General features: G+C 36.9%; 7 protein-coding genes across 9 annotated transcripts; 3 read left to right on the top strand and 4 right to left on the bottom strand.

Moving 5' to 3' along the window:
* Positions 1 to 57,547: 57,547 nt before the first annotated feature.
* Positions 57,548 to 68,586, bottom strand: LOC117416798 (inner ear-specific collagen-like). The gene is made up of 5 exons (XM_059034378.1): positions 68,485 to 68,586; positions 61,391 to 61,777; positions 60,029 to 60,118; positions 59,486 to 59,557; positions 57,548 to 59,256 (listed from the first exon to the last, which is right to left on the bottom strand). Exons 2-5 carry the CDS (start codon positions 61,767 to 61,769, stop codon positions 58,358 to 58,360), a joined length of 1,440 nt encoding a protein of 479 aa, XP_058890361.1. The 5' UTR covers positions 61,770 to 61,777; positions 68,485 to 68,586; the 3' UTR covers positions 57,548 to 58,357.
* A 1,648-nt stretch (positions 68,587 to 70,234) lies between these two features.
* Positions 70,235 to 73,010, top strand: LOC117417469 (serine palmitoyltransferase small subunit B-like). Of its 2 annotated transcripts, none has more exons than XM_034029637.2 (3): positions 70,235 to 70,570; positions 71,226 to 71,268; positions 72,011 to 73,010. In XM_034029637.2, exon 3 carries the CDS (start codon positions 72,049 to 72,051, stop codon positions 72,289 to 72,291), a length of 243 nt encoding a protein of 80 aa, XP_033885528.1. In that variant the 5' UTR covers positions 70,235 to 70,570; positions 71,226 to 71,268; positions 72,011 to 72,048; the 3' UTR covers positions 72,292 to 73,010. The 2 variants fall into 2 exon arrangements, with proteins under 2 accessions (XP_033885528.1, XP_033885527.1); XM_034029636.3 differs by having other exon boundaries at positions 70,238 to 70,570; positions 71,226 to 71,304.
* A 6,999-nt stretch (positions 73,011 to 80,009) lies between these two features.
* LOC117416876 (60S ribosomal export protein NMD3) lies at positions 80,010 to 88,431 on the bottom strand. Of its 2 annotated transcripts, none has more exons than XM_034028331.3 (16): positions 88,215 to 88,431; positions 87,581 to 87,641; positions 87,249 to 87,383; positions 87,007 to 87,103; positions 86,680 to 86,760; positions 86,310 to 86,438; positions 86,048 to 86,138; positions 85,382 to 85,460; positions 84,513 to 84,609; positions 83,798 to 83,915; positions 83,198 to 83,343; positions 82,707 to 82,819; positions 81,865 to 81,937; positions 81,437 to 81,543; positions 81,064 to 81,134; positions 80,010 to 80,756 (listed from the first exon to the last, which is right to left on the bottom strand). In XM_034028331.3, the coding sequence occupies exons 2-16, from the start codon at positions 87,619 to 87,621 to the stop codon at positions 80,617 to 80,619; spliced, it is 1,518 nt and encodes a 505-aa protein (XP_033884222.1). In that variant the 5' UTR covers positions 87,622 to 87,641; positions 88,215 to 88,431; the 3' UTR covers positions 80,010 to 80,616. The 2 variants fall into 2 exon arrangements, with proteins under 2 accessions (XP_033884222.1, XP_033884220.1); XM_034028329.3 differs by having other exon boundaries at positions 88,232 to 88,431.
* A 1,203-nt stretch (positions 88,432 to 89,634) lies between these two features.
* Positions 89,635 to 128,806, top strand: LOC117417161 (protein phosphatase 1L). The gene is made up of 4 exons (XM_034029075.3): positions 89,635 to 90,494; positions 119,861 to 120,035; positions 126,813 to 126,974; positions 128,195 to 128,806. The coding sequence occupies exons 1-4, from the start codon at positions 90,096 to 90,098 to the stop codon at positions 128,539 to 128,541; spliced, it is 1,083 nt and encodes a 360-aa protein (XP_033884966.2). The 5' UTR covers positions 89,635 to 90,095; the 3' UTR covers positions 128,542 to 128,806.
* Positions 128,807 to 128,954: 148 nt separating this feature from the next.
* LOC131740039 (uncharacterized) lies at positions 128,955 to 133,825 on the top strand. Its single transcript, XM_059034375.1, has 2 exons — positions 128,955 to 132,677; positions 132,714 to 133,825. Exon 1 carries the CDS (start codon positions 130,445 to 130,447, stop codon positions 132,488 to 132,490), a length of 2,046 nt encoding a protein of 681 aa, XP_058890358.1. The 5' UTR covers positions 128,955 to 130,444; the 3' UTR covers positions 132,491 to 132,677; positions 132,714 to 133,825.
* A 151-nt stretch (positions 133,826 to 133,976) lies between these two features.
* Positions 133,977 to 135,835, bottom strand: LOC131740040 (UDP-GalNAc:beta-1,3-N-acetylgalactosaminyltransferase 1-like). Its single transcript, XM_059034376.1, has one exon. It carries the CDS (start codon positions 135,588 to 135,590, stop codon positions 134,574 to 134,576), a length of 1,017 nt encoding a protein of 338 aa, XP_058890359.1. The 5' UTR covers positions 135,591 to 135,835; the 3' UTR covers positions 133,977 to 134,573.
* A 5,367-nt stretch (positions 135,836 to 141,202) lies between these two features.
* On the bottom strand, positions 141,203 to 143,780 carry LOC131740038 (UDP-GalNAc:beta-1,3-N-acetylgalactosaminyltransferase 1-like). Its single transcript, XM_059034374.1, has one exon. It carries the CDS (start codon positions 143,730 to 143,732, stop codon positions 142,716 to 142,718), a length of 1,017 nt encoding a protein of 338 aa, XP_058890357.1. The 5' UTR covers positions 143,733 to 143,780; the 3' UTR covers positions 141,203 to 142,715.
* Between the last annotated feature and the right edge of the window lie 399 nt (positions 143,781 to 144,179).

Here is a 144,179-nt window from a genome sequence, read left to right as displayed (position 1 = left end):
GGAAAAGGTGCAAGTCTAATTTATAAGTCTTGACCACACAAATAATAGCCCATCTATTATGTTGCAGCATCCTGACTGTGTCTGACCTGTTGTCTAGGTCTCCTAATCTCAAGACAGCTTCCCTGCCAGAGAGAGAAAATTGCATTATTTTCTACATTGGGAACATTTTGTAAATCATTAAAAAAAAAACACACACATTGAACAAAATATCCTTCCACTACCAGCCTCTTTTTAACGTTTTCTGTCACCTTAAAGAATCTAGATAGGCAAATGATTAATGTGCTGCCACAATTGATTAGTGTTTCATCACTGAGCTGAAAGCTTGGAATGCAGCCCAGAGAAGAGATCAGAATTCAGTGCAAAGAGATCAGATTGCACCTGCAATTCTGCTTCAAATTTGGTTTATTCTGTTTCCTAATTACTTTGCCTCTAAAACAGAGCCAAAGTCGTAACAGGTATTGTGAACTCTTACCTTGCACATACGACCTAAATGAGAATAATGGTAAACAAGAACAGGTTGTGAGCATGGTAAAGACAATGGACACACACGAGCTAATGGTAATATTTGAGGAGGGTCTCCTTGAGTACCATGGCCCTGTAAAACCATCAGTTAGCTAGTAAGGCTTGTTCTATGTACAGTGTTCTGTATAAAAATAAGAGGCAGGGAAGAATACATATATATATATATATATATATATATATATATATATATATATATATATATATATATATATATAGCATAAATGATTGCTGTTATTACATGTTTGGGCTTAATTCATATTTAATTTGTATGAAGCAACCATTAATTAATGATACATTCAACAGTTTTTCCTAATAGTTTCCTAACTGTCTATGATAACGTTGGGTTTTAGATATTTAAGAAAAACAAGTGCTACTGTTGATGAGAAAAAAAAAAGTACTAAGACATATCAGTCACATCTGAGATAAGAAGTCAAACTAATAGGTGATTAAAGTAAATGCCACACAAATGCTAAGCCACAGGAATGCCATCTTCATAGCTATTGGAGAGAGGTCTGTGGAGTTCAAGCTGTTACTGTAGAGATACCTGTTCTATTTAAAGAGAACCATTTCATTATTTCAATGGCATGGCTACAAAAAGTACTGGGATGTTAAAAAAAACATTAAAAAAAATAATAATAAATTAAAAATGTAAAGTACACCGCATTAGGACTCATTAGTAATTTCTACTACAGAACACATAGTCAAAATATTGTTTCCAATCAGAAAATAAATAAATAAACAAGCAAATCATAAGATAATAGCTTGCCATCAACTTTTTTCTGTCCTACATACAGATGTTAAGTTTTTATAGGCAATATAAAAAATCATGTTGTTTTATTGGCTTCCTCATTATTATTATGCAAAGCTCTTTCTACACATGGTTTTGTGTTATGCTTGCCTTTCCCTCTCTAATGAGAGTGCTGATATTCTGTGGTGATGCTATTTGGGCTTCACCCCTGCCCTCCATGCAATAAATACACACGTCTCAGTCTAATTTCGAATCATTACCTGAAATGAAAGGCAATGGAAAGGAAAACCACAAAGTCTCACAAAAGTATAAGCTGCTGCAAAAAAAGTAATATGCAACAGGTGTAAGCATGCAGTGTGTATTTGGCAAGAGACTAGTTATTAGTGCAATGGGAGTTAAGGAATATAGCAGCTTTAGCAGCTGGCAAAAAGCTGATAAGAAAATCCTATTAAACTGGAACACTTACATATTTAAAGATGATGGTTTATACTATGCATTGGCGTAACACAATGATCACACTTCCCCCCATATAATATGGGAACCGACTCTGTAACCCATTTTCACTTGAATAATGCAATGAACACATGACATGCATGACATTTCCATTACTGTGAATTATTGGAACAAACGCTGTAACTCTAAATAGTGGTCCTTTGGGGAAAGTCACATGGACACTTCCTTTCCTGTTTGTATAAAAGTCTTGCATTGTGTTTGATGCTAAGTTTCCCAACCTCTGCAGATGTTTTTCTTGTTCACTGAGTAAGAATACCTGATGTAACAATTGCCATTAATGGATGTTACGGTTCACTTGGCATTAAGGAAGTTTTTCCATTGCAACTTGGTCCGTGTGGATTTCTTTATTATTATTATTTGTTTATTTAGCAGACACCTTTATCCAAGGCGACTTACAGAGACTAGGGCGTGTGAACTATGCATCAGCTGCAGAGTCACTTACAATTACGTCTCACCCGAAAGACGGAGCACAAGGAGGTTAAGTGACTTGCTCAGGGTCACACAATGAGTCAGTGGCTGAGGTAGGATTTGAACCGGGGACCTCCTGGTTACAAGCCCGTTTCTTTAACCACTGGACCACACAGCCAGGAATCCCTTCTGTTTGCAGATCACTATCTATAGCAGGTAAAGTACCATACAGTATGTTTTTTTCAAAAGTTCAACTCAAACTCAAAAGTTTTGAACATGGCTAGAGCGAGTTTTCTTGAAACAGAAAATATAAAGACACACAGTATTGCTTCAGACAGTCCCTGCAGCACAGTTTATACCCAAACTATTACAACTGTCTGGGTTTTACTGTAAGTGTTCAGATCACTTATATTCACTCTCCAGGACATTATTCAATAATAAGAATTGGATCATATCTTTTTTTTGTGTCAATCCCAGTTCACTGCAGGTTAGAATATGTTTGTTAAACCTAATAGTCTGAACTGGCTTTAAAAAAGAGGATTCAATAGAACCCTGATTGGAGGACATCTGTCTGTTACGTTTTTTCATTCTGTTCAGTTTTTTTCCTATCTAAAATGTTCTGCTGTTTTTAACCATGTGGTAGTGCCCTGCAATGGCTCTTCCTTATTGGTGGATGACGTTTAAGAGGTTTCTGATTGCCTGCAGTAAAACTAATTGCTACATAATACTGTGTATTTCAGATTCTATGTTAAACCACACAATCCCACTGCAATTTTGACAAACTAACTTAACCATTTAAATACAATGTCCTAAATGTGTTATGCCTCTTTCATTGTACTTTGTCAGTTGGAGAGAAATGTGTGCTAACAAGGGATGAGCCTTGATGGGCCAAATGGCCTTTTCTCCTTCTGAATCTTTTTTATGTCCTTATGTTCTTATGTTCTACAGTGCATATGCTTATGTCATTTATAGAAAGTTCCAAGGGAATTCAACTGTTGTCTAATATAAAATGCCTTTGGCTGATTCCCCTAATTGTTACTGTACCTTAGTAAAGCACCTATTGCTCCTGGATAAAGTAGGTTTGATCATTTCCTGTTTTGGCTGCAAAGTCTCTTCTGGAGTGTTTTATACAATATTTATGAGGAACATAATAAAGATTACCATATTATACGGAATTTGAGAAACTTATAAATAAAACTGAAATCATTAATGAAAACCAGTCCATTGACGTTAAAAATGTATTGTGTTTTTTGTTCTTTTTATTATAGTTTTTTTAGAAAATGCAACATTAGGCTTCCTTTTAGTTAGCTTGCACCAGTAATGCTATTGCTGTTGTACATTAATTCAATTTTAAGAATCTTCATCATTAGTGGTTAACTGTATTATAATAGCAAATGCAGCTGCTTTTTCTTCATGTGTTATATGTCATGTAATAAAGACGTATTGAGTATTTAACATGATTTGCATCATGAAGACAGTATGTTATTAAGTAGATACAATGTGAAATTTGCATTTCTTAACTTTCCAAAGACAATAATTTTCTGCCCTAAAAACCTGAACCCCAGTGACTGGAAACATGAAGTGAGCTTTAGCATCACTTCTGTTGAAGTTTCATCACCCCAACTAGACCATTAAATATACACTACAATTTAACTAGAACCCCCAAGGTTATTGAATACAATACAACTAACTATACTATTGAACTACATTGTAAATAAACTGTAATTGAACATGTTGTTAACATTACAACTACACGGCCACATGTGGAAATACTGTGTGATTACAAAAGATGCCAAAGATGCCAGCAACTGCAAACCAATTAAGCATGTTGTTCCGTTTTGCTGTGTTAATACAGTGTAGCTACTGTGTAGTTATTTTTGGGTTATTAGGTTTATCTCATTAACAGTACAAAATAATTGGGATCATTACTATTCCAGTGACTAAATCCCAATGCATTGTTTAAAATGTGCAAGTTACATTTGTACCAGCGATTATAGATTGCTGTTATATAAACCTTTTCCTACACACTCACAGTTTATTATTTCACACTGTAGCTCAAATTAATTATTTATATAGTTTCAGTATGTTTTAGCCACTTCTTTGACTCAGCTAAAGCTAATGGTATCTACTTAAAATATGTGCAGCACGGTTTTTGTTGAGCAGGGAGAAAGCTAAGGATTCAGTTTTTTGTTTCAGTCTCAGGGCTGCATGTGCATTTATAAACAGAACGCTTGCTGCAGCAAAACCTGCTGGTGGTGCACGGCAGGGTGTCCTGATTAGTTCGTTTGATCTTAAGACCTTCTTTATTTCTTTGTGTTGCTCTTCATGTCTTCCCAGTACATCTCCAACATTGACTGTTTAGCCCTAATGAGCCCACATTTCTATCAGAGTCAGCTCATGCAATCTATTAACATGTCTAATAAACTACAAAAATATTTATCATTTGAAGGTGACAAAGGGGAAGACATTACTACTTCAATATAATACTAATAATATAAGGGTTATTTTAAGTCATTGGTTGAATTTAATAAATTAGTACATTGTTAGAACAAAGACCTGGGGCTTAACCATAATATGAACCATACCTATCCACCTGCTCATAGTAAATACGGGTGTATTTGCACATAATTACAATGTTATTATGCATAGTTACAATGTACTTAATGTGTAAATCTTTTTTGTGCGATATATGTAAGTTAGGGTTAGGTTTAAAGTTAGGGTAAGGCTAGGGCTATGGTTAGGAATAGGGTTAGGGTTAAGGTTAGGATTAGGATTACATCATGCCAAAAAGTGTACACATTAAGTACATTGTAACTATGCATAATAACATTTTAATTATGTGTAAGTATACATGTATTTAATAAGTAATTACCATGTAAATACACAGTAATTAGAGATACCACATAAATTGTTACCTTTATTTCTTATGTATATATGGACCACCTGATGCTTGAGTAAGCCATGTATCTCAGAGACTGATAACGTATCAGAAATTGTGTGACAAGCATGCAGTAATTGCTCAACCTTACAAACACACACAATAAGGAAATTCAGCAGCCATATTATGCAATTGAATAACATGTTAGAGTAGAGAAAACTAGTACATGCAAGTACGAGAGACCATGGTCGATTTCTATGCATCAAAAGGTCACACTCTAGTTTCCAGCACAGTTGAAAGCATACAGTAGGTGTGACAAGGAGCATTCAATCAACGGGAGAGAAAAAAAAAAAACATGAACAGAATTATATATACAAGCGTTATTGGAAACAAGAGACAAGTGCATATTTTCTTTGCTGACTAAAGATGTACATAAATAGGGTTTGAGAACAAACAGGAGCTGCTGCTTACAAGCTGCACACTCCTCAAACAAGGAGGCTGTGAAGAAAGCAAAGTGACTCTCTTTGAACTGATCTTCTTACAAGGCCAATATTAATGCCTTCAAAGACATAGCCAAAGCTATCGGTTCAGCAGAACAGCTGTGTGTCAACCTGTGACACTGGTCAGGCTCTTCCAGATGCTGTTGTTACAGTAGCTGCTTGTACTGGTTATTGTCCAATTGCACCGCATTTAACAAACCATTGTCATAAACAATCTGGCTATTGTCTCAGGAAGTAAGAATCGCTAGAATGTTTTTATATTCTAGTTGTGTCATATTATGAAGGGGCTATCACATCATAGCAACTAAAACCTGATGTCTTTTGAATGACAAATTGAAAATGATGGCTCATTCTCTGCTTTGGGGGTACACAAACATATGTTTACTGTTTTAATTAACAACTTAATTTTGTTAAAAATATAAGAAATCTATATGCAGCTTTACTCAATCATATCTGTTTTGGGATGTGTGAAATGTTTTACTCTGAAACCACATGTTTTAACAGAAGTCAAACTACTTTCCTTAAAAGGACACAACCTCAATTGAAAAAAACATCTCCCTGTTGACTATCCATTTTACTTGGTGACTTTTATCTTTACCTGAAGGTGGCTTTTACTGTTATTCTGGCTTCAGTGGAGTTATGATGAGAGCACTTGGCATGTCATTTATGCTGGAACAAACCTAGCCGCTGGATAGATAGAAAGAAGAAAAATAAGAAATAAATTAGTTACTCCTTGAAAAGTGTATGAAGATATGGCTAAAAATCAAAGAGAACTGTCACCAGAAGGGCAAAATGTGAGTCCACAAGCAATCATTAGGAGAATGCTATTAATAAAATGCCTAGTACATCACATGCATCTGGCACATACATTCTACTAAACTTCTCACCACTTACTTACCTGTCTGTCTACCTGCTCTTGCAATTTATTTTCGTGTTTTGCTCTATGAGCCAAATGAATTGTGTGCAGGCTTCAGCACACTTTTTGAGATCCCTGCTGCCTTCTTTCCTACAATATTATGTTTAGCTCTTACTGTGATTGCTTACATGTGTTTATCTGTTATCACTCTCTTGGTTTGTTATGCCCTAATTGCAGGTAATCATCTCAGCTTCTGAAACACTCTGTGGAATTGTTCTTAGCAAGGTTGTTGTTAAGAACATAAGAACATAAGAAAGTTTACTAACAAGAGGAGGCCATTCAACCCATCTTGCTCGTTTGGTTGTTAGTAGCTTATTGATCCCAGAATCTCATCAAGCAGCTTCTTGAAGGATCCCAGGGTGTCAGCTTCAACCACATTACTCACCTGCAAACTCCCAAACCAAAATTCAAAACCTATATGGAAAATGTGCACATCCACAGGGTTAGAGAAATCACAGCAGTTAGATAATTATGGAAAATTCAAATAACTCATGCTGTCTCAATGCATTGCAGAAATGATACAAAGGGGGTAACACTTTTCATTGTCTCTCATTACTGTGTATTACATAGTAGTTACTTACATAATTACAATGCTATTATGCATGGTTCCAATGTACTTAATGTGTAAATCTTTTTGTACCATATAACACAAACCCTAGCCCTAGCCCTAACCCTAACCCTAACTCTAAACCTATCCCTATCCCTCACCCTAACCCTTTTTGAAAAGGAAGGTCTAAGCTGCAATGTGTTTCAATTACTATTCCCACTAATGTACAGTATATACACTAGCCTTCAACAAATATGGGAACATAGAGTGTACCCTAATACTTGGTGGTGGGTGGTGTTTCTTTATGCAAAATTGCAATTATTAATAATCAGGTTACAGTGGTTATATTTAACATAACTGTAGGTAATAAATATTATATGTCTTCCTGGAAACAACAGCCATGTGTCAAAGGTACAAGTGATACCACTGAATGAACTAAAACAATACAAATCCATTACTGTTAATTCTGGGTTAGTGGTTATATTAATAGCATACTCTGCTGTTCTGTCTAATTTAAATATCTTATTGAACAAATGCTTTCTTGCGTATAAAATACAACTACGCTTGTTAAGCTCTGATATTATGCCTGTATTGTGTAAATAGTTTCTATTTTTAGCCTAACATGATTTTTTCTCCTATGGTGTTTCTGTAGCTGCTGACCCAGATATGTCACCTGGTACTAAATTCATTCAGGGAAAGAGAAAAAAAACAATTGAATTTAATTGAATTTCATGAAATGTACGACGCGATCAATACAAAACACACAATAAGATACCGGAGACCTGTTATGAATGTGGGAAAACAAAACAAAGAAAGTACTGTACAGGAGATAAGCATTCCTCATCACAGTAAGCACTTTCCACATACAGTGCTGAACGTGAGATCTGAGCACAACAAAGAACAAAGAACAGAGAGACTGTAGCTGTCTTTATCAGACAAGAGAGAAACAGAACATATTTGCGCCCACTCTGGGTCTGTATATCAGCCTACAGATTTGGTCTGTGCTTTCCGTAGTTCAGAGCCAGTTGGCGAGTGAACTCATGCCACCTGTAGGTCTCTCTCCCTGTGACAGGCAGAGCATTTCAATATTCAAGCAAAATAAAAAATAAAAATTCCAGTTCAAGCTTCAATACTGAACTGTGTTCCAGATACACACTGTGCTGATCTCTTAAGACAGTGATTGACACAGCAGCCACTAGAGTAATTGATGTATTCCAGCTACCGGTAATCAGTCATCAAGATACTGAACGAAAAGTGCCTATACCAAGATAACAATGCCACATTGCATCCTGTACCTGGTGCATCACTTTTGCAGGCTGGAAATAAATCTCCAAACTTTAAATCCTGTTCTTTTAAATCTACGGTTTGCTCTGCAGAGAAAAGTATGGTGGATTCTGATATCACATAACAGTTTAATGATGGCATTAATGTATTCCTTACTAGCATGCTGGGTGTGGAGTCTTTATAACACTGCAGCATTCCATTTACCTAATGTATTTCAAAGTGAAAACTGCACGCACAGATAAAGCATTTGCATACACCTCCTGCAGGCAAAGCAGCTGCCACGTATGGCAACAAAGCAATGGTCAATTTCAAAATTACCAAATCAATAATTAGTCAGGAGTCAATTGCATATTTGTTCCCATCAGAAATATCAATTACTTTTTGAAACATCTGTCTCAGAGTCATACTTAGACTCGTCTGTGCCTCATGAGACTTGAGACACCTGTTAACTGACCCCTGCTACCAGCACTTTATCACTTCTGTTTTGTCCATAGTGATTGAAACTCACTTGCAACAGGGAGAAGCACATTTGATATATTACACATTAGATGCCAGAGATTCTAATTGACTAGCTATTAATCATTCACACAATGTGTGTCCTATTTATAGAAAGTGTGTCTATTATATATATATCTATATATATAGATCAGGACAGATCAGCACTACTTTAATGTCATTTCAAAGTAAGCCCATGCCTTGTTTAAGAGCATTTATAGCCATCAGAGGACAATGTAAATTGGAAATGATTGCAAAGTACTTACACTCTGAAAAATTCATGCATAATAATGTGTAATCAGTAATACAAGAATGTACATAAAAAATGTATTTAAAATGATAGGGGGGAATTTAAGTTACTCCAAACAACTAATTGAAGACTATGATAAACACAATTAACTCTGTTTTAATTATGTATGTTATTAAACTATAGACCAAAGACAAAGCTTAACATGCTTCATATAAATTAAATTTATCTTATCAACAAAAAGATCATTGCTTGCACAGTCATTATATCCTTTATGATCTCTTCGCAGCCAAAATCCAATTAAGAAACTTATTGTAATGACTCTGAAAATTACAGTCTTTCCCCTGTAGAGCTGTATCAAAAATCTCATTATAAAATACTTACATATTGTTAAAACTGTCATTTTCTGTATTTTCAGAGGTAAAACTATTAATCAGCATCAGACTGGGCCTGAGTAGTTTGGAAACTGGGTCTGTACATGTATTTAGAGAATGCAGTTCCTTGAAACACTGTAATTATATGTTAAAGTGAATCAAACATTGACTACCAAGACAGGTATTACAGTATCTGGGTAAGTAATAAATGGATAGTATTTGAGATGACTTCTTCCTTATTCAAATCTTTTGCATATTTTTGAAGAGGGAACAAATACCTTTAATAAGCAGGTGGTCTGAGTGCGGTAAAGGAAAAGTCTACAAATGCCCCTGTAGGAAAATAAGAATGTAACTATGTACACCACTGGACTGTCATAAGTAGGGTCTCTTAAAGGGTATTGAAGGGTTAATGCACAAATTGTATGAGCTTGCATTTGTGAAAACAGATGTTATTGGAAGCAGCTGTAGATATACAACATTCTGTTGTTGGTACATTTCTTGTAGGCAGCATAAGCTTATGCAACTGAAAGAATGGTTCAGAGGAAATGAAACTAAGTTACGTAGTTGTAAGTGACTCTGCAGCTGATGCATAGTTCACACACCCTAGTCTCTGTAAGTCGCATTGGATAAAGGCATCTGCTAAATAAACTAATAATAATAATAATAGCGATGCTTAGCAAATACTTAGCAAGTGATAATGACAATGACACTCTGCGAATCAGTTTAGGACACGCAGTATGGTGTTAGTTTAAAGTTAGGGTAAAATGCCTTTGTTTCATTTAGAATTGATTATTTCAATGCACTTTTTTCTGGTGTCCCAAAACTTGTGGTATCCCGCTTGCAGCTTGTTCAGAATACCGCCGCTAGAATTCTGACTAAAACCAGAAAAAGTGAACATATTACCCCAGTTTTATATCCTTTACACTGGCTCCCTGTGCAGTATAGAATTGATTTTAAGATTGTGAGGTTAACTTACAAGGCCCTGAATGGATTAGCACCTAGTTATTTGCAGGAGTTACTGACCCTGTATCTTCCAAACCACACTCTGAGAACACAAGATGCAGGGCTGCTGGTTATTTCTAGGGTCAACAAAAACAACACGGGAGGTAGGGCATTTTCTGTAGAGCTCCTATATTAAGGAATGCTCTGCCTTCGCTTGTCAGGGAAGCTGGGACCATTACAGTTTTCAAGACTAAAAATGCAATTTTATAAAATGGCTTTCTTATCTTAGTGGGTTTTAATGTAACTTTTAAATTGCTGGTTTTGTATTATATATATATACTGTTATTTAAATGGTCTGACTGTGGCAGTTGTATGTGTGACATGCTATACAAATGTATTGTGGTTTGTTCTTTTTTTTGCTATGTACTGCATAGTGCTTTGCGATACTTTTGTATAAAAAGCGCTATATAAATGCAATAAATAAATAAATAAATAAATGAGTATTTAAAGGAGAGGTATCTGGACATCGGCCACCGATCCAGAGGGTGAAACTTCCAGCTCAGCCCTGAGAAAGAGTGTCCGGTGTACAGGTAGACTCTATTGCTGTTACCGTAAACTAATTGACTAATATAATCTGTCTAAGAATATATTTGCTGAAATTCTTTGTTGTTATGTTACTATGCAATGATGGAATGAGTATTGTTTAATAAAGCGCTTAATTCGATATATTTTGAATAATAATTGTCATTGTATTTATTATTGCTTAATGCATGTATATGTAGGATGAATAAATAATGGTTAATACCACAATCCTACACCCCATTTCCAGTTGTTCTGCATGTACTCATTGTATCTGCCACAATACTTGCGAAAGGTAGTGTATATAACCTGTATTTGTATAATGTTTTGGTGCTCCCTTTTGACAACACTTAAATGGTACATTTTAGGATCAATATTCTGCTGTCAATTGAGCATGACAACTGTACAAAAAAAGAGAAAGGACTGCATTAATGAAACAGGTTTCTTTTGTTTCCTGGCGAAGGACTTGTCCATTGTAAACAAGATTACATTCTGTCTTATTGTTTTTCCAATATCCAGATCTCATCTAATTCAGACCCAAGTTGAATCATGAAGCTTATTTCACAGTACAGTACAAAACCAAATAAAAATAGGAGGAAAACCAATCCCAAAGGATTTGCTAATGAATTGAGGGTCATGCTTCCAGACCTCTGTTGTGTTGCTCGGTAGAGTGTATGCTGTATATTCGTTGCTGCAGCAAAAACAATCCTCTTATCTTGTTTATGTATGCAGAGATATCAGTGACTGGTCTCTGTAAAGGTTTACCACTGACAGGCACTTTTCCCTGTCTTCCCATGCATTCAATGTATTTCTTTTGCCCTGCTGAATCTGCTAAAGGAACAGCTGGGCCTATAAGCTTGGAAAAGATACTAATCCTGCATTGAAACCACAGCATCTGAATAAGTTGGGCTATTTTCAATTTTGCAATCATCCTCTCCAGTAAAGGAAGCCTATCTACCTAGTGGTCTCAGCAGAGCTCAGCAATGCTTTGATGCCCTGCAGGCCATTGAAGCATTGATTGTGGTGAGGTTACAGATGATTGAAGAGCCAATACATTGCTGTTCCTGAATTACTGTATGAATACATACACTGGAGGAATATAGAAAAGGTAAATATGGCTCTACAATCAAATACCCTTCCGCACACAAACACACACACAAGTTTTGACTCTCTTGTGTTTTTTAACAAGTGTGTTTGTGCTTTTTCCTGTTGATGCTGTGTCTTTATTGATAAATGTTTACCATGTTAACAGCATTAGTAAAACAATGTTAAATTATGGAAATAAGCATGGAAAAGCTCAGCGGAATGGTTTAGTAATAAAAAAAAAACAGTATATAGCAGCATGATTAACTACAGTATATAGCATGTGCATAGTATATGAATGTAAAAACTATAAAGTTCAGTTATACCAAGTTTTCATATGAGATAAGGGGGGATTTTCAAACATCAGCGTTATTGTATCGAACTTGCGCTATAGTAACGACAGCTTTATTAGCAAGGGATTTTCATAAGAAAATTTGTTAATAAAATCAATCCATTAATGCTTTGCAATTGAGTCGATGAGATCATTAATGAACAAATTTCTCAGTAAAAAGCTTAATTGTCGCAGGTCACCTACATCACTTCCTGTCTCAATGACTAGATAAGGGGAACTCATTAATCAAAATGCATGTTAACGAGATCAAGAAAAATGAATGGAAGCATAATTCACAGTTATGGAAACTATTAGCGTACAGGAGGCGGCTCTCCCACCAGCGAGCAGCTGCCAAATGGAAATAAAAAATAATGTGAATATTTTGCCACAGTTTACTATATACAACTCTTTTAATGTGCATTTTGCAATCTTTTTTTGATTAAAAAGAAAGAAAAAAAAAATACCGTAAGCCATCTATGTCGTCTTGGTAGGAATTTATTTTCTCATGTTGACAGCTGCTTTTGTCTGTATTTTAGTATGTACGATTGTAGGCTGTAAATAAATACGTTTGAAGTGCCATCTGTGTTTGTAGTTGTTAGCTATATTATACATGTATACCATGTATATAAAATGCTTTTGAAATGTATACAACGTATATAACAAGCTTTTAAAATGATGATAGAACTCCCTCCTCAATATGCAATTTGTTTATAATTAACTGTTGAATTCCTCTAATCATGCATTTTCTCTGGTAGTCCCTGCTCACCTCCGTGATAAATAAACTCAACATGATTAGATGCAGCCACCGAACATTACGGCCTTTTGAAAATCCTGCCTGTGGAGTTTGATCTAAGCCAAATAATTATCTGACAATGTGAACAGATTTTCTGTGTACACATATACAGTATGCACAAAGGCTAATGCAAGAAGTCCATTACCAGTAATTATTATTTTATAATTGCGCACTGACATGGTTCGTAACATATTTTTTATACCAAAAGTTGCTGATGCTTTTTTCTATGCTAAGTAATTATAAGTTAAGGTAAACAGACAAGTCCCTTTGATGTTGCAACCCTGAAGTTAAATAAGATTTTTAATTGATGGAATGTTTTTCAGTGTACAATAAAAGACTCAAGCCCCATTTAATTATAATCCCAAACAAAAGAGGATGTATTGCAATTATACAACAAAAAATGAAAGCCTGAAGGAGATCATAGATAAGCGTTGCTTTAGACTAAAGTGGAACCTACTGAGTAGGTAAAACTAGTGTTACTGGTAATAGAATAAAAACAACATGTGTGGTGTAAATCCATTTGGCGATTACACTAAAAAATAGAATATTTTAAAATGTTCATTAGACTTGCCGTACAATAAATGAGAGCTGAAAGATACAACGTAGAATACTTCTACAAATTGTGAGTACTAGTAATTTTGCTAATTCAATTGTAAGGCAATTTTTGTATTATATTATAGTATGTTACCTTCTATAATTTGATTGAACCACCTAATTATTTGTATTGTCTATCATAGTCAAGTTAAATCTGAACAGAATAAGTGTTATAGGATTCACTTTATGGAGTAATACATTTCGACAAGAATCACACCCTTGTAGGTTTTATGTCAGGCTTGAGGAACAACTATTAATTGCTTGACTGAACTGGAAAATACTTTTGCATATACTTTTGAAGATCTAATCAATTTATATTAGGAGCTGCAGAATGCAGAGCTGCCTTTAGCACATGCTATTTAACACAGTGTCTAATCAAATTGATGAAAAGCATGTATGCCCTGATCAGATCTACTATTTTAGTAAAAGTTTAAATGTAAACCTTTTTTAAAAAAAAAGTTTAAATACTGGAGATCAGGCTTATTGTGGAAAATAATGTAATGTTCTGAGGTTGATTATGCCTACTCTATATATTGTTCTTAACTCTTTCTTGTCCCACTATAATGTGAGATGTGAGTCAATAGTGTTTTATCAAAGGTTTTCTTACATTTTTTAAATAGTCTATTTCTATATCTATAATCTAAAGTCAAAGCTATTTTATTTGAATTCAAATATAATGACACCTTCTCGTCAAACAGGGGTTTATCTACTGACGGAGGTGGTTCATTTTCTAATATACTTTAAGCTTTCAATAAAAATAGATCTGAAAACAGTTATTACTGGCCAGCACAAAAGGTAAGAATTATAGTCCATTTTTGTGTTTGTTTTGTTTTTTGATGATAAGAAAATTTATCTGTTAATGCCAGCCTTGCTTTTCTTTTATCCCCTGTTCTAAAGAAAATGAAAATCAAAGACTTGCCGCTGTGTTTCAGCACAGAGATAACTGGGTGTGAGGATTCGGAATTTGCTGCTCACTCAAAGATCTTGCAAGCCCTTCAGAGCAACGTAAAGCCATCTGTCACAGACATGGAATGTAATAATCCAGATCACTGCTGTCTGATGGACAAGCTGGCAGATAACATGCCAATCGCTGGCCACTGGACGTCTTCATCAAATAGCTAAATATCAACACAAGATACAGTAAATCCTGCTTTGAGAGGGAGCACATTGCAGTCTACTTGTCTGGTATTAGGGAAGCTTACTCTAAGATAACTGTCCCGGTTAAATCTGTAAGCTGTCATGTTTTATGGACAATGAAATTCTCACTGGTCACTGATAAATGGTTGGAATGTTCAAGTGATACTAATTTGACTTGTGTAAGATGAAAAAGAAGAAAAGAAAGTGGCTTACACCTGTATGTCTTGGAGCCTTGTTGCATTTCTTAAATAAAAGCCACAGATTCTTTTGGATTCCAAAAATATGTAGTAATTATACTGTGTGCTACACTTGTTTTTACTGTAGTGCTGGCAATAGTTTGCTGAGGATTTTATAGCAAGAGTGAGTAGTGATATTCCACCATGGCTCCTTGCAGTGTATGCATTCGTTGATACAAAACAGCTCTTTAACTTTCAGCATTTCTGTTTAATCTACAAGACAGCAATGATCAACTTTGATAATCTTACAATGGATCACTAATGACGTGGGCACAAATAAAAAGTTGCCTTAAAAATATCAACCTAGAACTTTATCTGTCACAAGAGTTGCATTTCATGTCTATGACAAGCTAAGAAGCAACTGTGGTCTGGTCCAGTAGGAATCATCAAGTGCTTCCATATGGATCAAATCAATTCAGGACCCTGGATCAGATAACCATGATTCAGAAGTGCTTTTCCTTTTGTTGCTTTTGTTTTTTTCATTAACATGAAGACATCAAACCTTATTTTAGTACTATGCTTCGTTAATCCCTTACATTAATGAAGTTACATGTATTATAGTCCAATTATTATGACTCATAAATGTAATCCAGGTTGTGCTAAAATGTGAGCAGATTCTTTTTCCTGGTGAAATAATTGTGTCTTTTCTTTTTCTGTAAATAATGAAGGTAGAAAAACATATTATCAGTGTATCAGGTAGTAAATATTTTGTAAATAATAACATTGCAGTTACTTTGCATTGACGACAAAATACAGACCAAAGGTACAGTATATACTGTAGTTCCAGTGGAAATAGATAGGGTGTGCAGGAAGCTGTAGCGGAACCCTGCTCAGCAGTATGTAATGTACAATTATTAAATAATGAAGCTGTATAAATAGAGTGTGCTTTCACTGTTTCCAAAAATACAATCATCAATTAATTCTTTTTGGAAGGTTTCTTATATATTTTGAGGTGTTTTCCAGTACATTAAGTACCAGTTTAAAAATCTGGTATTTGTCATAATTTCAACAGTTGCATTATCTCTTAATGCCTAAAATTATTTTTTACATATTTATCTAAACACGTTTTTATCTGATTCCTTCTATCACATTAGAAATTATTTAAATGCTTGGAGATATAACTTAGGGCAGGACCAAATGAGGACGCGAAAGCATTCGCGGTAATAAAACACAAGAAAAATTCCAAGCGAAATCTCGTGGAACCAAAACAAGCCCTTTTCGCCCTTCAAAAAGCAGCTATCGCTTGTTCACTACAAGTGGGTTGAGAAGGGGGAGTGGTTTGCTATCACCCGATCAAATCTACTCAATTCCAGCTATAAATCACATCGCTAGACTTTCACAGGACCGGATTTTATAGTCAACTTCGAACTTGTCGAAAGCCCTATTCTTTTTTTTATTATATATTTTTTTTATCAGAATTTTATTTTTATAATACTCGCAAAGAGTTTCTTTGTTAACCAACTCTTTTTATTATGTTTTTTTTTAGTCTTCGTTCTTGTGCAGTTATAGCCTACTATACAGCACAACAGGGCTCTGGGCTGCACCGTGCCAGTTGGGTATGAGGATGCTGGCATTGCATGGTGCTGACACAAGCCAGGGCACGGTATGGATTTTTACAAAAATCATGAAAACAATATGGCACGCTTTCATAACAGTGACAGAACAATGCAGCACGATGCTGCAGACGTCGTGGAAACGAGGTAATTGCAAAGCCTGTGTGTGTGTGTGCGTGTGTGTGTGTGTGTTTTTCTTTCAAACTCCATATTTTTCAATATTTTACACAATACAAATTATTATTATTATTATTATTATTATTATTATTATTATTATTATTATTATTATTATTATTATTATTATTATTAAACATATTTTTATTATTATTACCAGTAGTAGTAGTTGTATATAATAGCATTCATTGATATTCAAACAAAACAGTGGTACAACACAGATTTTAATTTTTTTTTTTTTCTGCCCTGGCTGTCTTCACCTGCCTTTTCGCATGTTACCGCCTTGTTTCCACCTCTTCAAAAGGTCACAAATACTGGCTGGGGATTGGTCAACAGCTGTTTTCATGTTGCTTTCGGCGATCCCTCCTACTCCTGCAAAACATCTCTCTGGCCCTTTCGTGGATTGGAAATGGCTAGCTTTGGTTTCGGGATAAAGAAAATGCAATATGGAAACTAGCGATATTATCACATAAATAAGATTGATCGGGGCTTGATTTGGTCCGCTAGAAGGTCTGATGTATATTTAATATAATAAAATGTGTGCTTTATCATTGGTGGTACAAAAATCTCTAAAATTACCATCATATACCTACAGTACAGTGCATTAATCATTAAATGATCATAGATTTGTCTTAAAGAGCTGCAGAAAATTGTATAGTGTTTATAAAAAACATAATTACTGTTGTTGTTTTCTGTGCTCTTTGTACTATACCTATAGTTTTCATATGTACAGTAGTATAGATCATTTCCATGGCAGTTTAGACACATTTCAATCATCCTGCAGCAGCTTTTCTGTTATTGTCTGTGTCTGGACATGCTCTTCATGGTTGTTAGAGTGATTTGTATTTATATGAACTGTGGGGTTTATCAAAATATAAAAGTATTAACTAGCACCAGCCCCTGAAGATAGTATTGAATAAGACCATTACAAATTACATTGAAGTTGTTGAAATGTATTTATTTATTTTTTGTGTCTTTGCTAATGTCTGTTTGTACCTGCATTGAGTTAAATATATCTGAGAACATTCGTTTTAGGGTAACAACTTACATTAAGTGTCTCTCAATACTGTGTATTTACATAGCAGTTACTTAGTAAATCCATGTGCACTTAATTACATTGTTATTATGCATAGTTACAATGTACATAAAGTGTAATTTTTTTGGCAGAATATATGTAAGTACACAATTGTATGAGAAAAGGAATAGGGACAGGGTTAGGTTTAGGGTTATGCTTATATCATGCAAAAAGATTTACACATTAAGTATATTATAACTATGCATAATAACATTGTAATTATGTGCAGGTACACATGTATTTACGTAGTAACTACTATATAAGGTCATGGTAATTAGAGACACTCAATGTTATCAGATTGAGTTTCTAATTTGTGTAGGAGATGAAAGCCCCTCATCTGATCTTCACTGTGGTCAGGTCACTCGCGTTTCTCTTCAATAGTGTGCATGCTTGAAGGCTCTTAAATCAGATTGAGAGAGAGACACACTGAGAGAAGACTGCAGGAGCACAGAGCACAGAGAATGATGAAGAGTTTGCATTAACAAAGGGATTTGATTTAAGAGCAGCATGGGATAATTTAGGTTTTGTAGCCTGGAAACTTTCTGATAGAAACCACCACCATTGTAGACATTAAACATTGATGTTTCACAGAGAATAAAATGTACTCACTGTCTGTGGAATATAATCATAATATAATAAGTTAAGGCACGCAGCAATAAAATAAACATGGAGTAGTTTTGCATAATTTACACTGTAAAACAAACTGGTATTTTTTTGTGATGTTTCCTTTTTTTTTTTTTAAGTAAAAGGTTGATACCAAATGTAATAACACCAGTATGTGGTTTATCTTTCTAATGAAAAATATTTTAGGAGTTGATTTTTACAAGCTATGTATCATTACAATTATTATTAAAATAGCATTTTCTGACAATCAGGTTTGTTACATTTGTGTACAGAACCCTTTCCTGCTATTCCTGGGTAACAAAATGTTTAATATCATGAAATACCATTTAATAGATCATCAAAGTATGCTGTGTACGTCAGTTTTAAGTAACTGACAAAAGACTATTGGAATAAACGGTGTTTCTATTTTCATCATCCATATTGCCAAGGAAAAGATTCAGTTAAACCTTGCAAATGTGAATCCATTGCTGATATACACAGTATTCCATATGCTTGCGATACATAACATATTAAAAAATAAGCCCCAATTAAGATTATGAAAGTGGAAGTAATCAAAGTATACTACCATCTAAAACAGACTGCCCCATGGATCCGCTGTCATATGGCACTATTCTGCTTCAGTCTGTCCTATTTTAGTAAAGAACATTAGTATATACACACCTTTAAGTGGAAAGTGCTTATCTATAACTAGAATATGAAAGCCTCTGGAGTTAATCCAAATGAAGTAAATTTGACCTGCATGCCCAGAAATAGTATCAACAGGTTTAAGAACCTGCCACAAAGCCATCTACAGCTCTTTTCTTCTCAAGATTAAATTGCTTTTCAAGGTGTCTTTAGCTGCCCAAGAGTACTTTAAAAGTGGGCCTGTTAAAATTAGCAAATACTTTGCCATCTTTACACGTATTAATATTATCAATTATTTTCATTAGAGAATGTGTTTATTTTCATGCAAAGGTGCTATAGATTCTCTAAACCACTGGCAATGCAAGTGTTTTTTTGCCAATGGCAAAATTCTCAATTCTGCAATTTCACATATTCCTTAGTTGCTCCATTGCACATTTTGTAGTTTACTGTATTTCAAAGTACTGCAGCCTAAACATGGGGTAAGTATTTGTTTGGCATCCAGAGACAAGCAAAACAAAGATTTCATTTAACATTTCATAACAGTGAGTTCTCGTGGTCAGAATTTAAAAGTAGTCCACTGATACGTGACAACAGTAAATAACATTTGAAAACTTACAGTAGTATTGATTTCATTGAGTTTTTCAGTGAACTAGATAATCCAATTTGAGTATAATTCCCAGTCTACAAAGATATGAGGCTGATAGATATGACAGCATATTTCTGATAGCACGAATCCACAGCCATCAGAGATACAAATCATGGAAATTGTTGAAACCAACAATACTTAGGCGCTCCAGGCTACATTAGAACACCAGCCGTGCACTCTAGTTAATGGAGTCCTTGATCCTGTGCCAGTTTTGAATTAAAGAAATCTTAGAGAAAGTTTTGTAATGTTGTTGTCTTCTGGTGTCCATATCGTTTCAGGTTTATCATAGAACAGAAACCAAAAGCACTCAATGTTTACTTTATTAAAACAGGATTCATATTCATATTGTTTTTACTTTTAGATTTTTCTCCATTTTACAGTTGGATGGCAGTAACAGGGAAGGGTGAGAGAATATGTTAAGATTCCAAGATACAATATGATTCGGTTCAGGATTACTGTGGAATAACTAAAATATGACTCCATCATTTGGGGTTTATAGTTATGGATTAGGGTTACGCATTATAATTATTCACTATTAACCCCTGTTTATATACCTGGGATATAAACATATCCCTCTAGTTTCAGCTATAATCTGTGACTTGCATTGCTTCCTTGTGCTATGGTGGGATTCACTGAGAATACAATACATGTCAATTACAGTATTAAGTGTTCACTGTTCCTCTGCAAGCTGAGTTTCCCTTAGTATTTAAAATGATACATGTTTTTCAATGCAGTCAGAACTTATTAGACAGGTGGCTAGAACAGAGAGCATGCAAAAGGTAGAAAAACTGTATCTGTTTTGGGGAAACCTTACGATTACCATGTGCCTGTTAAACAGAAATCTAATTCACACAGATAGATTTTTTCGTTGATGGTGCAAAACTATTAGGAAGAACTTACAGTTCCTTAAGTTCACAGTTGTTATAACTTGAGATAGCTCACATAAAAAATAATCTATTTCTCTTCAGAATGCTCTGACAAAGAAGACCATATTGTGCTCTGGCAAGCATAACAGTGCCTGCTTTTATTAGCCTCCACATATGTTACAAAAACATGTGCTGCTTTTTGACTTTATTTTTAAATAAAGCGATTTGTTTCTTCAACTTTCTAAAGATAAGCATTTTGTACCAATGTGCATACTGTATCATTTATTATTATACAGCAACAGATTAAACGTCAATTCATCTCCTCAACATTGGTATGTTTAGTTTTGAAAAATATGCATTAACACTTTAGGCGTTCAGACTGCTTACTGGCACGTTGATATCCTCTAAATATTTCATATTACCTAGAGTGGTCACCAGTCCACAACTATAAATGATATTCTTCATTTTTCATGATATGGGTGTGGACATTAAATCTGTGTGCTGCCATTCTAGACAATGGGCACTGTGAAAGGATAGCGTCACAGCCAAGGCTGGTAAATGTCAGGAAGCAGACACAGAGACAGCAGCAGCAGTTTACGGTGCTGGCGCACACTATTATTTAATATAAAACAAAGCACACGGGCCAAAACAAGAGGTTTGAACATTTCTCAGGCTGGGCATTTGCCTTCACTGACTAATATATATATATACAGACGTGGTCAAGTTTGTTGGTACCCCTCTACAAAAAACGAAGAATGCACAATTTTCTCTGAAATAACTTGAAACTGACAAAAGTAATTGGCATCCACCATTGTTTATTCCATATTTAATAGAAATCAGACTTTGCTTTTGATTTTTTATTCAACATAATATTGTAAATAATAAAACAAATGAAAATGGCATGGACAAAAATGATGGGACCGCTAACCTAATATTTTGTTGCACAACCTTTAGAGGCAATCACTGCAATCAAATGTTTTCTGTAGCTCTCAATGAGACTTCTGCACCTGTTAACAGGTAGTTTGGCCTACTCTTCCTGAGCAAACTGCTCCAGCTGTTTCAGGTTTGATGGGTGCCTTCTCCAGACTGCAAGTTTCAGCTCTTTCCATAGATGTTCGATAGGATTCAGATCAGGACTCATAGAAGGCCACTTCAGAATAGTCCAATGTTTTGTTCTTATCCATTCTTGGGTGCTTTTAGCTGTGTGTTTTGGGTCATTATCCTGTTGGAGGACCCATGACCTGCGACTGAGACAGAGCTTTCTGACATTGGGCAGTACGTTTCGCTCCAGAATGCCTTGATAGTCTTGAGGTTTCATTGTGCCCTGCACAGATTCAAGGCACCCTGTGCCAGGCGCAGCAAAGCAGCCCCAAAACATAACCAAGCCTCCTCCATGTTTCACTGTAGGTATGGTGTTCTTTTCTTTGAAAGCTTCATTTTTTCGTCTGTGAACATAGAGCTGATGTGACTTGCCAAAAAGCTCCAGTTTTGACTCATCTGTCCAAAGGACATTCTCCCAGAAGGATTGTGGCTTGTCAATATGCATTTTAGCAAATTCCAGTCTGGCTTTTTTATGTTTTTCTTTCAAAAGTGGATTCCTCCTGGGTCTTCTTCCATGGAGCCCACTTTCGCTCAAAAAGCGACAGATGGTGCGATCACAAACTGACGTACCTTCACCTTGGAGTTCAGCTTGTATCTCGTTGGCAGTTATCCTTGGTTCTTTTTCTACCATTTGCACTATCCTTCTGTTCAATCTGGGGTCGATTTTCCTCTTGCGGCTGCACCCAGGGAGGTTGGCTGCAGTTCCATGGACCTTAAACTTCTTAATAATATTTGCAACTGTTGTCACAGGAACATCAAGCTGCTTGGAGATGGTCTTGTAGCCTTTACCTTTACCATGCTTGTCTATTATTTTCTTTCTGATCTCCTCAGACAACTCTCTCCTTTGCTTTCTCTGGTCCATGTTCAGTGTGGTGCACACAATGATACCAAACAGCACAGTGACTACTTTTCTCCATTTAAATAGGCTGAATGACTGATTACAAGATTGGAGACATGTGTGATACTAATTAAAGAAACTAATTAGTTTGAAATATCACTATAATCCAATTATTTATTATCTTTTCTAAGGGGTACCAACAAATGTGTCCAGGCCATTTTAGAATATCTTTGTAGAATAAGCAATAATTCATCTCTTTTCACAGCTTCTTTGCTTTATTCTATGACATACCAAAGGCATGCAAGTATACATGATAAAATAGCTTTTAATTTCATCACTTTTCAGGAGGAATGAAGCATTATTTCAATGAGCTGTAAGGGTACCAACAAATTTGAGCACGTCTGTATATATATATATAAATATATATATATATATATATATATATATATATATATATATATATATATATATACAGTATATATATATAAAGGTACAGTACTATGATTGAAATAGACCTAGATAATATGTTTTCTTTAATTTACTGGTACTAAATGCAAGAAAATAATATGACTTTCCTATGCAACTTCTTGAAGCATTCTCTTTTTGTTATTAGTTTTAGAACAGACAAAATCTCTTCTTGTGATATGTTGGGAAGATTAATTATGTTACTTTACTTTTTAAAATTTGGTTATCGCATCTAGGCCTGAAAACTCTATTTAGGAGAAGTTTTTTGATCAAACCATACAATAGTGTGACAGGCCATTGGGAGATAGCTATGAATCTTTGACTATTGTATGGCATGCAGTCGGCTCTGTGCCTTTTAAAGCCTGACACATCATATATCATGTTGCTCTTCTCGGTGTCTTCTGCAAATGTATGGCTGTGATTTCTGAAGCTGTAATATTTTCAAAATAAACACATTTTTAAATATATTGCTTTCTATTTAAATATTGAAAAGCAATGTTTAAGTGATGCATTAAATTAAAAAGTAATACAAATAATCATCATCCCCTTACTTCTAGAACGTTTTTAATAAAGTTCACTCAGAAGTTTCTGGTAAAGTGTGTGTGTGAGTGTGGGGGGGGGGGAGCAATGTCCAATCACTTCAAACGGGGTTCCAACATCAAACAGCGGGAATCGCTGAATCATTCCATTGCATAATGAGATCAAAAATCTAATGAGTGCTCAGGCTAAGAGAGTACTAGGATGTTGCGAAGAAATTAATACCGATGGGCAAGAGAAGGGATTTAATTCACAACTTTAGCGTTTTCTAATCATGCAGATTCTCCAAATGTGTTTTTTCTTTCTTTCTTTCTTGATGCTGTGTAATATTAATGCGTGTGAGTTTTGGTTGTGGTTCAGGTTGTGTTTTGATTTCTTTGCTTGTTTTTCCACACAACAAAGCAAATAGAGCTGATTTGGGTTTTAGTTTTAAAATATTTCCACTGCTGTGGATTGTGTATTCTTTTCCCCTGCCACTATTCTTTGGCTCGTACCCACAATCTTAGCTTTAAAGCAATTAATTCCCTGTTGGGTTTAACATTAATCAATCATAGAATGCACGAGGTAGTCAGGCTTAAAATACTTAGGAACGCAGCATGCAGCTGTCACACTAATAGCTGGAGGTTCTGCTAAGTAAACAAGTCCTAAATTGGATTCTGCCAAAATTATATGCAACCCCTAAATTAATAACTTTTGCTGTTGCTTTGTTTTATTTAAAAAAAAAACTTTCATGGTTCAACAAAATGAATTTTCAGCAAGGTAAATATTTAAATTTCCATGCTAATGTTGCCGTTGCAAAATTTGAAATTTAAACATTCCAGCCCTCAATATGAGTTACCAGTACTTTAACTTCATTATCTGTTTTCCTTTAATACATAATCATTCTGAATTATTTAGAATTCTTTTGCTCTAATATTGACTGAAAATATTTTTTTCCAGATGATACCTCTATGGAAATGTAGTAATGTTGTTAGATTCTTTATTGTCTTACTTTAATATATTCATCTGCTGCTTTCTCCTGAAACTAATGTTTGTTATGTTCATCTGTACAGAGTATTATTCCTGCACCATATTTGAAGAAAATAAATGTCCAGATCTTGTGTTCTCATCTTTTGCCAGCCTCCATTTCATGGTTCAAGAGTGACACTTTTAGGCTGCATCTGGAACTGTTGTTGTCATCAAATGTGTTACATAATTTGTTGATATACATTTTTTTTTAAAGCACAGATGATCAAATTAGACATAGTTATTATGTATCAAGTCTGCGTTTTAGTTTGTAGCATTCTCTGAATAATTTAATCGTATTCTCATGATAGCCAACAGACCCCTGTTCCTCTATAAAAGGAGCATTATAGAAAGAGCTGCATTTAATTGTTCAGTAAGATTTTTCCTGCCACATGAAGTTTTCTAACACTATTAAAAATAAATGCGGTTGTTCTTTTACTTACATATAAATCATTTTAGGGTAAGGTATCAGTTGTTGAATATTATGTTGAATCAATTTGTTTTAACATTTCCTTTATGTATTTATTTTTATTCTCCAGACAAGCTCAACTTCATACACATTTACTTGATAACATATTTTAAGCATGATACACACAGAGACAATAGTACCATATTCACAAGGCTAATTAATAAACTTGAAATCTATTGACACTCAGTGAAGCCAGAGACGTCACTTCCAATTCCAGAACTATATATGCAAGTGACGTATAAAACATTGGATCTGCAAAAAGAGGTCAAAATAGCATAATGACGCTACACTCCCCAAAGCATGGCACGATCCAGATCAAGACAGAAATACTGAAGGGCCATAGCTGAGATCCAGATTCTTTAATCAACTGGTGGGGGGAGACAACCTTGAAAAACTGGTCTTGTCTTTTGTTTTGTGTACAAGCACTTTAAAACAAAGTGTTAGCAAGAAATGCTTAGTGAGGCATTTAAAATTGGTCAGAATTAATAAATCAGATCTCCAATAAACTGAGAGCAGAGATTAAAAACACTATCAGCTAACTGTGGAATTAGTAATAGTAGTTGCAGTCATAGTAGCAGTAGTCATAGTATTATTATTATTACTGTTGTTGTTGGTGGTGATGATGTAGTTCAACTGGTGCTTGTATCTCCAGACATGTGGATTGATGACAAAGCAACTAAATGCACAGACAAATTTGGTACCTTGTGCAGATCAACTTCAAATAGACTTCTGTCAGACAATGAATTTAGTACTTGAGTCCCAGGCTTTTTTTATGCAGGCAGTTACAGAATCTCAATCTGGTATTCTTCCCAGTTGTGTTAAACAGCCTCCACAGGGGTTATCAGGTAAAGAGCAGCAATTGTATTCCGTTTATTGTTCCATACCATCTCCAGGTGAAATTGGTAATAAACTCCAGTCTAACACTTTCCATAATTCCGAATTCAGATGAAACTTTTAAAAATATAATTTATATATGTACATTACATTTTAATTGACCTAAATAAATAAATAAATAAGCAAACAAAATGTGAAGAAAATGTCTGAATCTTCCAATAACCAGAGTTAATTTTCTTTGAGTCAGTGAATCATATTAAATGTATTTACTGTGGTTCAAAAACTAACCTCAGTGCCATGAACTCCATTTAACAGATATTGCAGAAGACTGGTCTTTTTAAACATAAGTCCACTCAGAACTAGAAAAGTGTTAAGGCACAGTTATTCAGCACTGAGTTGTAAAATGCACACAGCTCACGTTGTGATTGTTTTGCAAACTATCAAATGCTAAATGTTTTTTGGCACATATTTGCATACAGATGAAATGCATTTTAAACCATTGTAATGTTTCCTACAGAGAATACAAACAAGAACAGCATTGCCTTTACAAGTTGCTGAATATAACTTGGACAAAGACGAGAACAGAGCAGCATTTATAGACACTGACCTTTAGGGCTGTAGCAACTAAAACTATTCTTTATGATGCAGTGTTCAGCTACCCCCTTTCCCTTTATATGGATATAAGAAAAAAGAGAAATCCATTCATTGCAATGGTCATATTATCAGAGATCTCCAATGATACAAGCCTCCACTGGAGACTAAATATCCGCTGAATATTACATAGAAATACATTAAAAAAAAAAACCTATGTAGCAACAGTAAACCCTTCCCAAGCATGCTGCAAGGCATCTACAGCTCAGAAGAGGAGACATTGATCGTATTGCTTTATGCCTCTGTGTGTCAGTGACATAGTTTGCTTAGAACAATTTCTAAATGAAACAAATGAAAAATAGGTCAGCATGGCTGCTTATCTTTCGTGTGCAAAGTTTCATGGACATAACGTCACTCAAACCTTTAGATTTTTTAATTCTAATCTGCTGTGTTTTATTCCAATCACTTGCCTGCGGGGTTTTGTAAAATTATCTATTATAATAACCTAAATGTCCTCCAATGGGCTCAGTATAGATTTATGGTATTAATCAGCGCCTTGCAATGAATTCAACACCAGGTTCTCTGCCATTCACTGTGCTCCAGTTTCTAGTTTAACACAGCCTTCTTTTAGATGAGATGAGCCTTTCAGTTACATGCCAAAGTGGAGTTTTAATATGTGGGTTTGCGATATTTTGCTGGAAACATGAAATCAGCAGTTGAAACCATAAACACACAGCTCATTTTTTGATCTGAACTCCAGAGGTTAAATAGCGTAATAGAGAACAAACTTTGTTTTGGTTATGCAGTTGGAGTGTGGGAATAGGGAGCCTACACAAGCAATCTGCAGCCTCTCTGCCATAGAGTCAGTAAATGGGAGAGCTGGAGCTTACACCATTTGTTTTCATTTATCTGATATCTCCTTAAGATGAGTCGGTAAAGCTTGGGAAGTAGCTGAAGAATGAGACTATGGAGTCACAAAAAAATGGAAAAGCAACGTAAACCATAAAATGTTGAAAAAGCAAGACAAGGTATCTCAAGTTTGAAACTATTGGAATAGAATGCCAGTGAGGTATGTATGGGTCAACTACTATAAGTATATGCTTATAACTTGCACCAACTTATAAAACAAGCGTGCATATAATAGACACATTTAGAATCCCATATCAAGAGAACACACAGGTAACTTCTACCACAAATAAGATGCATGAGTTAATAACCTACACCAGCTATTTAAAATGAAAAATGGTGTTCTTTGTTATACAGTAATTATGGCAACTTGTCAATATAGATGTCAAGGTAAATCAGTGTATATGCCCCAGACTACAGTATGCCACTTATTATCAATACAACCTGTATGCTAGGGGTGTCTAATCACAGTCCTGGAGGACCATTCCACTCCAGGTTTAACAGGTAAAATTAGATAATGGACTGTTTTAGAGTCTCGATGGAGGTTTCATTGGTTCAAGCAATTTAGAACAGAGCTGGAACAAAGAACAGAACTGGATGGCCAACGTTGGCCACCTGATAGGGAAACTTATCCTACAAAAACTTCCCCTCTCTCCTTCTCGCACTTGGTTTGCTTGTCTGTTGCTTCGAACTGAACCCCCGACCGCCATTTAGCCAGACTATTTATAGTTTAAAAACTGCTGATCAAAATGATCCACGAGTGGGAATGTTACATTTTTTTTTTCTTTTGGTAAAAAATATAGCATTGATTACACAGTGCTTTATGCATGGTTAATTCATGGAAAGTTACATTTTTGCTTCACTATATGTGCATTATAGAGAGGGAGTTATTTTGTTTTGTATTTTAGTCAGATGTGTGTTGTAGTGTGTCCTGCGGCGCCCCCCACCCCTCCCTCGTTTATAACGCTTTTCGGTTATAGCGCTATTGTGTGTGTCCCGAACCCGCGTTATAGCGAGGGAGTACTGCAAATCTATGCACCATTCCTCTACATGGGGTCGAACTGGTGACCTCTGCACATACCTGCTCTTTGAAACTGTCTGTGTTTGCCCAAGCGTAGATACGGTACAGAGCTTTTGGAAAACCCTTGATTAACCACCTACTGTAAAATCATAAATACCCTAAAAAGGACACTCCTCTTCAAACATGAAATCCTTTAGTAATCTTAACAAATCTTCAGAGGTACATCTTGTTGTACACATGAACAGCAAACGGGTAATAAAAATTCAAAGAATCAAAACCTACACAAACTAGATCTGAGATACATAGCACCTTAGCAATGGGACCATATATGGTTACAGTTGTCATTAGAAATATGTATGAACAAAATATATAAATCCAATTGGAAACTTGTTTGTTTCCCAATCATATTGCTGTGTAAGACTTTCCCTGTTATATTGTAACTCAAATAGGAATTATTCCCTTTGCTGATCATGACCTTCACACTCAACACCACTGGTAGTTTTTTTTTTACCAATCACACCTTGACAGGTTTATCATTTAGCACAATGAAAGGAAATAGGTTTGTCAGGAAAAATATATTCAGAAAGCCCACGGCCTTTTGATCAATTCGACACACAATTCTCTCCTGTTGGCCTTATCAAGACAGATTTTAACACAATGCAAAATAAAATTTAAATTGATCTGCCCGTGCATTCAGCATGTTGAAATTGCACTTTTAATAGTTAGATGTTACCAGGCACGATTCCAAGCAACAAGCTTAGTCTGATTAAATTATGCTGGATAGCTGAAAAGCATGTAAGGTGCTGAGCTATTTTGTATAAGTTACAATTGGTTTAAATATGATATGCTCCACTGAAACCCACAGAAGAGCAACAGTGTATGTGTGTGTTGAGTGTTTCCTACTTTTTATTTAATTTGTACTGTAATCCAGAAGTACCAAGAACAGTGTTTAATAAAACAACACGATACATAAAACCCCATGCTGGTAAACTATAGTATTCGTTCTTTTTATTTTAGATATTAAGGTTAGAGTTAGGGTTAGTCATTAGTGTTAGTGTTAGGGTTAGGGTTAGGGTTATAGCTATATTTCTAGTTCCAGTTAGGGTTAGGGTTAGGGTTAGGAATGCTGCTAAGTTTAACATTTAGTAATGGCATAAGTATTTTAAGTTGTGGACATATCAAATAATTTATATATAGGTCCTTTCCTGTAGAATGTCTCAATGCAGTGTGATTCATAATAGACAAATGTTTGAACAAAGTTCTTTTTATGCTTAAACCAATAAAGATACTGGAAAATGTTTTTTAGGGAGGAAATTGACACACTTTACCTTTCATAATTGTTTTTTTAAATTGCTTTTTAAAGTATTGTGCATAGCAGATTGCACTGTTTTTAGGTTTACGGATTAGTTGCTGTTTTTTCAATCTAAAACCATTAAGAACATACTATATTACCTGAAAGGCACTCTGCACTTCATGTTGTATATCCAAATTTAAAAAAATATAGAACATGGAACAGATTTACTACCTTGATGTATTTGACAACATGCAATTTGTCATAGTCACAGTGAACTATTTCTTTAAGTTTTACCTATCCTGAGGTAACAATTCAGACTTTGTAACGTGCTAAATTCAATTTCTATGTATAGAACATCATGATAGGTAGGCTTTTGAGATCTACAGTTTGTAACTGTCAAACTTAAAGTCCAGCAATTACTCTCAAATTCCTTTCCATTACGTCTGACGGCTATATTTTATGTCACACAGGGATGGATTTGCCATGATTTCCAAGGGTTTACATTTCCTTTGTATGCTAAATTATTGGAATTGAGTCTTTCCCTTTGGCACAATGGTCCTTCATCTGACAAGAGAAGATGTCTGTTAGTCTAATAATTTGGAAAAGTCTGAAAATTTAATGGACCATCTGATATTTTTAAACACCAATCCTAAAACAAAATACTGTTTGTACGTGTAACCTAAAAGAAAATGATTGTGAATTAAGTGGTTATGATAGGTGAGGGACAATAGCACTGAAAATGTTGCTGAATTGTGTGGTGCTTTAATGAGCTAGGTATAGACTGTGATTAATCGACGCTCTGGGGTTGCTGCGAGGGGTCCTTGGAAGGTCATCCATCGATGGGAAGTTTGGCTGCAGATTTGATGAGAGGCCAAAAAACACAGCCACGGAGCATTTCAGGAAATCCAACTTGGGCTTCTATTATGTCTCATGAGTTATACCTAACTGGGTTCCCTTCTGTAGCAGTATCAATCCTATACACTTATAGGCGTTGTGCATACTGTCTCTACATCAATAAAATAACAAAGAAGGAACAGAACAATAAAACACATGTCCTCCATTTACATCAACCTCTCCCTCTCTCCCCCACTCTCATTAGAATCTTGTGTGGCTGAAATCAATGTAGTGTCTTCAAGGTACAGCATTTAAAGCATAATAACATCATTGTCACAAGACCATCAAACTCATTTTACATCTTCAAACCCAGGCTTCCAAAGGTAAAAGCATATGAGACTAGTGAATTAGCCTTGCACTGCCAATAAGCAAAATGTACCTACATATCTGACCTAGAGTATATATTTTTTTCTCTGGGAACAAATTGATTGAATTCAATTAGCGAGGTTCTTTATATTCTTGCTTGACAGTCTTGCTTGGAGTTTATGTCATGTGCTGGAAGCATTTAATGCACACAATGACTATACAGATACCGTAATAGAACAGTAATGTTACCTGCTGTACAATAATCACTGGGTATCGCTTAAAAGAAAGAGTTCTGATAAAATGAGGTTTGAGTTGCTGTAGGCTACCAATTAAATCATATTTCAGCAGCCATTATCAGGCAAATCCCAGTACTAATAGACCATAAAAGAGCATTCAAGCTCTCTGAGTTTAGGTAACAAAGCACTTGTGCCCAAAGGTCTCAAACAGTTTAATTGAAAACAAATGTATCCCATCACACAAGAAGAATGACATTTCATACAGTTTTTTTTCTCTTTATATTTCCCATGTTTCTTCATCATAGCAATTTCTATTAATAATACATATGTCACCATTTTCAAATCTGCTTGGCTAATTAAAGGAAATGGAAGACAGTCAGAATTGGGTAACACTTTACATTAAGGGACACTAACTAACATGTAATTACATAGTAGTTACTTAGCAAATACATATATACTTATACATAAATGCAGTGTTATTATGCATAGTTACAATGTACTTAATGTGTAAATCGTTTTGCATGATATATGTAAGTGCACAATTGTATCAGAAAAGTGTTAGGGTTAGGAATAGGATTAGGGTAAGGATTAGGGTTATATCATGAAAAAGATACATATTAAGTAGATTGTAACATGCATCACAACATTGTAATTATGTGCAAGTACACATGTATTTACTAAGCAAATACTTTGTAAATACACAGTAATAAGAGACACCTAATGTAAAGTGTTATCCTAATTGTATTTCAAGCATTTCAAAAGCTGATGTGTGGAACAAATACATTTCTGCAGTCGTTTCATTCATTTTACAGGAATGAAGAAAATAAATTCCTTCAAAATTCCTGCAGATCAGTCATCATAGCCCTAATCTGCAGTTTGATTGCTGCTGTTGGAAGTGGACTTGATATGATTAACTGTTTAGAACATTACAGCAACACAGGAGATTACATACAGTAAATGTAAGTACTTCTTTAATATTTAATCAAAATGTAGACATAGTTCTATTCCAGCTTTTGGCATCACATTCAAATACAGGCCATTGCTACAGTATTATTGTGTATGTAATTAGCAGGTAATAATATAAACACTATAATTTAGACAGACTTACTTATATTTTGGCACATATTTTAATATCTATGATCCTGTAATTTATAAAAAAAATGTAATTGTATTTTTTACTGGCAATCATTGTATTTAAAATGAAACTTGATTATACTTGTTTTTATTCTTTCTTTCTTGCCATTACATGTCATGATTGATCCTTAATGTCACTTTTGAAACCATTGGAACCAAACAAATCGAATAGTATTGAGTAATAGGAGTATTCATTTCATGAAATGTGCCTAACATGTACTTATGGTGTAAATGCTAAATGCTACGGGTTTGAAGACAAAAGTTATTTCAAGCTATTTTTTCACAGTGCAATGAAGCACTACTGTCCTTCCTCAGGGTTCTCATCGCTAAGTCTTATTGTCTAGTATTTCACTGACAGCAAGTAAGTGGTATTGGTGCTTTACCAAAGAGGGTTACATTCAAGATGGCACACAACTTTGTTAATGTTTCAGAGCTATATGAGCCTCTCAGTATTGTGGAAGAGGCATAATTGCATTTTCAGGTAGAGCAATCAATAGTAATTCCAGGAAGCCTTTTTCTCAGATAATGAATAAGAAAAAGATGTAGTGCATTAATATATAATCATCTGCTCACAGTAAAGACACAATTACTGCAACAATGTTAACAGATTGGTTTGTTGAGTTCACTGTGCTGATTAATAATACTATACATTGGCTGGAGAAAGAATGATATGAATATGTAGCTCCCAGCGTCATTGAAGTAGAGACAGGTGTGTCGTCTCTGGCTGTTATGCTTTCTGGTAGTGGTTTTATGCAAATGTGGACAGTCAACAGAGTCACTCCCTTTTTGTCAGTTTTTCTTTAGGTGAATGGAAAACTACAAATTGGTATGCAATTCAATATTTTGAAATAACATTATTCATCATGTTTCATTCGACTTATGAGGCAAAATTAGTTTAATTCTATAGGGTGATGCAAAACCTTTGGCCATAGCTGTAGGGTTAGATACATCACATGACAAAATTTGCATATATTGCAGACTAAGGTATTTTTTTGCTTAGTTGTACATAATCCATTTTCTCAAACTCAGTAATTTCACAGTGCCATAATAAATAATGTTCTTGTTGCTGTTGTAAATGCATTTTGCACAGTATACAGTATAATCATTACACTATTAGATTCCGAAATAATACATATTAAAATAAATAAATATATAAATATATAAATAATAATAATAATAATAATAATAATTTTAAAATAATATGGATTTGTAAGAACACTGCATTTCTTTTTTTATATAAATGATATTTAAAAAAACAGTATATCAGTCCATCACCTGCATTCCCAAAAATGGCACCTTACTGTTACAATAATTATTTCAAGTGTGAAACAAGACCTTTATATGCTGTATAGCACCAGAGTCCTACAAAATTGGGTGGATCTTAAGAAATTGAAGTGGTATTAAGCTGCATTTACTTGGCATGGGACATTTGCACAGACAGCAGGTGGCAAGCAGCTGATAAGAAAAGTGTGTTCAGGAGAATTAAATAAAACCACCTGCTTTTTCAATCCTGTCATATTTCTTTATGGTATTTTGTGAAAATGTATATATTGTCTAAAATAACTTTAACACTAATGGTACGTGCTTATGAGAACCTCATATTTTTTTTTTTTTTTTTTTGATAAGAGCACTTCATAAATCTCAAGCATAAATGGTTTCTTACAAATGTATTCATATTGGAAACACAAAAAGGCCTTTATATTTATATTTTCTACAATGTTCTTCTGGCTACATAAGTAGAAAACTGTTCCATAAACCTTTGTTATGAAAAGTGAATCTAGGTCTGTGGTCATTAGCCTAGCAAAAAGTCTTGAAATTCTGGTATAACTTCAATTAAACATAGGAAACTTGTCTCCTAAAAATAAGATTCTAATTATTCGGGATGATCAATGCAATTTTAAGGCACTGTTCCATCGTGTGGTTTGGTGGTTTCTCTTTAAAGTTTATGCTCTGGCGTAATTGAAATTTTAAAGTCCTTCCATTAAAGATTTTTTCCTGATGAATGTCTTTCTTTTTTACACCAAAAAGAGTCAGTCACCCATGCAAGTGGAAATAAGGAAAGTTAACCTGATGTGCCCATCCACCATCTTGTAGGGTGACTTAACTCAGCAGCGGCTTTTTTTTATATGATTTTTTTTTGTTTTTTTATTAGAAGAATATTATGCAAATGTTCAATTTCAATCAGTATTTAATACATTTTCTAGTATCCTTGAGAGGGAAGGGCAGAAGTAATTACAGTATAGGGGCTTAGATACACTCTGTATCTCCCAAACCCCAAGACAACCCCTAAAAGAAAAATGAACTGAACCCCACACAGATATATCCTCATTATCATGCCTGCTCAGTTATCACGCCTGCTCAGTTATGATTGGCTTTGAAGAACAAAATGGCACTCTTACATAAAATTCAGTTCATTTTATAGTGATAAGTGGAAATTTGCCATCATAATAAAAATGTCTGCATCTGAAGAATTCATTGAAGAAAGAAATAAAAGTCACCGTTTTTTTTAGTCACTTATCTTTTGCAATATTTAGAAGCTTAATAAAGGATAGTAAAGTTCAAAAGAATGAATTGGGTACCATTAGCATTTTACACCTTTAAAAGCCTCGATATTCCCAATTACTTCCCCCCGTGTTGTTTGTAACTGCATTTCAAGTAGTGAAAATGTTATTAAGAAATCCATAATTCTACTGTTTAATAGAAGGGTAGCACTCAGAATTTGTTCAAAGGGTCTTTAGAACTCTCTTCACAACAAAGATCAGATGCACAAGGAAGGACTAAATGAAGCCATTTTTATTTAGACTGTCCAATTATTTTACCCATAATTTTCTCCCCAATTTAGAACGTCCAATTATTTGTTTCCCTTCACGGCAGCAATTCCACACCGAGCTTAGGGGAACTGAAGGTCCAGTGGCCGTCTTCCGATCCCATGACCAACCCAGCTTCCTCTTCCTCGAGAGCAGATGTCAGCAAACTATGGGCCTCTGGCGATCAAAGGCCAGCCCTGTAGATGGCAGCCCGAGCTCACTAGGCTGGTAGGGTCCCCTATAGCGCGATGGGGAGAAACAGTCCCTTCTGATTTTGCATCCCTAACCAGCGGAAGCACCAGAGCCAATGCAACGCTTCTTCTGGAAACCCGTGGTGAAGACTGGTGACCATTGCACAGCCAAAGCAACATAAATAAATTGTGTTATTTCTGCAGGTTTAATTTAACTTGTAGTTGTTGGTAGTAGATATTTTAAACAACACAAGCGTTTACCAAACTTCTTGAAATATTTGTGAGAGAATAATATCACTGCATGAGTTCACAATCTTTAGGTGAACAAACTGAGTGCTGCAGTAATCAGTATAATTCCTGACAATTGGCATTTCTGTTGAGAGCAAAGAACTGCACTTACTTGGATTTGCTTGTTAAATGCTACCTCGTCATGTGACTGTATAACTTACAAAATGAGTCTTTTTACCATATAGAACAGATACCATTTTTTCCTGAAGAAATGTCTTTTCATAATATGACACAAAACTTCCTTAACCCCTTATAAAATGACTTTCACCTCAGCTTGATGAAATAATTTGTCATTGTGGTTCATAAAATAATCCCCCCCCCCCCCCCGTATTATCAGCAATCTGTGGGCTGATAATAATTAACCCAATGACTGTTACAGCTCATAAACAGGGAGTTAAGTAAATGCAAGCACCACGTGTGTGCTCCGTCTCACACTGTTTGTGTGTGTGTTCTCTCTTTCACACACACACAAACACACACACACACACACACACACACACACACACACACACAATATATATGGGCGGAGCCTGCACCACCTATCCTTAAAGGAACAGTCACCGCTACACCTTGTTGACCTCACTGCTTACTTCCGCTCTTCCAAAGCATGTATGTGTAAAGTATACATTTGGCTCTTTGCTGCCCATGATCTTAGGCAGCGGTCAGACTTTCTGTGTATGAAAATGTTATCTCAAAGGGTACATACAGTGGATGATTGGCTTGGGGTTGGGATTAATTCATGCCCACAACAATCAAAACTCCTCTGAACAAATTATCTAGGGAATCTCCTGCCAGCCATTCAATCAGCCTATGCAGCCTTGGAGACATTCTTGAGATTGCTTCTGTGAGCACCACAGGTGACTGATCAGGGGCTCAATGGTCATCCCTCTAGGGCATTGGCTAATAGTATTGGTGCTTTATTTAGAAAGAATCACACTTGTTTGCAGTTATAACACCTTAGTGAAATTGATATTCTTCAAGGTTTACAAGATACACAGACTTGCTCATTTACCAGATGCTTAAAACAACAAAACTCTTCACTTGTGTGGGTCACATTATTGAGGACTATGTCAAGCTCATATGGAAAAACCTTTTGTGTTTGCCTTTATTACTTAAATGTCATATTTTTTGACATGGTTTTGTCCGTAGACTACCATTAAGTTTACCAATAATTAACATTATAATCAAAGGTTATCATTTGGTACTTTTTAAACCCACAAAATTACAAATACCAGGAAATGAATAGGACTACACCCTTAAAAAACATCCTTTAAATAAAGCTTTGTGAATAAATATAAATTAAAACAGAAACACATAGCAGTATGTTAGATTAGTTTACTGGTCTGCAGTTTTGACAGGAGCTGCCTTTCTTGTACTAGTATAGAGACTTTATTTAGATTTATTATCATTATTATTTGTTTATTTTGCAGATGCCTTTATCCAAGGCGACTTGCAGAGACTAGGGTGTGTGAACTATGCATCAGCTGCAGAGTCACTTACAATTACATCTCACCCGAAATACGGAGCACAAGTGACTTGCTCAGAGTCACACAATGAGTCAATGGCTGAGGTGGGATTTGAACCGGGGACCTCATGGTTACAAGCCCTTGTCTTTAATCACTGGACCACACAGCCTTCTACATTTGGGTTTTGCTTAAAGCCCTCAAAGATCCAGCTAGGGAAAGGCCGAATCACAATAATGGTTTATACGCCCGCCTCCTAAATATAGTTCTGTGATGCCCTGTAGCAGTTCTGCATTTCACAATGCCCATGAAGACTGCAAACAACAGGGCAGGATTAGCCTCAGGCACTCATGTGATAAGTGTCCCGTACTTCCTGCTCCTAATAACCAGGTGCGATATGTACCTTCTCTTTGTTCCCTAGAAACATAACCAGCTGTCCCTGCAACTAAAACCCACAGTAGTTGGAACTGAGATTAAAAAACGATTTCATCTCTTAGAAGAGCCACTATACCCAGTAGTAAGCACGTACAATTGAATTTCAGAGAGCCAGCGGCACAATAGTGCATTAGACCTGCACTCTGGTGTGCTCTACGCATTTTAAGCAATTAAAAAAAGATACAGTTTTCTGTATGCTATTTGTTTTTTTCTTGCTACATCATAAGATACAGGATTTTCAGATTAACACTTTAATATTGGGTTGCTGTTTGAGAGGTGTGTTTTGTGGCAAAAAGAAAATTCTGCCGCAATGAAAATGACCCAAATGAAGATTAATTGGTAGTGAATGCAGGTAGCATTAATCCTGTCGTGTGCTATCAAGACAATACAATGGAAGCATGTTATTGGCTATCTCCCTTAAAAAAAATGGTAAACTACATTTTGTGTAACAGAAATTAAATAAACCTTTGTTTGATCTAAAATCAAGTGGGATCCAGTTCACCCCATGCTAATGTTGTTTGTGTCTCTAATTATCTCTTTAATTTTAACAGCATAAAACACAAATCTATTTCTACAAATGTTTTGGAGTTCATGTATTTATGTAATATAGTAATACAAATTCTATTGGTACAGTAAAACAGCCATAGGAGAATACTTTTACTTTATTAATTAGTCGGCTGGGCCTATGCTTCGAATCTTACTTTCCCAATTAAAGATGTAATTAATTTAATTAATGTAAGATTAAGTAGGTATGGAGTAGTGTAATGCAGACTTTGCAACATATTCTCTCACCTTCCCAAAAAGGACAAAGAGTAATTAAACAATTTGGTTGCTTCATAGTACGAGAGCAACTATATTTGCAATTGTTCTTCAAAATGGATAGTTTAAATTATAAGGGAACATAAAGAATGACAAGGGAAACAAATTATAGAACTCCTGAAACATATATTAATTATGGTAGCTAGTTAACTAAATTACAGAAGACTTGTATAGATCTAGAAATGTCATACTGAAGTTTCCTCAACAGAACACAACTTGCAATATCTGTGCAATATATGATTTTACTGATTTTTTTAATGTTTTGTATCTAATAAAAAAAGGTGTCAGGAGTATTGTGCAGTTTAAGGGGTTATACAGCATATAATAAGCATCTAAACAGTGGCAGTTTAAAATACTGCTGCTGTCTACATCATTAAAATAGGACCCTCTGTGTACCAAGGTTATGAAAACAACAGATCTAATTGTGCATGTTGGTCTTTTAAGTGTATTGTTGTAAACAGAAAAGCATCATGACAGGGTGTGCTTTCTATTTTAGTTATTGAGATTTCACATCCTTCCAATGCACTGTTTATATATTCTGGGGAAGTACTCAGTACTCCTCGCACTGTATTTAAAGAAGGCGAATAGAAACAGCAACAAGGTTTTAAGGGCAGCTAGGGAGATATGAACATCTTGATTTGTGATTAATGCATTTTTTTTTCTTTGTTAGAAATAATCATTTGAGTTTCCCTCAGTGACTTGCGTCAATTCGTGACCTAAATCCAATTAGCAATATCTAGAAAGAGCATAATAAGAGCCAAATAAATTAATCACCCGGAGAGCAAAATGATAATATTAATAATTCTGTGTTCCTACAACAAGCAATAGTTTAGAACAGACTGTTGTGTAGTTGCTATAGCTATGAATATAGAGAAGTTATTATGGTTCACCAGCACTTGTTTGATATAAGTAGCTGCCACTTTACCTCTTCAGTGCTACAGAATATAGAATGCTACTCTGCCTTTCAGTGCTATCATAAAATTGCAACGTTACATTGTTCCATTCAAATCTTTTTCTTTAATTGCTTGATCAAAAAAAATTACAATATTTATCTGTAAAGCAAATTGTTCTTCAGTTCCAGAAGCGAGGCAATGGAATATTGATTACTACAAATATGTAAACCATATATGTCAATAAATGTTAATTTTTATATTAATAGTTTGATCCTTTGTGAGAATAGAAACATCCCAAGCCTATTAAATGATGAAACATGTACTGTAGTTAAGAACTATACAAACAATGGTAGGGTTTGCATCTAGATAGTAGGTTTATGACTACTATATCAATCTATTAAGGGGTGTTTTTTTTGTACCACAATGCTCATCCTATAGAAATAGCCTATGTACTCGTACTTGTCATTAAAACTAGATATTAAGCACTAATAAAGAAAGGTGTTTGACCCTGCCAGTGTTATTGATGCCTCAGAAATGTACTAGATTCACCTTCTGAAGAAAGACCTGCCTAATTAATTTATAGTCTGTCTTGTTTCTTCCCTTCACTATGAGACATCAAAGCTATTCTACAGATGTTTTCAGATTCAGAAACAAAATTATGCTGCAAATTATATGAAAGACAAATGCATTAGAGTGTGATTTGACAAACATGCTACAGTCTGGCTTCAGAGAGAAATGAATTCAGTCAACCTTTTTTTCCCAAGGACAGCCTCTTTTAATTATGGCTTACCATATAAATGGCATTGTAACCATTCATCACAACACTAAAGTATATTAAAAGCCGTGACTACCCAGTCGGCATACATTTAAGCAGTAATGTCTGAAGCAGTTGGCATTACCTGCTAGGTGACCTAAAGTTAGGTCTTCTGAAACGTAAGCTTGGGCATCTAATGAAAGACCAGATGTTGAAAGGTCAATTATCTAGGAGATAATGACAGCTGCGGAGGATATCAAAGAATGGAAAGGGAGTATTCTTTTCCACTTAAGTCTAATCCCTTACTCTCCCGCTGTGCACCAGAGTCTGCCTCCATCTGCATTTTGGCTTTGTCTAACGGGGGAGGGCAGCTATCCTGCCCCCCTGCCCATGGCTTCCCTATAGTCAGCCTCTCCACTTATCTATGGACATTTATGGACAGGGGTACCCTTGAAAGGCGAGGCCGAAGAATGTCCTATAAAATATGTATAATGCAGTAGTGTTGTCTATGTTTTAATAAATAATCTAGCACATGAGTTTCCTGACTCAGCTTTTTTTCATCACATCATTGAGACTTATGCATCATCAATGTGAGGCTAAATGTGAGAGAGTAAGGCTAATTCGATTACAGGTCTCACCTTCTACACCCGTATGATCTTCCGTGCTAACAACTGCCTTACGTTAACAGCAGGACTTCATTAATTATATCCTGATGTAACTATCACTGACACTGTTATCTGCTCCGTTATTGAATCATATTTTGTCATCCTTGTACTTGATAGAACCAAAGTCATTGTATTTATCTTGCTCTTAATTGTATTATTACTTGTACTGTGATTCTTGAAATGTATTTTTGTTTACGACTGTAAGTCGCCCTGGATAAGGGCGTCTGCTAATAAATAAATAATAATAATAATTATCAGATTATCTGTAGTTTCACACTGATTATGCAAAAAGCCCTTGTGGGATTCAGAACCTATGTAGAGTGAGTCTCTTAGGCTGCATGATGTTTATTTTGCCATATAAAGCAAGATTCCTGAAGTCTTGTTATCTTTAGAAGGCATGTACCTGTAGGGTAATGACCACTTCACTATAGGTTTACTATATGTATTCATTTTTAACACTGAATAGTTCACCCCCAAGGCTAGCCTGACACATCTTTATATATACTTTATTAAGTAAAGCATGTTCAAGCTATAATATATGTGCAATAAAGAAAATCAACAGCCACATGACTGAACAGGCCACAGGAATATAAAGTTCTGCTGAGGGTGTTCAGTCATGCTTGAAAGTCTTCAAACGCTGCTAAGTGTAGGAAATAAATTGAAAACCGCATAATTTTTGTGAAAATTAATAAGTAATATCTCCTGGCTTTTTGTTTTTTTGCTTCATTTCAAATGAATGTAAAAAACTGTGTCAAGCAATCCTTTAGGACTCCCAATGCTTAAGACTTGATCCGAAAACATGAAAAAAAAGCTTTCTTTTTTACGTGCTTTACTTGTTTCACTGTACTTTCTAAACTGTGGACATATTTCCATGTCGGACAAGTGGTACTTGGTATTGAATGGTTTATGTGTTCTTTGCTGTCCCATGAAATTCTAAGAGAATTCTTTTGGATTTGCAGCCATAAGAATAGAGTATTACCAAGTCAAATAAAATAACTATTTTGTACATTCATTCCAACACTATAATCATGCCATGTAAGTACAGAACCCTCATGCTTCTCTAATTCTAGTCTGTCCTATATATCACGCATCATAGGCAATATCATACACTATGCCAACGAGAATGTTCACAGTTAAATTGGGTGTCTAGACCCTGTTGGTTATCTGCACCAAACCTCACAATGATCTGAATTTGTGCTTAAAGACATTTCACACCTGAAAGAAAAAATATATATAAGCATGGCTATGATGCCTGATTTCTGAAACATTGTGTTCACAGACATTTAACCTTTTGCTACTAGACCTACATACACAACTGCATCTGTCATTCATTCCGTTTGCACCTTTATTCTGTTTGGTATTAGTCATGCCTTTGTGTTCTTTTAGTTGCACTGTGAGTTGCTGCACACCTTGATTTCTACACTATATTTCCTTTTTGTCAAAGGGCAAATACCCGGGGGCAACCAAGTCAATAATAGCTCTGCACACATTATAATAAAAAGTCATGCTTCAGAAAACTGATTCCATACAAGCTGCCCATGAACGTTAGAATGTAATGATGGGAAGGAGATTTAAAATCTCAGAAAGAAGAAAAATGTTTCAAGTATAGCCTTCATCATTACACTTAGGTAGAGGTTTTACCATGCATTTCAACTGTGTTTTGAAGTCATAAGGGAATGAGATTTCAAAAAGGTATGGATATTAGTTCCCTATGCAGAGGTGTGAACTGAGAACAAGGTTTGAAATGTGATCATGTTAGCTGCATGTGAATATACTTCAGTCACTAAAAGGTTAACACTGGTACTTTTTACACATGCATTCATACATAAACTACCGTACCAAAACAAAAAAGCAATTATGGATTTCAGAGAAATTCAAATGGCACTGTATTTATAGTCATAAAAAAAAAAAAAACATGAATAAAATATGCAAGTTTTGAATTTTAAACGGTTATGAATAGCCATATGTCACATTTCATTTATTTGACATTTCTGTACACAACAGCACATTAAAATACCATGAAGTGGTACATGGACCATCTGTTAATGTGTCTGCATTAATCAACACTTTCCCTTTCAAGCATATTAAATGTTCTTAACCCAACTGTGGTACTGTATTGTAACACTGGTTTAAACATGAACAGTTGCTCCAGCATTTGCAGTATTTCTTCATAGTAAAAGCTTAATTATCTGAACTTCACAGTTTTCTGAGCACCGCTGTTATCTGTTGTGGAAACCTGCAAGCCTCTTTTTCCCTGTTGTCATAGAGAAAAGCAAACCGCAATCCACAGTCTATATACCTTACAGTACTCTGCATTACATATTTAAGGGCATAGGGGATTAGGGTTGTAATTATTTTAGAGGTTTATGGTCATAGTACTCAATATATTTTGGTAACACCTTAGTTTAGGTATCCATTATAAGTGACTATAAACAATCAAACAATCTATAAACATGTTATTCATTATGCTATTAACAATTATGGAATATGATTATAAATAATAAGGCTCGATATATGTATATATATATATATATATATATATATATATATATATATATATATATATATATATATGTTTATGTTTGTTGCTACTGTTTATAATCATTTATAGCGGATACCAAAACTAAAGTGTTACCTACATTTCATGAATTTTAGCTGAGTGTTCTCATGTATATAGTATTTTCTGCGTGTGGCTATGTAAAATGTTTCAGTCTTGGTAAACAACATGCATTCTCAGTCCTGACTTAGCCTGCCTTCACTAGGCTTGGATGCTTTTTCTATTTATCATCTGCTTGGAGCGTAAACCGTCAGGTGTGAAAGATTTCTGATATAAGCTAGGAGCCTGAACCCACGAGAAACACACACAGCTACTAAAGCAGAATGATTTGTGGGCCACACTTGATTTAAACCCTTTTCTATCTTTCAGTCTAATTACTTTTGTATTATTTGCCTAGGATTGCCATGCTAAGCCGTGCCATGTAATTTCCAGTGCCACCTGGCTCGTAGGGCACTATACCTCGTCTTTACAGCTCGCTGGGTGTGAGATACAGCAAGGTGAAGTGACACCAAGGTCACACTGTAAGCCAGTGACTGGACATACGCATTAAACTCCTGGATCCTTGATTTTAAACTACTGTACTAAGCTCACTATAGCAATAATACCTAGCATATGCAGTAGTACTTCCTGAATGTTAGCCCCGAACAATAAAAAAACAAAGCAGTATGTTTACCTCCAAAAATGTCTTTCCTTCTAGGGTTAAAACATACATTTGCTTTTTGATAGGCAATTAGAAAAAGAAAAAGAAACTTTGATGTATCAATGATTATTACGTTGTAAGGCTGGCTTTCAACCTTTCTTCTGGCAATTTAACGAGTGGCCATGTAATTAACATCAACCTAGGCCCGTTGTAAAAAAAAAAATAAACAGCTGCAGTAATGAATAAAATGTGTTCAGGCACTGATCTTTAATGTCACCTCTGATAATGAGACAAGCTTGTTACCAGTCACAAAAAAGTTTTTAATTTTTTTGTGATTAATGTCAAAGTTAATTTAAAGTTTCCAAAGAAAAATTATAATTATACTGGGATGAGACAGATGTTCATTTATTAGATCAAGCAGTAGCCATATAGCTATATCGCATATGAATACAGTCTGGTGTCTTCATTTCTGTACTCTTCTGTTTACATATTTTTAAAAGCTTAAAGCATTGTAAGGAATTTTGTAATAGTTTTTGCATTGGAACTAATTATTTTTTGATAATATGTTATTTTCTGTAACAAATTGAACTGAGTATCTGGAGCTCAGGAATGAAAGGGTGCCTCTGCTTTAATGGGGGATGGGTGAATCTCAGAGATAACAGATTCAAAACGAATGTGAGGGGCCCTGTGTTTTTGATGAAGCAAAATGAATGTTTGTGTAGGTTTGCCACAAATACAGGAAGGAGGGGTCATAAATTACATCATTACAAGGGCGTGTGTTGAAGGCTACAAAACTAAAATAAATGCATTGTCTGGTGCTCAGTTTTCAATCTCACTGCAGCCCAGAGCTTGCAACTCTGTCCATTCAAAATTATTCTTTTTCTGAGCTATACCAATAAACAGTTTTATTCTTCTATACAGCATGTAAACAAGGCATGGATAATCAGGGTTGAGACATCTCCAATGCAAATGTATTTTACAAACTGCATCTTGTTATTTGCATCCAGTCCTGTGGCTGCTTCTAAAATGTACATTTCCCTGTGTTCATGCTTAATCAATAGGAGCTTACTTTTTTGCATGGAAAAAACATGATAAAACATCTGCAAGATAAGTCTTCAGTTGATTGCAAAGGAAGCAGAAATACCAATATGAAAAAACAGTGTTTGTTTGTCTTCATTGAATAAAACATAATACAAAAACAGGCTCATTTATATCAGTTAGGAAGGTATTATTTAGTCAAATTAAATACGAGGCCAGTGTAATAAATTAGTGTTAGCGAAGACCAAATTCTGTCTTAGCTATAAATGAGCGATTTTTATTGGCCTTGGAAACGCATTTGGAAAGTTGTGTTATATATATATATATATATATATATATATATATATATATATATATATATATATATATATATATATTGTAACGAACGATCAGTGAAATGCTAAGAAAAGGTATCGGGAAGGTGGAAGACTGATACCCTGCCTTGCTTACAAAATAAAAACTGAAACGTTCGTCATTGTAAATAGTGACCTCTGAATCCCATGAACACAATGGGTTGAAAAAGTCAGGTGACCTGGTTTGTGCGGGAATTAGGGGGATATAAAATAGTGTAGCAATAACAGGAGGAAGAGCGGTGTGTTCCATGAAGGCGATTGCCCAGCCGGAATGAGAGACGTGAGAGCGCGACAGTGAAGGTGTTTACCCAGTCTGCCGGAAGAAACGTGAGTCCAATGAAGGCGTTTGCCCAGCCTGGATGGAGAATGGTGGACTGGAGGTGCTACGGTCCAGCAGAAGTGTGATTAGACAAGCTATTGAGGAAACAGCAGTGCGGTTACAGCAGGCAACGACCCAAGCAGAAACGTAGTGAGAGAACTAAAAGAAACAGAGTTGAATTATAATTACGAGGTAGGTGGCATCCCGTTGTTATTCTGCGTTACCTGTGTGGATTGACTTGAACACGGCGAGTAGGGCTGTGTTCTAGTTTGACTGAAGGAATCCTGGTGTGTTTACCTCCGCTCTGGACTGGTAATTTACAACAGAGAAGGAAGCACAAACCGCGGTCTGTGAGTACTAAAAACTTATCTGAATTTATTCTGTGTGAATTAATTGTGTGCGGCGGCCACAACCTCTTCTACTTAACTGTCCAGGTTGCTATCCAAACTACGCCATCTATAGTTTAATGAGAAATAGAACCTCCAATAACCTTATCTATATACCAGCAATATTTGGGTACCCCACATAGAGCCAGGGCCGTGTTAAGCCAATGGGCTACATGGGCTGAAGCCCGGGGCCCCGCCTCCTAGGGGGGCCCCCGTCGTCCCTGTAAAGCAGTGGTCCTCAAAGTGGTGCCCGCTGGCAAATTCTGTGCTGCTCGCTTATGCTGTGCTTGTACGTACTCGACATATTTTTTTCTTTCCTGAAGTACCTCTGCGATACGATCATCCAACTGAATATCTGCATTTTCTCTGCGGTAGCCCAACCATAAATTAGCTGGGTGGGACATTAACTCTGTCTGTTTCAGTTGCAGGTACTGACAGTAAGTTTAACCAATAGGAGAATCAAATATCTGCCAAGTTTACGCAGTTGTCCAATCATAATTAAGCAGAGGCCGTTCACGGTATTCTGCATGAAAATTGAAGGCGAGTGAGTAGCCAATGGGAAAGTGAAAGATCCGACAGCTGTCCAATCATTCGTGAGCAGAGGCGGGCTGTTAATATGCCGGGTAAACACTGAATTTCGCCGACTGTTATTGAGAAAAATAATACATTTCAGTATTTAGAATTGAATTTTCTCTATATATATTTTTTTAATTTCACCAGACAAGGGAAACACCGTAGTAGATTTAGTTACAAATCCACTTTCTCTGAATAATTGTACTGGGAGATGAGCGATCTATAAAAAAGAGTAGTGTTGACAGATTTGACAAATTGACACAAAGCGAGACGCTATCCTCTTATTTTAGTTTATTCATGGTTATCTATGTAAACATGTTATTTAAAATGATTTGCATTGCGTATTTTATATGAATTATTTGAAAAATAAGCGCAGCACACACAATTACTGCCTGAGACTTGGCCTTATCAGCGTAAACAAAGAATAACTCCCACTAAAACTCTATATATAACGTTATACTATAAGAACCTATGCAATAGTCAGCGTGCCCGCAAACAGCCAAGTAAGATCAATTTATGCCCGTGCCCAAATTACTTTGAGGACCACTGCTGTAAAGTCAAACTGATAACGGTTGGCAAATAAAAAAGCACGTACTAAACTAAACAATTTGCCTATTTTTTAAAACATTTTGTGTCCTTTTGGCATGCCGTAGTTATTTGACGAAATAAAAAAAATCTTATGCTAACTCAAATAAGAAAAGCTGAGTAGCGGTGCGAAAAAAAGAAAAATCACTAAACTCAAACTAGCTAAATCCGAGGAGGTTATAAATAGTACCCCAAAACTCACTAAACTCTTTAAAAGTCAGTGTCAGAAGAATGAAAAGTTAGGAAGAGCCACATGAGTCAGAGGAGCAAGCAGAGAGCAGCGAGTCGGTTAGCGCTGAGTGCACAGCCACTACAGCAGAGGAGAAAAACGAGAGCCAGCCATTGAACTGCCAATTTAAGGCGAGAGAAACTGACGAAACAGATAATGCTATTGCTAGCTCTGATACGGCATGTTGGGGTCCGATAACTGAGGAGGTGAGGTCGCACTAGGTGAGCAAGTGTCCCCTTATTTGCCAGTAAGACAGTACTTTTTCCGCCTTAGAGAGAATTTAACGAATTACTGAATTTAATGACTCAATCATTTAACTCTCATGTTCACTGAACATGACCTGCTTCGCCAACTGGACTTCACGGACATTAGTAAGGAATTATTTTTTAAGTTTTAAGGCAAGAAAGCATAAGATCTAGCAATGGTAAGTCAAATGTGTCTTTATACTTTGCAATGTTAAGGAGGCTTGAGAGTAGCGCCGACTACACTAAGTTTTTGTCTAATGTCATATCATGCTGTGCTGCCTGAAACATGGTCCCACCGACTACAACTAGCGTTGATTTAATTCGAAACGATGCAGTCGGTAATGAGAGCTAGTGGTAGTACCGACTACCATACTATTTTGCATGCCATAGCTACTGTGATGTGAGTGGTAACGCTGTCCACTGTCTATTCGAATGACATTATTGTGTTGGTATTGTATGAGTTTGTGCTTGGGGGGGGGGGGTTCTCCAAGGGGGCCCCTGAAATGTCAGTAGCCCTGGGCCCCCAAATACCTTAATACGGGCCTGCATAGAGCCCCTCTCAAATAAATGAAAAGGCAAAATAATGGAAATCGGTTGTGCTCTTTAAGCAAAATCTTTATTATACACAACAAAATAACAAAACTAAAATCAATAACTGCTGCAGTGCAGTAGAACAAAAACACAGTCTTAACCATATATCTTGCACTAAAAATAATTGTTTACTTATTGTCCCCAGCGACACCTAGAGGAGAGATAGAGAAATGTCAATCCAATTAATAAGTAATGTTGGGTTGCTCCATGCACCAAAGCCAAGAAGGGCAGTCAAGCACCACCTGTAATAAAATAAACAAAAAGAAACCACACGTGAATAATTAAGTAAATATATTAAGTGTATCTACAAAACAAATCACCACACCAGACTTAATAGTGCACAATTCAAAAGGAAAACACAACCTAGCACCCGACTTGACTGAACGTTCAATGCTCTGTAGAGCAGAGCAGCGACAATATTGACACTCTCCCTCGCAGCTCCTATAGACACACACACTAAAAGCTAGCTAAACGCCACACGGTACTATTAAAACTGTAAAGACAAATAAAACCGTGCGTATACACAAACTAAAACGAAGGGGACAATAATTACAAAAGCAATGTGCAAGATATAAACACAGGGAAAGAAACTACTAGAAAAAGTAGCTATCGGCGTTCCACTTCTTCGGGAGAGTCCCAGTACTGACATCCAGAGTATATCTGACGACTCACCCTTGTCAGGGGGAACCACAAGAACACTGAAACACTGCTACATCAATAACCTCGCTCTGCTACACCCTTGAGGTGCCAGTATTTCTAATGCAGGCAATACATACTTCCTGGTTCCCATGGTCCCACCCACTACATAAGAATGGAATTAAATTCAAGCTCTGTGTGACAAGGTTTTAAGAAGACCATTCTATATGGGTGAATGTTTTGGTTTAAAGATGTAAAGATGACACTGCTTAAATCTGTCCACTGTAAGTTCTCTAGACTGTTTTCAATACTGCACAGGATATTTTTAAATAGTGCAAGCACACTTACATGGACTGTCTACACAGGGTTTCTGTGTGAGACCTCGTGTTAAACCAACACGGATTTGTGTACAAATATTTTGTGTTTAAACAGCTTATTGGTTTGGAACTCAAACAAGTTCTGTTTAACGTTTGTGTTTTACTTGCATTGAGACTAGCTCATGCAAGGCCGAGCATAGGGCCTGCAAGAAGTTTAGACAGGGCCCAAGAGGGCAGATTTTATTTTATTTATTTTCTTTTTTTAAATGACGTAGAGGTCACAACTATAATAAAACTGATGCCAGTTTGTATGTCAGTTCGATATTCTCTACCAACAAATCACAGATCTCTCTCTCTCTCTCTCTCTCTCTCTCTCTCTCTCTCTCTCTCTCTCTCGCTCTATACATATATAATGTGTGTGTAAAGAAAAAATATACAATTTGATTTTTTTTTACTTTTTAGAAATCATGAAAGAGAAGAGACAGCAACAGGGATTCTTTAAAATGATGACATCGAATTTGTATGAAATACCATACAATAGAATTGAACAGCAGTAACATCTGAACTGCAGATAAATCAAGAGAATATTTGGCAACTTTGAGAAATGTCAACAGGAATAAGGTTTGTGATGTTTAACACAGGAGTTAACCTGGAATGTACTGTAATGGTATATTTTATGGGCCTTTATTAATGCACAGCAATTGATCAAGAAGGAATTGGAATGTTAAAATCAATATTATTAATTTTAGAGAACAAAAATAAACATTTTGAATATTCAATCTAAACCACAGCTAATAGGGCTGGCTTTCTAACTTGTAGTGGCTGCCTGGATTTAAAGCACATTACGAGTAGTGTTATGAGAGGAAAACACTTTTGACTTTACCAGATTTTTAAAAGTTGAAAAAATATATTACTGTTTTTTTTTTTTGTTTGTTTGTTTGTTTGTTTTTCAAAGCTTGCTTTGTGTCTTTTAGTCGTTGTTTTTTTGAAAATGCACTGAGCACTAAGGGCATCATAAGCAATTTCAGAGATTTGATGAAAATTATACTTAATAACTTTTACTAAAGCAAATGGTGCAATCACATTCACTTTCTCCTGCCCTGTGCATTTTGCCATTTGCTTTGCTTAGATGACATTACAGTTAATAGCTTTTGCACTCCATACTTTAAAGTAATTGGATGTCCCTTTTCTCATTTATCTTAAGTACATCGTATAAACCTAAAAATAAAAACCAAACGACAGATCTGACCATATATGAAACAGTGCAAGGACAAACTGCACCTACAGTACTATAGTAACCACATCTAAGAATGTACCACTATATCTCAAATGAGAGGTTACCAGACACAATATAAAGGTTGTATTTCTGTCATGCAGGTCTGATTGTATACCAAAGCACCTTTTAAAAGTTACTGTTCTGTATCTTGCCACTTGTTCACGCTTATGTGCTGCACTGTGAAGGGTTAACGGAAGCTTTAACTTAAAGTTCATCCTTAACTAGCAGAGCAGAGAGTCAACTAATTCACCTTATTACCAGCACTCCAGTAAATTACTTCAAGGAACAATATGCTTTTATTATTATTATTGTTATTATTATTATTATTATTTATTTCTTAGCAGACGCCCTTATCCAGGGCGACTTACAATCGTAAGCAAAAACATTTCAAGCGTTACAATTATTATTGTTATTATTATTATTATTATTATTATTATTATAGCATTAACACTGTTCCACAATGAAACTCAATGCTAGCCATTTAATATTCTTTGATAGATCAAAACAAAAGGGAAAAGGCTTGCGAACCAAGCCCTTGGCTTTTCAAGGCTAGAACAACTGTAAAGAGCTGCTACTGATGCATTACAACTCCCCAAGAGCGTTCAAATAAATCTCAAAATTATAACTGGAGAACTCTTCACAACAAATCCAGCATGACATTTTATAATCCTAGCTTGTATTTTTTTAAGGCTATTAAATTACGAGGCAGTGAAAGAGGCTTTAAAGTGCTCTCAACGGGTTTGCATTGACAAACAATATGTTAAGTGTTTTTCTTAAAATAAATCTTGCCTTGTTTTACAATATAGTACTGGCAAAGAAGGTACTTAAATACCACCATGCTTGAATTTGCACCCACTAACCAGAAAAGAAGGACCCAAATACCCCAAGATCCAGTCAGGCATTGGGTTCGTGCACACTCCTATTGGAAACGACTGCTTTTTCCAACCACTAGATCCCTGAAAAGTCTCTCTATTGTGTGTTGATGGAAGCAATTTTAATAAAACTTTATGAAGAAGATATCTGGAACCCCTGTTCTTTGATTGTCACAATGTTCTTATTTGAAACATTCCTTGTGTTCTTAAGCTGCAGAAAGGAGCTCTGGGTGTGGATAAACCCCTATTCTGTCACTTTTAAACATCAGCTGGAGGAAGTTTTCACAACTATAAACAAAGTCTTACTTTTTTCACCGGTTGTGCAGCTGAAAAGACTCCCAAAAGCTGTATTTCCAAAGGGAAGTCGTTTTAAAAAATGACCACAGGGGTTGTGTAACTGTAATTTCTGCCCCCTCTGCAATTTTGGCATCTGTGTTAGTAAATGGAAAATCTCTCTGGAAATTCAGCTTTAGGAGTCTTTTCCGAAGCAGGCAGTGGTTTAAATGCTGAAATACATACTGCAGTAAACATGGTAAATAATGATCTTAGCAGAATCAACAACCGGGAATGACAGCAGTGAACAGGGAATGGCAGAGTAGGATAGTAAAAAGTAAAAATGAATTATTTGTATTTTTAAATATTTTTCAAATGACATATGCCTTTAACTCCTAGTGTTACAGAATCTGGTAACGAAACCCGTATTTTTCAGTTTATTTAATATGTCAACGTTATAGTGTAGATTGATTTTTAAAATTATTTAAACGGATGATTAATGAAGGTATGAGTTTATACAATAACATCCCAGCCTAGGTAATGAGAATCACACATTTATTGCATATTGTGTAATTTCTGGTGATCAATATATAATTACACATTGTTGATTAACTAGCTGTGGTATAAATTAATTCAATTCAAGTGTATGCATTGTTTTTAATTCCAGATATGTCATTTATCATTAAGTAATATAAATGAGTAACTTTTGTCAGTACATGGTTGTCACATCTGAGACTAAGTGTTCCCTTGTCAACCATTCAGGAGCCTCATATGGGGGTACCCTTGTGCCATCACTAAAGAACTTCCCACTTGACCGAAAATAAAATCCAAACAGTATAGTTGTGGCAGAATGTGGGTGAGTTTAAGGGTCAATGTGGTTACATCTGGACTCCACAGAATCAGCTTCTTAACAACAACCTCTTTCTAAAGTCTCAGAAAACAGGCAAACAATCAGAAGTTGAAACACATTGGTTAGAGGAATAAGCTATTTACGGTGATGCAACTGGAGAAGGTTTTTGGTTACTTCAGTTTGGAATGTGGTATCCTCTGGGTTTTGTTTCATTTTTCGCTCCACCTGTGTTTTATCAGGGAGATGTCATGTAAAATGAGGCATCAATGAGTCAAAAGGACTTTTCAAAGTCAACTGTAAGCCACAGGGACTCCTCTTAAGATACACAGGAACAAAGTGAAAATGCATACTCGAGATCATACCCTGCCGTTTTAGTTGGTGTCATATGAAGGACATTATTGTTCTGATAATAGGTTGTAAATGTGAAGATGTCTAATTCAGCTTTAGAAATATCCTTGAGAAAACAGTTGACGTACTTCTTCTAAGTGAGTAACCTAAAGTACAGTACCATATCATTCATATTTACTGGCTACTATGCGTAAATTACACCTAATAAAATGAAGGCTTTAATAATGACCTGATAGCGTTAAATCACACCAGGACAAAATGCATTGCAGACAGCACTTCTAGCCGTGCAACACTTTGGGTCACTGACTGTTACTAATTCATGGCTTGTCACTTTACTGTGTGTGTATTAGGGGGAGTGTCACCATTGTCTATTATCTACTGCATGTACTTAACACATTGTTCATAGAAACAAACTATGCCCATATACTGTAACTACAAACATGATCCTCATTTTTTAAACACATTTGTTACAGTAGTATTGTAACACAGCTTTGGCAGCTGGCTGTTTGAGCTATATATATATATATATATATATATATAAATTGAATTATACAGAATGCAACATGAATAATCACGTATGGACATGTTGGGACATTGGGAATACATTTTGTTTTGCTCCTTCAGTCTTTCAAGCAAGGCAATACATCTGTTATTCTTCTATCTCTCCCCTGTTACTCAAGGGTACTGGAATTGCAGCCAGGCAAATTAGTCAATTCCACGGATGCATAATTTAAAGTGTTTTCTGAGCAAAACTTTGTTCGTTATGATTGTTTCGAAAAAAAAAAAAACTGTCTTTCAACCACATCGTTTTTGTTTGAAGGCTTTTTTTTTCACAACCTTGTTTGCCACAGGAATGACTAAGAGGCAACTGTGCGTTGTAGAGCTTCAGTGCCCCCCAGTGGTTGATCTGAGATATGACATGTCTGTCTCTTCTTGACGAGAAACAGGTACCAGAAACTGCCAGATAAGATTCATAAGTGTTTTAAGCTGTGGTTTGTTAAATTTACAGACAGATTCTATTTAGGGTTGAGCTGTGGCTTGTGTCTCAACTAGTTTCTCTTGCTGATAGCTTGGCACAGAAGTACAACCTGTTTCGATTATGCCAATTTATTCCAATAAAGCTGCTGTTGTTGTGAAAAGCACCTGCCTTTGTCTAGTGTTTTATTTTTATTTTTTTAATTGCAGTCGGCACCCAGTGCCATCACTTGACTATACCAGGGTTTCCTGTTCATTTTGATTTAGGGAATGTAGGCATTGGGTGCAGCCTTTACAGGATGGTAGTTAACTTGCCACAGGCTGTAACACTGCCTACCTCTGTAGGAAATATTGCTTACCACTTATCTTTCAATAAAGTAGCTCCACATTCCCAGTGTATTACCTTCCTATGCTTCTGGCTCACTCGCTATCAAAATATCTATTCATGTTTACATATGTCTTACTGTTTATTCTTTGTCATGTGATGCATTACATATATACATGTGGCAGTGTTGTTACCTGTTTCCTCCCTGGGACCTTCTATAAACATTTGAAGTAAATGAATGAAATACACCAGAATCACACCAGAATCAAGCTGGGCCACCCTCCACTTTAATGTTCATAAAACTCCTGGGCTCTAGGACTGCTAAGAGAGGAACTGTATTTGATTCTACTGTCTATTAGGCCTGATGAATGGAGAATAGCAGAGCGAAGAGGGTAATGATAAACATCACATGATTTATGGGAGCTGTTTACAACTGTAAGGCTCAAACATATTAACTCCTTAGCCTGAGGTAAAAGATGGTAAGAGACAAAAGTTGAGGGACAGCCCATTAATCTTTGTAATATCCATTAGTTCTTTCTTCACATACTTTTCCATATTTTCTTAACAATTTACCTTCGAAAGATGAATGATATAATCTGCCTCTGGCGTACAACATGGAAAATGACTGCAAACTGTGACTGGGATTTTTTTTGCAAAAAAAGCTTGCAAATATTTGTCATACACTTCTATAACCAATTGGGATTTTTACACAAACTGCTCTAAGTTTGACTCTCTCAGATCAAGGTCACATGAATGTAAATATTTCACACCATTACACAAAAGCAAAATGCATTGATTATTATGTATTTGTGTCCTTCCTTTCTACCCCTTCTCTTAGTTACAGCTGCTGGAAGCACCTGTTGCTAAGTGGTAAACAGCATTGTGACCACGGGTATAAAAGCTCATTACAGTTGTTTCTCTGGTAATTATCCCTGGTATGGAAACCAATTAGTTGGTATGAAGAAGTTGCATTAACTATCTTAATCTTAGTACTGTAAAGGCTGAACTATTTGAATATTGAAATACAGTACTTGAAGAGAAGTGGGTTAGAGAAAACATGCATCATTATTATAATCCAGGACCAGGGCCCCTTGGAAATGGAGCCTCGGCCTCAATGGTCAAATCTCTTGGTTAAAGAACTAAAAAATGTATTAGTAGTAGTAGTCGTAGTAGTATTAGTAGTATTAATACAAATAATAGTAGTTTATTATTATTATTATTACTATTATTATTATTATTATTATTATTATTATTATTATTACCAGGCAGTGCCCCTCTTCTCATATTTAAAAGGGCAGTGAACAGCTAATACGTTTGTAACTTTGGCTTTTTCATTTCAAAGCCTTTTTTGTTTAGTTGAAGAAAAAAAAAAGATCAAATTCTAATGTACCGTTGCTGCTAGGTTCAGCTATCAACAAAAACAATACAGCAGCTTAAAAGGAAGGAGGACTCCGGCACACCTGGTGGATTTCAGGGGGCCAGTCTGTTCAATTCATTCTAACTTAAGCTCTCTGGAGTTGAGATTACATGCATGCAAGGCTCTTCACTTGCTTTTCTTGGCTGTTTTCATTTTGTATCAAATTAGTTCATTAATTTCTTTCCTAGCTGGTGGAAACGGTACTAAACATAATGCTGAATTGTTAAAAGGGGGTACAATTACAGCACCACTGCCTTCCCCCTGGTATGGATTGAACAGCAGATTGATTCTGGGTACCGGTATGGTTTTAACTTTTCAGGTGTTGGGAGGGGGGGGGGGGGGGCTACAATGATATTGAATTAGCTATTTATTTATTTCTGTCATGCTTCACCATCTCCCTTTTTGCACATGCAATTTAGAGCCCACCAACAGTTCTGCAAAGTAGGGGAAACTAGGGGTGAAGCAGGGGAATTTTCTAGTGCAAGGGAAACATCGCAAGATTCAGTTATTTGCAGCTGGCTGAAGACGGAGGGCTGCATGGTTATGGTTATAAAAAAGTTGCCACCTCACCAGGCTTTACCTCCTTGAGTATGGTGACCAGGGTCATCCTAATTTTATGAACCAGAATCACCTGCCAGCATTCAAAAGAAGCGCTTTAGTAAGAGTGCTCGGTGGAAGTTAGTGAACATCAGTAGTACTCTGGGTTATTTATAAATTGACATCTTTTGGTTATTTTGCAGATGATTGGGGAGGAGGTAGGGGTTACATTTACTTAGGTACAGCTCTACATCGTCCCTGTTTTAGGGTTTAATCCCAGTGTTTCTGAAAGTAATTATGAAGCATACACCAGGCTAGTGGATCTACAACTAAAATTTAAAATCTTCAATAACAAAGTGTTACAGCTAGGGGAACCTTGAATGTGACATGTTAGCCCTTAAAAAAAAGTATCTCAATGTATATGTGTTCTTCCTAACAAGGTGTATATGTCGGTTCATCTAACGTCTAGGTGACCACACATATGTGGTGTGACAGGCAGAAATCACATATGGTCAACATAAAACTGTATACTCCACTGCTGTATGTGAAACACATGTTGGAATGGCAGAATAATATGTTTTCTTAGTGGCACAACTGCAAGGGACTGATTAGCGCAGATATTTCTCATCTTGACTCATAAAAGGTCATGCTGACAAATAGGAACAGAGTTAAATAGTAGAAGGGTGTGTTCAACAAAGGCTGAGACTGTGTCTATGAATACAGAGCCCAGATCATTTGTGCCTGGCAGCCCACCTGACCTTGAGATCACTCAAGAACCGTCTGCCTGCATCCTAATAAGGACCTCATGACAGCATCACATCTTAAAATACTGTTCATTATTACAGCTTTGAAATGTCATTTCACATTTTTCTATATAAGTCAATGATGAATTAAAAAGTCCTCAGAAGATCAACAGTCTCAGCTGGGTCATTGTTTAAACCAGTTTAAGCCAGCCTCACTAGGCTCTAATTAAATTTAAGGCAGCGAGCCTTGGAGAAGCTGGGATTGAAATTAAAGCTGACGTCTCTATTCCTGCTTCTAAATCAACTTTCTTCACTTTCATAATGTTCCTTTTCTCTTGAGTATTATGCTGCAAGGCTGGTATTTTTCAATTGCAAACCTTAAGAAAGTTTTTCATTATAAACAAATCACAGCCTAAGTCATGATATGCAGCGTGGATTTGCATTTCGAATTCTATGAATAGACAAAAATGGGTTTGGTCTCCAATGGCATTTTGTATTCATACATTTTGTCAGTGATATTAGTTTCCACTTACATTGCTAAAGGCATCAAGGTTATCAACCTGTTTTATGAGTTTTTCCATGACAAAGGACTCAAAGACAGTAATCTCAAGAGCTGATGGTGAACTGCACATGTGTCCTGATTCTAATGTTTGTTCAAAGCCGTTTTTGGTTGTTTTTTAAGCAGTTTATTGAGACTTTTCTGGTTTAAAAAAAAGCACACATTTAAAACATATTTTAGGAACATTAATTAATATAAAAAAAACATGTCTTTCACAGCAGTTTTCAAAGCAAGTCCAGTGCTTACTGTTAATCTGTTAACTCTCTCAAGTGCAACTGTATAATTTGCTCACTGTTACTAGCAAGAGCTCTATCTACAATCAGAACAAAAAATTTGCTCACTGTTACTAGCAAGAGCTCTATCTGCAATCAGAACAAAAAATCTAAATGACAGCGGTACTGAACTCTGCAATATCTTTTTCACCATAACAATCATTTAACCCACATGCATAGTATAAGCAGGAGCTTGGGAACTGGGAGAGTTTTACAGCTAAACTATTTCCTGCTGAGGTGTATCCAAATAAAAGTTCCCCTCTAGAACTGGGCTCCTGATTGTTTTCAATCTACCGAGAGGCATGCTCAGTTTTTACTTCAGGATACAACACTGAGGTCATTATTGTCCAGTAATATCATTATCAGAACCAGTGATATACATTACATATGAATATTAGGTTTCTAGATGCTTGAAATGTTCTTTCTATTTAAAAAAAAAAAAAGCAATGCACAAGTCTGGAATTACTGCTTCATTTTATTTCACGTGTTTCTAATAATTAAAAGCACAAAGCAGTTAATAAGATAATTAACAACATTGTGTATTAATCATTTACAATTTGAATAAATGCATATGAGGAGATACAAGGGTACTGAAAATATTTATTTGTATACACTACTTCATTTAAATATAATACTTCCTTCTTAACTCCCTCAATCAGTTTGTTTTAATCCCAAGAAAGAAATGTGTTAACTGTGTTTTACTGATACTGTGTTAAGTAATTACACATATCTTTAAATTATATGCTATCCCTTTTTCAATACTTCTGTCAATTACGGAAGTCAAAGAGAGTTGGAAATGGCACAAATCAAACCTCATCTGAATATAATAAAAATCCTGAAAAGGTGCTGTCGTCTTCATTGCTAGCATACACCCCATTCCAGTCTCGCAGGGTTTCCAGCCACACTTGGTCACCCTGATTTAACTTCAAGAGGATAAAGTTAGAAGCTTGGTCAATATCCTGTCCGTACAATGAATCCCTACTTCTGAGCTTTCTGGAGCCATCAACGACCAGCACCAGCCGAAGAGGCCTGTTTCTTACAGTCACATGGTAGGTGAAAACATACACCCCCGCAATGCTGCAGTTGAATTTACCGATGCTTGCGTCATAATGATTCTCCCCATTGTAGAAGATCTTATCGAATTTGACAGGGAAACCAGATGTAGGGAACGATTTACTGGGTGACAGGCCAACGCTGAAGCTAGATCGTTTGAGTACCAGGCTGTCACCCCTGGCTCCTTTAAATCCTCTTTGCCCACGGTCCCCTTTCATCCCTGGATGTCCCCTGTCACCTTTTGGTCCACTGTTCCCCCTTGTCCCTGCTGGTCCTGGTAAGCCTGCAGTGCCAGGGTTGCCTTTATCTCCACTTGCTCCAGGTTCTCCTTTTACTCCTTCCAACCCATTGGCACCATTGGCACCACTGATGCCAGGATCCCCGTTATCTCCCTTTTCACCTTTCATAGCCTCTTCCCCCTTCTCGCCTTTACCCCCTTTTTCCCCTAGTGCCCCAGATTCCCCTTTGTCTCCCATCTCCCCTTTCTCTCCTGTATCCCCCTTCTTTCCACTTAACCCCTGTACACCCGGAGGCCCCCCTTCACCTCTCTCTCCTTTCGTGCCATTCTCACAAGGATCCCCTTTCCCTCCTCTGTCACCTGGAGGCCCCGTGAAACCAATATTTCCCTTCTCTCCTTTTGATCCGAAATCACCTGCAAGCATTCAAGAACAAAAACAATGGGTCAAGTTGACTGTGTAAATGGAAAAGCATCCTTTCAATCTAATGTGAGAAGCACTTTAGGAAGATTTTAAGACTGGAAAAAGCAAATAAAACATTTTCACACTGAGAAATTAGCAACTACAGCAGTACATATTTATTCACAGTTTTGCTTAACCCTTTAGTGTGATTAAAAACATGAATGAGGGTGTGTTCCAATATACCTTTAGGTCCTTGCTTTCCAGGAATGCCTGGGATTCCACTCATTCCATTGTCTCCTTGGTCACCTTTGTCTCCTGATGAAAGAAAGTTATTGTAATATGGATGTTAAGTTTGATGTCAACTTAATACGAGTAAGTCATGACAGGAATACTCAGAAAGCTACAAGAAAAAATTACTTTTTCTGGGATGTCCCCAAATACCATTTAGTTTATTTTCCAGACATAATTGAAGTGCAACTGAAGAGCAAATGATGTCACCAACATTCAGCAAAGCAAGTTTCTACCATTTCAATTGAGCAAATCGATTCCAAACATTACAGCACATTCAACTGGTATCTTTGACATAGTGGCTGCATGATAACAATTGTAAGTAAGCATTTGTCTGTACTCTAAATCCATCATGAGACCACAGATATGTTTCATGTTCTAAAATGTTATGATTGAAGTTGTATTTCTTAATGCAATTCAAATTAAACATCCCACTAGTTACAAAACCACATCATTGTGCAATAGATCAAACTGGAATGAAACAGCCAGTTACTCTACCTTTCCCTCCCTGTAGCCCATTTAACCCAGCAGGTCCTGCTGCCCCTTGCAACCCTCTTAGTCCCTGCTCCCCTCTTTCTCCTCTGGGACCTGGAAAAGGTAAAAAAAAGTTTGAAGAGAAAAGCAAACATCTGTGAAATCAGAATAATAGTGTGATTTACAGCTACCAGTAATTAACCAGATTTAACTAATAGTCTGTTTGAAAACGTATTACCCCAGTGTGAAATATGGTTGAAAAAGTTTTAAATGATTAAGTATAATTAATTAACTCCTTCAGCCCTAATTAAATGGTTTAATTGTCATACATCAAAATATAATTTAAAATGGGCATAGATATGCAGCTTAGTATGTAAGACTAGTTTACTGTACATGTTTTGTAAGGAGTTTTCTTTGCTATTCTAATAGTAGTCTGGAATTTTGAGTGGTTATATTTTCTAGACCTGTCTGCAGTGTTGAAGGCGTTAATATACACCATGCTTATATACCAAGGCATTGCTGTGCTTTACCATACTAATCTGTCATTTTCAATGCTTTATTGATCTTTTGTTACACTATTACGGGGTGCCACAGTAAAAGGATAAGAATGAATTAGCTTGTAAAGTCAATACTGTTGGATTGTGAATGCAAATTAAGTGCTAATTGGTGCACAAAATCGTACCTAAATGTGTTTTAGTCCTCTAGAAGCAATGCAATGCATTTGGGCATTTAGGTCTTTTAATTATTGAAACGAATTAAGGTTTAAAAAGTGATCAACAGAAGTTATTTATTCAGCTATTGCGGTGTTTCATACAGGTTAAAATGCTTTGCAAACACACACAACTAATACCCTTGAGCATTCTCCATATTTACTGTATATACCCCTAGAGCTTCTGTTCAACTCATCTTACAATTAGCTCAATAACAATGCACTGTATGAATTGCATGGCATTTGCTTCAGAATAAAAACTTAGCAATGTACAATGAAGATAACGGATTACCTTGTTAATGAACACACCAGCAAGCATTAGAATAGTGCAACCTATTTATGTCTGCATAAGAGCCAAATATATACCTGCATAAAGAGTAGCAAAACCAAGGCCTCATTGGCATTGCTAACTTTAAATGCCATTTAAAAACATAAAAACATATTCTAAGGAAGGACCTATGTATTTCTTTATTCCTCCAACAAACATATTTTGTGGTAAAGAATTGTGTTTTTATTATTATTATTATTATTATTAGTAGTAGTAGTAGTAGTAGTAGTAGTAGTAGTAGTAGTAGTAGTTCTTTCAAATGATGGTTGCATAAAAACATGTATTGAGTTCACATCATATATTGATTAATTTCGATGAACACGAATGTGGCTTTATGACTTAAATTTACCTGGAAGCCCTCTGTCACCTTTCTGTCCTTTTGGCCCTTGTTCAGGGGGACAGCACTCGCAGAAATTGAAGAAGCACTCATTATAATCGAGGGTGAAGTTTTCATGTTCCCCACTGGGAGGTGGTGTTGTTATGGTCCTGAAGGTGTGCTGCACGGTGTTGGGGAACGTGGTGCTGTCAGTGGCAGCTGAAGAAGAGGTTTCAGTGCCGTCCGTTGTCTCCTCTGTCGTTGTGCTGGAGAAGGTAGTTGTGGTCTGATGGACCTCTTGAAAGGGCTTCTTCGTGTACTGGTATTTTGGAAACTGGGTGGTCTTTGCCGATATATGTCCAACAATAATAACTGCTACGAACAGGGCCGCTTGCACAGAAAAAAATCCCATGTCTGTACCTGAAACAAATAAATACAGAAAAACAGAACAGTACTTGCATAAATAAATCTTTCAATACAAAACTCTGGACTGTTTCGTTTTACAAATGCTGAAATTGAGGATACAAGCTCATCATTTGTGTTTCAATCTTCAAACAAATAGTCACATCGAATGTTGTGTAACAGTAAGAGTATAAATATGGTGTCCTCTTGGCCTTTTATATTTACACTGAATATTCAATATTCCCCATTACTGTATTGTCACTCATATTAAATGGCAATTTAAAAGGAAAAGGTGCATTTGTTTTCTCATTTAATTTTTTTTTCTTTTTTTTTTTTTTTTACAATTGTGAAGGATGAAATAGGAACAAGTAAATGTCTATATAGCAAGTAAAGGTGAGAAAATAAGCCCCATTAGCAAAGTGGTAATGTACAGCACAACACCATTTTCTTGGGGGTTTTTTCTCCCAAAACAGAATTTACAAATTCATTTTAAAGCTAGTTTAAGAAAGCAGGTGAAACCGTTATCTTTGTTATTTGCTCTTTAAAATCTATCTAAAGTGCGTTGGCCAACCTAGAGCCAACAACAAACACTGCACCTATTGTGGAGAAAGCTGAATAATAAAATAACAATCCTGTTGAATATCACATCACTGATTTCGTATAATAGGGTTCAGTTTAGTTTTCAGCACTGTTACCGACCCGGTACTGTAACTTAACTCCATGGGTTAAATGAGAACAGTTATTTGCTTTGTTAAGAAAAATGTCATCTAAGCAATTAGGATCTTAAAGTCTGACAACTCCACAGATTTAAACACGCATATTAGATACTCCAGGTTTTATCTTGTAATTTAATGTTCTGCGGTTCAGAAGTTAAATGGTCAATAAAAAAAGAAATGTTACTTGCTAAAATAAATTTAAAAAGCATAGAAATACTCAATTATGTATGGTTTACTTTATATTTCTATCTTTCTTTCATTCATGTGTTTTCAATTGGTTTATATTCTCATTACAACTTGCATCCAATAATTAACTAGTGGCATGCACTAAACAAGAATAATTGCACACTTAGCTATTCACATTCACTTGTCAGATTAATTTAAATATGATATTACATTACATTATATCTTAATTCATTCTGGCTAATAGGTTATACCTACTGTACTTTAAACATTTTTTTTTATTATTATTAAAGTCCCTTTAGTAAAAAGTGCATACAATAAATGTAATATTTATTTTGGAATGCAATTTCTGAACTTCAGAGCTAATTAGTTAGTCCAAATTGGCACCTACCGTATTAATGATCTCTTTATCATTTATCCCATCCCTTAATAGCACTTTGGACAAAGTAGAAACATTCTCTTTCAAGCACAGTTTAATGTTATTGCTTTAATTCTTTATGTCCTGGCCAATGGGAAGGTATGAACAGCAGGATTGGTGGATTCTCACGATTTTCACAAAATAGCCTGAAACCTGAGGAAATGCTAATGTTTGTCGACATGTACTTTTTAATTGAACTTTCCTTTTCTGAGGTGTTCTTGTTTTCTTCAACTTTGTGATATTAGATATGGCACTCTCATGTACTCATTGTATAAACAGTTGGCCATGGGAACAGTGGCGCTGGTGATTTGATATATAATGCATTCCTCTTCCTTAGAAGAAGTTATGGAAATTTCACATGCAGGTACTGTAAGTTCCTTTTAATGATAACGTTTTTATTTTATTTTTAATTTGTGTTTTTAAACAGGTTACAGCTTTTTAAAATGGTGTAATATTAGTAAAATCTTGAGTCATAACATTATTTATAACGTCCTCCTGCTGAAAGTAGAAGCTTGAGCAGACCTATTTGGAACAAATTGTCTGTGGAATGTGAACAAGCTTGGCTGTCCACAATGGAATATTATCAGACAATATAACATGATTATGGGGCACAGCAGCTTTAAAATGAAATATTGTAACAGCAGAATATCAGATCTGCAGTATGTTGTATATAACTGGTACAATCGGACTGCTCTTATGATGAACTGATCTCATAAATATACCAAAATCCATTCAAACCAGGGCAATCCGAGCTAAGGTCTTAATCATTTAAAATATTGATATTCTTTCCCATACAATGCATGACCTAGCTAGAGAATATAAACTGTAGGATTGGCAAACTCTGCCAAGTATTTTTTGAAAAGTGTACTCAAAGTGTAACAGAGAAATCAAATTTCTTTTGAAAATGTATTGCGAGTAACACCTACAGACCACATGGGAAAGCTCAGGTGAAATGGAGTCTGGGGGGTCCAGCGATAGACAAATGTGACCAGATTAAGAAAGTTAAATGACAATTAATGAAAAAAACAAACCATTTTCTATGTATTTATTTTTTTAAGAAATAAAAAAATATGCTATCATTATTATAACCTTCCCAAAAGTATTTTAATTCTGGTTGGAGGGTGTATAACAAATAATGAAAGTTAAGAGTCATTCTACTGGTGTTGTGTAATGTGCTTGGGAATCTGTTTACTGTATAATGCTGAATATGGTACACAGTGGTAAACCAAAAAAAGGAACTTACATAACCCCCACTTGGCTCTAATGGAAAAGATTCTATCTGCTTGTTACAAAGAAATGTGTGTCTTCCTAATCAAACAAAGCTCATGCAGCCTAGTGCGGTAATCTTGAATCAAATGGGAAACTCAGGTCCTATGGACATCAGTATCAAATAGATTTTAAAATAATGCCCGATACAGTGTCTGCATTATACAGTGTGTATATATATATATATATATATATATATATATATATATATATATATATATATATATATATATATATATATTAAATACAGAATTTTTGCTTTATCAATCATTGTTTTATTTCAAAGCATCCCACTGATGGATAGCTCCCAGGAATGTGGTAAACACACATATCCCAAATCCATTTAAGAATCATGTTTTCTTGTAAGGGTTGATATTTCCAACCCTTTTTGTTTTTCTAAAGCATTAAGATATCAACCAAACGGTATTTGATCAGTCTGCTGGAATATTTCCATAAATGCACTTGCCGAGCGAGCTGATAATCAGATTAACGTGTTTTGTATATTATTTATTTTTTTAACCTGAGACACTTTATCTCTGTGCTTTAATTTGTTGTCAGCACTGTGACGCCCATATTGATGTGCTTCCTGCGGTATACTGGTAAATTGTAACTATAATATTACCATCAAAGTGGTAAACTATCTCTTAGGATAAGTAAATGCATTATTTTTACATAAATACAAGTGAAAGTCTATCATCATGAATATCTTAGCCTCCACAGACACATATTCTACACACAGCAACAAGACTTTTCATCCTCCAGATGTGCACATTCAAATATAGAGTAACTTTAATCAACAACCGACATTTGAATATAGATATAGATATAGATATACGTTTACATGGCTACTTAATTCAGATGCAATGTAAAATAACAAATTGTTATTATGTTTTTTCTTAAACAAGTTGGTTTTTTTACTGCTATAAAATGGTAGGGATTTGATTCTCTGGAAATTTGAGAAATAAATTCATAGCAAAATTGTCAGTAATATATAGACAAAGAGAAGGAGATGTGACACCTTTTGTTAGACTAACTAAACAGTAATTTTCGTTTCACTGTATACAGTTTGGAAATGTATTGCTACCTACAGTGGTCAGACTTAGTCATTTTTGCCAAAATCATGTTTACAGATACATTGGATAATATTCTTTCAATAGGCTATATCCTCTGGGCAATAGCTGAAGCGTGAAAAAAATAAAAGTTGAATATACTATTTTTGTCAAATTATAAATACCAAAATTAAAATACAAAAATAACAATATTTCAGAGGACCAATTTCCCTTTGTTAACCCATCAATTAATTCTGTTGTCAGATACATTCAACTTGAAAAACAAGTGCTGCTCACATCTAGGCAAAGAGAACACTGTTATCAGTGAGCATGGGACAAGTTGTAAATGTCAAACAGCCAACTGCAGGGCAGAGGGAAGCCAGACAAAGCAGAAGGGAGAGGCTTTGTTGCCAAAGAGCCCATTGTCATTTACACTTGATACCCGTTTCATCATTTTCATTCAAATTAAGAGGCGTAAGAAATACAGACACGTTATCCATGTGGTCGTTTATTTGATTAAAACTCAAATGCCATCTCCAAAGTTCAAGGGAGAGGACGATTTGAATTGTTTCTGATAGCAAACTGAGAATGCCAAAGCAACAAAACATTTAAGTCTCCTTTTCTTTTTCAGGCCAGATGCCTCTTGGTTCCCAGAGATTTTCTATGCTCTAATCAGCCCCGGAGCCCCCGCTAGGTCCTGGGTATCCTGTGATTGCTTCCCCTCCTTCACTGGATCCCTTGTACTTGGAAGCTACAGTAACTATAACTAGCTCCCTATCTAGGCTTCTCACTATTCCTCACACTCCCTGACTCCTTTAAACTGAAACCTTGTTATCCTGGTTAATTTAAGGAATCAAAATCTAGAAGGAGGCACTGGGACCAAATCTTCATATTGCCTGGAAATCTTGGCTTGTCTCACTAGCTGTATTGTGTCACATCCACACTAGAAGGCTCAGGGCCTTAGTTAGAGGGCCCTATTCATAATACTTAAAAGGGCTGGTTTAAGGAATGTATCTTCAGGAGTGTTTTTTAAAGGTTGTTTTGATTATTTACATCAAGTTTTCAGCTCATGAAACCTTTTCTCAACAGTCTGAGAGAGTGCTAGATGTTCTTAGCACTATTCAAAGCACTGCTAAGGTGTTTATTAACACTGGAGTGGGAATTTCATTTTAAACACAAAAACTAAAAATACTAAAATAAATGTAATATATTTAGTGACAAACATTTTTTTCAATGTCTTCAAGAATTCATTATAGTGTTTCTAATTTTAGCACTATTGAGGATAATAGTTTTGGATAACACACACATTTTAAGAAACAAAGCATTACATTGTTTCTACTAAATAAGCAAAAGTGATACACTGTAACAGAAATGGTTTTCAATCACATTGCCGTATTAAACAAACAATGGCACCTGTAGTAGTTTGGTATTGTTACCTGCATCTCCTTTATCACCTTGCTCTCCTGTTTGTTCTGCAGGTCCTGTAATGTGGTAAAAATGCTGGTTCTGAAGTCCAGTAGGGTAAAGTGATGTCCTACCGATGAGAAGGTTGCCAGAAATAATTTGTCTACCATAGTCTCCGTTGTGTTGTTACTGGACTGGCCAATCGAAGGTGTTAAAAAATTGAAAATGTAATTACACGTCCAGGGGTGATTGAGGAGCTGTGTTTAAAATCTTGAAGATCATTATCGGTTTTTCATGTGTTGAACTCTCTCTATCTGTGTAGGTTGCTAAAGACTTCTCTGCTTGAAATTCTGATCCGGATGGAATCACTACAACTCTTGTGAGGGATGTTCAGACTGAGAATCAGGGTCATGTTGTTCTCTTTGTGTTACAGAACATGCACTGATGAACTCATCGAATTGAAAATGAAAATCAACTAAACCAGTTGAAACGAAGCTGGCTTCATACCTAAGAAAAGACAGAAACTAGTGTGATAAATAGGAACAGAAAAAGTGTTTTATTGATAAAATTGTATTTACTGCATATGTATGGGAAATTTTACCTTTGGTGCGTAATAATGCAGGACCAGTTTTACCGTATTCATTTCATTGGAAATGAATATGCTTGATATTTATGGTAGCACCATTGGGCTCCTATAAATAGTCTGTTTGACTTTATTCAGCACTTGCAAATCACATATGGTGCTCAAACTGGTGCTAGTTTTATAGCACACAATCTTTCTGAGTCTCCATGTCAGTATATGCAGTTTTGAATATATCATGGTATTCTAATTATATTTGAAAATAATTCCAATGATGGGTTCAACAGACAAAGCAAAGTTTTACTAAAAGCTGTTTTAAAAAAAAAAAAAAAAAAAGCCAGTCTTACCTTGCATTTGCTAGCCTTCATCTTTGTTGCGTAATGTTTTCTTTTGTTGAAATGAAAATGCTTTTGCCATTTGTTTTGCGCTTCTTTGAGAGTTCTGCGTTTGGATTATAATGTCACCCTGAGCAGAGTATCTTAATATCGGAGGACATTAAGTCAGGTGGGGAACCTGGTTTTACCCCCTGCGATACTAAAATGTAATTAAATGTAATTTCTCCTGATTTTAACATTGTTAATTATATCAAGTTTTATCATTTTTAGTTTCCCAAATATTCATTTGAGAAAAAAAAGATGAATAAATGAATTGTAATTGACAGTTTTCGAAAAATAATATTTAGTCAAATATGAAAAAATGTACTATTGAAAAAATGAAAAGCAAATATAAGACTATGGTTTTGCATCTATTTGCATGTTGTAAAGAGCTGTGTGTATTTATATTAAATACAGTATATTCAAATATAATGAACTGCTTTCATGAGGAATTAAAAGCCATGTAAGTGCTAATACAATAACATGTGTAATGAAAAATCTTAAAGAGCTTTAATTAATTAAATCAACAAAAGCAAAATTACTTAACAAATGTAAAAAAGGAAGAATCTGTAGCAAACTGAACTCATCCCAAAAAGCCTGGAATGAAATACAGTTTCATTTAAAAACCTGCAGCAGTATATCAATAATCCTAGTAGCAAATCAATAATTATGTGCTATTCTGATATGGAATGACAATTGAATCATAAATTACTGTTTGATAAGATTTCATTTTACCTGGAGAACGTTCAGCAGGTCATTCTCGTTAAGTCTGATTTGCAAAGTGGAGTTCGTGATTACTTTAAGAACCGAATGATATTCAAAGATGACTTTTGCGACCCTTCATTAGAATGACGCTTCATTTACCTTCCCCTTTGAATATTTATAACATGAATGTTTTCTATAGGGTGGGACCTCCTTATGCATGAATAGTCTGTGACACTTTAGAATGGACTTTAAAATGTCCTACAATTCAAAAATGTGACCCTGAAACATTACACTACTCACTTGAATACTTTTACCTTAGATACTATAACATATTAACTTCCCATGTATGTTTTTAAATGAATGACTTCTATTGTTTAAGTAATGGGTTGATAGTACCTTTAAAAAAAAAAAAAATTATTTCTTAGCAGACGCCCTTATCCAGGGCGACTTACAAGATATCACGTTATTTTTACATACAATTACCCATTTATGCAGTTGGGTTTTTACTGGAACAATCTATGTAAAGTACCTTGCTCAAGGGTACAACAGCAGTGTCCCCCACTGGGGATTGAACCCACGATCCTCCAGTCAAGAGTCCAGAGCCCTAACCACTACTCCACACTGCTGCCCTTTAAGATACTGATATGCTGTAGACGTCTTAGTATATACACTGCTGAGCAAAAGTCAGACGACGCATTGTTGTTCTCTGATGCATTATGAGCATCAACAATTTACTCAAAGCCTCCACTAGTGTTTTCTACTATTATAACATGGACTTGCTTAAAGAAGGAAAAACATTGAGTGAAATAGCTTGCATCACTTGATTTTCAAGGTGTGGTATCCGAAGCATAATCAACAAGTACAGGTACAGAAAAACATTGTCTGTTAATTGACAAACCCAGGACTGGAAGACCCAAAAAGCTGTCTAACAAGGATGAGCAATACTTGAAGATAAATATCCTTAAGAAGAGAACGAAGACAAGCGTTGAATTGACAACAGAACTGGCAGAAGGCACAGGTGTTGTTGTCCATCAAATCAACAGAAATTGCAGCTGAGGATATTTCGTTCTGTATTCTCTATTTTCAACCTGTTTTTGAAGTCTGCGTTTCCCAGAACCAATATTAAAAATGAATATGGGTGTCCTAATATATAATATACAGATATGTAATAGTAGGCTGTATTACCAGTCCTTAATATAAATATTTACATTGAATCAGATACGAATGAATTGCATATCAGTTATATAGCCACATAAAACTAAGTTGTAGGCCTATAGCAGCCTACTGCATGTACTGGAGACATGAAACAAACAATTAAAATATAATTTAACAAAAACACTAGATTAGAAACCCACATATCCAAATGAATGTGTTCCACCCTCAAATTTGTGTTCTTCTGGTCAAGTTCCATAAGGTAATGTTATGAGTGTGACAAGTAAGCCTCCAAAGGCAAACTCAAGATTGGAAACAAAAAAAAAAAACAGCTCCAGAAAACTCGACTGTCGAGAGCCAAATTCCCATATACTATGCCATTGCGTGTTTCAAATGAGAGGGGGTGAGCATCCTTTGTTTTAGTTTTTTACGCTTCCGTTGAAGTTGTAGGTTTACAACACGATGTGGCTTGTTTGAAACATTGTTCATTGCTGGATATAGCACTTTTAATTATTTTTATTTTTTGGCGGGCCGGGGTGGGTTGAGCAGGCTCTGTCTGCAGTATTTATTGTAGGCTATCTGTCAGGAACTAGAAGAAAAAAGGTTGTTCTGCTGCATTCCTCCAGCTAGTCTATGGCTTAATCCTAGTATTGTTTTTTGTATGTACTATATGTAAACAAAACAAACAAAAGATCGTTTTTTAAAACGAGAAAGAGGTATTATGCCTGATGCATAGTAACCTATGTTTGTCTTTTTTTATTTGTTTTTATTTTATTAAGTCCCTTGAAACCAACAGATCAAAGAAGCAGGTGAGATTATAAACATGAGGCAAGGGGGTGTGGTAAGAGAATAAATACCTGACAAGCAGTGTCACTTTACAGAAACTCGCTGTGACTAGCTGGTGGTTCTCTTACAACAGTCTTATTAGAGAACAACAAGTACAGCAGAAGAAACGGTTAAAAAGGTGAGTGTTACATTGTGTTACAATAAATTGGGACCAAAGAAATGTCTTGTACTCTATTAAACATACATTTACAATTTAAAGTAGGATGTTCGCTTCAAAAACATCTGTGGGGGAATTTAATGCGGGATGTTAAACATTGTAAATCGCTAAAAAAAAAAAAAAAAAAAAAAAAAAAAAGCGATCTAAAGATAAAATAGCATGCTTTGTGCAGTTGGGTCATATGTTGTTAATATAATTAGTAGTGTTGTTGTTGTTGATATAAAAAAAATCTTAGCACGAATTGTGCAAAACAAACACGCAGAACGCAGTTTCCCTTTCTTTAAAAAAAAAAAAAAAAAAAAAATCACCTTTGGCTCTGCTCCTGGCATTATCTTTACTATCTCCTCGAAACCTCCATTTCAGAATCATGACTGCCAAAATAATGTACTTAAGAATTACAACAACAACAACAACAAAAAGTTTTTTAGGTTGTAGTGCAACAGAACAGAAAGAATGCCAACATTGACTGTGTACCAGTACCGGTGTCCACCACAGGAGGCAGCAGAGGCACTGATATGATTACAGGCCACATACTAATGAAAGCTAAATTTGGTATCAGACTTTCTTTAACTGGCTTAAAATGTTTTCATTCTCCTTTTTATTTATTTTTTTAAAGGGACTTCTTGGATGCTTGCACTCCACTTGAAAGCAGATAAAGGGTAATTCCAGCTTCAGTTAAGCCACACGTTTTCCAGGTACTGGGATAACTGGCATTTGAAGTACAAAGTCAATTTGTTTGATTAATAATGAGGTGTACACTTTGGTAATGCAAAGCAGGCTAAATATTTCCATTGCATAATACCAAAATCTGCAACATTACTAATGAGCATGCATTTCATGCCATGCCTAATTTGGTAAAAACATTATATAAACGTGCTTTTAATGGTTTTGATGGAACAATAAATAACTGTTTATTACATGGTGTGGTATAGCAGTTATGAGGTTTCTTATAAATACCATAGTTAAATGGTCTTTTTACACAGTATTGTTACAACAAAAAGGCAATAGGACAGTTCCTAAGTCAAATTCAGTAACTCTTACTCTCTGTGTAAACTGATTCTTTGAATGTGGCACCAAAATATGCCTAATTAAATGAGATTATTGTCCATCATACTATTTGCAACCTATACACAAATAACAGTTCACACCTCAAAAAGTGAGTTTCTTTGTGGAAAAAAAATAAATAAAAAAAGTTTAATGAAATCATGAAAATATCATTGAAATTAACAAACAAAAGTCTTGGTTCAAACAAATACCTTACTCTGCATCCGTGATACCTTCTCAGAGCGGACAGAACCATGTGCTTGCTTTTGTGTTATTATAATACATTCATCAAGTAAGTTGTATAATTTGTGATTGAGCACAAAGTTAGTAACTGATTTGCTCTTCTATATTTTAAAGGTGCTGTACCCCCACCCTGCACACCTCACAGTAACAGCATGGATGTGAAAGGGCTAAAGGAATACCTGGCCTGGCTCTACTATCAGTACCTGCTTGTCACCTGCAGCTATGTTTTAGAACCATGGGAACAATCCATCTTCAATACTGTACTATTCACAATGGTTACCATGGTGGTTTACACAGCCTATGTTTTTATTCCCATCCAGACACGCCTGGCACTTGAGTTCTTCTCAGGCTTATTTGGAGGCCAGCATGAAAGTACAGTTGCCTTCATGAGCTGACATTAGAACACTTAAAAAAAAAAAAAAAGGCATGCAAAACAGACACGTATGCTGCTGATGGAATATTACCAATGTTGAGAAATGGTATTTGCTTGCAGAGAATGGCTCTCACCTGCCAGATTTCCTTATTGAAATTGTGCAACTGTACAGTAGTATCGGGGCATGTTGGTTTCTATTCTGAACCTCAGGCATGACTGTGCACGATTTGGATTTGAAGTACTTACGCCTTATACACCTGTACTCTTGGGTATGCCATGATGAATATGCAGTATAACAGTATGCAACTTAGTGGTTATTGATTTATATATATATATATATATATACACACACACACACAACATCCACCTACTCTTTAGAGCAGAGAAAAACAGACAAAGACTTGTTATTGATGTCATACAATGGAACTCAAAATGCCTTGACATTCACGGTAAATAAATACATATTTACACTTCTGTCTGTGCTAGAGCATAGTGCTTTGCTTGATCAGTAAACAATCAGCCTTACTCAGCTACACTCTATTTTGTTCAGTCTGCCCAGTAGGAATTATGAAGCAACCGAAATGAAATGCTTTGCCTACGATTGGTTGTCTAATGCTTCTGAAAGCAAACTGAAGAATAAAGAAAGGAAAATAAAACCAAGCCTTATGCTGTAGTGCTGGAATGTGTTTTGGAACGTTGCAAAATCTTTAAATAAAATAAAAAGCTTTAAAGAAAAGTTGATTGAGTGAGCATTGGGTTTGAATGCAGGTGCCTCTTGTCATGCTTTGTGTATCAAGTTATGGGCATATATTCTTAGCCAGGTAATTTCTGTCGCTTGCCATCTAGCTGAATTTGAAAAGTGCAGTGTCCTATATAGCGTGGTGAAGTGGCAGGAGTAGCAAACACCCACAAGCACAGTAAGTGCAGTTCAGCACCTTGGCACACTTTTTTCACAAAGATATGCCACTGGCCCTTTAAGAAAACAAACTCCTAGCTCCACCAAGGAGTCATAACTAAACATTTTAGTTGGTCTGACTAAACACCAGACAGATAAGCCAATTACCAATAACACAAAACACCTTGCAGTCCAGGCTGAGTAGCACATTCACTGGCTCTTCTTGACACAGCAACACACACTGCACTCTGCACCACAAACAACCACGTCTTTGTGCTTTTATTGGGTGTGACCAAGGGTAAATGACAATCAATCATTAGATTACCACCTGGATTACATTCCACACTTTCCAATTAATCAATAAGACAACACAATCCCCCACACCAATTAAACAATTACATTAACATGTGGCTGTGCATAGGCAGCCACAAAACACACATTTCTTAGTGTGCAGGGCTTCTGTCCTGCCCACATATTCTCCCTACTCTGCCACAGCAGTTTAAAAGTAGTTTTGTTATTTAAGAATGCTGTTACGTTATGAGTCCTTTGTGGTTATGCAGTACAAGTACAAAATGAACAGAAACACCATGAGGGAAGTTTCTGTTTCCAGAGGTAACGTGTGCAGAGTTAGTACATTAGAAGACATTCCTAACCTAGCAGGAGGAGCGTCCCTGTTTGGCAGACAGAGTGACACACAGGGTTTGTGTTTTTGAAGAGCCTTTTTTAAGATGTCTAAAGCACTGTTAATGTCCTGCAGGAGTAAGCTGAGCTGGCACTCCAATAAACTGTTAAAAGTGTCCACCAGCTGTTTTAATGAACTCACATGGTACATAATTCTTTATTTAAGGCTGCTTTCCTTTAGACAGTATCACCAGAACTTCCTCTTAAAATACATGTCAATCAACTAACAGATAATTCATATAAAGGTGGAGTGTCCTTACAGTTGTATACAGCCCAAGTCAAGGTCTCAAATTACATGCATGACCAGCAGGAGAGCAGGATTATCTGCAAGTAATCTTGGTCATGATTTTTACTTCCTCAACAATGCAGAAAAGCGGTACCCTTTAAAATTAAAGTCAGGGGAGTTCATTGGGGGTTCAGAAGGTTATTTTTGGTTGGCATTGTGTTCTTTTCTGATTATGCATGTAATCGCTGTGAAACTTCATCATTTCATCTGTATGCTTATTCTTTATGCTGTCACATGTTTTAATGTACAGTTACATTATTGCTCTTCTTGGCCGTAGTTCATGTGTTAAATAGTAAATACATGGTGATCATTCATATGGTGTATTTGTCAAATTCTGTTTTTGTCCCCCCAAATACAGAATAAGAAGCAAAAAAGCTTAAAAGCTAATAGTAACCCGATATCTCTGTTCTCTTTTAAAAAGGAGATACACATCAAAGTCTCTGAACCGTTTCCCAGGTCTGATTTAATCCTGGTCATCGAAGTCTGAAACGCAAAGCTCCATTTACAGCAAGGCTATTGTGCGGCTCCTAGCGTTTTATTTGCTCATTAAGCAGGACGGTAATGGTAACTTACTACCAGATTGTTACAGGTAACTGATTTCATTAATGCCCCTCCTTTCTTGTTTGTTAGTGACTGAGCAGTAAAGGTTCATGGGAACTGCAAGGTTTGATTACAGCAATGAAGGACAGTTTATAGATCACAAGCACACTGAATAAATTAATGCGTCAATGCACTGGTTCAGGTTGTGGTCAGATCAAACAGTGAACAACTGGCCATTGTTTGAGCACAGTCAGCTTGAATGAATTATTGGTTTTACTATATACTCCGTCAATAAGTTAAACACAAAAGAGCTCATTTATTAAATTGTATTTTTACTGTCTGGTGGAAAAAACCTGATCGCTAGTGTAGATCAATACTGAATGTATTCATGGTTCAACTCACACCTCTGTTAATAGCATCTTCTTTCTTATGAGGAATTGTTATCAAAACTGCATATAAACACACACAACTTTTATACATAAAGCTGTTAGATGCATATCTGACTTACATATTTTTTTCACAATGCAAACTTCCTGACAAGACCAACTAACAGATGGTAATGCCCTCTTACTTAATTAATAGAACCCAGTAAAATGTACTGAATATACAGGTAGTGGACAAAAAAAATGGAAACACCTGGGACACCAAGTATATTGAAAGCAAGGGCTTCCACACAGGTGTGGCTCATGCGTTAATTAAGCCAATAACATCCCAGCATGCTTAGGGTCATGTATAAAAATGCTGGACAGCCCTGGTTGCCTATAATTATGGCTAGCATGGCTGCAAGAGGAGACCTCAGTGACTTGGTGATTGTTGGTGTGCGTTCGGCAGGAGCTTCAGTGACCAAGACAGCTCAACTTGCTGATGTTTCATGAGCAACAGTGTCTAAGGTGATGCCGGCATGGAACTCCGAGGGAAAGACATCATCAGCAAAGGGCAAAAGTGGACGGAAGTGCATACTCCAGGATCGTGATATCCGTGCATTAATTCGAAGTGCAAGGCAAAACAGGTGAGCAACTGCAGATCAATTGACTGCAAATTTCAACCTGGGGCGCGAGCAGCCATTTTCATCAAAAACGGTCCGCCGAGAACTCCACAGAGCGGGATACCATAGTGGCCCAACGCCCTATTAAGTGACTTTACATTGGTGTTTCCATTTTTTTGTCCACTACCTGTAGTTCTTCAGATCTAATTTATAGTGTAGGTGTTTTAGCATCATATTTTAATGGTTTTCTGAGTGTCAACAGTCAGAGCAAGTTATGTATTAGTAATAGTAGTCTGCGCCCCCCCCCCCCCCCTACTTTTTTATTACAGCACATATCCAAAAGTTGAGTGGTTTCATTTAGAAGAAGGTGTTTGGTCTCTTGGTAGTGAAACGTGGCTTGTGCTGGAGGCGCGGTACTCTGTGTGGCAGAGGGAACTTCATCTTGGAGTAGAGCTGCTTGCTGGCAGAAATCTCCTCCACCTTCATGATCTGGATAGCATGAGCACAGGCACGGTCACTTTTAAAGTTTAATTACCCAAGTGGTTTATTTTAAATTCCTTAAACAACTTCTCATTTAGTTGTTTTTCTCATTTTGCCAAAACTTTAGTTTCTTTACACTTTGGAGTACAGAGCTTTGAAAAATGTTTAAAGATAATTTTAAATGACACATAGTTTCTGAAAAATGCAATTTTTGTTTATTTACTGTAAGTTATTTTCATTGTCAATATTTTTTTTTCTTTTTGTGTGAATCTCACATAGAATATGACACACCAGATTAATTTGCATGCATTTGTATTAATTTACACTGAAATATAGAATTAATCATTTTAGGGGGTTGGCTGCAATTCAGATTGAAAAACATTTGCATAATCTATAGTTAATGGACATGAACTAGTCTAGAACATAAAAATGTTTGTATTTCCAGTTGCCATCAATTTAGTGTTTGATCCTGTGAGATTTGCATGTTCATTTTCCAAGGTTATTAATTGCCCTTGTGTTTTGGGTGTATATTTTAGTGATATATTCATTTTAGTAATGTTTCAGTCTCTCGCTGCTAAAGAAGTACAAAAACTAAACCTTAAAGGTGGGTGAATGGAAGAGAGTAAGAGAACAAAATACCAACCCAAGTAACAAATGGCAGAGATGTATTTAAAATTGATAATGAGAACAGAATCCACAGGACTGAAGGCATTGTCTGTAACATGTGCCTACTTGATTGCTTGTATACCTCAGAGATAACGGAACTAAACTCACAAGACAAACAGTATGCAGGACTGAGACACATCATTCACAATGGCTACAGACTACTGACTCTCATCTGTGACATGTATTCTGCTTTGCACTGCCACAGTCTTCTGAGAAATCAAAAGAGGGCCCAGTTTACTTCCAGCCCTATGCTGTTGAAACTAAACTAAGTACTAAACTACCCAGCTGAGGTGCCATTACAGAGGTGTTGCTGGGCAGCTGATTTTGGGCTTGCTAGAGAAAACTAAAAACATTAGTGGAGAGCATTTGGCACATCCACAATTACTGCATGTTGTTCAAATGTGTAATACAATCTGACCATTATCTAGTGAATCCCCTGGAGCTATTGTTCAAAGGAGGATATCTCTGTGGTTAAAACAGCACAATGGGAGATTGTATATTACACTTGGGCATGCTCGAGAAACATGCAGGTCTCTTCTTTTTGATCAACGTTAAGATAACATTTTGAATCATTAAAATCAGACAGAAGCTTTCTCAAGTCACTGTGACCTAATATGGAAACAATTAAACTCAAAGTTCCCACTTCAGCCAATCTAAGTCATGCTGATTATTCATTGTGGAAACTGCAGGGGGAACTATTTTGGTATTTGCCACTTCACAAGAAGTGTTTATAAATGCGTTCAGGAGGTAATTTTGTCCACAGCAGCAAACAATGATTGCAGTAGAAATCGAAACAAAGAGAAAGCTATAGAATCATACACCAGGTAAATAACGACAGAGCAAGCAAGTGTGGACCTACAAGTATCTCATTGACTCGCTGATCATGTTGCCACTACAACAGATTAAAAGTGAGTTTGCATTCTGATTCTGAGCTCTCAATTTACACTCTCTGCGTTGCTAGGTTGTGAGCTGTATTAATGCTTCTGACAGCTCACCAGTCAGTCTGCAGTGAATTCCTATGAACTGGCAAGACAGTAGCATTGCAAAAAGATATATATATATATATATATATATATATATATATATATATATATATATATATATATATATATACACACACCCTAGAATGTAGAACCACTCTAATTGCATATGGGAATTGTTCCAAAGTTGAAACTGTCCCCTTCAGAATAATCTATCTGATGTTTATTGCAGGATTTACCGGAGTGGAAATTTTCAAATGCAAAATGTTTGCTCTTGGCATGATGCTATCTGTACTATATTTCTACGTGACACTTGCTATGCTGCAGATGGTGCTTGCCTGTGTATTCAATTGAGGCAGGTTCTCAGTTCAGTAACTTGGGATTGTTTCAATTATACCTGCTTTGATTCATCACCCAGTCAATGTTTATCTGTTTTAGTGAAAACAAAGGGAGACAAAATCCAGCAAAATACTCATTGAAGACGAAACTGGATTAAACTGCAGCAAGTAAATGCAGATTTATTTTAGGGCAAAAAAGAAATATTTGAAAAACAGTCAGCATTTGAGATACAAGCTGATGTGAATAAAATGATACACTAGGCATGTGCATATATATGTGTATATATATATATATATATATATACATATATACATATACAATTATATATATATATATATATATATATATATATATATATATATATATATATATATATATATATATATAATTAGCAACTTGTTTATCTATATATTTATTTATTTAGAAACTTTCACCACTTACTTTGCCTGTTTGATATGCAAACTTGCATTACTTTTATATACCTGCTTGTCCCTGGAATTCGTACACTGCTTGGTCCTGAGAAAAGTGTGAGGTACTGTCATGTGCTTCTTTGCATGTTTTTTTTTTTTCTGAAGCCCATTGTTACCTGTTCATTCATGAATGAAAGTAAGTTTTTTAATCAGTAATGGAGCCTTAACACTATTATTGATGTCAAAATCCACCCACTGCTTGATCTCAACAGTGATTTGAGTACTGCAGGCATCTGTAATGCATGCATGTTGGAAATATTTATAGTATTTATAAAGAAAACTTTCTTCAGAATATCTTCATGACAAAGAGGACAAATACAGGATTATTTACATTGGTAAGGCTTCCCAAATGTCTTAGAGAGGTTGAATAATTAGCACCACTCAGCAAACCTAAACTCAAAAATAAACTGTAGTTTGATATTTTAGTTATTTACTTGCTATGTATCCATCACTCCAATGGTCTTGCGCCTATTGGGTCATGTGACCTAGAAGAGGACTTGATACCAAGAGGCAATAGCTCATCATGTTTATGCACATCCTGGGAATGTACAGGTATGATGTGAATGCTAGGTGTGACAATGGCATTAACAGTGTAAAAACACACTCCACCCATCCCACGCCCAAAATGAATCATGTAAAAGGTTCCTTCTTAACACTTTGCTTCCTGCTCATCCTGTCCTGTTACAACTTTGTTTTTCTTTTTATATAAAAAGAGTTCTGGCTTTATCCTGTGGTAAATACTCTGCCAGTTTGGTCCCATGCTTCTCAATACAGGGTAAAAAAACCATTGAATTGAGTAAACATGTAATGAGTGTTAGAGGCTGAGATAACTACCTGCCCAGCTTCCATCACAAACACCCCTCTTTCAAATCCACACTGGTGCACTTACTCAAGCTATAACCAGCCAACAAGACAAGCAACAACGCAAAGGTGTGGCAGTGGCTCCCTGGGGAGATAATGCACCTGCTATCGAGTGTTGACACATGAACAGTAACAGAGACCTGAGCTACATTCCATTTAGTTTATTTTAGTTGCTGTAGATACCAATGGACCTTTGAAATGCATATTCATTGGGCACTTAAAATAATACTGCTTTGCCTCAATGATGCCTATAGACCTACTTAATGATTAAAAAAATAAATTCTCCCACTGCAATATAAGTCTAATTCACTAGTGCCCCCTACTGGTTAAAACATATATTTTCTCTAAAACTATATGGGTGCCTTCTTTAATGATTGCAATGACAACATCCGAGTTGGGGTATACGGGTATATTTTTCGCAGCCTAGTTGGAAAAAACATCACAGTGGTCTGTCAATGGGCTCAAAAATGGTCAAAACCTGGTTATAGTGTGACAGTATAATTTTATTATAAATTCTAAAGGACATGTGATGTGCAACGTGACCATGGCCATACTGGTTTCAATGTTTTCCTAGCAATGTTTATTTCACTGAAATGCAGATAAATGAATCCATATTAATATTGTACTTCTCTGTTCAAATGTCATCACGACCCACACAAATTCATATCTAAACAATCCAAGTTATGTACTGCTTAACACAGCATGTTATACCAATGGCCTACTTAAAAGCAGTGCAATCACACAACAAACATTTCACCACACCACTTTAACCGCAGCATCTTTGGATAATGGAGCGCAATTTGAAAACGGAATATTTCACTGCACACTAAGTCAATGATTGGTAAAGCCATTGATTAGTAAATGGATACATGTGTAAGAAATAAATTGCAATACTGTTATTTTCAATAATTTTGTTTTGCATTGGGTATAACATTATTCATAAAAGCAGAGACTACAATACATTTGACTGGCTTTTAGCTTAACAAAATACATATGAGGAGTACATCTTTTAGAGTAATTTCTTTAAACATGCACAATATTGATTGTGAAAATGTTACTCTAATATTTCAGATTACAAATATTGAATTCCACAACCAGTGAAAATAAACACATTAAAAGTTGCGGTTTTGATAATCTGAAGAGCACTGTTTTTGGAAAGATGGTTCATGCAGTTGTTATCATATCTGCCCCCTCTCCACCCGTTGCATCTTCAGAAATATTCAAGTCCTCCAACATTTCCACCAAGGAGACCCGAGGAGCCCCATCATCATCAGTGTCACTTTCCACTGGGATTTTCGAAGCATCTGGAAACACGTTTTGCAATATAAATCCAACAACATACTGTTTGTCACAAAAGCAGTGTAATTTTGTAGAACACATGGTCTTCCCAATACCAGCTTTCAACCGATAACATTTTTAAATCTTAAATCACTAAACAGCACCACTGTAAACAGTTTACAGAATTACTTGATTTCTTCACATTTTTAGACCCGATGACTGAATTCTGCCTATATCATTTGATCTTGACTTCATTATTATTATTTTTATAACTTATTATTCATTTATTATAAAAAATAATTGCCATAAAGATCAGACCTTGACTATGCTTACCTCTAAAAATGTTAATATTTTTTCGGAGGGCTTCATCTTCTTCAAGGTCTTCAAGAAAGTCCTGGTACTGCCTGAAGAAGGAAAAAAGACACCACTTACCTCTACAGTGCAGATGCAAACCTAATACTATATAACAATTGAACAGGGTTTACCATCATTACTTTGGCTAATACAGAGCAAAACTGGTGTATATGGTGCTAACTAGTAAACAGTTATTAATAGTAGCTTCTTCAAGCAGTATCTGCATGCTTTTGTGGATTTGGGACAAGAGGGTCACAGCAGCAGGGTTTACAAAAGGTTTTAAAACACAGAGAAATCTCCTAGGACATGAAAATGAAGCATAGATGATCCGCTGCTCAATTAACAAGATTACCTCTCGTCATCTGTGTCCATGCCTTCCCGTTCCCTTTCCATTTCTTTGAGCCTCCAGTTCCTACGACGCTGCCTCCTGCTGCGGTCAAACCTCTTCTTAATCAACACCTGAAATTAGAACGCATGAAATTAAAATACACCTTAGCTAAAAAAATTACAATCATAATATTAGATCTGTTAACTAACAAACATACTGGGCTTCAAATTAAAAAGTCACCAAAATAAAACTTATAAGATTTTAGTACACCACGAGATATGCCGAGCGTACACTAGAGGGCAACATAGCTTTAACTTTTGTAGGTTTCTTACCTTCACCCAAATCAAAGAAAGGATTGACAACCGTATTGATCCTTAAAATGTATTTTTTGAAAGCAAAATAAGTTTATCTATAGACGGTGTTTTATAGAAAGAAAAAAAAAAACCACTTACCACATCAGGAATATGATGAGGGTTCATTTTATTTACAAACTCATCATTAACATTGGAATTGGCAAGATCGAACCTTAAAACAAAGAATAGAAGTGTTTTCAAAAAGGTGAAAGCATTGATAACTTTTGAAAGTTGCTGACTTGTGTTGAACTGTACAGTATAGACAACAACTAGTTTTGCGAACAATGAAAAAGTACTGTAATTTTAAACGTTGGTTGCAAGGCACGAGTTGTAATTGTAGCAACTGTATTAAGAAATATGACCCCATTGCAGTGACCATTTAAATAGCCTAAACCTATCCCATAACACAGGTTTATAGCCATTTTGTTTATTGATCCGTGCAGAGACCCCGGTACTGGAATGAACAACTGCCCTTGCAGCTGGCTTAGTATAGCATTTTGTGCCCAGGCGTAACATCGTAAATTTGGTGGGGGAGGAATGAGGTGCCAGTGGGCTGGAATAGGTCTCCATGTTTTTCCTGTGTCTCTGATTTAGCTGTGGGAGGTTAATCAAGGGCAGCACTGGCAGATTTTTTTTTGCAACACATATTTTGGAAGTAATTCAGCCAAAAAGTAGCCAAAAAACACACTTACTTTTAAGATTAATATATATTACAAAAGTATAAGTGCTATATATTTATTTCAAATAAACACGGATACGTAATGTTATAAACTATTTATGCATCTCCTTTGCTTGTTCTTTTCTCACAACTTACAGTACCAGAACTGCTGTTTTTTTTGTTTGTTTGTTTGTTTGTTTTTTAATCTGATGAGATCAAATGCGGTAGGTCTAGGGGGAAAAAAAAAAATCAGGGTTAAGGGTTATTTAGATAAAATACCTACCCCAAAACCAAGTCCCCATGATTCAGAAGATGTCCCAGATGCGTATGACAATGATACTGCTGGCTTGTGTTCATCTCTGAGGTTTTCTGTACCCACACACCTGCAAGGACGTGCTTAAAAAAACAAACATATAAACTAAAACTCACATTTCTTGTTGAACTACAAAATGGAAACTGGCAAACAAAATAATACATTTTGTAACCATTACACCTGGCATCTATTCATAAATTGCTATGCTCATTGACTTCTTGTCTAGTCCATCCGGCCTGCGCCCAACTTTAGTACTATATCTGGACCACAAGCTTCTATCTACAGTCTTGTTTCTGACCGTGGGGCTGCAAGAGGTATGAATTTAAGTTGCAGATCCTCTGACGGAAATGATGCAAGCTGCAATAAATTGGTTTTGTCACATAACCGCAGGGTGCACCGCAGTTTTTTTTTTTAATACTTCAAAAAGTCACATCTGTAGTTTTCCGAGTGCAAGTTCTTACTTTGTTGGATCTCATGCCAGCTCCAGCTCCTTGCTTCTGATCTCTGACAGTTTCTATATCCATCACAATAAACTCCTCCAGCTGCCGGGGTGAGCAGAGGCTGTGAAACGGGGAGCGCCAATAAGTGTTTCCGTCAACCTCAGCAACTAGATTTTAAAAAGGAAAACGTACAGTTATAGTTACAAATGTAAAATTGGCATTGAATCATAGAACTCAATACTAATCATTGTGCTCTAGGCAGGGATTGTATTTTGCCATATCAGCACTAGTCTTCAAACTCCATCATTCAATTCATTCAACGGGCCACATTTCCAGATGTGGAGTGAAAGGCCAAAAATACACTTTGTAAAACAAATGCCATGGTTTTTTTTTATCCTGGGTTAGTGGTAATACTGAACATGTGTTTTTTTTTTTGTTTTTTTTTTGGACAGGAGCATACAGATGTCAGTGGTTTACTGTACTGGGAAAACCAAGAACAGTTATACACAAACGAATAGCGACCTGAAAAAAACAAATCATGATCCTTTTAAAAACTCATTAGATCACTTAAAATAAAACAAACAACCACAAGTAACCCTGTAAACAACAAAAGAAACCTACTCTGCAGGGTACGGGGGTCAATAAGGTGAATGGCGCTTGTCACTCTGATGCACACACAGATCTGACTCATGTTCCCAAGGCTCTGGGCCAGTCGTGGGGGCAGGCACACTACATTGTCCTGCAGGAATAAAAACAGATACACCATATTTATCAGCAACAGAATGGACCCCTCTGTGGTATCCTTTACCACGATCAGTAAAGTGGAGTGTCAACTAATATCTACCATTTACACAATCCTGAATTACAAAAAACCCACACTGCTAACTGTCTTGGATAATGGCTTTAGAGATCCTTTGAATTGTTTAGTTGTCACTTTATACAGTGAATGGTGCACTTCACATCATACTTACATAATATCTAATGCAATGTGAATGAAGAAATGTCAGCCCACAATTTTGTGGTTGAATACCTATCCTGATCAATACCAGACATCAAACAGGGAAATGCCATTCTTTTGTGTCATACTCCAAGAGAGTATGGAATAGGAGATCATGTGCATTGCATGTGATGGAGGTGTGGTGTACTGCTGCAAGCAGTATCTAAACTACTTGCAGTGCACTTAAACCTGTTCATGCTTAAACTCATTTTTCATTTATTTATTATCTTTGGGGGAGGGGGGGGAGGGCGTGTAGGCCTTTCTAATAAAACGCATCCACTATTAGCACTAAGATTTTAAAAAGGGAAAAAAGAATAAAAAATAAAACCAGAAACATACCTTGCAGATGGGTACAATCTCCACAGAGAAGGTGCTCTTATAATTGAACGTGCTAGTGTGGATGTCATGGGAGATCAGACGCTGAGATGTTTTCGACCTTTAGAAAAAGAAAAAAGGTGATATTTCTTTTAGATGACCACTAGGAAAAAATGGGTACTTATAATCTCTTACCAAAATCTTGGTAACTACTGTAGCAAGATTCACTTTTAGTGTCTACCTGGTGCCGATGCACCAGTTTTGTCAAACTGCTGCTGTTTATACTGTACATTAAAATGTTGAGATGAACCACCTAAAATAAAAATGGAACTAATTGATTGCATGTACAGATGAACCTGCTTTATATCACGATTGCCGTGCAGGCAGAATGTGATATAAACCGGGTTTCACGTTTGCCTAAGACAGCACATTCCGAGTGTGAAAAAAACAAAGAAAACTAACGGTGAATTAAAGAGCCGTGTTTTAATACTGTACATTTAGTCGTTCTTTACATTTAAACAAACGTATATAGTTTACTGCAGAACAAATACGTTTTGTATCTAACTGGAACAAAACAGTTTGTGTCATTATCTAAAAAAGGCACGACTTGTCGACTGATGAGAGCTATCAATTAGGCGTTGCGCTTGGTGGTTTTTTGTGTGCATTTGTATAAGACTGACTATGTTAAAGTAGAAAAATATGCTGACTTTGGTGTTTTGTAAGCTGCACAAAACATGACAATAAGCAGGTTTGTGAGATGATATTAAGAGGTAATTTCTCAAATAACCTATGGTGCACAGCGAGTGGTTTTTGAAATATCGTGATAATAAATGGGGTGCGATATTAAGTGAGGTGATATAAAACAGGTTCATCTGTACAGTCATCTGTTATACCTGCATGGAACCGTGCACTGCAGGAAGTCCATCATCTTCTGTCCATGTTGCTTCAAAGCATAGTAGAAGTCGATTCCATCTGCAAAGAAAGTCACAGAAACCATCAACAGATGTGAATATAAATTATAAAAATTCGACCTCTCTGAAGATACAGCAGTAGTAGATACGTTAACTTTGTGGACAGATTGGACCAGACATACTGTCTTGCCCCATGTGCTGGCCAAAAAAAAAAAAAAACAAAAAAAAAACAGTAATCGTCATCCCAAATGCTTAGGCATGCATAAAGATAATCAAATGAGTGCTATTTTAACCATCACACTGTTCCAACTTTGACAGATCACTTTATTAATGAAGCATATCACAAACCCTTAGTTGTGTGTAGGTTCAAACCACCAAGAACCCTTCTTAAATAATTCATGAAACCCTCCACTTAGTATCACCAACCACACTCCAAACTCTCTGCTATTCACAAGCAATGGGAATGCTCAGCGCAAACAAGAAACAGATCTGAAGGGACCACTACAGGATGTTACAATCACTACAATCACTACAGGATGTTACAATCACTGTTACACAAATACCTCCCAATATCAAGCAAAAAAAAAAAAAAAAAAAAAAAAATTAGTTGTACTATACTGAAATCTTCCATTTTATGCAGTTACATACCATGGGTTTCTTTAATACGAAGAGTATTCTGATGCAATTTGTGCTTCAGAATCATCTGCTCCAGGTAATAGAAAGTCTTCTTGTGAGAGGTCTGCAAGAAATATTATTTCAGAACTATTTCATCACAGTTTATGAAATTCAAACAGTATATCTACAGTATTTACCAGTATCGAGATGGAAAGTGAAGACAATAAAACACAATAAAATTAAAACTCCTGTTTTGCAAATAATACATTCCACTGAAACAACTTTAAATATTCACCTTCTGTCTGACTTGTACCACTGCTTTCCAGAAATCCTTTGCTTCAATGCGGTGGCAGTCATCACACATCTGTGACTGAATTACAAACTCAACCACAAACACCTGCTGAAGTATGGCTCCATTCATAACCTAAAAAAAAAAAGTTAACTGCAATGAATGAAAAAAAACACATGCTAACTGAATCTCCTTTTGGTTAATATGGAAGACAGTACTAGATCTGCAAGACCATACCAATTGAAATTAACCAGACAGCGGGTAGGGTTTATAAAGTTTTTTTTTTACAAAATGTTTATTAGTTACTTTTTGATAAATTTTTAAAGGTTTCCCCAGAAACATAGTTTTCACTTTTAATTTAGTTACTTTTACTCACCTCTTTTTGTATTGTCAGCTTCACTTTAACTCTTTTGGAGTGTGGCTCAGTCCATACAAAGCCTGCATCAATCAATCGAACCTTACGTAAATAAACATTTTTAAAAAAATTATAATCAATCCAAAAATGACAATTGGTTTGTTACAATACAGTACAACTTTGAAACATTTGTTGTAAAGTACAGTTACCACATGAACTAGCATGTCAAATCAAACAGCTCAGGCAGAACCACCGACATTTAAAATGCCATGCAAAACATAGACGGCAGTTGCAATGTACAGTATGCCTTTAAAAAGCAATCTAGCAATTGGAAGAATAATACTGTACCTTAGTCATTGATGCCTTCAGTTTTTTCAAGCATAAGGTAAGCAGTTCCCTGGATTCCAAAGCACATTGCATCCAAGTGGCTGGAGGCTGAAGATACCTGGAAAACACTTACTGAAATTAATCATCAAGAGGAGGATTACAAGTGTGGGGCAACTCACTATATAAAAATGTAGGAACTGGTTAAATGCAAGAATTCTCTGTAAGTGTAAAACTATATATATATTTACACACAGTATACATACCTTTCACATTGTTTGCAAAAATGAACAGAGACTTGTTTTGGGATTCCTTCTGTGATGTCCACGTGAGTTCTTAAACAAGCAACACACATATTGGCTGGGTTTGGGGCAATGGGGGTGCCGCATTCACAGCACAGGCTAAATTATGAAGAAAAAAGAACAGTTATTGTATTTAATTTTCTATTTCAAGATGTTGGAATATATTTGTCAAATGCACAACAAACGTTGGTTCAACAGAGCACACACACAAAGGTTCTACATTTACAGAAAACCTAAATAGTATTAGTCACTTTTAATAGAAAAATAATGTATTAATGATGTTAAATAATACTTACATGTTACCCTGGCTGCTTGCTGGTGCTTGCATGTACTCCATTTACGTCTCAGTGTGTCGTCCTAAATACAATAGTAGTTGAATAACGTTAGAATACCCTTAGTTTAAGCAACTGAATTTCCATTAAATACACTGTTGTATAAAAACGATCGAACAATTTGACGCCAAAATACTCCCAATTTACAAAATCACTCCGAGTCCTATTGTCTACCTAGTCGCATGCAGCGAGTATAATCACATGCGTGGATAGCTTCACATCAGTTTTTTCTTTCTTTCTTTCTTCCTTTTTCTCTCTCTCCATAGATCGATAGATTGATAGATTTAAAAGGAGGCTGAACTGCACTGTACAAAAAATTAAGTTTATATATATATATATATATATATATATATATATATATATATAGTTATTGCTCAAACATATACGTATAGAACTTAGTGACATCATAGATTCCCTGCTGAATTCAAGGTTGTTTTATTATCAAGACTCCTTGTTTAATTAAAGTTTGTTTTAACCATATTTAGAATTATGTACGCTGTTGCAGTAAACCGTTGCAATGTAACTTAACATAACGTCTACTAGATCACTAATGTACGATTAAATTACATAAAGAACAACAGGATCCATGACAAATTACCTTTGGGATAAACCTACCAGTTCCCGTTAACCTCGTGTTTTCTGAATTGTATTAAAGGCTGACAGGAAATAATGTAACTGATTATTATTTTCTCATTTTCTTGTCCACATGCTCCGTGAATCTCCACGTTTTTTCTCGATCTCGGTTGACACTGTGATGACGTCCCAAGCTGCCCAGAGTGGAAGGACCCCATACTCTGGGTGCCTAAACAGCGCCTGCACCGATACGTGCCACAACACACAGTACCACAGGTTGATTTTTCTTGTTCAATTAAAAAATAGAGAGAGACATTTTATTTGCAAGTTGTAGGATCAACTTTATAATAATATATGCAACAATGTTCCATAATAATGTCCCATTATACTTTTTGTCAGACTTCTATGATCTTAAGTGGGCAACATGATAGGTAGAGAGCACTGCATCTGCAGAAATGAGACAGCATTCTATACATTTAAAAATGTATATTGAATTACACGAGGGGGGTGTGGGTCTTATTATGGCATATGAGTGTATACGTTTTTTCCATACACAAACAATAACATTTTTATGTAATCCATTTATAAAAGATATTGATTTCATTCAATTACAACGTTCTGCAGTATATGCAGTGGGTTGGACACATATACCTTTTAGTGTAGTGGTACTGCATGCTGTTAGAATTATACTTAAGCTCCACTGTAATGTTGCAGTGACTATTTCCCACTGAAGAAAAGGGCCTCAATGTGTCACGATACTTCTATGAAACAATGAACTTATTTTTACAAATATGTCCCCCTCCCTAATAGACAACCATTTTCTAAGACTTGTTATTCTACATTTTAGTGTTTTGGACATAATTTGACAGCGATTCCTCTCTGTTCAGTTCACAGTGACTGGGATACTGTTACATGCATTGGCAGGTGAAAAACAGGAACTATCAGTACTGGCACATCTTTTCCACGCAGCTGTCGTTTGTCTCCAATTGACTATGTTTTTGGTGAATAAACACTACATGTGTATATGTATATGTATGTATGGGGGGGGGGGGGGGGGGTAAGAATTGTACCATTATTACTTGTTTGTAGGTCTAATTCCCATGATATTTTAATTTGAAAGTGTAGTCAATTTAGAATGAAATAGTAAAGAGACGTACATCAGACACACAAAACTGCCGTCCCTTTTCTGGAATATATAAAGGCATGCACTTTGCGCCTTTCCGCTTGCCGTCCGAATAATTTCTAGTAGAATGTGCCAAGCAAAATATAAGGGGCTTTGTACGGGCATTCAGTGTATTTCAAGAATATAAATCTTTTCATGTATATGTTAACCAGTCTTAATAAAATAAATACATGAATAAATAAAAAGCGGCATAATAGCAGTTTTTTGTCTGGTAATAGTACGTTTTAGGGGAATAAATTGGTGACCCCCACCTGTACTCAATGGAGTGCTCCACAGAGTGGTATGCGGCAGCAATGGTTTGATACTGGCAGTTTGCAGTCGGGCAAGAGAATGCTGAATTGATAGGGGCTGCACTAACAAGGTTGCTTTAAACAAACGCGGCTCGTTCTTACCACGTCCAGGTATAATAGTATTTGTCTCTATGTTGAGTTTGCTGGTTTAAGACTTTAGATATTACTGTGACTATTGCAAATAATAGGATGCCAGCTGTATCTCTGAAAATGAGAATCTTGCTTGCAGCATCCTCAACACTGTTGTTATTGAGCTGAAGAAAGAAAAAATAATAGAAACAATACATCTACATTGACCTGGGGGCATTGACATTGTTGTTGAGCTACAGCATTCCGATTTGCTATACACCTTTCAGTTGCAAAAGTATGAACTGATTTGTTCATTTAGCAGTGAAGAACCTTTGCCAGTATCGTTTTTGTGTGTATAAATTAAATGATAGAAGATACAATGACGTTATTGTCTCTCTTGGGTCGGATCATGCGTTATTTCTTACTGAGACCAGAAACCTTGTTCCTGCTATGCATTAGCCTGGCCCTTTGGAGCTACTTCTTCCACACGGATGAAGTGAAGACGATTGTCAAGTCGAGCAGGGATGCCGTGAAGATGGTTAAAGGAAAGGTAGCGGAGATTATGCAGAATGACAGACTGGGAGGTCTTGATATCCTGGAGGCTGAGTTCTCGAAAACCTGGGAATTCAAGCGCCACAATGTGGCCGTGTATTCGATACAAGGCAGGAGAGAACACATGGAAGACCGCTTTGAAGTCATCACTGATTTGGTCAACAAGACTCACCCGTCCATATTCGGAATATTTGACGGCCACGGAGGAGAGGTAGGTTATGCCGTTTATATGCTCGTGTTTTTTTTTTTTTTTTTATATATAGGTAGTAAAAATAATATTTATAATCTACTGAGTTATCAATACATCTTTTTTTCAGTTGAGTTTATACGCAGGTTCTGTGTGTGTCTGAAGTGACAATGAACAGCAACAATATGGTGCAATACATTTTGTCAGATGTGCTCAGTACTGTATTGTGACAGAAATATTTAAAGTACCCTCCTGAACAATTCCTATATGTTTGGGACTTGTTATTTACTTTTAATGCAGTATTATGAAATATGAAAGTTTATTTACTCAAACGTGTATCTTGTTATAGGAGATATACCGTGTAAAATGACATGGATTGAAAAAGACAGTACCTAAATAAATAAAGAATAGTCTGCAATGTGAAGTTAATTTGTTAATACATGAATTATGTATTAAGGCTTATTTTTCTAAATCTAGCTGTTCAATACAATCTCACAGTCCCTAGTTATCTGTGCGTGTAAAATGTTCTCTTTGGCCAAAGAGCCATCTGTCGTATTGCACAAGGGGATCGTTCAAATGGATTGTGTCCTGAGAATGACCATTGGCTCAAGACATGGGCCAGGTCTTTTGCGCTGGATTACACATTTATTGGTAACTGCTGTAAACTATATTTATACAGCACCGTTTTCACATGCATAGTTTATATTGAGTGTAAATGAGATATAAAGTATTTGTTTCAATGAACAACGCCATGATTATATATATATATATATATATATATATATATATATATATATATATATATATATATGTACGTATATATATGTACGTATATATAAGTACGTGACATATCCTAACACTTATCTTATTATTTACCAAATCCTTGCTAAATGTCAGCAGCGCTTAAGGTTTTATTGACTTGACTGCAGACAGTCGCAGCCTGTTCCCCCATGATACTTTGTGCTTGTTTTGAAATGTAAACAAAGAATCGATTCAAGGAAACGGATCAATATTAAAAACCAAATAAGAACATTTAGATGGGAGCATCTATATTATACTGCCTTGAACAAGAATGAACCCTGGAGAACACAATGGGATTACATCAATGTACTGTATGAATGAATAATACACTTCAAACAGTGGATGATAAACACCTTTAAAAAGCACTTCAGGGGAAAAATATTTAGGCTACGAAAATATATATTTGAGGATATATGCTATACACATTGCAGGCTATTTTGTACATTGGTCAGTTAGCAGCATGTGTAATAAATATGTTTGTTCGTAGTATTATTACAGTACGGTACAATCTGTAGGGTTTACAAAAACATGCATCACACTGTGTTAGTGGGAATTTATTTGGGTGTATTTGCCAGCGGAAAAACACAAACCTAATCCACGAGTTTGAATCTGTGTGTTAGCCAATCTATACTAAAAAAATAGGTGTTTTAAAAGGGTACATCTAGCCTCAGCACTGTGCAGAATGTGCTCTTTCTGTACCAGGTACTAGAAAACGTCTTGTTTTATACAGTAAGTCGTTCCTGTTTAGATATTTCCCTATGACATCCTCTAAAGGTTCCGTTAAGATGCTCAGTTCTCTGAGACACTTCATGGCATTAAATATTAAACAGTGCAGTCTGTATGCTTGCCCTCGGTTGGGGGGTTGCCTTTTCTCTTTTGTTGAGGACCAATGCTAGCTAGTGATAATAACATAAATTGATCATGATGCCAGAACTCTGCCTGATCTCATCAACTGTGACCTTGTTGTCAGCTTCATAGCTGCGTGAGCAGGTGACATCCCCAGACTGTCTCTAAACTACGTGGCAGAACTCCTAAACAGCCCCACCAGCACCCATCACACGTGACAGCCATGATCTTACAAAGCTTCCATTGGGCAAGTGTTGAAGTTTTTAAAAGAATCCTGCAGCCTGGTTTACTGCAGATAAAGCAGTGTGTATTAATTGCTGATATAACAGATCCAACTAAATCTATGCAGTGCATTTGTAAGCCAGCTTGAGACTCCTTTAATGGGAAGTGAAATATCACATTACAATAGTAGTAGGATCTGTGTAAGTGTCAGGGTACAGTATATGAGTCTGTGAACACCTGCTTAGCTAGAGCTAAATCCCAGTGCCAGTTCAGTTAATCTGTGTCCCCAGTCTTTTAAAATTGAGAAGAAAGAAGACCTTAATGAAAAGGTAATGAGCTTCAAAAAAGACCTTAGTATTTTATTCCACAATTAGTACTACATACATACTGAAGCTGCTGTGATTGCTCTCCATTCACTTCTTAGCCATGTTGTTCTGGAAGTAATTGTGTGTCTTCCAGTCACATAAACAAGATGCACATCACAGCAGCTGTTACAGATGCCAGTAGAATAAATGTATATGCTATAGGAAGATGTGTATTTTTAGTTTTTCTTTATATTTGATTTTAATATAAAGAGTACAGGAGTTGGAATTTGTAGTAATGAACATGTCATATCATTTTTCTTCAGTGTATGCTTGAATGACTTCAAGGCATCTAGCATGGATTTTAGGTTCTTTTTTTTTTTCTTTCTTATTTCTTCATATAGACAAGGTCTAGTAATTTCCCAAAGGGCAACAAACATGTCCTGTAATAAATTCAGAGTTTTTATTATGGCTACGAATTGCCAGATAGCTGTCCTCGAAATTACACAGCTGGCAATAAAAATGAATTTGTTTTCTGTGTGACTTGTGCAATTGCTGCAAGGCAACAAGTGTGCGTTGTGATAACACCGCAGCCCACAAAGTGAATTGAGTTGCTCCAGATAATCGGTAAATGTGTGAGCAGCTCATTTCACATCAGTGGTTTGCAGTGTTGCAATTGTTGGGGCATGGGGTGCCTTTTTGGGGAATACCCCTTTACATGAGATTTAATGATATTAATCTATATTAGTCCTGCATAAGGATGTGATTATTTACACAAATGTTTTTTTTTTTTTTTTTATGGAATTCAAGGGTCTTCATTTATTCTAAACAGCAGAACATGTGAATACTGCTCCTGTTCAGATAATTAAACACTAGTAGGAATATATAACTCTGCTCAAAACTTTAGACCAGTAGCTAATAATATATTTTATTTTAGTGTAAAACCATCAAACCTTTTTACAATAAATCCCAGACTAGTATTTCAAATAAGTTAAATAGTCTCTAGTATATTTCTGTCTGTAAAAGTGTGTAAAATGCTAGAGAAGGTCCCATTTTTCTCATTTAAACAACAGCACATATAAGCAGTCACACTTTACCTTCGAGAGTAAAAATCCTTTATACTGTTTGTCAGTTCATAGACATTTACTGTATACAGTAGACTCCAAAGTATTCTCCCATACATTATGAGGTTAATTTTTTTTCAAAGGTGTTGCCTTACATTCTTGTATTGCCCATTATACAGTATTTGAAGCAGATTGTACTAGCTTTCGTGTACACTACAGCATTTGAGGCATTTCAATTATTACAGTTTTTCTATTTTCAGCGTGACAGTGATAGTGAGTTGATAGCTACTTATTGCATACAGTGTGACTCAAATGTATTCATGTGTGAGGTTAATGTATTTCCCAAATGTGTACTTTTATTGAAATGTATTACATCGTAAAAACCTATTACAGTCAGTGACATGTCTGAATGTATTTGATGAGATAATTCAAGTTTTCCAAATCTTCCTTCATTTAGGACGAAAAAAAGGATTCAGCCACAGCAAAAACAAACCGTTTACATTTAGTGTGTGGATTATATTATCTGGGATTCGAACCTAGGATCAAATGGGTCAGTAGTCTTTTTCCTGGAACTTGGAAACGGCAACGTCTTCCTTTTTAATGTGAGATTTCTATTAAAGCACTTAAAGCACTTTTCAACGTTTAGTTTTCTGAAGGTCACTTATTGCTCTTGTGATTTCACGGTTTTTTGCTGCTGTAGAGTATTGTCTTTCATGCTGACGACAGAAATATTGTAAGTTTGATGGCAGACATTAACCAACTGGTTGGCATGCTGTAATTTTGCCTGTTGGAAACAGAGAGAGCGTAGCCTCATTTGCATATAAATAACATCATTCAAATCGGGCCCTAGTTTTGCTGACGTGACAAAATTGGCTTTGCATGAAATCAATGTAACATTAGTGAAATCTTTACCTACCTAGTAGTAAGCGAGTCTCTGTCGTTAACCCACCGTGCTTATGGCCTTGCATAAGAAAGAGCGAGGTCATATTGTTGAATGAACCAAACACTAATCAAATTCGCCTCCTCCGCATCCTCCCCATAAATACATTTTGAAATGCAGATTCAGGTTTCGTAACAGGACATTGGGGATAATAATGGGGGAATTATTACTAAAAACAATTGTGATATCCACTGATTTTTTTTTTTTTTTTTTTTTTTTTTTTTTTGTTCATTTTTTTTTTTGCACACTAAATTCTAGGTACACTTTCTTATGACCCACACCAGGCTCCAGCATAAATTGGAGACCTTCTGGCAAGAACCCCAGAAGAATCTGATTCTACCAATAAGAGAACACTAGAATATCAATACTGCAAAGAATGAGCACAGTGATCTCCTTTCATCTCCCATAGTTAACCCTCACACTGTGCTCTAAGCTTTTTAAGAGCTGATTCTGAATGTAAAACCGTTTCAAAGAATGCTTTCGAGCATTGTTGGGCACTGCAGCTGTGGCTATCAAATTATATAGATTCTGTATATTTATACAAATGTTAACTTAAGAGATCTAGTGTTGAATATGTTTTATACAAATTTAAATGTGTCATTTAAGTAGTTACGGTATTGGTTACAAAAATCTCTCCCTATTTACAAGGTTGACATGAACTAATGTTTGTTTGAACACAGTTATGATGTCTTGCTTTTTAAGTGATCTAAAATGGACAAGTATTTTATCTGAAGATAATTGGCAGCAATACCCCAGTGAAATAAAATACTGCCTAAAAGCCATCTGTTGAAAAACAAAACACACGCTACACACTGAACTTTTTCAGTGTGTCAACAATAACAGACAGCTATGTAATCAATTTCCTGCCACTGAATTTTTTTTTTAGGAAAGTCATGCTTGGTATGTGGATTTAGAAAAGCGATGTCTATCTAGCTGGATCCATCATCCCGCTGTTTGGAGTGCACTTTGCTGAGCGGCAGTACCAAAAACTTCTGTATTTACAACAAAGCTGCCTACTGAGGGTTTATCTGCTTTATAAAGAAAAGAAGATGAAGATAAAAAAAAAACAGAGCAGGGAATGTTAAAGGTTAAGACTGGTCAAAATGAACATCATGTTGCTTATTCAGATTAGAAGCTATGAAGAATAGCAGTGAGCTGTTCCAAGGTACACGCCTCCCTTTAATACTTCAGTACTGATTGCTGTGAATATTTGCACCTTTTTTTTTTTTTTTAATGGATTTAAGAAAGCATTTGAACAACCACTCAATTCCTTGTTTACCTTTAAAGGGTTAAAAAGGATATGAGATGTGAGATTTGCGCACACAGTGTTAATTTAAATACCCTGTGCACGTTTAGTAGATTTAAACCTGGAAATGAAGCACATTTTGTGAAATACTACTGAAAAGGTGTTATCGTACATGGCTTGTGTCGGTGAAGTCACTCGAGTCAGTTTGATACACACAGTCTGTCTTAAGTGTGATGTTTGCAGCAAAACCTGTGCAGAGATGAGCTTGGCTCAGGAAACCTTGCACCACAGAGTGAACAGAAAAGGAATTGAAATAATTTATAAGAGACACGAACACAAACATTGCTTGCATGTTCCCACACATGTCTAAAAATAACCCCAATTATTTATTTTTCCATTTCATGAAGAAATTTCAGTTTTTAGCTGCCATATACGGTAGTTTGAGCAGAAAAAGAACTCTGGAAAGTATTGTATTTTTTTAGGTTCTTGATGTTAAATGGGAAATGATTATTCTTAAAAAAAAAAAAAAAAAAAAAAAAAAAAAAGCATGAAATTCTTGGCATTTTTTATTCTGGTAAATTTTGCGTCACATGTACGCGTCACATTTTCCTTTATAAGACATTTTTGGTAAATGTGTATTTGATATTTTTTTTATTTTTATATATATATATATATATATATATATATATATATATATATATATATATATATATATATATATATATATAATATAATTTTTTTTTTTTCACAACTACTAGTGAACTGCCTCCTTGCATTCTACTTTGAAGGGTCACACAAAAGTACACAGAAACACAACACAAGAGTCATTGGTAAACAGCAATTGTGATGCCAATTCTCCAACCCATACAGCCAAGAATGTCTTAGTGTTTTCCACATGCTTCCCACATCAAAAGGATCAGGCTTATATTTGTTTGTCAGCCCTTCAAAGAATGCTCCACATGCTTATTAAAGACCGAATAAACATGCTATCTATTCGAAACGGTTAAACTACAAATTTAGGAGTTATTTAAATAATTAGTAGCAATGTGTTTTTTAATAGATAAAAGGCTAGCTGAGCCATCAGTACAACCCAATCTGTACCTCTGTTTCTGCAGTTTAGAGCTCCTGAGTCCATACACATGAGTCTTTCATACATGGCAGCTTTATAATGTCAGCAGCTGCATTGATGAATGATGCATGCTCATTACCCACTTTTGTCTGAACCGCTTTCCTGACATTTTGTAGATGGATTCCCCACTGCATCCCAGCAAAGTCTACCACAAAAAAAAAATCCTGTTCACAAAATGTGACTTGCAGTATAACAAATAAAAGGACATTACACGAGGGAAAATATTAGCTTTATATGTGCAGCGTTTGTGGAAAGACCTTTTCTTTATTTTGTAAATGCAACATTTTGAATCCGTTTTGCACGAATATTATACCTCATGTATACGTCCGCTTCTAACTGATGCAGTTAGAAATGCACAGCTGTCATCAGTTTGCATTGAAAGGCATCTCCAGCTGTCTGGAGAACGGTACCAGCAAATGTTAAAATGCCCTTTCGAAGTTGTGAAACATTGCAGTAGAGCACAATAAAGATGCTTTGTGATAAATCTAACTGTCACCTAAAGATGTAATATTCTGGTTGTTAATAGCTTTAAGGTAAAATAATATTTTTTTTTTACCTGTACTTTGCAGTAGTGGTACAGTTTTTGAAGTAAAATCAGATGAACAAAAAACTGACATCCTGTTAGGTGTAGTGCATGACATGTTTTCTCAAATACATTTTAGGTTGATGTTTTAACTTGTCGGTGTCTGTGATCTATTAGAGAATTAAATTACGTATGGAGCCTGAAGGCACAGAATAAATCTTTCACACTGGAAGGCAAATCCATATCACAAAATAGACACGTTCTCTGTTCTAAAACAACCGCATATTGTTTGGCCCAGACACGGCACATTTGCTAGGAGGCATTTGTAAGAAAAGAGAACATATAGTGTAGGCTTAGATGCTACAGGGCAGGCTTGAGGCATGCTTGTAGGACAATATGTGTGAGAGTCCACATTGCCATCGCATTCTGCCTTTGTGTTCCTCAGATAAATAGAGGATACTGAATGATCATTCATGGTATACAGTTTCTATTCACCGCAGGACATCCTCCTAAGGTATATAAGCATATACCACGAACTATCATTCAGTATTCTGTTTATACCACAAGTATATTTTATAGCAATAAAATGTGTAATTATATATAATTATAATATAGATATTATAATCAATTAGTTCAGGGATTAATTTATTGGCATTGGCTTTACTTAAAGTATGCTTTGACACGGATTATTTTCGAAGCTTGTTTATGACCTCTTTGTGATATAACCTTGAGCTCAGTCTTAAGTGAAATAACAAAAATGTAGCCCATGCTTGTGGTATAAATAGAAATTAATAACATTCATGCCCTCCCCCCCCAAAAAAAAACACAAATATATTTGCCCACAGTGCACCATAATGTCCTGCCCCTCCTCTTCTGATTGTGTGTGTGTGTGAGAACCCTAACAAGCTACAGTAATACTGTGAGTAGGTTAAAGGCACTGAACGCTATCCACTAGTCCTGGTCTGTCCAGACTCCAGGTCTGTCTGGGTGTCCAATAACTCTGTCGAGGTCCATCTGGCAGCAAGGCAGCGGAAATGAGAGAAAGACCCCCAAGATAAATCCGTGCCTGTGCCTGTGTTGCAGATGTGCAATCAGCAGATCCATGTGTGTGTTCCTGACACCCAGCCACTGCAGATGCTTCTTATTTCTTGCCCTCTCATTTCCACAGTGCGTGCAAAACTTCTTTTAAATCAAATGTACACCAGGGAGGGTCCTATTTTAATGATTCATACAGAGGCAGTATTTAGATTATCAGCCATTGAGAGAATTAGAACAGGGCTCAAAAGTAACATTCTTTTCAATTCTGTGTGATGTTTTGTATTGAAGACTGTGTCCTCGGAGTAGGCCCTATGCTTTTACAAATGCCCGAAAACACTTGCATGATCTGAGCAACATTAAGACAGCTTACGACTTTTAACAATCCCATGCCTTTGGCCTCTAAGGACTGGGGTCATGCTATTTTTTACCCTTTATCCTTTTGGATTTTATTCAGTACAGGTTTTTACTGCTTTCAGCATAGAAAAGATACACAAGGTACTGCTTGGCACTCAAGGTATTTTTCTTAAAATGGACCTTCCAGCCAATATTTACACAGCTAATACCAACAGAGTGGTCATGGAAGGGACAATAATATAAAGAGTTTTTTCAGGAAACTATGTCAATCATAAATAAGTTGGCATAAATAATGTCCTTTTTTACATTTCAGATTCATTCAAATGATTATGTATGTGTCTAAGGAAAATGCCACCAGCTGTATGCAATGCTTCTTATTGAGAAGTCTGACTTTCCAAGAATACAGAAGTGCAACATCCATCTGATACTGAAGTCTACCCAAAATGAGTTACTGGAAAATTGACCCAGACTTACTCCCAAGCTGAATCCGATTTATCTGCAGTCCAGAATTCTTGGACTTTTTTCATTTTAGCTCGTTGTTTGTGAACTGATTGAAATCTCTTACCTTTATTGGTAGCATTGGAGCAGAAATGGTTACATATTGAGATGGCCCCAAAATTGTAAAGAGAGAGACAGGCAGCAGTGTGGAGTAGTGGTTAGGGCTCTGGACTCCTGACCGGAGGGTTGTGGGTTCAATCCCCAGTGGGGGACACTGCTGTTGTACCCTTGAGCAAGGTACTTTACCTAGCAGTAGTTTCCACATCAGCGGTTTAGATTTTTTTTGTATTTTCATTGAATTTTTTATATGCCATGCCATTTGTCCTCACAATCTGCTAACAACAAGTACATTGAGGGGGTGATTGAATCTTTCTGGCTGTAGCTGCATCAGCACTAACTCTTAACCTTTGTCTGTGACCTTGTAATGATGAGATGCAGTATGCTGACAGCATCTACGGTAAGGGCATGCATGCGTGAACAACTCTTGTATACTCTCCTTGTAGCAGCATTTGTCCTAAATTCTACCCTCTATGTGCACAGCTATTGCGGCCAGCAAACCATGATTGTGAAATGAGCCCTTATACCTCATCTGTCAATAATGACTTTTAATGTTTTTAAGAAAGTATTTACAGTTTTTACCATTCAATAAGTGCTGGTGGCCCATTGTGTGTCGGTACTGTCCCAATCTTTGCTTTTACATTCACTGAGGAGGGGGCACAATTTGAGAACTGAGGATCTATAATAATATATACTGAATCTAGATTTAAACTGGATTGTCAGGCGTATAACTTTTGAACCCTGAGGTTTTAAGCCAGTAATAAATTCTTCTTAGGTGAGACTGATACCTTGAGGATTAGATCATCATCTGGGAAAGTGTGATTTATGCATCGCGATGAGGGCATTAAGATGGCTACCCTAAGCCAACAACCACCATATTTCAGCTTTCTGAATCTGCGGATAAATCACCATTTAACAAGGTTGTCTGATTCCGATGGGATCATAGTCCAGTAAAAATCTAATTTCAATTGAAGACATGTTGAAAGAACAGTCTCAAGTGATACAATACTGGGCAGAACTGGCGCTTGAACCCTCAGCCTCACCATGGTTTCTGGTGACCTGGACATTCTGAACTGAATGGTGACAAACACACTACATAGACTTTAAAATGAACACTGTAGGTATCCATTATGTTTGTTTTATTGTGACCAGTTAACACTGCATATTTGAAGAAACACATGGTTAAGTTCACGGCTGTAAACCACATGTCGGAAAGCAGCAAGCGTGGAAACTAAACCACACATACGACACTTGGTTTTCCATTTAACAGTGGTCAATGTGAATAGCCTTCTCATTTTCTGGTGGTCGACTGTTCGTTTATATAATGGCCTAGAACAGTGTTTTTAAAATGCAGCCATCATGACTCCTGTCTTGTAATCAACCTTTTGATTGTGCTGGCAAAGGTGCAGCTTTCATTCAGTCCATTTCGTTGCTGCTGTCATGGTTCAGGATTCCATTCCGATCTTTTTACTGCCTCCCTTTATGTAGACTGTACATTCTATTAGACAACCATAGTGAGCTTTAGAGCACTGGCTGGCTGCGCTCTGGGGCCAACACATCTTTGAGCCTAGCTCCCAAACAGACCAGCAGTAGCAGTCAATGGGTCCAGATTCTTCACTCTCATTGCAGTGAAGGTTTCTTTATATTTTGTCTTTGAATATAACTCCCTTGTGGAAATGATTACGGATCGGTGTTGGTAAGATATAAATGCATGTCTGTTCCACAGTGCTTTTTATATGGTTTTTTTGAGAAGGGAAAGTGGGAGATCTAATTTATAATGAACAACGATGAACCTTAAGATAAACAAAACCAGTTTCTGACCCAGCTTACTCTCCATATATATATGAGCAAAATGTTTCTTGTAGCTTCTACAGATTAGAGGCTCCCTTGTTCACAATTCTGTAGTTCAATGCAGTCTATGAAAACAATCTAAAGAGCCACCCCAATCCTTATTACTACTTTTTAAATGGAAGCTTAATGACACATTTGTTATAAGTCAGTAAGCTGTAAACTTGGAGTTAAGCCATTGGTTGTTTGTGCACTAGAAAATATGTCTGGAAATGTAAAGGAATTTAATCAACGTAGTCCAACCAAATTAGATGCGACCTACAGCAAAGGATGCAGCGATTTATCTATAGTAATGTTGTATTTTAAATGTTTGCAGACTGTTTCCTAAAATAGCAAGGAAAGGACCCAGATATTCTCAGTACAATAGCATTTAAAGCAATAGTTACCTTCTCTGGCTTCACTATCCATTTACCAAGGTCACTCAGGAATACAGAGGCAAACCCAGCAATCAGCCTGCAGTAATCTGTATCTCGAACCATTAGACCACACTGCCATGATTTATACTCCACTTGGAAGCCAAAGAGAATGCAATTATATTTGGTCATACTTTTTCGGTTTTCATTTTCAACATCATAAAACTTTTATCTCTAAATTTACTGAGTACTTAAATGTACAGGACTTTACTGTGCAAGGCTTATTAAATAGTTTTAGTGACTTGTACTAGAACAATGTATAACAATGGGATTGGTGTTCTCTCCTGTAACACAAGAGGGGTTGGCCGTTTAGAGAAGAGCTTTTGCTGTTGGTATGCAGGGGTCTGTGATTTTTTTAAAGAAATTTCTTGTGTGTGGGACAAAATGCTAGAAAAATCTACTTGTCCTTCTTAAAAATCTACTTGCCCCCTCCCCGTCACATAAAACACACACAAAAAAGTAAACTATAACTTTTAGGATTTTGGTTTTATTTAACAGTGAACACAATCCCTCAATTAGTGATTAACAGGGGCGGATCTAGCCTTGTAGCTTGACGGATTCACAAAATTCTTTGAGAAGGTTCTCTGTGACCCCACCTCAACACATTTATAACATACTTCAGGAAATTCCTTTCAGTGCAGTTTGGAAACACATTTGCTTGTAAATTTAAGTAACATACTGTGGCAATGTGCCCCGCCCCTGTGTGCATATTATGTGTTGTATGTTGCGTGCGTGTGTTAATGTTGGTGTATAGTCATTGGTACACGGGATATAAACGGGTCTGTGTTTCACGTGTATTTAAAAAGTGTAGATTTGTATTTAGGCACGAGGAGAGCACAAATCACTTCACGTGCTGGTTAAATGTAATATGTGAGCACGGGGTTGCACAGAATTAATTCACGTGCTGGGATTCAAGTGAATAATTAATTAGTAATTGAATCCCAGCACAACAGTATATATAGATGCACGTTTCTTTCACTCGGGGTTAGGTGTTCGGTGAGTGGAGAACGGGTTTGGAGACGGAGGTAATTGTAAAAGTAAAATAAGTAGTAAAAGAAGCTCACCGTGTTTGTCTGCATAGTTCGTTTTGTTTGTCTGTTTATTTTGGCTCAAGTGCCGTGTCCTGTGTTTTTGTTGCAAACCTTTTTATTTTCTGTTCTGTTTATTAAATGCTGAGCGCGATCACGCGCCCAGCTTCACCAAACCACATCTCTCTGTTTATTTATTTCCTGGCTCTGGTCTGACGCCACCCACTCCGGCCTTCTTTGTGACACATACCAAGAGTACAACTAGAATAAGCAATATTTGGAGTTACTCAATCTGTTTTTTTTTTTTTCCCCCCACTCTTTCTCTATAAGCTGAATTCAACTCCTGATGTGCAGGTGTTTTAGTTTGTTGCATCACAGACACAAAATCATTGCCAACTATTACTGCTGCTTTGTGGAATTCTGATTTTTCTTAACGTTCTTTCAGTTGTGTAACTGTGAACCCCTGATTTTTAAAGCACTTGTGTAGCACCCTGCATTTTTTACTGTTTTTTTTTTTACCAAAATGCACACAATATTTACAGTAGGCTCCATCAAATTCTGCAAAGACAAAATTAATTTTTTTCTTTTGTTTATTTCTATTATATCCTTTTATTATTTATTTATTTATTTATTTATTTATTTATTTATTTATTTATGTGTTTATTTATTTTTAAACAGTGTACAACATTTTACAGCAATTTTTCCTCCTAACATCTTGTCCCATGATGGCTAACTGGAACACTGCTGCAGCAGGGTGATCCTGGCACAATTCTTTCCCTGTACTACTCTCACTGAAAAATTAATATATAAATGAGTTGATACATAGTTTTTTTTTTTTTGTTTTTGTTTTTGTTTTTTTTAATCTAGCATTTTAAATAATAAAAAAAAACAATGTAAATATGGTTAAATGGCAAACTAGGTTAGCAACATTAAAATCGAAATAAGAAAAAAATAATCATTAAATTTTTTGCCAGGGAAAGTTTGTTATGAAATGCTTCTAACAGAGAGCGAAACATTCAGATACATGTACATTACCGTGTATTCAAGGATTGTCCACTTAAATCAGCACATGGACAGTGGGTTCTCCTACATCCCAAACTAAACTAGCATTGTATTAAAAAGCTTTGCCCAGCATACTGACTTCAAAATAAAAAACATAGTAAAACTCTGCTCACGTCAGCAGAAGATGCATTAAGTAGATAATCTGAGGGATTGATAGCACTGAAATTGACATTAATCACGGCTGCAGATCAAGTGCTAGTGGTTGCATTCCTTATAGTGCTAAATGTAAGCTTTCACTGATTTATATGAGAGATGTACAGTATGCTACTGGCATCACATATATTATCCCTTGCATGCTGTCAGATGTTCTTAAACTAGACATCTATAGCTTGCAGTTTTACGGAACTGACATTTTAAATCCCATCTCAGGCCGTCATGCAGTCTTTATATATGTGTGCAAATAACTCATGTCATCATGACTTTAAAAATAGAGAAAATGTCAAGGCTTTTGGAAAGATGAGCTGAAGAAACTGGGAATGGATGGATCTAAACCACGGCACTATAGAAAGGTTTTCCGCACTAAATTGTCACTGAGTATCAAGTATTCGTGGTACAGGTCTCTAATCACATTTGACAAGGCAGAGCAAGACCTTTGCATAAATACAAACAGAAATAATTTCCATACTCTAAAAATGTGTTTTTGGCTAGAATTTAGTTCACATAAGCCCCCTGTTACAAATAGATTGAGATAGCTCTTGATTTCTACTGACCTCTGCTGAAATATAGCTGATGACCCCAGGGTGAGAGGCTTCATGTTGCAGCCCACTGCCAATCCACTCAGCCCCCAGTGAGCTGCTTTGTGGGGATATAAGGAGAAGTCGGGTTGGGTGTTTAGTGTACCGCACGGTACTGTCTATAGTAATTAGGTGGGTTGCAGCTTTATTGGCTAAAATAATTAAACATGGTTTGAAACCATTTTGTCTTTTGCTTCCAGAGTCATCAGTCAAGCTTTAAAGGATATAATAGGTTCCTTAGGGGTTTATACCAGCCTAATGTGCTGTTAAATGTTCTGATAATGTTAGAGACCTATAGTCCTATGAAACAGCAAATGTGCAATTAACTACTCCTGAAATGATCATACTTGCACTTTTTTTTGTGTTTGAACCAGAGCAAATCTGACCTGACCAAGTCAAGTGCCTGTATTCTTGTTTTATCAGCGTTTTTAATTTTCATAAATCCATCCCTTTTTCATTCCATAAGCTTTTGTGGCTGACTTCACATTATTGATTGCAGCAAGCTCTGCAGAATCTATTACTGCATTTGCATTTCAGAACTATTGCTTGAACAGTGAACATAGTAACAGATTGGGTTCCTTTCAGGTCATTCCAGCTCAAGTGCACCTAATTCTTAGACAGTGCTTTCTCCATTTGTGGATGATGATACAAAAAAAAACACAACATCCCTTTTTTTTTTACCTTTCAAGGGTGTTTCTAACAAAAAAAAGAGTTGGGTAAATCCCATTGGTCTGCTTGAGCTGGAATGACCCTTTTCAAGTGGAGAATATCAACAACCACCACCCACCACCACCATCTACTAGCCTGTCTACACAAACTGCAATCTGAGAGAAATACTGTATTACCTTACCAAAAAAAAAAGCAGTTTCCATGTTAAGTGGATTAGTGCTGGTACTTTAATAATATGTGAAATTGCCCTTTTCCTCCTTAGGGGTGGTACAGTATGAATCCCATTTGATTCCTTTTGGGAATTGAATGGCCATTTTGTAGGAATGTATATGGGAGGAAAGGAATGTGCTACTTGATTGCTGTACTTTTGGGAGATAAAGATTTTTTTATCTTCATTGGACATACTGTTTGTATTAATATTCATGCATGAAGTCCCTTTTTTTTTAAATTGTGTTAAAAAAAAACATTTATACATGACCGAGCTTATTACTCTAAAATATCAACAGTAGCTACCCTTTATACATGGGAACAAAAAACACTTAAGTGTGTTGTTCCTACATTGCCTTTTTAGAGGACATTTGTTTTAACTCAGAAGATCGACAACATTGTATAGGTCAGGAAAACACCAATATTCTTGATGTGACCAAGTAGAAAGTTAGTAAAAGGCAATACATGTTTCAATTAAATGTTTTAAATCCTGCTATCTGTTATAATGAAAATGATATTTCCCATTGTCAGGCACAGTTAACACTACTCCGTCCCTAAAGACAAATGTACTGTTTGCGTAACTGTGTGGAGCCATGTTTCCACCACAAAACCAGTCTATAAAAGTCTCGTCTCTTTTCAGTATCAAACTCGGACTGCTGTCGCCTGCTACTTTATGTTACAAAGGTCAAAGATCACAAGATCTCAGAACGTTGTATTTAAGATTTTTACTGTCGGTTCAGATTGTGTAATTGATCTGCTTGCCAATAGAAACGAACAGGATTTATTTCAAGTCGCTTTTTATATTATTTGGATCTATGAGAGACTTATCTGCCAGCTTGCTTCTCTCAAATGTATTTGTGTTTTTAATTTAACATGATGTTTGTAAAAGCAATTTGGTGGTTAGAACTCTGCGGTGGTTCTGACCGAATGGAATGTATTATTGAAATGAAGTGTTATCAATGTATCCCGTCATCCTTGGAAAGATAGATTTAGATGGAAATGTTTCAGATGATACACAGTGCCCTGGAATTCAAAGGCAGACCATTTTAAGTGCCACTTGATTTATTCATCAGCCATTTTACTACCAGCCAATCATTCAAAATTATTATTATTATTTATTTCTTAGCAGACGCCCTTATCCGGGGCGACTTACAATCGCAAGCAAATACAAATACATTCAAGTGTTACAATACAAGTAATACAATAAGAGCAAGAAATACAATAATTTTTGTTCAATTTTTAAAAATATTTTTTTGATCTAGCATACATGTTTTAAGATATATTTGGTTAAAGTATTTTTATTTATCATTTTGTTTTATTTTACCACCTCATTTCTCAAATCAGTAAGACGATGACCATGCAGTATATTAAACTTTAAATGAAAGCCAAGTGTTCTTAATCAGATCAGAAATAAGGATAAGTAAAACCACATGCTGTCTGTAATAATACATGCAATCATTCTCAGTTAGAAGGTAACAGAGGGGCATTTTGTATTTTGATAAATGGTTAGTGTTAAGCAATCTCGAATATATTGTGTTGTGTTTTTTGGAGAGCACCTGGTTGGTTCTCAGAAAGATTAATGAGGTTTCAGAGGTGTAGGATGAAGGTCTGAATTTATACCAAGGTTATGCATTGCTGTATTTATTACAACTTGCCTGAAGTTCTGGAACTTATTGTATCATTAATTATCTCCTCAGATTGTCTTCCTTTTGTCGGCTTCGGAGTAAAAAAAAAAACCAAACATTCGCTTGTGTCTCATTTTCTTTTTGTTCTGCTGGCTGAGGATGTAATGCAGTAAAGTACTGAAACAAATGAGGAACTTGACGTTTGTCGCTCGCCCACGCCACAGCTGTTACAAAAAGGGCAAATACTTTAAGATATTACATAGATGGCTGAGGTTGACTCACTTAACCACACATGCACTCATTTATACTTCAAATATGTGTTTCTCAAAACGTTAGATCACTGGTGTTAAAGATTAAAATGGAGCTGGGTTCCTTTATGCATATTTGCTTACGATTGTAAGTCGCCCTGGATAAGGGCGTCTGCTAAGAAATAAATAATAATAATAATAATAATAATAATAATCTAGTGATCCAAGCCTGTTTTAATATAGATTTTTCTATCAAGTTGTCCATACTACTTTGAAAAGGGTTTGTTCTCAAGTACAGTATAAAGAAACCTTCATATCATATTTCCTATTGAAAATAATGTTTATCTGAATTATGTTGATTACCAGGTAGATCCAGATCTATTGTAACCTAAAGTCTGTTGTTTTGAAGAAGCATTTCTCAAGTGTTGCTGTATGTTTACAAGAAACCTTGGAGGAATCATGCAGTGTTATGCAGTGTTGGCATTAAATACTCCCCACACACTGCAGTAGAAAGATAGCAAAACGATAGGCATTACTATTTTTCAATTATTGATCCGCCTAATTTCCTGCAACAGTAGGTTTATATCATTTTCATTATTCTGTTTTTTCCACGGTGTCGATAAACAGTTTTTTGTTAAAAAAAAAGAAAAGGTTTTCTTTATCTGAAGCAATCCATCCAGTTGGGCATTTTTCAGTATACCAGTATTTCTTCTGGCACGATTGCTTTTGCAAATAGATATCTGATTTGGCAGGGCATTAGACTCATTATTATTATTATTATTTTAATTTGTTTTTTTATTGAAGTAAAATAATCATGTAATATAAATACCAAGCAATAAAAAAATGCATAAGGAGGGCCTTGAATTTTGTTTATTCAAAACACATCAAAATCCCAGTCCCATTGATCTTTTATTTAATAGTGATTTACTAATTTCACAATCCTTATGAATTCATAATATCGCCATGCTTTGCCTAGTCCACTATTAATTTAAATAGAATATGGGCCTTTAGTTTCCAACTATGAGCCGAGGTCTGCAGTTCACATGTGTTTTATGAATCAGTTAAGAAAGTCCATAGCGCATAGTTTTATATAGTGATTTTTTTTTTTTTTTTGATTTTGCACCTTTTGGTTGTTTTCCTTGTTTACCTAGGGGTGAAATACTGGTGGGATTAGTTTTGAGTTAGAGTGGTGGTACTGGTAATCGGATCAGTTCTGTTTAAAAAGAGTGGAAAATGCTCTTTTTGAAGCCCCCTCTCTCACTTTTTAAGGTGTACTGAGGAATATCGATAAACGGATTAAAAAAGTGACCAAGCTTTCTGCAATATAATAAAATAAGTCCTAGTTACATATGAATGTGCTGGTGTACGGAAGGCTTACAGAACTGTCCAAGACATCCCTCTCTGTGGAATGCAGCCTTGCTTGTAGAACTAAAATCCCAAAAGTGACACAATTACAGAAAGGTCAAACGCAAGAGTCGCAGGAGATTGTCTTCTGATTGAATGAGAACAATAAGCCTGTTCTGACACCAGAGTCAATCCCATTAAAAGTTTTTACTGCAAACCTAAAGTGAGGATGCACTGCAGATTTGATGAGAATTACATTAAAGGAATCCATTACAATGCATAGCTTTTTTTTTTTTTTTTTTTTTTAATTGTGCAGCTGTTTTGCAGGCAGTGTGGCCAAACTGAGGTCCTGCTTTTTATAATGTAGTAGCAGCTTAACTTAATTGGTGAACCTAAAGTCTTTTTCATCTCCTTGTGTATTCGACCAAGCAGCTACTGTATAGAACGGCTTCTCTGGACTTTACATGGACATGAGATGCACTATGTGAACTGAGTAAATCAAATTAAATTTTTCCTAACTGTTTAATCAAGTCTGATATGAGTTAATTATATCTAGGAGGAGGGGTGGGGGGGAAACATGGTACATTTTCTCAATTTACCTCTAGAGGGCGCTTTATTAAAAGTCACTGGCATCAACACCTGTTGGGTAAGGCTTGGCATTTAGGACTAGTCATCAACTGTTGATTTTGCTTAGTAACTGGATCAACAGCCATGATAAACTCCCAGTACTAAGACCTAAATCTGGACTACAACACTTCCCCAGAGCAGTTTTCCTACAACACTCTGTTCAAAGATTTACACAAGTGATTTATGACTTTGGAGGTTGGATGTATACAGTTGAAACTAACGGCTATAAAAAAAGGCAATAAAGAGAAACTACCCTGCAGACTTAAAGTGGTTAGAAATCATCAGCGTGTTGCCCTTTCAGAGCTGTCAAAGAAGTACGACAGTAGCCTGTAGATTAGTCTCGACTGCCTGAGTGAAAATAGAATTCAAAATAAAGTAAATAGAGCAGACCTAAAGTTGAAGTGAATAGATAAAGCATTAACAAGCAGGACTTGGGTAAACCAATCCTAGAGAAACATATCTGCTGTGTTTATTAACATGGCTGATTGTGAAATACAGCTATGTTCTGAAATGGTGGTGCCAGGTACCAATGGTCTGGCAGTGGTTACCCATAAACCAGAAGTACATGTTTAGATACAAATAGCTGGGTATGATTCACATGGATGTTAAGCTGAATAAATAGTTTTTATACTGTTGTTTCCTATACTATTTTTATATGAGAGCGAGCCACTGAAATGGTTTGTTCAATAGACCTCATGCCGCATTTCTTTGAAACTACTTTTCCTACTACTGGGAATTGATCTTTTGAATAAGCTACTGTTTTAAGAGTCATTTGGACTGTGCCCAGGAAAACACTGTGACCTGCACAGGCAGCTGCAGAAGTGAGGGGTCTATTGAAAGCACAGCCTGTGCTCTGGCACTAATTCTCCCCAATCTCCCAAACCATTTTAGAATCATATATTTAACGAATGACTTCATGTACAGTATACTGTCATGCTGCTCCTATTTAAACGCAGTAACTGAGAGGGGCAGGCACTTGTTTATTTTCAGTACACAAGCTTTTGGTTTTATACCACTTGCTTTGCAGCAGCTCCAAAGATATCCTTTTAAAGTAAGACTTCTTGGACTCTTGACAGGAGGGTTGTGGTTTCAATCCCAGGTGGAGGACGCTGCTGCTGTACCCTTGAGCAAGGTACTTTACCTAGATTGCTCCAGTAAAAACCCAACTTTATAAATGGGTAATTGTATGTAAAAATAATGTGATATCTTGTAACAATTGTAAGTCACCCTGGATAAGGGTGTCTGCTAAGAAATAAATAATAATAATAATGTTTGTGTGGGGAAGATCGTTTCACAAGCATTGTTCACAGTTTGCACAACAAATAAAATGATGCCTGTCCAAAAGCAGATGGTGTTGCTATATATATATATATATATATATATATATATATATATATATATATATATATATATATATATATATAATATAGCAATAATGAGAGAGAACCCTCAACTGTTGACCAGCACAAAATGTGAGCAGCCAACATTTATTGTCTCCCTGCAGAGCTATTTAAATTGGTCAATCTAATGATATAACTTTATAGATCCTTTGCTAATAAAAGCATGGGCTGATTTACAGTTTAACAACTTGAGTTTCTCAATAATTCAGCTTAATGCAGAACACAGGTATGTGTAGCCAGTATTTCAAAATGCATTTTTTATCATGCTTAACCACAGATCCACTTAAAAAAAAAAAAAAAAAAAATTGGATTTTCCTGACTCCTAACTTCTGCAGATCTCTGACAACAGATGAAAATACATAGCACACACTGAAGAGTACCCTTCCTGTCGCATAGGGATCTGGAGATTCTTGGTAAGTGGGTTTCACATCAGTAATCGGTAACTGTCGCTTCTATCCCAAGATGATGATTTAATATGTTTTGTTTTGGTTTTTTTGTCAAAGTTAAAATGCTTCCCTGTGGCTTTGAAGCTTTTTGCAAAAAGACGTACTGTAATATATTCAGTTTTCTTCTGATTATAAACTGAAAAGTCGTAGTTCATCCCCAAAGTGAGTCAATGAACGGCAACAAAACCATTAGCATTTAAAGGAAGGTTCTTAATTTAGCACCGTAATTCTATAATTGAGTAGACATTTAATACAGTATAGCATGGGAATTTAAGTATCTCAGTTTAAATTACTTTCAATCTGTTGCATTTATCACATTTCTTATATACTGGATTGCTGCAAAATGGAAGCCACTGGATTTCCACAGACATTTACAGCAGTGGAAGTTGAGCACACTAGGGCAGTACTACTGTAAGTACTATGACCTGGTATTCAAGGGATGCTAACATTTAGCATTCATAGGGATACAAAACAAATACGCTGAAATTAATTGGGGAAAGGAACTGCAATCAAGCATTGTCTGGTTGTGCTTAACAGTCATTTTAGTTATTTGTAATAATAAAAACACAAACAAATACAATTATTGTTTCTATGGTTCTGATTCTGAAACATGGACATTCTTATGGAAATAATGATGCAGAGTACTATAAAAAAAAATGATAAAGGATCCCGCTTGACCTTTTTGGTTTTGAAATACAAGAAATTAATCTTTTGTTTTGAAGAGTAGAATCTTTTAGAAGCCACAGTGCTGTGTTTTTTTTTTTTTTTCCCCTCCAAAGCCCAATGAAGATTCGTTACTGTGTGGGCAGGGAACAATGCAGCACGGGGGATTTCAGCAAAACAAGAATTTATATTTCTATTGTAGAACTCTAAATAAAGCTCATAGTCACTTAATGAAAACTAACCTACCACAACAGGACCACACAGGATACTAATGAAATAGCCTAAGCATGAGTTCAAATTAGAGGGGCTGTGTTTTTAAAGTGACATATCATTTGTGACCCCCCCCTGTCCAATACATAATACACTTTGTGTTTCCATCTTCAGGAAGTAAGAAAGTAAAGGGTTTGGTTATAATGTCGAAATGAGTGTTTAAATGGTTTGGGATCTCAAAAGCAGTTGAAACCATTTTTAGTGTAAATTCCATAACCGTATCTTATTTTACAGGTGAAGTGGCAACAACTTCATGTATGTCCAGTACCTTTGTTGCCCAGTTCCAGTACCTTTGCTGCCAGAGGCAGTGAGAAACCTTGTTTAAAGAAATTCTCTTTCACCTGCCTTCTTGGTGAGATGTGGCTGGGGTATAATAAGGTTCGCCTGGCAGATCCGTGGATGTCTGCCCAGCTAGCATCGAGATCAGGGTTATTAATAGAATCTGTACTACATTCATCCCCTGAGCACCTTCCTATATTGAATAGTTTGAGTCTGCAGCCTTTCTTTTATTAAGAGACATAAAAATATTTTTTTCTTTTAAGATTCAGAAGTTTTTTATCACAAAAAATAGCTTTTTGGGGAGGGGGGCTCAGATTCATTTTTATTAAAGTTTTTCACAGAATGAAAATAGCTTTGCTGTTTGCTGATCCCAGGACAATCTTCATTGTGAATATCCTAAATGCCAAACTCCTTTTTTTTTTTTTTTTATTCAGTGTTTACTGTACTGTATGAGGCGAGTTGCACTGCCAGTAATTTTGCACACTTGGACTGTGCTGCTTGTAAACAAAATACTGGCTTGCTATTCCAATTTACAAAAACGGGTTAGTGGAGCAAGAAAGCCAGTCTCTGCTTGACACGACGATGGATGGTATTCTATAGGGAGCCCGATTCTAAAGGCAGATTAATGACAGTCAATTCAGTTGTGTTGTGCATTAGAGAGCTACTGTATTTGCATCCAGAAACACTTCTTGACATTTTGAAACCACATTTAATATGCAAAGACTTTATTTTGTTACAGGAATGATCGCCTCATGCCAGCATACAGAAATCACAGTGCAGTACTAATATAAGCATTAATTAGCCCTGTACCAAAGAATTTGCACAGAATTACGTGACCTGAAATCCCTGACCATACCTTTATCCATTTTAGATAATTTGAAAAGGGAATTGAATAAATTAAGTTCCCAAAACACTTTTTAAAATTATTCTTCTTCATTCAAGCAGAGCTGTAAGTCATGTTAAGTAAAACACTATTCGAAAGGTCTAAACTGTGGTTGATTGATCTAAAAATTGTCTTTGCTATCGTTTTAGAGACCTCTTTACTGTAACATTTTACAGGAAACACCTAAAATACAGCACATGCCAGCTATTTTCAGCATGTATACCTCTCAGGCCAAATGTATGATGGTGTGTGTTATGTGGTTTGAGATACTAATAATGTTGAGGCTAAATATTGCAACATTTTTAAACTCTTTATTTGCTGTGTGAAGTACACAGCCAGTTGTGTGTTGATGTGTCTCTGAGATGTACTGAAGCAACAGATGTGAACTTGAAAGGCTTACTGGGTTAGCCTTGCAACAGAAGAATTTAGTTATTGATTTGGATAACTCAAATAATAAGCCTGTTTCAAGTGGCAGGTGCTACCCTTGAAAGCCATTCAATTAAAGGACACATAAGGACCTTTTTATTTTATTGTGTTACATGTTCCCATGTGTTGCTACAACTGTTTACGTAAGGTGTGTGATTTTATTTTTATTTTTTGTATTATTATTTTTTTACATTTTGACCACTTTTTTAAACTTTTAAATTGCATTCCCTGCCTCAAGATGGCTTCCCAAGTACCAACATATTTTGCTTGATGCTTGTAGAACTCCTCAACATCTATCCAAACATATCTTTGGGTGATTTTTTGGAGTCCCCCCCCGCAAGTTATTACGGCCTAAACTACAAATAGCAAAAATTCAAATTTCAAGGGGATTTAATGACCAGTGGTGGGACTTGAAACCAAAAGTTTTTCACAGAATTTGGAAGACTGGCTCCTAAGGTTCTTACAGCAGTACTTACATTTGAGGACAAACGTCCCCTACAGGGTAAAGGGTTAAGCAGAAGTTCAAATAAAACTCGCCATTTACCCCTCGTCTGGCAATTTGCCAGAAGTAAGTAGGGTGCTCCTAGTATTTTTTTCTGAAAAGCCCTATTCAATACGAGTACAACAAGGTGCATCTAAATTGCACCCAGGGTGATTTTTCTGGTCAAGGTCCCTTTCTCACTTTAGGTAGACCTTTGCAAGGTCACAGGTCGAAGGGGAATTAAAAAAAAAAAAAAAAAATGGCTGTCATTATTATTATTTGTTTATTTAGCAGATGCCTTTATCCAAGGCGACTTACAGAGACTAGAGTGTGTGAATTATGCATCATCTGCAGAGTCACTTACAATTACGTCTCACCCGAAAGACAGAGCACAAGGAGGTTAAGTGACTTGGTCAGGGTCACACAATGATTCAGTGGCTGAGGTGGGATTTGAACCGGGGACCTCCTGGTTACAAGTCTGTTTCTTTAACCACTGGACCACACAGGGGTGTGAATAGATTAATTTACCGAGATGTAATTGACAGAGCAGTCTACTAATAATAAATTCAAACTTCAAATTACAACTTCAGCAGTTCGCAATCAGTTTTTTTAATTTTGTCTACGCTTCGATGTTAATGTGTGGGTTTATTAACATATCAAGTGACATGGGGGACGTTAATTTACTTGCCATTTTATTCATGAATGATTTGTTTAATTAAAAATGTAATTAATCGATTTTGCAGCAACACCTGAATTTCATATTGGTATGCACTGTGATTTGAACATGAGGAGGAACAATGATGGATCAAGAATACAGACATGTCAAAACCCAGCAGTATCATGACTTACAGTATAGAGAATAACTTTGACATTCACCAAGAACACCAAAAACTCTGTTTCAAAGTTGCTTTAGTTTTAAAAATCAATTTTTTAAACATGTTATTAATGAGGAGCAGTTTATTACAGTAACATGTTAGGGATGCATGACCGTTTTTGAAAAGTGTTTTATGATACTTGCAGTGCTCTAGCATTATTTTACTTGCACATAACAAAATGGAGAAATATTCAGTGCAGTGATTTATGACAGATCCTTAGACAGTTAAGTATAGCACAATTTACTATGGTTAACGCAGCCTAGTAGTGAGTTAACCAAATTTGGAAATGATTAAAACGTAAAGTTACAAGGGAGCATTGTATTATTTTGATAGATATACAACCGGGTGAAAGTTTTCTCCCAGATGCCTGCCCAATGTTCAGCTGTCCACTTTTATTTTCAATTTGATGTTGATAGGAACATAATGTATAAGGAATGACTCACGTAATTATGGATACTAGGCATAAGTCAGATGATGGCTACATATAGGGTAACCATATGCACTCTGTAACACAATGCAAACAGACAAAAGATATACCATACTTTCAACTTGCCTTGCAGAGTTTACAATAAAGCTGATTTGATATGCAGTGCTATAGGAAACTGGCATTTAACAAATAAAAATGACTTTATAATTAGCATCCCAAGAAGAAAAGCCTATGCACCCTGAAAATTTGAAATCAAAATTCCGGAAACCACACTACATTGTACGTGGAGTGGAGTGAACAGTGCCTTTGGAAAGACGGCATCTGAACTCCTCGTTCTGTTTTCTAACACTTGCCTGCTGTCTTGATTTGGAACTGTTTTGCAGCATGCTTTAGCCCCTGGGGTTTACCCAGTCCACGCTTGTGTTGTTGATAAAATGGCTAATCAACACCTGGGTCGTGTCTTTCTGACAGCGTGACATCTGTGTGGCTGCATGAGAGCTCTCTTTGTTGTGTCAAACAGTGAGTTTGGCATGATTCAGAGCCTGTCTTTCATGGCAGGATCAATTGGAATGGTTTCCTAAGTCTTGAATCCGCTGCTCCCATCTCTGCATGCTCATTAGTATACAAACTGTTTTTTTGTTCTCTTATTCAGTGGATCTGAACTGCTGATACTTTCATTCATCGTGTAAACAAATATTTTAATTTTTAATCACTGAGATTTAGCCTTTATAACATACTGTAGTTAAAGGCTTTAGACAAAATATTTACAATGCTTAGTTCCCTACAGTGTAAATATTTGTTGTAATAAATACCAGTTTCTACGCAATTCTGTAATGATGTTATCATTTTATATAAAGTGAAACGGCAGTGAAATTGGAGCATTCTCCTCTTATCTAGTGGATATCTTTTTAATAGCAATACTAATAGATATGATAAGACTAATACCTAGTTGTTTTTTTTTAAAGCAATTAAACAGACTAATGCTTATTTTCATTTACCGGTAAATTGCTTTGTTTGCTTTAAATCTGGTCATATATGATTTTTAAATCAATTCAAATGAGAAAAAAAATGGTAATACTGTAATCCTGGAACAATCCTGGTTGTCATTTGAAGTTGGTTTCTAATCATTCAATCGCAGATTACCAGTGACCCAATGAGAAAGTATGAATTTTGTTTTAGAATGAAGTCATGTTGATTGGAGACTAATGACTACAATGAATCCTACTGATTGCAGAATAAATTAAAGGCTAAGCAGTTTAATAATGATTTGGGGCTAGATGTATTTATTAATTTGTAGACTTAAATAAACATTTGTTAAACAAACAAAAATAAATGAAACGCCCTAAGCCTACTATAGTGCGTATGCAATAACATACACATGCGATTAAAGGAGGCTGGTTTTAGTTATGAAGTAATACAGCTTCAGCAGTGGTTTTATTTTTTAAAGTGAAGAACTGAGCTCTCTTCAGTTCCTGTTTTTCAGCTCCCAGTTCCTTTGAAGAAATTGATATTTTAGAGACACTTAATAATTGTTGTGATTGTTCAACTGCTTTCATTTGAAGCTGATTGAATTGACTAACAGTGACGTCACTTGAAGTAATTTTGTTGCCATTGCGAGAAGCTCATTTTAACAGAACGCCGCGAATTTCAGTGGTGATCAGTGATGCGTTGGAATTAATTTAATGGGAATGGGAATTGGGAATTGGTTTGAAAAAGGAATTGGAAATTGGAACTGGAATTGAAAAAGCAGGAATTTACACCAACCCTGCTTGCTTGCATAAAAATAAAGCTGAATAAATACTGGGGATTTTAGACCACTCTAAATCCAGGCTTTACGAAAAATCATCTCACTAGAGATTGTAAGGATTTTTGCCTATGTATTGCCCTGGCCTTGTAGGGATTAACTGGCTTTTCATAACTCAGAGTGCAGCTGTGGCCTCGGAGGGATGATAAAACCTTTGTTTCTGTTTAATAAGCTGTTTTGAGCCTATGTACAAACCATAATCAAACCAGTTTAAACTGGTTCTAAAACCATTTACTTTTGTTAAGTGACACGCTGTAACTTTAGGTAAGTGTCACGGAACACATAATAACACTATACAATTGGAACACGTAGGCTTTTTCTGATAACCATGCACCTTGTGTGGGGCAGTGTACACACTGTTCCAGTTAAATGGCACAAGCCCTTATTGTTTCATCAGCCTTTGTTCCTTTTCCATTATGCTACTGTTTATTTGTGTTTCCCATTTAAATGGTAAAGAAATCATTGAAACTGTCTGTAAACATTGTGTGATTTTTCTTGTGTTTTAATGTAAGCTCTGAATCAACGCAGGATTAATGAAGTCTTAAAATTAAGCTCTACATAGCTGGTGTGCATCAGCAGTTTGCAATCACCAGCCTTATCGTTCGACCTTGTGATGCATGGGTATGCTGCCTGTGAGACTTGAGCAAAACTCTTATTGTTGTTCTTTAAATGTAACTTCTTGTTATCTGGGTTTCTGCTGACATTGGTAAAGAAAAAAATGCAAATGTGCTTTGTCTCACTCCATGCATCATGTTAGGGAAATAAGACCATTACGTAAGATAGCTGTATATCTGTGCTGTACAAAGTCATTTCTTTGGTCAGGTCGGGTCAACTCAGCTCAGAAACTAACATCTAACTGATTGTGGCTCAGAAACTAACATCTCTGTGCCATGCCGGCTCAGAAAAAAAACAACATTTCTGATGCCACGAAAGCTCAGCTCGGCTCAAAATTAAATAATATATATATACTGATGCCAGCTCAGAACACCATCCACTGAGACTTGTGTGTGAGATCACTGATGTATCACCTTTGATTTGCTTTGTTCCTGCTTGCATTTTGATTCCTGAATAAACTATTTGATTAACTTTACCGGAAGAGTAATTATTTAAGAAGAAATTGAACCTCTTACAAGATGCTCTACTATATAAACTAATGCACATGCAAGAAGGATTAACTTTAGGTTAATGTTGGTGTAGACCTTCATAATAGTGGATTATGGTACTGCAAGTACATCATTGCATGGTGAAATAATGCAGGCTCTGCATCCTCGCAGTTGTATTTACAGTTGTCAGTATGGTCTTTCGGAAAAGAGCATGTAAATATTTAGAGACGCAGTGGGTCACTGTGGGAATGTTTTTCGATGGTCTGGATATTTAGAGGATGTAATACAGTCAGACCGGTGGGGTGGTTCTATATTTAAACCATGTATGAAAATAAGCCAGGCCAGGGTATGCCATCATCATCACAAATGCCTTTTAACCTGAGTCACTTCCTTCACATATAACCATACACTCAAGCAATGACAGGTTAGGGTACAAAACATGGTTTTACAAAACATTTCATAAATAACTGGAAAACATATTCATGCTTCATTGGTCTGTTCTAATTATTAATATTAAGAAGGCACACTTTATTGAAGATTGATAGGCACTGTGCCTTGGAGTTTATTTGTCATCATTTTGTGACAGTGTCTCCCCCTAGCTGTTGTTGAATAAAACACTATCTGTTCTGCAATCTTGTTATTAAATGGTTTTGCATGACAAATTGTACTTTCAGTGATTTGGAAGTACTTATTACACTTATTTCACAAAAACTCCTATTTCTGGTTGTCTGTTATTTTTCCAGTCCATGTCCTACAGCTTTTACAATAGATTTCAAAGATCAGGTTGTGTTCAAACTGCGAAAAAGGCCATTTACTACCATCTTTAAGTTAGTACAGCAGCAGTAGTAATGAAACAAATCTGTTCTACTGAATTGGATTTTTATTTAATAAAATACAGGTGTTTTACCATACCATTTGATAATGTATTTTAACTGAAATGCAATAGCATACTCTACAAAGCAAAACATAAATGATTGATGAATGTGTTTTCCATGTTCCATTTCTGGATGAGTTATCAAACAAGCCAACCTTTCAAGAGTTTCAGTGTTTTAATAGAACATTGAAGATTATCAACCAGTCAGGTTTCCTTTCTGAATGTGGAATATAATGTGTGGTTAAAGTTAATCAGACATTCTGTAGTGTAGAGAATCTTTGATGCGGTAATCAGAAAGACAAATAGCTAACGATAAACTACTCTGTAAAATTCTAGTTAAAGGAATGCATTTGAGGATTAGCATGGGGGAGTTTGATGTTTAGAAGCCACTGTGATTGTAATCTTGCTGCCGACCTTAAGGTGTTGTTCCAAACAGTTTTGACTCGTTTGGGATGGTAAATGTAAGCAGAAACAATGTCTGCAATTGATCTTTTCATGTTGGCTTTATGAGCAATCAAGAAATACTTGCTCAAAAGGCTGGAAAGTTTTCTTTAAAAGAGCAGATGGGCTTTTTTTTATTCAAAATTATTCTACAGCGGGGTTATTGACAGTCTTCTGTCTGTTCTTTTAACAGTCTGCTGCTGAATATGTGAAGACACACCTGCCTGAGGTTCTGAAGCAACAGCTGCTGAACTACGAGAAGGATAAAGAGAACAGTGTGCTGTCTTACCAGAGTATCCTAGAACAACACATCCTTTCAATCGACAAGGAGATGCTCGATAAACTGTCTGCCTCCTATGATGAAGCAGGTAAGAGAATGCACAACCACGGTCTGTTCCAACTTTTCTTTGCAGGGCACACGGAGGGCCAAGCACATAAAATGACCTGTACAGTATGGGTGTAATTGAGAAACAGACTGTGACAGGATTGACCGAGGTTTGAGACTCAGAGACAGTATAAAGTTCAAAAATAAAGTTTTTAATAAACAAAAATACAAAATAAACCAGCACAAGGGCCAAACAAAAAAGGTTCAAACATAAAACAAACACAAAGCAAAAAGCAAAACTTACAAAAATAAAGGTTTCCAGGCTGGGCGTTGCCTTCACTGGAACAGAAAAACAAACTGAAAACACAGCACAAACAAAACACTCCTCCTTCTGGAACTCTCTCTACAACTCCCTCCCAGCCAGGGCCTCTCCCCTGGCTTTTATCACATGTTTTCCTGGCAGGGAGGAATTTTAACCCCCTCCCTGCCAGTCCCAACCATGATCATAAAGACGGGGCAGTCCCCCGTCACATATCCCCCCCCCCCTTGTGCCAAGCACAACATGGCCTAAATGGCCACCTCCCCCCTCAGTCTCAGTCCCGGAAGAGGGGGAAGCACAGTGTCCATGGGGGTGGCCATGGTGGGATGTTGCACCACCCAATTCTTCGTGGCCGGCAGCTCCCTCTTCCAGGGCTCCGGCCACACACTATCTTGCCACGAAAGTGCCGCTGGGGGAGCTGGTCTCCTGACCTCCCTCCCCCTCTTCATGGCTGGCAACTCCCCTCCGTGGGGCTCCGGCCACAGTGTAGCGACCCCAGGCGAAGCAGGATCACCGAAGACCCCAAGCGACGGCAGCAGCAGCAGACCCTCAGGAGTCGACGGCAGCAGCAGCGGACCCTCGGGAGGCGATGGCAGCAGCAGCGGACCCTCGGGAGGCGACAGCAGCAGCGGACCCTCGGGAGGCGACGGCAGCAGCGGACCCTCGGGAGGCGGAGGCGGGAACGGCGGCCCGGCTCCCTCTGGTGGCGGAGACGGGAACGGCGGCCCGGCTCCCTCTGGTGGCGGAGGCGGGAACGGCAACTCGTCTCCCTCTGCTGGCGGAGGCGGGAACGGCAACTCGTCTCCCTCTGCTGGCGGAGGCGGGAACGGCGGCTCGTCTCCCTCTGCTGGCGGAGGCGGGAACGGCAACGGCCCCCATTCTGGCTCTCGGGACGGCAGCTCTTCCCCTTCTGGCTCTCGGGACGGCGGCTCCTCCCCTTCTGGCTCTCGGGACGGCGGCTCCTCCCCTTCTGGCTCTCGGGAAGACGGCTCACCCCTCTCTGGCTCTCGGGACGACGGCTCACCCCTCTCTGGCTCTCGGGACGACGGCTCACCCCTCTCTGGCTCTCGGGACGACGGCTCACCCCTCTCTGGCTCTCGGGACGACGGCTCACCCCTCTCTGGCTCTCGGGACGACGGCTCACCCCTCTCTGGCTCTCGGGACGACGGCTCACCCCTCTCTGGCTCTCGGGACGACGGCTCACCCCTCTCTGGCTCTCGGGACGACGGCTCACCCCTCTCTGGCTCTCGGGACGACGGCTCACCCCTCTCTGGCTCTCGGGACGACGGCTCACCCCTCTCTGGCTCTCGGGACGACGGCTCACCCCTCTCTGGCTCTCGGGACGACAACTCATCCCTCTCTGGCTCTCGGGACGACAGCTCACCCTTCTCTGGCTCTCGGGAAGACAGCTCCACCTTCTTTATTGGAATAACTGGGGCATCTCCCATATCTACCGCCAGGTAATTAACGACCATCAGGGCCAGCTCTGCAAAGGACGCCGGGTGATGCTGTTCCTTCCACTTTTCCCACTTCCCCCCCCCATCTCGACGCCACAGCGTGTTGATAACTATGGGGAGGTCGTGGAAGAGGTCCGCCTCAGGGTGCATCAACCAGTCCCATATTTCCTGGGATGGTGGTGAAGGCGGTGATGTTGGAAGTGGTGGGGTGGCTGCCGAGGACGGGGTTTGCAGCTGCTCCTGGTCCCGATTGTGGGGGCATCCTGCCCAGTTGTGGCCATCCACCTCACAGCGCCCACACCAGTCAGCTGGTGGCCCATCTGGACAGGACCTCCACCAATGATCCAGCATCCCGCACCATGAGCACCAGGGGAAAAGACTGGCTGGGTCCTCCAGCTGGGGTGGCTGTTGTTGCAGCAGCCTACATTTCTTCGGCTGCTGCATCTCCTGCCTTTGCCACTGTCTGCTCTTCCCCATTTAAATAAAGTTTCCAAAAAAAAAAAAAAAAACTCCCAAAAAAGAAAAAAAAAAAAAAGAAAAAATTACTGCCCTGAGCCTCCAGGTGGCGTTATCCCGTTTCTGACACCAAATGTGACAGGATTGACCGAGGTTTGAGACTCAGAGACAGTATAAAGTTCAAAAATAACGTTTTTAATAAATAAAAATACAAAATAAACCAGCACAAGGGCCAAACAAAAAAGGTTTAAACATAAAACAAACACAAAGCAAAAAGCAAAACTTACAAAAATAAAGGTTTCCAGGCTGGGCGTTGCCTTCACTGGAACAGAAAAACAAACTGAAAACACAGCACAAACAAAACACTCCTTCTCCTTCTGGAACTCTCTCTACAACTCCCTCCCAGCCAGGGCCTCTCCCCTGGCTTTTATCCCCATGATCATAAAGACGGGGCAGTCCCCCGTCACACAGACCAAGAAATGTCTATCCAGTGATATTAATTTTATTAGAAACCTTTTATTCAACAATCTGGAAGAGACCAAACATTAAGATAGAATGTCTAGCTTTAATAAAGATGGTTGAAGCTAAATAAATCTATAACAGATGAAGACACTGAAGACACTGTTCACCAGATGCAGCAATGAAACCCTGATTGCCTTGGTATTTGATCGTGTCTGTACAGGAGCATCCTGGTCTGTGGCTTGGGCTTTTGCCTTCCTGGCATGGTCAACCACAAGATAGTAATGCCCAATATTCAGGCTTCTATTGCTTAAATAAAATACTTCTGCAGACCTCCTTAGTTTTTTAAATGCATTATTCCAGACCCTCCAGTCTTGCTGAACCTTAAATGATTTCTTAAAAAATAAATAAGAAAAATAAATAAATAATGACTTCAGGATTTTGTTCTGTTGCTCATGGCATTCTTCTAGCGTTATCTAGCGCCACGCTACTGCCAACAGCAAAAAGTCATTTTTAAATTGGATACAAAATGTAACATGATGGCATTTCTCTGATAAAACCAAAAGGTCACCAGCCTTAGTTTAATGCTAGCAAGTGTTCAGTTTTATTACTATGCTGCACATGAAAGAATATTTTATGAAGTGTCATTCCAATGTGCCTGCAATGGAAGAGAAAGGTCAGGATGAGAAAATAGCACCTGGAGTAAAAATGTCAGGCAATAGATAATCATGTTGGCTTGTTGGAGCATCTAGAGGTGTTAAACCTGTAAGCGGCTTTTAGCAGAGTTTTTTTCATTATTATTATCTCATCAGTGGCATAACATCTTTTTTTTTAAAAGTGAGTACATATCTTGAAGGTTTGGCAAAGATTTCTATTGTGAATGATTATCCATAATTTTGAACACTCGATCACAGATTTCAAAGTAATTCTACGACACTGATTTAGTTTTGTGTTATCACACCAGTAAAAGCCCAAGTGCTCTTCGTTACAGTGTGTCTGGGGAGTGTTTAACGAGGGTGGCCTTGAATCTTAAATTTAGATAAGCACAGATAAGGCTGCGGTTTTCAAAGCATGTCTCCATTTTGCAAGGAACACTATTGCTACTGCGCAATTTATTCAGGGGTTTTAATTTAATAAAAGATTTAATTGTGCAAATTATCTTTTGACTCGTACATTTCTTTTGCTAATCAATTTACTCGAATCTTCGTTAAATTAAATATATTGTAACAAACTAAACAAGATATACTGTCTGCACTTTCATTAAAGCCTTTTACTGGGATTAAAAATGCTGAATGCACTTCCAGTTTAAAGTGAAAGTCAGCGTTACTTAATGTTTCAGGTAGAACTACAAATCCACATCATGTGGAAATGATATGCGATTAATCTATTTATTGATCGTTCAGAACAATTTTTTGGGGTTGCTGTAACTTGAACTTGTCTGAAGTCTGGCGTCTACCGTGTTTGTGTGTGTGTGTGTGTGTATATACTCTCAAATTGTTAGTCTGGGGTATATATGTTGGCATCCAACTCAAGAACGCATAATATCTGATACAGCACCAGCTTTCAGTTTTAAAGCAAGAGCCTTGAAGGACTAACTAAAATTATTATTATTAGTATGAGTTTCAAAATTATGTATTTATCTGTGCCACATAGAAAAGAAAGAAAAAAACACTCCATCAAAGGCAAATCAGTGAAACTACTTTCTTTCGACTTCTGTTGCAAACATTCCTCACTGATCCTCAGAAAACGTAAACAGTCGTGTTTTATTAATGCTGCCCCCTCTTGAGAAAGCAGCGATCATTTATTTATAATAAGACAGGGGTGTAAAATATTCGTGGCAGGATAATATTTGTTCTAGTTCAGAATACTGTACTATGTGTTATAATAGTGATAAGTTTCTTTTGATGCTTGGTATATATATATATACATACATACACCAAGATCAGAGTTCAGAAAATGTGGGTATATCTAGCGTGGGATACATTTTTGTTCTTCTACTTTAAATGGCATAACATAAGTGGAATAACATGCTTACAGGGACTAGTTTCTAATAGGTCTTTGCTTACATTCCAGTCCAGTGTTGTGCTGCTGAAAGTCAGGACTGAGCTGCACTTTGACAGTTCAAACAGTACTGCCACACATACGTGTTTTGTAACAGATTAAAAATGTCTGAAATAATTTCAGATTTCTACGGTTTTAATTTGGGCTCCTATTTCCTTGAACGAGTTTAGTCAAGAAATGCCAGTTTCTGATCTGAACATATATATATGTGTGTGTGTTTGCCATAAGGATTCCTTAGGATGCACATGTTGCATGGCCTGTAATCCAACTGGATTCGAGCCAAGTATCTGAGGAATCGATTCCAAAATCCTCTTTTATACAATGTGTGTAAACCAAATAAATCAAGAGAATACAAATAGGGGCTCTTGATAACCATAATCTGGCAAGGTTCTAACTAAAATGGAGTATTGTCTAATAATCAGTGTGCATAGCACCTGTACTATATGTCTTAAAAGCTATGGAAGGGGATTTGTATGTTACAAGCATGCCTCCCATGTCATGTTTCGGTTATTGGTATCTTGAATCTGTCTTTTATGAACTACACATTAGAAGCCACTATACCTAAAATGATTTAAGTCATGGCATGAGGGGATTGGTGAGGTGGGGGTCAAGATGGATTCAAACATTGTCCCCAGTTCCCTGTTCCTATTTTACTAGATACTGTACTCTGAAACCACCTTCTCTGCACCTCTAAAAGAATTGTTCCTTAAAGTTTCCTCAGTAAATGATGACTAGCTCCCTCCAGTGGCTATTTTGGATACTGTGGTGACTAAGAAAGCACTTTTCAATTGCTGCCAGACGATGATAGCTATGAATATAGCAAAGAAGCATGATTAAAAATAAGGAATGCAAACAGCATTTGTTCATACAGTATGAAAGCATTTAAATAACAGTACAGTGGGCTGCTGGTACTATCACTCTTCAAAGCCTGCCACCTGCAGACCACTTTGTAAGAGATCATACAGTTCCCGTTGCAGTATTCTGTTAAAATGAGCTTCTCACAGTGGCACAGTGAAGGCATTTCTTCAGGCAGATTTACACAGCAGGTGCCTTTTGAGCCTGTTCTCACTTCGGAAGGAAAAGATAAAAATAATGAGTTGGCCCGCAGTCGAACATAAAGACAGCCAGAGAGAACACTGGAAATGAAAGTACAGATTATGTAACGCAAGCAGTCGAAAATAATGTGTTAACAGTATTCCCGTTCGCTATTATAACCTTGGTAAAATGCAATATTGGAAATCCCAACCTGTTATTGCAAAAGTTACAGCTATATTCATTTGTTGTTTTTTTCTTCACAAAATGTTATTATTTTTTCTTACCTTGAGGTATTAGGCATTTTATTTCACACACGCTACAGCTGTTTGATCTAATTCCCACTTTGTAGAAGCAGCTTCTCAAAAAGGCTCCAGGTAGTTGCAATATATATTTAACTGCAATGCATTTAATTGTGTGTGCATGCATTTACTTTCGTTGATGCTTATTTTTTGGGTGTTAATGCAAACATGGGTAACCTTCTGATTTTGCATTTATCATGTACATAAAATCAGATACTTTCAAATACTGTTGGGTGCTCTTGTTCTTTTATAATGAACTGGTCTTTTCTCATCAGTGAAAGGCAAAGCAGTCTCTTTGAAATTGCTTTACAGCAGTGAGTAGCCCACCCAGGAAAACCAGCTCACTGTGTTAATCAATTCTATTTTTAAAATCTTCAGTTAAAGTGATGCACTGATTTAAGATATTTTTTCAGCTCTGATCAGCAACTCAAGTTCACTATGTAATGTGTTAATCATGCAACCTCTAAGATCAATTAAGCTAATTAACCACAATGTGTGTTATTTGACAATTAATTTAAATGATACTGTATTTGTATGTTAAAGAGAAATTGGGTAATTAACATTCCCATTTCTTAGATATATAATTTCAGATATACTTTTTATAGTAGTTTCATGTGTGTGTTTTTTTTTTTGTTTGTTTGTTTGTTTTTTCACTGTCTGCAATATTAGTAATTAATTAAACTTGGCAAAAGCCTCTTTCTGTAATTGGTTACTGTCTTGTTTTATCATTGCAGGTACCACCTGCCTGGTTGCGTTGTTATCAGATAAAGAACTGACAGTGGCAAATGTTGGGGATTCACGAGGGGTGCTGTGTGACAAAGATGGAAATGCCATCGCTTTATCACACGATCATAAGCCCTATCAACTGAAGGAAAGAAAAAGAATCAAGAGAGCAGGTAAGATCACAGAGTGCCTTTCCCTCCCTTTCTCTGTCCTGGTGATTAAAATAAAGACCCTCATTCTGCACTGCATGTTCACAGGTAAAACTACACTGGAGAAAGCATTGATCAAATTATATTGCAGAATAAGTTTGAAAAGGATTCAATGAGACACTGCTGACTATTAAATATACTTTGTGGTGCTGTAAGTAAAACTAGCAAACATTCTAATTCCATGGTGTGCGTGGAATCAATAGAATGTTCTGCATATTAATGACTTCATATTAATGACTCATGTGGAGCTCCGTATGGGTTTGCTTACGAGTTGGTTGTAAGCACCCTGGCTGTATAATCATCCTTACCTGCATAGATAAAGTAGCTGACAAAATAATAATACAGCATTGGACCTAAAAGTAGCTGACAGGATAATAATACAGCATTGGAACTAAAATTAATTAATGTGATTTGTTATATCCAAACAATATAGTGAAAGATGCTGAAGATGTTTTAATTGAGTACAGGTGTATGTAAATAACAAAAATAGAAGTAGCATGTTATGATTGTATTGCTTTCTTTATTGTGACAAACTGCTAAGTGCCGTGTCAGTGAGTCATGAGGGGGGGGGGCTATGCTAATTTCGGATGTCACGCATTTTAAAAACTCATTAAAACATGCATTCCCTAGAAAAGGTTTACAATGACTTTGTAAGATATTTTATGGAAGTGTCCCAATTTTACTTCTTAACGGTAGAGGGCAGCAGCAACGTGAATAAAACTACTCAATTCTGAACTGTACATGGTCAGTGTCTAAAACTTTCTGTAAGATTCTCTAGAGCAATGCTTATCTTCAACTTGAAATTACTGAGAATCTCTCTTGAAGTGGTAATGCCTTTATTACCCACAGGAAAAAAAAATTCAAAATTGTTTTTGAGGCATACTAAAAGGTATTATGCATGGCAGAAAAGGTTTTTATTTTTTTGGGAGAGGGGGGGTTGCAACTTGTAGATTCTCAAACTATATAATTATCGCATTTTTTTCTAAAAGGGGGGAGCTATTGCATCATTAAAATGAATATGAAAAAACCTGTTTACAAGCCTCTAAATTAGGTTTGAGTCATTCTGGGGAAAAAAAACTGGGACTACAAATGAATACTGAAATAGCTATTCTCTTATCAAGATGTTCGCTGCCCGCTTCTTGCACAGCCATTTCACTTGGATGGTCCTTGCGTTTGCATTGCAGGGGGCTTCATCAGCTTCAACGGCTCCTGGAGGGTCCAGGGCATCCTCGCAATGTCTCGGTCCCTGGGCGACTACCCCCTGAAGAACCTGAACGTCATCATCCCGGACCCGGATATTCTGACCTTTGACCTCGACAAGCTGCAGCCCGAGTTTATGATCCTGGCTTCCGACGGACTGTGGGATGCTTTCAGCAATGAAGAGGCAGTGCGCTTCATCAAAGAGAGATTGGATGAACCACATTTTGGGGCCAAGAGCATTGTATTGCAGTCGTTCTACAGGGGATGCCCTGATAATATAACTGTAATGGTTGTAAAATTCAGAAACAGCAGCAAAACAGGAGACCAGTGAAAAATATATATTTTTCCCCCACTAAGTTTTAAAGCAAGAACTATGTTTATAGTATTATCTACAACATATTTTAGTGTTATCTGAATTATTAATGATAAAGGGCACAGTTTCCCAATGTTATATTTTTTTGTTTGTTCCTTGTTTGCTCTCACAGATAAGAAACAAATAAATATTGCGTTAGATCTTTATAAACAGGAGAAATATGCATTGTGTTTAATGATTAGTAGGAGCCAGGTGCGGTGGGAGAATAAATCCATTCAATTAAGACTGGCTAATCTAACTCTTGTTCTCTTTGGAAAGTTTGCCTGATCTCCAAGCTCATTTTATTTTAGTACTGATGAAAATGAGTTATCCATGCATGAATAGTTTAACTACTTGGAAAAGAAGCCCAGATTTAATCAATCACAAATACATTTAACTCATAAAGCATGTACTGGATTAGTTTCCTGGTTAGCTGTTTTGAGGGGAGTGATCTTTCTTGGACCTGTTTACAGGTCTGTAGTTTTGAAAGAGTTAATTTACCAATAGTCGTCCAACCTGAATTGACTTTGAAATGCTATATAAATAACTATAATATGATATTAAGTAATAGAACTGTATAGTAAATGTTCTTTTTCCCAAAAGCAAAGTGGGCATTACCCTCCTTTATATGTGCAGTAGGTACCTGGATTTCATGCTCGACTGTCGGATTCTTTGGGCTCTATTTTCGTAATCCAAACATAGGCAGAACTAAATGCGGTTTCCCTTCAACCTCTTTTGGCTGTATTTCTATTTGTGGTCACCCCTGGATGAAATTGGGTCCACCACTGATAATGTCATTAAAATAGACCTCTTTGCTTTACCTAGAGCAGTGAAGTAAAGCAACAGAATACACATATTGGCTATTCTCCAAAACCAAGATCCTGATTTTTTTCAAACTGTATTAGCCTTAGATTAATTGGCAGCGGACACTGATTAAATGTATTTTGTGCACAGTTAAAATATAGCTAGAACAGGAAAAACCTATTGAAAATCAAAATAATAATAATAATTAAGCAGTAAAAAGGGACATTTGATGTTCATACAACCCAGAATTATTGTCCACAAATATTATACCTGGGATGTGGGGAGGAACAATCGTGCATTTTCTGTTTACAGTCTCCAAAACAGTACAAAGTAAACAGGATATGGTGTAATTTCCAGTCAACATGTTAAAGTTGTGTCCCCCACTTCCTGTCTAAACATTATTGCATTATCTAAAGCATATTTTGGTCTGTCCTTGTGAAAGGCATAATCCTGCCTTGAAGTATGCAAATTTAAAATGTGCATACATATTTGCATCTAAGCTAGCGCTAATGTGCATGTTAAAAGAACAATAACAACGCAAAGGTAAGGCAGTCCTTTTATTTCCATATTCAGATGAATCATGCTCTGTGACGGGGGACTGCCCCGTCTTTATGATCAATGTTGGGACTGGCAGGGAGGGGGTTAAAATTCCTCCCTGCCAGGAAAACATGTGAGAATGTGGCTGGAGCCCCAATTGAATAATTGGCAATTACTGGGGAGAGGCCCTGGCTGGAGGAGAGAGAGGAGAGTGTTAGAGGAGGAGAGAGTTGTAAAAAGAGTGTTTGGTTTGTTCGGTGTTTTCTGTTCCAGTGAAGGCAAGGCCCAGCCTGGAATCTTTATTTTGTAAGTTTTGTTGTGTTTATTTTGTGTTTGAAACTGTTTTGTTTGGCCCTCGTGCCAATTTATTTTGTATTTTTGTTTATTAAAATCTTTATTTTTGAACTTAAAACTGTCTCTGAGTCTCAAACCTCGGTCCATCCTGTCACATTTGGTGTCAGAAACGGGATAGCGCCACCTGGAGACTCAGAGCAGTATTTTTTTTTTTCTCTTGAATTTTGGGAGTTTTTTTTTTTTGAAAATGGGAAAGAAGAGCAGGCAGCGGCAAAGGCAGGAGATGCAGCAGCTGAAGAAATGTAGGCTGCTGCAACAACAGCCACCCCAGCTGGAGGACCCAGCCAGCCTTTTTCCCTGGTGCTCCTGGTGCGGGAAGGTGGATCATCGGTGGAGGTCCTGTCCAGATGGGCCACCAGCTGACTGGTGTGGGTGCTGTGAGGTGGATGGCCACAACTGGGCAGGATGCCCCCACAACCCGGACCAGGAGCAGCTGCAAACCCCGTCCTCGGCAGCCACCCCACCACTTCCTACATCACCGCCTTCACCACCATCCCAGGAAATATGGGACTGGTTGATGCACCCTGAGGCAGACCTCTCCCACGACCTCCCCATAGTTGTCAACACGCTGTGGCGTCGAGATGGGGGGAGGTGGGAAAAGTGGGAGGAACAGCATCACCCGGCGTCCTTCGCAGAGCTGGCCCTGATGGTCATTAATTACCTGGCGGTAGATATGGGAGACGCCCCAATCATTCCAATAAAGAAGGTGGAGCTGTCATCCCGAGAGCCAGAGAGGGGTGAGCCATCGTCCCGAGAGCCAGAGAGGGGTGAGCCATCGTCCCGAGAGCCAGAGAGGGATGAGCCATCGTCCCGAGAGCCAGAGAGGGGTGAGCCATCGTCCCGAGAGCCAGAGAGGGGTGAGCCGCTGTCCCGAGAGCCAGAAGGGGAGGAGCCGCTGTCCCGAGAGCCAGAAGGGGAGGAGCCGCCGTCCCGAGAGCCAGAAGGGGAGGAGCCGCCGTCCCGAGAGCCAGAAGGGGAGGAGCTGCCGTCCCGAGAGCCAGAAGGGGAGGAGCTGCCGTCCCGAGAGCCAGAAGGGGAGGAGCTGCCGTCCCGAGAGCCAGAAGGGGAGGAGCTGCCGTCCCGAGAGCCAGAAGGGGAGGAGCTGCCGTCCCGAGAGCCAGAAGGGGAGGAGCTGCCGTCCCCCAGAGAGGGGGAGCCGCTGCCTTCGCCCAGAGAGGGGGAGCCCGAGCGGGAGGAGTCGGTGCGTCCACGGCCCGAGAGGGAGGAGTCGGTGCGTCCACGGCCCGAGAGGGAGGAGTCGGTGCGTCCACGGCCCGAGCGGGAGGAGTCGGTGCGTCCACGGCCCGAGAAGGGGAAGCCCACAGGCCTAGGGCTGAAGGGACCTGTAGAGGGAGACGAGTTGCCGTTCCCGCCTCCGCCAGCAGAGGGAGACGAGCTGCCGTTCCCGCCTCCGCCAGCAGAGGGAGACGAGCTGCTGTTCCCGCCTCCGCCAGCAGAGGGAGACGAGTTGCCGTTCCCGCCTCCGCCAGCAGAGGGAGACGAGCTGCCGTTCCCGCCTCCGCCAGCAGAGGGAGACGAGCTGCCGTTCCCGCCTCCGCCAGCAGAGGGAGCCGGGCCGCCGTTCCCGTCTCCGCCAGCAGAGGGAGCCGGGCCGCCGTTCCCGCCTCCGCCAGCAGAGGGAGCCGGGCCGCCGTTCCCGCCTCCGCCAGCAGAGGGAGCCGGGCCGCCGTTCCCGCCTCCGCCACCAGAGGGAGCCGGGCCGCCGTTCCCGTCTCCGCCTCCCGAGGGTCCGCTGCTGCTGCCGTCGCCTCCCGAGGGTCCGCTGCTGCTGCCGTCGCCTCCCGAGGGTCCGCTGCTGCTGCCGTCGCCTCCCGAGGGTCCGCTGCTGCTGCCGTCGCCTCCCGAGGGTCCGCTGCTGCTGCCGTCGCCTCCCGAGGGTCCGCTGCTGCTGCCGTCGCCTCCCGAGGGTCCGCTGCTGCTGCCGTCGCCTCCCGAGGGTCCGCTGCTGCTGCCGTCGCCTGGGGTTGCCAGGGATCCTGCTTCGCATGGGGTCGCTACACTATGGCCGGAGCCCCACGGAGGGGAATTGCTGGCCATGAAGAGGGGGAGGGAGGTCAGGAGACCAGCTCCCCCAGCTGCACTTTCGCAGCAAGATGGTGTGTGGCCGGAGCCCCGGAAGAGGGAGCTGCTGGCCATGAAGTATTGGGTGGTGCCGGACGTCCCACCATGGCCACCCCCATGGACACTGTGCTTCCCCCTCTTCCGGGACTGAGACTGAGGGGGGAGGTGGCCATTTAGGCCATGTTGTGCTTCGCACAAGGGGGGGGATATGTGACGGGGGACTGCCCCGTCTTTATGATCAATGTTGGGACTGGCAGGGAGGGGGTTAAAATTCCTCCCTGCCAGGAAAACATGTGAGAATGTGGCTGGAGCCCCAATTGAATAATTGGCAATTACTGGTTAATTGGGCTCCAGCCACAGGGGATAAAAGCCAGGGGAGAGGCCCTGGCTGGAGGAGAGAGAGGAGAGTGTTAGAGGAGGAGAGAGTTGTAAAAAGAGTGTTTGGTTTGTTCGGTGTTTTCTGTTCCAGTGAAGGCAAGGCCCAGCCTGGAATCTTTATTTTGTAAGTTTTGTTGTGTTTATTTTGTGTTTGAAACTGTTTTGTTTGGCCCTCGTGCCAATTTATTTTGTATTTTTGTTTATTAAAATCTTTATTTTTGAACTTAAAACTGTCTCTGAGTCTCAAACCTCGGTCCATCCTGTCACATGCTCCCATAAAGCTTTCACAATTTCAAAAACAAACAAGGGAGGTACACCCTCTTACAACAGGCTTTATGTGATCTTAGTTCTTCAGTATAATCATGTCTGACATGGTTCATAGTTTTGTTTTTCCTTTTTTACAACCAGCCATAATTTTATAAAATATCCATGCCTTGAATTCTAGATTCACACATAGAAGAAAAGAAGAATGGTTAATCCTATTACTGGAACAGAATTTCAGTACCTGATTTCAGTTAAATTCAGTATTCTATATAATTTAAATGTGAAGGAAATGTATGGTTTAATATATTAACTCAAACAATATGTTAAATGAGTCCTTAATTTGTAAGAGAAGAACAGAGAAGTATTAATACAAATAAAAATAAATTGCCACTATAACTAGAAACCTAGGAATCCAGTTCTGTTTTGACTGAAACACATCTGCTGCCTTATTTTTTGTTTGCTTGCTAATAACTGCTTTGCCAAAAGGTGCACTGGTTATTGTAAAGCTTAGTGAATTTTTTTCTCACGCACACATAAAGTAAATCTAGATTGTCTTTTTACATTGGTCTCAGAGATAATATGAACAAATAACAGTGAACTACCAACATACGTTATATACGTCAGCCTAGTAATCTAATAGGAAATGAATGTTAATGTCACTCTGGATGAAAAAACAAACCTGTAATGATGCAATAGAGGTAGTAGTTTTGGTTATATATTCTCCCAGAATGCGGTATGTGTTACCAAATGTGATGTTTGTATTGCTGAATTTCAGAAAATGTGAGGGGGAAAAAAAAAACATATGGATTTAAGGAAAACATAATAAAACACATTCAAAGCTTTACTACTTGCCATTACTGTATTGTTTAGTATTTCATTTTCAGCCTTTTGTGACATGACAATGCAATCGGTTCGCATTGTTAAATCAGAACAAATGTATACAGAATAATAATGACAACTAAAACCTACAGGTGCAGCCCTTGAGCTAAATGTCTGAAACCTTGCCAAAGGCTGTTTTTATAAAAAAAATCTAAAACAGCAATTATTCAGTAATGCTATATGGCAGCCAATTTGACAACATTGGGAAAGATTTTAATTGCACTTAATAAACTACCAGTGTGTTATAGTTGTGTTAAGTACTTATCAAATGTTATAGCTAACTTGAAATATGCAACTGTTCAAGAGCTGAAAACAAGTAAAAATGTAAAAAATAATTATTGGGAAATAACCCAATAGTATCTCTTAACAATGCAATAATTACTGAGAAATAACGCAATATCTGGTAATATCATTTATTATCTGCTGTGAGCTTTTGTACTTCCTTACAAAGGACTAAATACTTTTTTTACTTTTTTTTTTTTAAGTATAAGAAGATAAGTGCCCAGGAAGAAAGATCAGAATAATCCAAGCAACTGTAACAAAAATGGGGTATCGGTACGGTTAGAAACACAAACTGTGTGCACACGCAGTCCCCAGAAATAAAAGTGAGCTTTCGTCACTTTCCTCTTCAGTTGTGCATTGGTATATTGACATCATTGTCAACTTTAATCGTATAATTAACATAATATTTAGTGGTTTGCAATAAAATCCTCCTATGTCTTCTGGAGTGTCTCCCAATGACGTTTCATGGCTACAGGATCCACCCAATGGGCTGCAATCAAATGTTGAATTTTATCTTCAAGTTCAATTCTTTGGATGAAGAAGAGGTTGTCATCAGGCATATGTACCTGACCTCCCAATAATCTTAAACAAACTCCTACATAGGCATCTTCATTCGTGAATGGCATGACATGGCACATCATCATGTAAATCCGCAGGGCTAGATTCCCTGAAATAACATAACCCAGCCCACTGCAATAGGGGGGAAATACATCAAGAGGGTACTCTTCAGAGGAGACATAGTATTTAAGTCTTTTGTTTCTGATGGGAGCACCTTGCAACCAATAGCCTGTGAACAATGTCTGTGAAGATTCTTCCTTCAAGTTGAGCAGATAATTGACCAAATTGCCAGGATTAACAAATACATCCGAATCAGTTTTCATAATGTACTGAGCCTTTGGGCAGAAATCATGCAGCCACTGAAAAGCCATTCTCGTTTTATGTGTTAGATTTTTATGGGTATCTAGAAAGTCTTGCATTATCATATCTCTGTATTTTTCATGTTCTAAATATAATTTTCCTGTTTGCTCTCTGCTTTCGTTGCCTATTAAAAACAAGGCGAGAACAGATTTTCCATACCATTGCTTCTTACTAGCCCAAGAAGCTCTAATTGCCAGTCTCGCTTGGACTTCACTTGGATGAGATGCAATGAAAATGACCACAAAAGGCATAACATCCCTGCATTTGGAATGTTCCGAGATCAAGTAGGTGAAGTTGGGTCTGTGCTTTGGTTCACGCTCATATAACTGCAGCCATTTAGGGTCGTCCTTCGAAATCTTCTGCAGGGCATCCTCGTTGAAACCAGGAGTAGGCACAGCCGTGTCAGTCAAGTTTGGGGTTGACCGAATCTGTTCTATCAACCCCTTCTCGTTTTGCTTCACAATATAACCACACCAGAAACATAGTGTGAATACGAAAATTGAAAGTAAAACAAACTGGTAAGTATTCATGGTAGTCTGCCTTTCTTCAATTCAACATAAATCCTTGTACTACAGGTGCTGCAAGAGACATGAAACGTATTATTATTATTATTATTATTATTATTATTATTATTATTATTATTATTATTATTATTATTATTATTATTGCTTTTGAAATAATGTCATTAGTTAATATCTTACCACCTTGACTTGCGTTATAAAAACACCTTATAACCCTAAATTCAATATCTTGGCATTTCCCCCCACGGTGCTTGATTGGGTGGTTTAATACGGGTTTGATTTGACTGGGGGAATGGGGGGGTTTCCCTGGCTCTACACTTTCCATTTTCATCTGAGGTTTATTTATGTATTTGTACTGCGTAAGTTAATTTGATTTTTGGTTACTCACCATTGTGACCATCAGAATCGCTACACTGTAATATGAATCAAACTTCATATAAAATGTGTCTGGCAAAAGATGTATGATTCTTCAAATCAATGAATTATTAAGGCTATTACTGATATAATTACTATAAGATGCATAACTTGTATTAAAATATTTGTCAACAGCGGGATTTCCGATTTGACTGTAATCAGTGCATTCCATAGGCATAATCAAGACACATCACTCATTTGAATAGTTTCTATGTGGCCCCCTATGAGCCACAAATGGGGGTCTGTAGTTGATCATCAACGCATTTATATTTTATAAATATTCGAAATGAATTCAAATATACATTTTAAAATGTTTTTTTTGTTTCTTTTTATACCACATATGTGCTGAATGTGAATAAAAACACAATTATAAATATTTATAATTCATTTTCAAAGATTATGAATTATAATTTTTTTTTTTTTCAAGAAGCTGCTTGATGAGATTCTGGGATCAATAAGCTACTAACAACCAAACGCGCAAGATGGGCGGAATGGCCTCCTCTCGTTTGTAAACTTTCTTATGTTCTTATTACTTATGATAGCTGATTTACTAATATTACTAATATTCAAATATTCCAAAACCGGTCAAATTAGACATATTAATAAACAAATGATATGAAATACTTATTTGGGTGCCTTTTTGGCACCCAGTATAGTCTATATGCTCAGTGCGCAGGCTAGGCAATGTTAAAAAAAATGTATGAAAGCAGACTGGGTTAGTTTCGCAGTAAATGTACTTCTCTTTCAACTCGAAGACGACCAACAATAATACTTTTGGGATATACCTGCCACAGGGACGTCCTCGGTCCCGCATACCGAGGGAATTAGTCATTCCGCGGAGACCACGTTCCCTTTTGCTTCTCACATCAGATGAGTAAGGTAGGTATAACTAACCTTCCCCAGTGGCTGTGATTGGGTCTGTGTAAAAGAGCTCTCACTCGAGTTTTGTGCAGTTCCCCTGCAATTTTATTGCCTGCAATTAATTGCTGTAAGTTGACTTTGCCACTTCCCTGGAATCAGAAACTCAGCTTCTGTGAACTGAGCTAAAAACACTGCGCAACTCCGGTGCTCCACTCCTTTGCAAGCTACGCGCCCGGTTGTGTGACTGCGCACAGTCCAGGCGAGACACCCTTGACCAGTACCCTCGGTGCTCAGTGCCTCGGCGCCCGCGCTGCTTAGACACTCCGTGCTTTGGTGCTTCAGCGCCCACCCACGTTAACGCTAGACACCTGTCCCCAGTACCCTTGGTGTTTACACCCTCGCACAGCCTCAGTGCCTCGGTGCTTCGGCCCAGCACGTTAATACTCATAAAAGCAGTATACTTTTTCCTTCCTGCCTAGCATGCCTACCTTGAGCCTGTGCTCCACTCCGGTGTACGCTACACGCTGTCCCATTGTGTGACTGCACGCGGTTCAGGCCAGGCTACCGCCCGTACTGTACCCTGGTGCAGCACCGTGCGCTTCACTGTACTGCTCTCCTGCTTGCCTACCGATATATTTTCACATCGGATGAGTAGTTATGTTATAATTTCATACCCATTTTAAAGCAATTTCTGTCAATTTCCTACCACAAGATCAACTCCGCATTTAAATCTTTAAAAATAATACAGTAATTATTTAAATTATATATATATATATATATATATATATATATATATATATATATATATATATATAACTTATAAAGCTTTTTGCTCCAGTGCAAAATTTGCTTCACTTTTCTAAATGCCAATAAACTCCAGCTAATTTTCCTAAACTGTATTAATTGTATTTCTCTTTTCCATACCTATGTTGTCTATTGCTAGATTTGCACCTTTAAACCTTTACAATTACTTTCAGAAAATCTGGAGCAAAATGCTTTGAAAACGTTCCTGTCCGGTTTGTCTTCCCTTAATATTAAGCTCAATATTTTTTGCATTTAAATGTGTCGCATGTGTTTTAACATATTTAACAATCATAGCTAAATATTAAATTAGACGTATTAAATAACTCTTTTTTAGTAACACAGTGCTGTGTTTATGGTGCAGTTCCAAACATGTACATTACACGGCCATATGTTCAATTACACATACAGCATACATTAGATAGAAAATGGGGTGCTTGGTCACCAATGATTACGCAAATGTGATTTCCAAGACCATTCAAAATACATCCCTTTTGTTCCGTGGTTCGTGTATTTTTTCAGACATGGGGTACAATTTGCTAGCCTACCTGTTGTATTGAAACACCACACCAACTATATTCGACTCGAATCTAGAAACAGGTGATAACTGGTCGAAATAGCAGGTGACATGGTCGAAAGATCTATTTGAACTTAGCTCACAATATAGTACCCGTCGTTTTTTTTTGTTTTTTTTTTCATATTAATAATCACTGATATCCCGACGGGCACAGCCTATTAATCAAATTGAACCCCTAGTGCTGAAATAGTAAAAAGAACGAACGAAAATCCATTAACTGTGTAACAACTATTCTGTAACCCACAAAGAAAACTAGCAAAAGAAAACGAGATTTTATCCAACGTCTGAACAAAGGTCCTTACCTGAAACCACCAAACACCAAATGTTTTCTGTGGGGAGCTCGCGCACAAAAACAACACGTATTTCAATAGAGGCTATACGGAAACAACAAGACCAATAAGCTACCGGTACAGCCTGTCCCGAAGGTGCAAAGGTGAAAATGATACACATAATACAACTAAGTGGGAACAATATAAATAACACTGTTGAAAAAAAACCACCGAACCGACCTTTCATTTCCCATTCCGTGCAATAAACAGATTGATTAATAAAGCTGCCTAGAAGCTCCACAGGGGACGAAAAAGATATAGCTGACACATAATACAGTGAGTAACATACTTACAAAACTGTACGAAGGGTTAACTGACTTTTAATTGTCCATTTCCTGCATGAAATGGGTTAATATGAATTGAACTACTGGAAATTCAAGAATGGGTATTCATCAGAGGGGATGTTGGTTAATTTTTACTGTCTAGCAGACTTTACACATTACACTTTTCAGCCTTGATAGAAACACCTGCAAAGAGGCACTGATCACTACCTTAATACTGTACTGGATCGGAACACTACATTTGCCTACAAATTCAGTGACAACAGAGAATATCATGCTATTGACCAGACCTTGTTTTTACTGATTAGCACTTGAAACAAATTTCAACTATGTGTTGTACTCTTAGGTAAACAAAATTGAGCAAAAAAGGTTCTATGCTATTTGTGGAATATATTATCTGCTGCTGTTTGCAACCACGTGTAAGATTCTGTATTTTTACTTTCTAATAATCAGTTTAATAGTTAATGTGGTATGCTGAGAACTCTGTACTCATTTCTCCAAAATGTCATGACTTCCAAAACTGCTGAATGTGCTTGGCGTTGACAACCATTCAAGCTTGTGTTGGTAAGTTTGTGGTACACTGGATGTTGTTGTAGACTGAATTATGAGAATATCGGGGTTAGAGAACATCAGCTTGCTCCTGGGTTACCATGCGCTTCTTCTTGGCCCATGCATCACAAATAGATATATAAGAATGCTGAGGTACTGGCTAATGACGTGAGCGAGCAAGAGTTGAAAGTGAATTAGCTTGGTATTCGATTAACCTTGGGTAACAGGAGGTTTGGTGGTCCAGCGCTTAAAGAAGCGGGCTTCATACCAAGTGGTTCCTGGTTCAAACCCCGACACAATATGTGACTTGGAGCAATTCACCAATATAAAGTGTTGTCAGTGATATCCCGCGCAGGAATTACACTGGAATAACCCAGTTCCAAGCATGCTACTTTTTCTGCAAAAAACGTTAACTTTTTATTTGTGCATTTATTTAATTAATTATTTAACTGATCGCTTTACACTACCTGTAAGGAAGGTGTAGTCACTACACTACACACTGCTTGTTTTATAAAATACATACATTCTGCCTAGAGAAGCACATAACAAATGCAGAAATAGCAAGAAACAATAGGGGGATTCATTAGGTGTTTGAATTAAAAAGGGCTCAATATAAATCTGGTGATATAGAGCAGATATGAACCTGCTAGCAGGGGTCTCCAATCCTGGTCATGGAAGGCTGGTGTCCATCCTGGTTTTTGTTCCAACTGTACCTTAAATTACTTAATTGGACCAATTAAGTGCTTATTGGAAGCGATCAGATCTCTCTCTCTCCGTCTCCAATCACAGTGCATCCAAGCTTTCTCACTCATGTTGACATCATATTCCTGTGACAGACAAGGCCCAATCAAAACGCGATGCGGTTCCATCCCAAAATCCGGTCCTGTGTCATACCTCAAAACAAATGTCTATTTTGTTTTTGTCCACCTTTACTACCTTTCAATCCCACCGGTCCATTGATTGAAATCCTGAAATTACATAAAAACTGTAATTTGTGTCATTAACATATAGGTTTCTCATTTAAATACTGAATAGTTATTCCGCCACCCTTATGTAAATTGCGTCCATTCCACCTGTCGTAAAACAGCAGAAAAGTGTTTCATTTTATGGTGGAAAACAAGCATTTGGGATAAGAGTCGGATTAAAACAGACAGAGACAGCGAGTTTCGGACTGTCGGAAGACACATTTGAGATTCAGGGCCAGTATTTCCAAAGGTAATTACTGCCCCCTTGTGATAAACTTGAGCATCAGTCTGTATGCTGATCTTTCTGGTAACTGGGCCCCCTATTCACAAAGCTTTAACCTACTAATGCATTAATATCTCCTGCAGGGGAAGAAGTCCCTGACAACATAGATATAGTGAGGGTATGTCATACTTCACATTGTTCCATGTATCTGGAAAGCCGATTATCCAATAGCAATGACATTGGTAATACAATGATTTAGCACAAGTTATTGAGTATTCGATTCTGGGGATCTATGAGTTATAGCATGTATCTTGAGAACACAAGGAATTGTTTCACATACTGTAAATCAGTCATTTTATTATACTTTACCATGATACTGAGAACTCATTTCCTTACTTAATGATGTCTAGGTCTTAAATATCAACCATGTATCGATTGTCTATCTAACTGTTCATTGCCATTAGTATTACATCCGGGGTCTCCAACCCAGGCCCTGGAGACCTACAGGCTCTGCTGGTTTTTCATTTCAACCAAGTTTTCAGTTACTTAATTGCACTAATTATTGGCTTAATTAGTCAAGATTAACAGGTGTTCCAGATCTTTAGCCACTGATAACAGGTGTTCCAGATCTTTAGCCACTGAACAATAACAAAGCAAAGGTAAGGCAGTCCTTTTATTTCCATATTCAGATTAATCCTGCTCCCATAAAGCTTTCACAATTTCAAAAACAGACAAGGGAGGTACACCCTCTTACAACAGGCTTTATGTGATCTTAGTTCTTCAGTATAATCATGTCTGACATGGTTCATAGTTTTGTTTTTCCTTTTTTACAACCAGCCATAATTTTATAAAATATCCATGCCTTGAATTCTAGATTCACACATAGAAGAAAAGAAGAATGGTTAATCCTATTACTGGAACAGAATTTCAGTACCTGATTTCAGTTAAATTCAGTATTCTATATAATTTAAATGTGACGGAAATGTATGGTTTAATATATTAACTCTAACAATATGTTAAATGAGTCCTTAATTTGTAAGAGAAGAACAGAGAAGTATTAATACAAATAAAAATAAATTGCCACTATAACTAGAAACCTAGGAATCCAGTTCTGTTTTGATTGAAACACATCTGCTGCCTTATTTTTTGTTTGCTTGCTAATAACTGCTTTGCCAAAAGGTGCACTGGTTATTGTAAAGCTTAGTGAATTTTTTTCTCACGCACACATAAAGTAAATCTAGATTGTCTTTTTACATTGGTCTCAGAGATAATATGAACAAATAACAGTGAACTACCAACATACGTTATATACGTCAGCCTAGTAATCTAATAGGAAATGAATGTTAATGTCACTCTGGATGAAAAAACAAACCTGTAATGATGCAATAGAGGTAGTAGTTTTGGTTATATATTCTCCCAGAATGCGGTATGTATTACCAAATGTGATGTTTGTATTGCTGAATTTCAGAAAATGTGAGGGGGAAAAAAAAACATATGGATTTAAGGAAAACATAATAAAACACATTCAAAGCTTTACTACTTGCCATTACTGTATTGTTTAGTATTTCATTTTCAGCCTTTTGTGACATGACAATGCAATCGGTTCGCATTGTTAAATCAGAACAAATGAAAGATTTTAATTGCACTTAATAAACTACCAGTGTGTTATAGTTGTGTTAAGTACTTATCAAATGTTATAGCTAACTTGAAATATGCAACTGTTCAAGAGCTGAAAACAAGTAAAAATGTAAAAAATAATTATTGGGAAATAACCCAATAGTATCTCTTAACAATGCAATAATTACTGAGAAATAACGCAATATCTGGTAATATCATTTATTATCTGCTGTGAGCTTTTGTACTTCCTTACAAAGGACTAAATACTTTTTTTACTTTTTTTTTTAAGTATAAAAAGATAAGTGCCCAGGAAGAAAGATCAGAATAATCCAAGCAACTGTAACAAAAATGGGGTATCGGTACGGTTAGAAACACAAACTGTGTGCACACGCAGTCCCCAGAAATAAAAGTGAGCTTTCGTCACTTTCCTCTTCAGTTGTGCATTGGTATATTGACATCATTGTCAACTTTAATCGTATAATTAACATAATATTTAGTGGTTTGCAATAAAATCCTCCTATGTCTTCTGGAGTGTCTCCCAATGACGTTTCATGGCTACAGGATCCACCCAATGGGCTGCAATCAAATGTTGAATTTTATCTTCAAGTTCAATTCTTTGGATGAAGAAGAGGTTGTCATCAGGCATATGTACCTGACCTCCCAATAATCTTAAACAAACTCCTACATAGGCATCTTCATTCGTGAATGGCATGACATGGCACATCATCATGTAAATCCGCAGGGCTAGATTCCCTGAAATAACATAACCCAGCCCACTGCAATAGGGGGGAAATACATCAAGAGGGTACTCTTCAGAGGAGACATAGTATTTAAGTCTTTTGTTTCTGATGGGAGCACCTTGCAACCAATAGCCTGTGAACAATGTCTGTGAAGATTCTTCCTTCAAGTTGAGCAGATAATTGACCAAATTGCCAGGATTAACAAATACATCCGAATCAGTTTTCATAATGTACTGAGCCTTTGGGCAGAAATCATGCAGCCACTGAAAAGCCATTCTCGTTTTATGTGTTAGATTTTTATGGGTATCTAGAAAGTCTTGCATTATCATATCTCTGTATTTTTCATGTTCTAAATATAATTTTCCTGTTTGCTCTCTGCTTTCGTTGCCTATTAAAAACAAGGCGAGAACAGATTTTCCATACCATTGCTTCTTACTAGCCCAAGAAGCTCTAATTGCCAGTCTCGCTTGGACTTCACTTGGATGAGATGCAATGAAAATGACCACAAAAGGCATAACATCCCTGCATTTGGAATGTTCCGAGATCAAGTAGGTGAAGTTGGGTCTGTGCTTTGGTTCACGCTCATATAACTGCAGCCATTTAGGGTCGTCCTTCGAAATCTTCTGCAGGGCATCCTCGTTGAAACCAGGAGTAGGCACAGCCGTGTCAGTCAAGTTTGGGGTTGACCGAATCTGTTCTATCAACCCCTTCTCGTTTTGCTTCACAATATAACCACACCAGAAACATAGTGTGAATACGAAAATTGAAAGTAAAACAAACTGGTAAGTATTCATGGTAGTCTGCCTTTCTTCAATTCAACATAAATCCTTGTACTACAGGTGCTGCAAGAGACATGAAACGTATTTATTATTATTATTATTATTATTATTATTATTATTATTATTATTATTATTATTATTATTATTATTGCTTTTGAAATAATGTCATTAGTTAATATCTTACCACCTTGACTTGCGTTATAAAAACACCTTATAACCCTAAATTCAATATCTTGGCATTTCCCCCCACGGTGCTTGATTGGGTGGTTTAATACGGGTTTGATTTGACTGGGGGAATGGGGGGGTTTCCCTGGCTCTACACTTTCCATTTTCATCTGAGGTTTATTTATGTATTTGTACTGCGTAAGTTAATTTGATTTTTGGTTACTCACCATTGTGACCATCAGAATCGCTACACTGTAATATGAATCAAACTTCATATAAAATGTGTCTGGCAAAAGA

This window comes from Acipenser ruthenus, chromosome 12 (assembly GCF_902713425.1).
Source record: "Acipenser ruthenus chromosome 12, fAciRut3.2 maternal haplotype, whole genome shotgun sequence".
Classification (NCBI taxonomy): Eukaryota; Metazoa; Chordata; class Actinopteri; order Acipenseriformes; family Acipenseridae; genus Acipenser; species Acipenser ruthenus.
This window is presented reverse-complemented; position numbering and strand designations above follow the sequence as displayed.

Coding starts and splice junctions, on each gene's coding strand:
- LOC117416798 (XM_059034378.1), bottom strand. CDS start 61,769: ATGGGATTTTTTTCTGTGCAAGCGGCCCTGTTCGTAGCAGTTATTATT. Junction 60,119..61,390: donor AGGTGACAGAGGGCTTCCAG/GTAAATTTAAGT, acceptor TACCTTTTCCAG/GTCCCAGAGGAGAAAGAGGG. Junction 59,257..59,485: donor TGGAAAGCAAGGACCTAAAG/GTATATTGGAAC, acceptor GAATGCTTGCAG/GTGATTTCGGATCAAAAGGA.
- LOC117417161 (XM_034029075.3), top strand. CDS start 90,096: ATGATAGAAGATACAATGACGTTATTGTCTCTCTTGGGTCGGATCATG. Junction 90,495..119,860: donor TTGACGGCCACGGAGGAGAG/GTAGGTTATGCC, acceptor TTCTTTTAACAG/TCTGCTGCTGAATATGTGAA. Junction 120,036..126,812: donor TGCCTCCTATGATGAAGCAG/GTAAGAGAATGC, acceptor TTATCATTGCAG/GTACCACCTGCCTGGTTGCG.
- LOC131740040 (XM_059034376.1), bottom strand. CDS start 135,590: ATGAATACTTACCAGTTTGTTTTACTTTCAATTTTCGTATTCACACTA.
- LOC131740038 (XM_059034374.1), bottom strand. CDS start 143,732: ATGAATACTTACCAGTTTGTTTTACTTTCAATTTTCGTATTCACACTA.
- LOC131740039 (XM_059034375.1), top strand. CDS start 130,445: ATGGGAAAGAAGAGCAGGCAGCGGCAAAGGCAGGAGATGCAGCAGCTG.
- LOC117416876 (XM_034028331.3), bottom strand. CDS start 87,621: ATGGAGTACATGCAAGCACCAGCAAGCAGCCAGGGTAACAT. Junction 86,139..86,309: donor TGGTACAAGTCAGACAGAAG/GTGAATATTTAA, acceptor TATTTCTTGCAG/ACCTCTCACAAGAAGACTTT. Junction 85,461..86,047: donor TCGTATTAAAGAAACCCATG/GTATGTAACTGC, acceptor CTTTCTTTGCAG/ATGGAATCGACTTCTACTAT.
- LOC117417469 (XM_034029637.2), top strand. CDS start 72,049: ATGGATGTGAAAGGGCTAAAGGAATACCTGGCCTGGCTCTACTATCAG.